We start from the raw sequence: 121896 nt of genomic DNA on the forward strand, positions 1-121896 counted from the left end.
TTACTCCTAGCGAGACTAATTAACTAGCGTGATAGTGCAAACGTCACAAATCAGTTGATAAAAGGGGCGGGTACATGTCTTAAAGAAATACCTCTTTCTCAAAAGACAATGTGACGCACTTCTACAGCTTTAGAATTTGGATTTTGAATGGGTCAGAGATACAAGACTTGTAGATCACAGATTTGGAACAAATGGTTAAGTAAATGAAAATGGCTAGGCTAAATAAACTACTAGGCAGAACTGACTACAAAAGTGTGCACGTCTTACATGCAAATACACAAACCAGGCTAACTTACAATAGACTGCGATTGAGGCTGTAAATATTGAATTGCCTATATGCTGGAACGTTATTGTAATAGTTAGTAAACACTACTTAATACATTTTCTCGCAAATGTCAATAAAAATAAAAGACATTTCAGATTTGTTTTTTCTTTTCACTATTTTCAGTGTATACTGAAGTATTTTACTGGTGTTCACTATTTTCAATATAGAAGATGCGCCGTATTTTACTGGATGATCTCACAGTAGTTTGGAGTCCATTGCAGGATCAGTCACAAGTTCACATGACGTTTAAATGAAATGCTGGTAAACTCGTTATTCACCCAAAGCGGGAGCTTTTAAACACACACCGGATTCTGTTCTGTGCAAGACAGACAATTAATACAGGATTGCTGACATTTCATGAAAACACAGAATGCTTTCCCGAATGTAGTTACATGCAAGTTGATTTTCCTAAACCTTATCATTATTAATAAAATACTGTGTAAATGTGTGAAATAAACATGTCCTATCTCATTGATCACATATTGTGATTATTTTATAATAATGGATTTAAACAGATACTTTTTTAGATTACAAAGCTATACTGTGTATTGAATACACATTCTATCAACGTTTGAGGATCATCAGCATCAGACTTTCCTCTGCACAAATGCTTTGCTGGTGTTGCTGGGGTACCCTGCGTTCTGCTTTTGGTGCCTCCCAGTGTAGGGATGTCTTTGAAATCAGACATGTGATATAACATGTACAATGATTAGACAAACACACACAGAGTGGTAACAAAAGTATTTGTATTTGTTATTACATTGTATTTACACCCCAATGGAAAGTGCCATCTTCTTTTGATGTTACCAGCTCTTTTACATAGTTTATATATCATTTAAAAATGCATACCAAAAGTTTATTTTGCCACTTGTGCATTAACTTAACAGCCTTTGTAAAAGCAAATGAAGAACAATAAAGCAACAAAATATATAATTTTTTCTCATAAAAAGAAAAAACAGTATTAAGTCTCCTTCAGAGGGAGAGGTTAAAATTTAAAATTCAAAATTACAAGGGGTGCATCTATTAACAAATAAGATCTTAAAACAGCAGGCTTTTATAAAATACCAACACTTGGGATCTCATTTAAAAACAGAACAAAAAACATATTTAATCCACCCTCCCTCGGTTCCAGTGTAAAATTAAATATGGCAACTGTTCATATACAGAACACTGTAGAAATATGAAAAACTAATACCACCACCATAGAGAGAAAGGGGGATGCTGGAGAACTATGTAATTTGTAATTGTTAACAAAGGCAAGCAACAATTCCAGATCTAGACCTTCAAGATAACATTGTGCTTCCGTGTAAAAATTCCACCCCAGAAATCTGCATCTCTGCAGATTTAATTTTAGTAGGCCACTTTATAAAGCAATAAATGACTTAAAAATAATAATAATAAAATCTTGACCCCATGTGTAAGTACTGTGTAGGTCATCAGTGGAAGTGTCGCTCAAGAGTTGTCAAGGCAATACAATGATCAGAAACTTAGAAGTACATCAGTCCCCTTGTTTGTGGGCAGGCCTATTTCATAATTCACCTTGGGGTCTGCAGGACTTGGCTGATTAGGCTCAATTTTTTTAAATTCAGAAACACATTGAAACCTTTAACAACTCTAAAACTGATGGTTTTGTCGATTTAAAAAAAAAAAAAACACACACAAGCTACCGGCAGCAATTGGATTAAAATAATGGTAGTACCAGGTATGCCACAAATTAGACAAGAAATTATCTTCAGTAAAACAAAGGCTTAATTCCTAGACACAACAAGTGTGCTGCAGTGCATTAACTAAGTGTAATGTGACGGTTACATTTCCGAACGCGGTGAACGTGTTTAAATTTACCAGATGAAGTATACAGCAATAATAAATTGAACGGGTTGTGGAACTAAGTGATTTCACTTTGAAAAACATGATAGTTTTCAACACATCCTGCCTGCAGTCCTTGTTTACTGATAAAATCATAATAATAATAATAATAATAATAATAATAATAATAATAATAAAAACATATATAGCCCAGTTTCTAACAGTTATTATTCAGACACTTTTGCTGCATCAAAGTTTACTGCCAGTTTTCTTGGTCTCCGTTTAGCTGAGGAGCCTGGTGTGGTTGGATTGGGATTCTGTCTTGGTGTGGAAGGGCCCTGCTTGTCTTTGGGTTCCTGAGCAGCCAATGAGGCCTGAGCAGAAGCTACAGGGGCAGGAGGAGCAGTGATCGTCTGAGGAGCTACGTCCGCTGCTTCAGACTTCACTGCTTGTTCGTTTTTCTGGGCTCTCACATACTGAGAGTTAATATATTCCCTGGTTTCATAATTCTTCTTGCCAGTGGTCTTTTTCTTTGTGACCTGAAAATCAATATATATTTTTTCAAATCACCAAATAACTTGTTTTGGTGTACACATTTAGAAAGAAAAAAAAACTGTACACAATTACATCAATACAAAATGTAAACACTGTAGAAACAGATTTTAAAAAATGACTGGGAAATCTATATTACAGTACTGCACATTTTTCTTTTTTTAATCTATTAATTTCACTATAAATTGCAAGATATAGACATCAATCTAACCTGTAGTGGCACAAACTGGTTGTGTGTTCCAATAGGCATGGCAGAAGCTGGATGTCTGTTTCCTTGGTATGGGCCCAGATAGAATGGCTGTCCGTGGACCTGAACTGGAGCTCCCCAATGCATTGGGCCGTAACCGTGGGGAGTAGGGTGCATCATTAAATTCCCTGTAAATCAATAACACAAATTCAATGTCAGTTTTACCTGTGGCAGGACGTAATCTTTATTTGGATCAGGTTTGCCATTGCCTTCATCATATCTGGAGAGATATTTTGCTATATTTACAGTATGCTTTCAAATGCAAATCTTAAATGCAGGGATTAAAAGGAGATCACTTTTTTGTATCGAATATTCCAGATGTGTTATACTAATATCACGTACAATAATTCTAATCCTGAAATCCTGATCCTCACAAAATGTGAGTTATATTTTTATTTAAAAAGTGTATTTTCAAGAAACACTGCACAACTTACCAGGCGGCTGGCCAAAGACAGAGGGGATAGGGCCGGTCGGGAGAGCGGTTCTGATCTGTTGAAGATTCGAGAACATGTGTTGAGGCAGAGGGAACCCGGACCCAACAGAGCTCTGTGTAACAAAGGAATAGAATTAATGGATTGACAGTCTAACAAACAAAAACACAAAAGTCGTTCAAGATAAGAGGTCAGTCAGTTTCCTTACCAGCCGCTGTAAAGCAAACAATGCAGCTTTTTCTTTTGCTTCGTTTTCCGATTGGCACTGAGGTCCATGCACTAGTAAACCACTTGACAATTTCACCTGACACACAGTCATACCCTGTCGAAGAAAACAAAAAGATTAAAGCAAGGCCAACTGACCTCAACAAAAAACTGCATCTCTTAGTTACACTTCACATCACATCAGTAGTTAAATATTTACTCAGTGTTCACTGTAGAATAATATGCTATGTAATGGAAAACACTGCTTTCTGAGGAAGCCTGGTAGATTAAGTTTTAAGTACACTATATTAAACACTTTAAAAATGCTCAGCGATGGCTAGCATACAATTTTGTCTTGGTTTACCTGCGGTGTTCTAAGATACCCGAATTCTGGCTGCGACATTCCGAGGCTGGCACAAATGCGGGACAGCTCCGTTACCACTGTGGGCACTGGGGGCTGTGGAGGTCCATGGTGCTGGATGGAGGTCTCTGATCCCTGCCCATGCTGTGGGCCTCCAGCTACATGAGGCTTGTTGATGTGAGCGGCTGCATGTGTAAAAGGAACATCAGTGACAGAATGAAAACAAGATACAAACGTTGCTAGTACGTAGTTCAATTTACTTGTAATAGTGCAAGGAAACAAGATCATTAAAAGGCCAATAACCATAAGATGAAAACAGAGAAGTGGTTTTATGTATTGGTGTCATAGACATAAATTACCAAGTTTTTTGGTGGATCTTCGCCTAGAATGGTGAGTGGTGGTATTGGCTGGGTATGCTGCCTCAGTAGATGACTGCTTGTCTTTATCAGCTGGCACAGAGCTTGAACTATCAATCTTTAACATCTCTTTAAGCATCAGCGTCCCTTTCTGGAAAGACAAAAGTTGATGTACTGTCAAAAGTGTGTCTTATGCAGCTTTTGAAGTGCTATTGCAAGATCCAGAGCCTGTGGAACGTCAAACGTCTGATCGCTGGACACCTTTCTGCACTTACCATTGCAAATGACTGAGGGGACAAAGGTTCTTCTTTCGACAATTCCTCTTTGGTCTGAGCTGGCTGGGGCTCATTTCCTTTGGAAATCTTCAAATTAGCTATTAACTCTTCAAACTCAGTGGGTGCCTAAAACAATTGAAAGATCTCTATAATGCCTGTATGTTTAAACATATTACTTATTTTACATCTTAGCTTGCAAAGGTAAAAATGTGATTTACTTTGACTGCTGTTATTTACATGTTGTTAGGCAATACTGTATAAGTAGTGTTCCACATTTTCAGTTTTTATTTATAAAAACATTTCCCAGGAATTTTTTAGGGTTTATTTTAGAAATATTAAAATAGGGATAACATTGGTAAAAACATGTTTTAATTGAAACAAAAATCGGGAAAATACATCTCATTATACACACTTTACATGTGAAATATGATGCGTAGCAGTTCTGGTTTCTGATAGTTCAATGTCCCTGGCGTGTATGATGAAGCAGAATCTGTGTAAGTCAAGGCCACATTTTCCCTGGTAGTTAGCTGATACTCTGCGAACGTTTGCACAAAATCGCTGTGCTGACAAAAAATAATATCTGCAGAAGGTTTGAAAGTGACATCAGCACAAAACAAGGCAGGCTTATTCACCTCAAAATCATAAAAATAAAAAAATTGACAGAACTGAGTGGTGTAGGACATCGGAAGATGCGTCAAAAATCACACTGGACATTTCCTTCACTTCATTCCATGTGTTTACTGACTAAAGTATCACTATTTATCTAATATTTACGATTAAGATTGTCCGCATTAGGCAGTGTTTTAGATGGAGTACTGTCGTGCAAAATCACCAATACACCTCTGCAAAAAAGAAAAAAAAAAAAAAAAAAAAAAAAGTGGCTGGCCAGCAAAGCACAGCGCTCTAACAAACTCTTTAACAGATTCATTCTGCGCTCTTTTATTAAAGCGTGTGTAAAAGTGGATTGCTTGTCTCTCAGTTCACTTTCTTGTTTTAGTTTAATGTGTCACTTACTTTCAGTATGTTCTTTTATTCTGTCAGCGTGAACACGTACCTCGATGCAGCAGTATTTGCAACACAATGCATTCTCCGCCTCATGTGGCCCACTTCTGCTATTTGGCTATTTGTACACTTCAAAACATTCATTTTCTTTTGAATATTCATAAACTGACATGTTGTTTTCTCCCTATCCCTCATCCACTCAAAATATTATATTTTTGTGTAAGTATTTTAATTTTGTTTTTTATCAGGCTAGTTACTACGCCCAGCACTTGCCATAATAAATCGGACTTTGTCCACTTATTCAGCGCTTGTCCGGGCTCGTCAGGTCCAATCTATTTTCGCACACGGTTTAAAATATTTTTTTCGGAGTAAAACAGGTTCAAAAGGCATGGAATCGCAAAAGGACACTCAGTACTGTATCTACAACCAAGCCCCACCCCTTGTTCGCTGTATTTTTTACATACCTCTTTACAGACATGCATGCTGATAATTCCTCTCCTGATCACTCGTTTTATCACCAAACTCCTCAATAATGCAATCCAAGTCATTATTTTATCACTATAATATCTCAAAAAGCTCTGCAATTGTCCATGATATTCTTTGAGCGCTGGATACAGAAATAGCTATCTCCTTTGTTAGGTCCGTGTTATCTCTGTAAAGCATGGCGCTGTGAGATAGGCCTTTTTTTTCCCCCGGTTTCATTCGGCTCCTATCTGTCTCACTCAGCCATTTCAAGGTTTTCTCTGCCCGCCCCCGCCCCGGAGAAAAAACGACTAGAGACCTTTGCTTTACGGACTGGAAAAGGAAAATTATAATGTCGGACCTGCTCCGACATAGGACCAAAAAGGGTTAAATCAAAATATTGTGTACATCTTAGAAAATAGTACCAGGAAAATACTGAATAGTAGACTAAAAAGCGGGTTAAAATAAATAAATAAATGAAAAATAAAATTTCAGTATAATTCAGAATAAATCAGAAATGCGGCACACTATGTATAAGTAAGTCTTTCTTATAAAACTGTCCCCCCCGCTCCCCAAGCTTCTGGACTCTACAATGAAGGTACTGAATGACTAAAATAAAAACTCTTTTTATGAACTTTTCTGTAAATCCAAGAAAATAAGAGTCGTATCCATAACGCAATATCAGGAAGTATAATGCAGCCCAATGTTTAACTGTTGGGATAGTGCTTTACAGGAACTTCCACTTAAGTTGCATTTAACATCACAGACAGTATAACAACATCTCTGTAGCCCATTGGACAGCAAGCTCTTACCTTCCTTGAAGGAGTGTGCACTGAGCCTGAGGGATGGGTAATTGAGGCTGCATTATATTCTTCATTCCGTTTCAGGACTCTGATATTCTGTCTCTCATTTCCACCAGAACTCTAAAATATTAAACACAGTAAGTATACACCCACCCTAAAATCTGTTCAACAATCAATTTATTTCCAGATAAATCCACTACTGTACTACTACTGACAGACTATTACACAAAAAAAAAAAAACACGTGTATTAGCACATTTTAACTGCTGCAGACATTCATTACAAACTAACAGATGGAAGGACCCTAGTGAGATAGTCAATGCACTTTCATTCTGCAGCTACCTCCCACTCAAATTACAATCCCATTGCAACTGTATTCCATATGGTTCAGTGTTAAGTAGAGCACTCTTTCCTACAGGTTTATTTTGGGCTCTGTTCACCTGCTCTTGGGCTTCATTCTGCCGATTCCTGACATCTTCTTTGACTAGAAAACAAAGTTCAGGGAATCTTATTAGGAATATGTATGTAACAGAATGCAGGTAGAGACTGGGAGCTTTAACTACGCAGTTTACAAATCATACCAGTAAATATGAAATATCTACTAAACCAAAAGACAATAAGGCGTTCTTGGGTTGTCACATATCTGTTACCGACACAGGACAATTGAAGTGGATGGTGCAGTGACAGTTACACATTTTTATATCCCTAAAGCCTTCAAAATGATGATTACATTTTGAATGCATAACGACGATATTACATAATTTTTTTAAGCTACATAGCTCTGTTATTCATATACAGTAAATGTAAAATTTGAGAGGTAGAAAAGTTGCATATAAATTTAAATTAGGTTATTGAGCCTGCAAAAGTCAATTTTACTTACATTTTCTTGAATATCCCTGCTGGTCTAGATATTCTTGTTTCTGTCTCTGCTGTCCCTTATCACTGATATGGTATTGATGTCCTGATCCATATTTATTTGACTGTAATACAGAAGAAAGATAGACAAAGTTATGATATATATTAAAGTTATTATATATGTGAAAATTTGATTCAGTGATTGCTGGTTATTGTAAGCAGCATTTTATTTATACATTACTATACATGATAAATTATCAATAAAGTTCAGCATTACCGGAAGACTGAATTAAATACGTGGTCACAAAAACTTTTTTTTTTTTTTTTTTTTTTTTTAAACCATGCATATATTTTTGCCAACACCTCTCTGGTACTTACATTCTCTTGCCAGTGCTGTGGAGGATTGTGAGGGTTCCCTGAACCCTGCAATGACTGCCACACATTTGAAAACTCATCATCTTTAACATGGCTCTTCAAAATAAAGAGGAGAGTTTGCTTTCAGACTAGCTTACACAAACTATAAAATTACATCAAAAAGTAAAATACTGGAAAAAAAAACACAATGATGAATAACACAGTTGCTACCTTCTGTGCTGTCCTCTGATTGAATGCTTTCTGTGGAGAGTGGCGGTTCGCTTGGTTTTCTGCCCTGACATCATAGTGCTGCTTTCCACCATTCAGCTGCTAAACAAGTGACAAAACACAACAAGGCTTTCTGTTCATTACTTGTTTTTTCATGATCCAGGTGTCAAAGGGTTTTATATTTCAAGAGGACACTTCGATGCTTTTAAGACTTACCTGGGTGGGCACAAAAGGTGAGCGTGGAGAATGGTTGAGGCCTCCGATCTGCACTTTCTGTGCACTGGACTGAGCGGTTGCTGAGTAGGTGCTGTGCTGAGAAGCAGACGCTGGCTGTGGTTTCACTATGGCAGTCAGTTTCTGAAAACCGTTCTCCAGTCGGCTACCATGCGTCAGATTAACTAAGGCACTTGGTGGGAGTCGGTATCCCCGGCCAGGAGAACACCTAAAAGCAAAAATCATGGGTTTAATATTCAAAGTTAAAATCCTTTAAAGCAGTAGGTCCTTTTAAAGCTTGAATCGTTGGGATCCTTTCTAAGAATCGACTCGAGATCAAATCAGTCACTTGGACAAGCACTAATGGTCCAAATAGCAGGGCACAAAATAACAGACAGCACTGGGGGCAACTGACGCATTGCCCAAGCTGCTTGCCACAATGCCTCTCAAATAATAATAATTAAAAAAAAAAACACACACTTACAGCAAAAGTTGTCTGTAAACCCACCAGTCATTGTCGCCTGTGTCCCTCAGTACCAGCACATCTAATCTACAACCCATACACAAACTTGCTCAGCGTCACTGGCCCGTTCTGTCACAATTCAATTTAAATCTCGTCCTGCGAGAAAATTACTCAATGTATTACTGTTGCCATTCTTTTTACTGTGCATCTCCCAGCACTAAGTCACGAGAAAGATGTGTACTGTATCGCTGGTGAATGACGAGCAAACAGAGGGATTGAATTGTGACAGAACGGCTTAAAATTGCAATATTTAAAAATTCACATTCTAACTCCTTTCATATCTTCAGTGTACATAAATTGCTAATTTACATACACAGTTCAATGACTGTTGCTGTTTTGTAATCCGGTGTTATTCCCCACAAAACTCCAGCACTAAAAATGAACTCATAACAGGAAGATAATTTAGTTTTACTCAAATTCTTACAAAACTTGCTTTTTAACTAGTAAAACGTGTGCTTTCACAAAAGTGGTTAGAACGTGTATGCTTAAAACAGCACACCGTTTTGTTTCCTAAATCGAGTGTCCAGCAATGCACCATAACAAAATTGTAAATCCTCTGCAACTGTAAATTTCAAGAACTGTAAAACTATATAACGTCTCTCAAATGTAAACATCTAACATTATGTATATCCAGCTGTTAATCATTGTGATGCAGAGCATTCTCCATTGCCTGACAAAGTCTTTATTTCAATTAATTTTTTTCAAAGCCGCATTGTTTATACAGGTTTTGTAACAAACTACAACTGCGTAAACAATGCAGACCTCGCAACTCATTTCACCACTATTGTTATCAAACTCCAGCCATGGGTAAATCTTCAGCCAGTCTGCCTGTTTTAACTTTCCCTTTACTGACAGCTTATTTGTGCGGTTGTATACCTAAGCTTGTAACTAAGCCTCTAGTCTAATCTATGTATTAGTTGGTGGTGTGTGGCTAAGTTTAGTAAACATACCACGAATATTTATTTTTTGCCAAATCACCTTTTGTATTTTTTCATTATGAAAGTTTTTTTTTTTTTTTTTTTTTTTTTTTTAATGCCATTGTATTTTTATAATGGAAAAAGTGACCTATATTTTATTTTTGTAGCAATTAGTGTGTGAATAAAATTTCATCCGCATAATAGGCTCTTTGTATTTCTTTATTGTTGTTGCATGAATGAGTATGAAAATCGCCTTGGTGCCCTTGAGTTGGACTTATGTTTGGTCTTTTTGCCCCCTAGAACTGCCTTGGTGCCCCTGAATATTCACGCCCAACGAAGGCAACATCGCCTTGCTCTTCATGAACATTAACTTCGTGCCCTGGAATAGGGACTCTTTTTTTTTTTTGTTACCATGGAAGGTTACTGTGGACCAATACCTCCTCCTGCCATCACCTATTAGCAACAGAATGCCCTGGAGCCATTTGTGGAAACTGTTTTGGTATTTCTAGGTTGCTATGTTCTGAAGAAAACATCTTTAAGTATTGGATAAACTTCCTTCAACAAATAATTATAATAATAAATAATAATAATAATAATAATAATAATAATAATAATAAAAACACTTCAGTTTATATAGCGCCTTTCATAAATATTGCAAAGTGCATAACAAAAGTGAATACAGAAAAAAAATCAACAAAAAACATAAAATATTTTAAAAACAGTTAGAATTAAAAATGCAATGACACTAAAAGTCATAAGAATGCAAATTTAAACAAATGAGTTTTGAGGTGGGATTTAAAAATAGACAAAGACTCAGAATCACGGCTCTCAGAAGGAAGTGTGTTCCACAGCTTAGGAGCATAGGAGTAAAAAGCCCTGTCACCCACTGTACGCAGTTTAGTCAGGGGAACAACCAAAAGGCCGGCATCGGAGAACCGCAAAGCACGACTAGAAGTGTAGGGGCTAACTAACTCAGAAATGTAAGAGGGAGAGTTACCTCTATTGGCTTTAAAAGTCAGCAACAGTACTTTGTAGTCAATGCGGTATTTGACCGGTAACCAGTGTAATGATTTCAGTATGGGGGGTTATGTGACCACCAGAGTGAGACCTCGTCAGCACCCTAGCTGCAGAATTCTGAACATACTGGAGCTTTCGAAGGGTATTCTTTGACACCCCAGTAAGTAAGGCATTACAGTAGTCAAGCCTGGAGGATACTAATGCATGTACAAGCTTTTCTGCAGCAGACTGCGCACAGTCGAGCAATGTTCTTTAGATGAAAAAAGGACAACTTGGCAATATTCCTAAGTCAAAGGTTAAGCGAGGGTCAAAAATGACACCCCAGTTTCTCATTTTAGAACAAAACGCCGTTAGCACCCCGTCAATGGTCATGGTTTGACAACTGGATTTCTGCAGTTGATGCGGGGTTCCTAATAGCATCATTTCAGTCTTGTCGCTGTTGAGCTGCAGAAAATTCTGTTTCATCCAGAGCTTAATGTCAGCAAAACAGTTGGTGTGCACAGAAACAACCAAGTCAATATCAGGTTTAACCTTTAAGAAGTTTCAGTACCATTACATAAAAGCACTGGTTATCACTTACCTTATTGTAAGTCCACCTGGAAATTCTTTATCAAACAACACTTCGTACAGAACTTCAGATTCTCTTTCAGCTGTGAACAGATTATTGCAGCAAATGAATAAATAGTAAAAGATAGAACATTCTTGTAAAAAAAAAATTCTAAAATCGAACATTTCTAAAATAAACTATGAACTACTTTACAAATTGCTCGTTTAAAATGTTTGTTAAAATGTGTTGCTTGAATATGGATGGTATGGATCCCTCAGGTTTACCTTTTCAGTGCCATTTTGTAATTTCTATACACCAAATAAAGGTAGTTGGGTGCATATAGTGGAATGGTTAGAAGGGAATGGAATGCAGCTGTGGTGATACTACACCAGCAGTGTTCTATAGTGCCTATGGACAATGCATTAGCACAGAGATAACCATTCTGTCCTAGTATGATGCAGATAAGCTATACTGCTCTCTTACCTCCTTTGATTCCTATGACAGTGCCTCTGAGCCCCAGAGGAACAGAGAAGCTCTCTCGGACATTCACAACCCGGTCGAACAAATGATATTCTGCGTCCTTGTCAGGAATTACTCCATGGTGCTGCGCCAAGGGCTGCAAAGGGAAGAGTTTTCAGAGCAAGTTCAACATATGACAATTGAGAGAACTACACAAGGAGCTTTGACAGTTTATATAAATCACCTCTAGATGGCTGTTAAACATTTTTTTTTTCCCCTCAATACAGGACATACCATTTATACACCCTTTCAATTGCATTGGTGCTTGTTAAGCAAATTCAGCATGTAAAATATGCAGCACAAAATTATATATAAAAATACATTTAAAAAAAAAAGTACTCACTCTGAACAACAAGTGTGGCTTCACAGTGACTCTCACTTTCTTATTGCTTCTTGTTTGCTGTAAATTACAGAGAAAAGGTTAAACAGCTATATCCAAGCATTACTTCTTGTACACTGATTTGCTGGTTAAGTGGCACTTACCTTGCACTTCTCCAGTTCTTCTTCAATCTTCTCCACGATCAGCGTGTCCAGTATCTGCTGATCACAGGAGGCTCTGGATGATGAGCTAACTGCATGCGCCTTCAGCCAGGCTGTAATTTCATGAACCCTTTCTGCTCTGTTTTTGAAAGAAAATAAGAAAGCATGCTTTTTCTCCTTTACTTTTGTTTTCCTAGCCACGGCTATAAAATATTTTATAGTTGCAGGTATCAGAACAGACAATTTGAATTCAAAGTAATGCAAACTGTACACTAAACTCTGTATTGATTTCCTATCCTGCTTTTAGTATCTGTCCGAGATGTACTGATCAAAGTGCAATAGCATGTAGACACTGGCACACTGATCTGCCTCAAGACTGACAATGCAGGACACCCAGAAGCTCTACAATGAAGAAGCACATCGAATAAACATCCTCCAATCCTTGTTGCTCGAACAGTGTACTACCGCCTTGGGAAGTTTTATTATTTCTCTGTAGTTTACCTACCCATTCTCCTCCTCTCCAGGCCAGATATCATCCTCATAGAACACGTCATCGTGACTGTTTTTGGAAACATAGCTGAAAACTTCAGGGAACCTAAAAGAATGTAATTTCACCTTCATTAGGATGCAATTTACACACATATATATATGCTAGTGTGTGTTTAAAACAGAACTAAAAGATTAATTAAATACAATCATTCTTTTACATACCTTTCCACATACTCTGCCAATAGCTCTTCAACAGCAACTGAATACAGCCATTCGTTCCCAGACTTTTTTGTATACCCAGGTACCTCTTCATTTTTCTTGTTAAACTTCAGGTTTAATCCAACATTAACTTTCTGTTCTCCATGTTGGCTGATTTAAAAGTAAAAATAAATTCATTACAAAGATCCAAGTGAAAATATGTGGTCCCATTAACAACGCTTTTGCTTGGTTCAAAAAGAGAGGCAGAAACTTACTTTCTTTTGGAACCTCTCCCAATAAAGATACTTCCTGAAAATCTGGAGACAAGGTATCCAGTGATCCCAAGACGACTTGCCAAAACATACCCGGGGTTATACCTTATAGAATATTTCTGTAAAGGGGAAATAAATTGTATTAAGCAGTTTTCTACTGTTTCACAGCTATGTAGGCATGGTGTTCATCTAAAAGATTATTCTAAAATGTCAAACTAGGTTCACCAGGACAAAGTTTGGGGTCCTCCTCGTGATTGTTCATGTGGGACTGTCACCAACCATACCAAGATCCTGTTTCAACAGTGTCAACTGAGGGACAGTAACTGAAACTGAAGACAGTATGTAGGGTACTTACATGTTGGTTCTGTATCAAGGCATCAAGCTGAGGTTCACAGGGAATGGTGAAAACAACACGAATTCTTCCTTCTCTGACAACATCAGTGGACACTTGTGTCTGTAAAAACATTTACCTTATAATGCAGAGTATACCAAAAAAATCATTACATTGGCATGCGATTTCCATTTCTCTCACTCTCTCTATATACAGTGCTCCCTCGCTATAACGTGGGCCTCGGGGATACACAACTTGGGAGGGGGTGGGGGGCGCAGCTAGACACAGCACACAGACGAATACAAAATAACTCCCTCTCTATAATGCATATACAGTGAAGCAAAAATGTAACTTTCCCTGAATTAACCATGCATAAAGTATTTTTTTCCAAAAAAAAAAAAAGTTAACATTCCCACTCATTGATCACTGTAATTAGCAGTTTTTAAACTATAAATAGCCTGGCTAAATGGTGTTCTGGAGTACAGTTCAAAGCGACAGACAAGCAAACCAAGTGCGAGAAGGATAGAGGGTCGGGAGAGGGGAAGAGGGAATGGACTCGCCCCAGGTAGTGGGGCTGAAGAGTCTCGTCACCCAGAAAAAGCCGCAGCTCCTCTCACAGCAAAAAAGTAAATACATTAGGAAAGACAACCATGCAACAGGACTAATATCTATTTAGTTATAAAACAAACACTGAGTAAGATGTTTGTGTTATCAAGTGCCAGCGCAACTTTTCTTCAGTTCAGATAATGCATTAAAGAGAAGACAGAAACAGAACTTAGACTGAGAAGTTGTTTACAGTTTGAACAACACTGGTATTGTATTTACTGTAGAAATACTGCATGAATCACTAGTATAGGGAATTGGGGGACATGCTGATGGAGCGTTATATCCAAGGCCATTATAACAGAGAGCCTTACAGCGAGGGAGCACTGTATATATAAAACACACTTCATCATGAATACCAGGCAGTCATTTTTAAATCATTCTACAAGTGAGGCTACACAACTTTGGACAACATTTTAATTACATATGTCAATGCAAAAGTTTTTTTCAGTTTTCAAAAACGTTACAGAATCTATTATAACCTGCCTAAGACCTTCACGATTACAAAAATTAAAATGCATACAAAAATAAGTTTATAAAAAGGTACAATTTATAAGATACTACAATGTTTCTTATACTGATTATTGCTTAAATAATGGATATTGAACAAACCTCGCCCATGCATCCATAGTATGGATTTCCAAGCATGAAGACTGTGGTTTCAGGAGAGAACAACTCATCAATTGTTTTGAAATGGGAGAAACTAGAATCAAATGATACAATATCCTGTTTAAAAAGGATAAAAGAAGAAATTATGTTTCAGGGCTTTGTAGATCACACTTTGTATATTACAGAGCACAAAAAAAATGTATAAAAAGTTCCCTGTGCTCCTTTCATTATGCTTGCTTCGTTACAACAGGTGCACTTTTAAACAATAAACCCTCATCTGAGCTTCCTCTAAACACATTATTAAATATATTCTTAAAAGGACACTGCAGCAGTGCCCTATACTGTTCTACATCTAGCTCAGGGATTTTAATACTTGCATTATGTGATACTAAAAGACCAAGCACAGATGGCGTGCTGATCTCCAGTAAACAATTCAAATACAAACATTAGTAGTGATTTAAAATAATTTTCTTCAGATGGAACTTTTTTTTTTTCAAGCTATTACCTGAACAACAGCTTGGTAAACAAAAGGAATAATCTGCTTCGACCACTGCTTCTCCAGGTGAACTTCCCCTTTTTCATTCAACACATACTTCCGACCTGTCAGCAGCTGGGCAAAGAGGAGCACAGCCGTTTCATTTATAACTATTCCTTTTCTTCTGTTATAACTACGACGGGGAAGAAAAGAGAGAAAGAGAGCACAACAGTAATATATTTAAAAACCGTTTCCTGCAGAGCATGCAGATGTCATTAATAGTATCTTATTAGCTGGAGCTTGACTGTGTAAATTACCGAAGCAATGGAAAAACAACAGGTGCTTCAAACAAATTGTAAAGTTGACAGGAGTCTGGTTTCTCACGTAGTACAATGCATATACATTTTAATCAAAATTTTTTTTTTTTTAAATGAACGTAGTTTAAAAATTCACCTAGAAACATTTCAGTACGAAACCGGCAGGACTGTGGGAATTTTAACATGTGCAGCGCAGAGGTTTTAATTCACAAAATTTTGGACAACTGCTTGTACAGTGCACACCAGTTACACACAAGAAGCGATAAACTATTCGAAGTGACAAGCCTGAAATAAGAGGGACTTCACTTACAATTCTGAAATGCCTTGTACTTCTTTTAACCAAGTGCTCTGTTCTTTGTCGCTCAGGTAAACCACTTTTGTGGGTGGAACCATTTTCCCTGTATAAAGCTTCTGCTCCCCAAGTGGCTCCTCCAAAAAAAATCTAAGAAAAAGAAAAAAAGCCTCAGTTTAATAGAGCAGGCTGGACACAATGGCCTTTGGTATTTTAGAATGTCTGTACAGTTTTGTGACAAAACAGAGTCAAGCAGCTGATGTCAGAATGCAAAATTAGACTTACTTTGTTTCTCCATCAGAGACAGCAACAACCCGAGCTTCCTCCAGATGGGGCCAGTTCACAAACACAGATTTACCAAGGACCAAAGACGCAACATCCTCACACGTCTACAGATAAATACATAAATAAAACATGTCAGATTGATTCTGACAGATATCAATTTTACCATTTAAATATATGCCCTGGTTGAATGTTATGAAAGGTCAATTTTGCCAACAGCGGATGGTTGATTTAATGTATTTAATTCCAGCTGAGGAGGAACTTCCTCCATTTGAGATACACATGATGTTTAAAAGGTAGGCCTTTTCAGGGAAAAGGAGAGGTGTATAATGCCCTGTGGGTGAGAACATGTCTGAATCTTGTAAATACATTCATTTGAATTATATTTACTATGTTTGATCTACATGTACAGCATTAGCCAAAAGTTTTGCATCACCCTATAGAATTAACTTATTTTGTTTCCTAAAGTCAAATGAAACCTGCTGAATGTTACTTTAACATACTGAATTACATACTGCTTTGTAGTTTTCCACATACTTAAACAGACACATTGAAAAAGGCGACATTTCGAAATCTAACATGAAATACTGTACTACTATTATGGCTTTTGGTAGTCTTTTGTGATATCATTTTGGTATTTTCTTTGATTACATGATGTTAAATAAAAGATCTAAATGATCTGTATAGTGTTTTTTTTTTTTTTTAATAAAATCACTCAATACTAACTTTCTAGGTGATGCTAAACTTTTGGCCATAGCTGTAAGAGATGACCAAGATGATTAATATTAGAATCATTTCAAAACTGAAAAACAACCCCTTGGTATATTAGATCCAGAAAAACAACAAGATTGCTTACTGGCATCTCTTCATCACCAGGCAAGATTTCCAGCACCATGCTCTCTCCACGGCTGCTCTGCTGGAACACCTGCACACTGTTCTTCTTCTTGTAAAACTGAGAGAAATTATGAAAACAGAAAATAATGCATCAGTTTGAGATGGCAAAAACAATTTTAAAAAGTTTTTGCATTTGAAGAAAATCCAAATTCACACAATCTACCTTGTGTTTTATATGCTTCAGTGTAGGGAAGCCACAGAAATACACATCACTGTTATGAACTTTATTTCCAACATAGGTAAGATCTACATGCCAAGCATCCATGGGTATCGTCTTGCACCTAAAAGAAAAAATATATATAAAATGTATAATAAATTACCGAAGCAGCACAGAATGTATACTTTAAACCAGATATTTTAATTTAACTGGAAATGCCATGTCTGCAACAAAAAAAAGCATTACCTTGCATGACATTTCACAAGAGGAGGGAATTTGTCTGGCAGTGGTGAGGGATATAGGAATTCTATGTCCTTATCGTAGAAGTACACAGCACACTCACTGTGCCGATTTCTCTTCTTTTCATCCATGGTCAAAAACTTGCTATTGGGTTCCATAGCGGCCAGTAGGCGTTTCTGTAATGACAAAAATGTTACAGTAACTTTACATGCTAAACAAAACTAATTACATTTAGTTTATAAATCTGATTGTGGCAACTACTGGCTGAACACAGTCCACAAGAACATGAAACAGCTTTAAACAAGACAACCCATGAGAGCACTGCAATCAATTACTCTTACCTCATCAATAAATGGAATCAAAACCACAGCCTCCCATTCCTGCTGCTTGCCATTCAGATCCGTTTTGAAATCAAGTGGGTAATATTCTATGATAGGAGAGTCTTCTGATGTCATCAAGTCCTAAATAAAAAACAAAACAAAAAAACCCACACATGTACATTTGTATTTTCTTAGATTAGCAAACAATAGTGTATCTGTTGTTTTAAGTAAAGAGTGTGTTTTATTTCTGCATACCTGATAGCCCTTGGGAAGCAAGTCTTTACTGGCTGCCGGGAGGACTCCAAGCAACTGCTCAAAGGGCAGGAATGGTTTTCCCATATCAAACAGGAGCTTCATCTTGCTAAAATTCCTGATATCTGACAGGTAAGGTGCATAATGATAAGGATAATACCTAGAATGAAAGAAAAATTTAAATAAATGCAGAGGATGTATACAGCGTGGCCTGAAGAAATACAATGGGTGTTTCTCTACTGTTACAGTAATAAAACTCATTGTCATATTCTAACCATGAATTTGGACCCAGAGCACATATTTAACCCTTTGCATTCCTATGTTGGACCAGGTCCGACATTACAATTTTCCCTTTCCGACATCAAAAAGACGTAAAGCACAGGTCTCTAGTCGTTTTTTCTCTGGAAAAAGCAGAGAAAAAAAAAAAAAGGCCGATAGGAGCCGAATGAAACCAGAAAAAAAAAAAAAAGGGTGTATCTCATAGACCCATGCATTACGGAGATAACATGGACATAACAAAGGAGGTAGCTGCTTCTACATCCAGCACTCAAAGAATATCAAGGACATTTGCTGAACTTTATGAGATGTTATAGTAATAAAATAATGATTTGGATTGCATTACTGAGGAGTTTGGTGTTAAAACAACTAATCAGGAGAGGATTTATCAGTATGCACGTCTATAAAGAGGTATGTGAAAAATACAGTGAACAAGGGGTGGGATGGGCTATAGATACAGTACTGATTTTTTTTTTTTTTTGTGATTCAATGCCTTTTGAAGCGGTTTTACTCTGAAAAAAAATATTTTAAACAGCGCGTGTGAAAATAAATTGGACCCGACGCGTCTGATGAGCGCTGAAGGGTTAAACTATTTTGCATGAATAGGAGACTGTGTGGTCCAGTGGTTAAAGAAACGGGCTTGTAACCAGGAGGTCCCCCCGGTTCAAGTCCCAGCTCAGCCACTGACTCATTGTGTGACCCTGAGCAAGTCACTTAACATCGTTGTAAATAACTCTGCAACCGATGCATAGTTCACACACCCTAATCTCACATGTTGTAAAGTGCTTTGTGATGGTGGTCCACTATGAAAGGTGCCATATAAAAACCAAAATATTATTATTATTATTAGGGAATTCTTACCAGCTCCAGGACTGGACTCCATGGTAATAGTAGTGCAAAATCCACTGTATGGCAAGGACATAACACTCTGCCTGACCAGCCAGGAAGTCACTTGAGAAAACAATTAAAAACAAATAATTAGGCAAATCTAAATTTGTTCTTGTGTCAGAGTACCAGTGCACATAAAACCATTGGAAACCAATTTTAGCTCCAACAGTAAAGTTGCTAAGAATGTACTGCTTACTTTACATTTTTGTACACTAGCCAGAATACTATTATAACTTACTCGGATACTACTTCAACACCCATTTTGGTCATGTAATAGTTCCTTTTATATTGTCTGAATTCTGTCTCAAACAGGTCTTCGTCCTCATGGTCATCATCAGGGCAATCTTGTGGATTCAAAAACAAAAGCAGTAATGAAATGGTTTTCAGCAGAGATCAGGAAGAACACAGACAAAACGTTCAGGTCACAGACACCCTCCTACCTTTGGTAGGAGTGCCATCAACTTCTTTATTTCCATCCAAAGCAGCGAAACAGAGAGCATCTTCCTGTTTCTCACAGATTAGGAAAAAAAAAGCATAAATATGCAAACTATATTTGAGACTACTAATGTAAAATCTGCTTAAAACAACTGTTAGTTTGGAATGTCTTTACACTGTTCTGGGTTCTGAAGCAGTTGCTGGTTTGATGACATGAATTTTACAACGGCTTTAGCAGAACGAGTAGACTGAAGTGTGACTGGGCTTGTTTCTTTGGTTTAGAAACAAAGTTTTTAAAATAGGCTTATCTGCATTAAAATGAAGAGTGTCCCTACCTTCTTCTTATTCCGATTCCTTTCTTCTTCTGCTGCATTACCTGCTGCCTCATTAAGGTATTTATTGCCCACCTTACTCTCGAACCATTTCAGATCTACAAAGACTTCATTGAAGTGTTCACGGTCATACTGTAGGAAAATATATCAATAGTCAATAACCTTAATTTTAAATTTTAAAAAAAATTCTAGAATAGGCAATAAAAATGGAAAGACTTTATGCTACCTGGATTACCCATGTAGCTACAGCTTGTTTGCCCTACTGCTGTAGCTCCATCATCTGATTTCACAGACAAACACAAATCAATAAACAAGGCCATTAAGTTACCTCTGACAGTTTCTCAAGATATTTCTCAAAGTTCACCAGGTTTAGGTTTCCATTGTCATTAATGTAGCCTGATAAAAGTAAAAATAAAATCAGTCAATGCAATATAATAATGCAACAATAAAAATTAAACAAATCATAATATAATACGGTGCATTTACCAATGAACATCAAAAGTATATGATCGTTACTGGTAAAGCAGTTAATCATGGTATTTTTGAACTTAGCAATAACTACTTACCCTCCAGTTTTGGCAAGACACTAATGTAGGTTCTGTAGAGAAGTGGCAGTGCATCGTGGTTGATATGCAAATGAGGTAGATGAGGTATAAAATCATTGCCAACAAGAAACCCCATTAATACCCAGTCGTCAATTATCCGTTCCAAGTCATACTCAAAAGAAATTTTACCCTGCAAGAAAAGACAGGTAAAAACACGGCTTGGTTAGAAGCAAATACAAACATTAGAACTTAATGGCAAGGATTCATTTTCTATTTCCAATTATGGTTTTTAATATTTATTTTTCTTTTTACAGATCAATCTCCTTCAAAATAGATTCTGGTATAAAATTTAAAAAATATATAAAAATTTGTTAATTATATAATTATATAAAACTGTAAATCTTAATGACAAAGACCATAAGAGGTCTGGTTATCAGAGCCTACAGACCAATGACCAACAGTAAGTAAACACACAGTCCGGTCTTATGTATTCTAGTGTATAAAAGTATTATGGTTAGTCCAATTAAAACGGTAGAAGTGTTTGGTGAAGACATTCCATTGCTGTCAACCAGTCATAATTAACAATTCCTTTTTTTTTGTTTTTAAATGGCATGTCTTACACAGGCTAATTATATAATATATGGGTGTATTCTTTTGCCCCTCACAGTGGAGCTCTCCTGCTTTTAGCAGAAGCTGAATGCTCAGAAGCGAGTCATTACGGGACTATGTTGGGCAAAAAGAAACAAGGATAAACTCCTATTGCACAGCAGTTTCAAGCTTAATTAGCCACAGTGAATAGGTAACATGCGCATGTGTATCTTATTAAACCCATAGTAAAACCAGGAATGAAGCAAACCGCTATGCAATGGGTGCCTTTTTTCCCCAAAACATGATAAACTTAGAATCCAGCACGATGGCAACGCACATCACACTGAATTGAAGACCTCTTCTGCTTTATCAAGCTACCACTCTTCCAGAATAGGCAAAAGAACACTCTCTACATATTTACTCTTGCTCACACGTTATTTTGCACTTACTCGCAAAGCTGAAAATTCATAGTCAATATATTCTCTCATTAGTGACAAGTGTAATAAGTGAAATGTCGTTTCTTCTGGTGCAGTAATTCTTTAATGAAACAAAAGGAAAGAAAGTTGATGTTAAAAAGCATTAATAATAAATGCATGTGAATTTAAGTAGTAACTCAAGAATGCACCACAGCTAAATCAGTAATCTGTTTATAACTGTCTACTTAATAGATTCATACAAACATATTATATCCCTGGTATTTACATACTAGTATTATTCTATTTTGCATTCAATCATTTATAGTTTTGCATCTGAATAATCTGAGCCAGAATGAACCAAAAAATATGGGTTTGTGTGGTGAAAAGCACAAACGCTTGTTCTTCAATCCATTCAATATTAAATTAGACCTAAGCTTTAGTTACCCTGTTGTCAGCATCCAACTTCGCAAACCACTAATTTATAAAATTTTACAATCAGTTAAGTTACTACCAAGACTGAAAAGTACCTTTTCTGTGATTTTTTGCCACCAAAACGAACTTCCTCTCTTAGAAGACAAAAGTGTGGCTCATGGCTTGTTAATCCAAGCATAATCTGTACAAAAAAAAAAAACATCAATGTTAGAATATTTCAGTATACAATGTTTGAATACCATTTTATGGTGTTAAACTACTGTAATATTTAATTTTAATCTGCACAGAAAAAAAAAAACTGTATTTCTTTCCGATAATATGGATAATGTCATTACCGCCTAACCGCATTATACAGGTTTTACATATTATGAAAAAATAGAGCAGTAACACATACCAGATCAGCATCCAACCCATAAAGACAGTGTCTGGTATTGGGGTCATGATCAGGCTTTGCTTTTTCTGATCTAATGAACTCCATGATTTTGTGTTCTCCTTCACCTGGAGTCTAAAACAAAACAAAACAAAACAAAACAAAACAAAAAAAAAAAAAAATATATAATATATATATATATATATATATATATATATATATATATATATATATATATATATATATATATATATATATATATATATATATACACACACACACACACACACACACATTAAAATCAATACCAGCACAAGTAGTTTACCTGAGAATATGCTGCTCCTGTTTAACATGAGGCAAAACACACATTATTAACATCTTTATTAGTTTTGAAAAGTACATACCTCATGGCCCGACAGGTACACATGCACCCCCTGCCATGACTTGTCTGTAGAAATCTTGCAGTTTACAAAATACTTTAATTGCTCTTGTAGTCTGGCCATGAACCCAGTCCCTGAATTGAAAAAAAAGAAGGTAAAGCAGATTATTGTGTGTCTGGATGACCTCAACACTGGACTTAAAAATAAAAGGCAATATGACAGCAGACAACAAGCATATAAACTGTGTACTCTACACTGACTTTCTCACAGTCAGACACATGCAAAAGTTTATTTACAGTAAATACCCATTATTAAGTTGGTTAATAGGGATAATTCCCCTCAATAAGTATTAAATGCCTCCATTTCCAGAAACATATTCCTACCTGGGGTAATGCAGTTAGAGTCAAATCTTGCCTCTGTAGGAAGAGTCTCCCCCTTTTCTAAGGCCTTCTTGATTTTGTCTTCTGCTTCTTTTGCTGACCTTTACATGAATACAATAAAAATAAAAAATACAGCATCTATTGATAAAACAACAAGGACAATAAAGTAAACCTAAAGCATGCTACTCCTGTAGTGGTGTATTATTTGATAAACTGACAATGTATGGCATTTAATTTCTACATTTAATTTCAGTATTGATATGCTCTTGAACGTTAAGTTGATATGGGTCATTAATCAATGGGGGAATTTATCAAAACACATACATGCAGTGTATGGAGGATAACTTACATACAAACAAAGCATTGTTTGCAGATTAACTCTCACATACAAACAGACTACTGCTGGTCTTCTGTTTGCCATCTACAGTACACATGCTCAGCACGGCAGAATAGATAAAAATGATCTAAATGTAGATTATATGTGTATTACCTGAAGCGCCTACCACGCTGCTGGTTCATTTTTGCTCTTGGGGCTACACCATCAACAGCCATAAAGAAAACCTTCATGGGCTTAATGATGCGGAAGAGCACTTCCAAATAGTGGAAAATATCTGCAAATATTTTCTCTTCCGAGATTCGAAAATGCACATCTTCGTCATTTGGGTGAGAGCACTGATGGATGATACCATTCATATCCAAATAAAGGTTATCAAACTCTGGAATCTGAGGAATTAAAAAAAAAAAGAAAAAAGAAACAAGTTACAATGTAAGAGGCGACTCATCCACTGGGCACTACAGTAATAGGGAGAATACTGCATTAGTCCGGCCCCCCTTAAAATTAATGAGGGTCAAGTCATACGACAACAACAACACGCTTCACCTGAATAAGAATTTCATTTTGATCAAAAGAATGAATGGAATTGTTAGTTTTTGAGCCACTGAGGATAGTGTATCATATGTGCAACACCAATGGTTATTACAGGGTTAACTGTTCTCAAGATAAGAATTTACCTCAGCAGGTTTGATGCACATCTGGTGAAAAGTTAACCTTTACCTCTTGAGAAGCAAAGTAAGTGTTTTTTTTTTTTAAATAGGATGCATGTTCACCACTGTGCCATGGTTTATTTAAACATTGTGAAACCGAGGTGGAGTAATGAAACGGCAGTAAACTGTACTTGGATCAGGGAGGGTGTGTGAGTGCAGTTTGTACTAGTTCACTTGAAAGCACAAACGAGTCACATAAGAGAAACAAAACAGAAACTTGTTTTTAGAATGGAGACCTAACTGTTTCCTTTTATTTATATATCGTGTTTATGTAACTCAACGACAGCCCTGAATACAGTTATTGAATTTAATATTATACCGTGTAAACTGCTTTAAGAAAAATAATTAAAGTTTAAATTGTACTTTTTTAAATAGTAAATAGTCAGTACTAAATTACACGACGAATGTATAAAGCTGGTTTAGTTGTCTCGAGTCAAATTGAAAATCTCAGTTGAAACTAGTAGTAGAAACACTACTACCACACTCGGACTGCCTGCTCCGTTTTAAAAATAACATATGCTAGCGAGTAATAGTACAAAGCTAACTTGTTTTTAAATAACAATGAATTATAAATAGCGCTGGGTATACATTAACGGCGGCAACTCGCCTTTTTTTTTTACGACACACAACACAAGAAAAACAATTACTACTGACAAAACTATTCACGATACGGCAAAGAAAAGTTAACACAGTTTTGGAGACATTACTATTGTATTATTATTAATTATAGACTAAAGGCCTGTAATGCTGCTCATACCTGATGTTCCTTCACAACTTCACTTAAGCAAGGATAGCGTTCCGAAATCCACCGGTAAAATTTCGGTACCCCCATCTTTAGCAGCAATTCTTCTTACGTGCCAATAAAAATAAAAACCTATTTTTGGAAAAAGAAACTATCACGTTTCAATAAAAGACGCTAATACTGCCAAGTTCTTTTCTTATTAATCAGCAGGAAGAAGTCCGGACGGTAAATTCGAGTTCACTGTGACGTAACACAGACACGCCGTTCCTATAATTACACCCCCAAAATAAATGCAGAATAATTTAATCGACCAGTTTAAACAAATCTCCACAAATCTAATCATCTATACGAATTTAAAACAACTTTGGATTTTAAATGTCTATTTGTTTTGTGATGTTCGCGTGTAACAGATATTATGTCTCTCAATGCTTTCGAGTTATCGAAACAAGGTTCCTATGCTGGTAGTAGTAGAGGCTCACACCAGTGTTTTATTAATATGTTCTTGTTTTATTACAATTAGATATACAATCAAATACACAGTGGAGATTATTTCACTGGTATGCAGTGGTTTTCTTTACGTTTTTATTGATCTTGCTGTATACAGCACATCTGTAGACTATTGGTACATAGGTTATTTTTTATGTTCTAGAACATAACCTCTGTTTAAATGTAGAGTGTCCCGTTGACAAGGGTTTGAGGTGGTTTTTTTCTTTTTTTACACAAATGCTGCAAACATTGACCACTTTCAAAGACTGGTGTAGTGTTATAGTGGTACATCTATAGGAGACTGAACAGTCCAGTGGTTAAACTCAAAGAAACAGGCTCGTAACCAACAAGTCCTGGGTTCAAATCCCCACTCAGCCACTGACTCACTGTGTGACCCTAAGCAATGTCACTTAACCCCCTTGTGCTCTGCCTTTCAGGTGTGATGTTGTTGTAAGTGACTCTGCAGCTGATGCATAGTTCACACACCCTACTCTCATATCCTGCAAAGAGCTTTGTGATGGTGGTTGTCCACTATTATTATCTTAACAATGTGGTACGTATACCAAAACTTGACCTGAGTAATGTTTGAAAGTGGTACACTGTGAGATTTTGGTGCAGGTGCAATCAATCGCGATGTGAAACGTTTGTTATTGTCAAACTCGGGTACATTTACCATTAATTATACTTTTTTTTTTGCAAACCATTAAATGATAACTTTTTTTGCAGACAAACTGGAAACAGACAATCAATTTCTCAAAAAAAAAAAACAATTCTGCTGCAAAGTTACAGAATTAAAAAAAAAAATGTACAAGACCCAATGTATTGCATATGATAAATATTTGCATACTATTTTCTTAAATGGTGGAAAAATATGATAAATTCAATTTAAAAAGTTGTAAAAGACTGAAGACAGCATAACATATCAGATTTGAATAGGCACTTCTGTGCTTTCTTAGTGGAAGTTGTTCAGGCATGTGTGAGCAAGCATGCTGCATGTCACTTTTTACTGCATTCCTGAAAATAACACTATACCGGTAGGTGTGTTTTGAACAATTGTTCAAACAAAAAAAATATGCATGGGCTGAAAAGAAATCACTCGATAAGAACTTTACCTTTGTCCAGAACTAAAATTGCTTGCTTTTAGTTTTAGATTTATGAAGCAGGTAATACAAATATTAATATCTACACCAAAATGTAATGCAAAAGGCAAATATTACAGCTTTTGAACTTAATGTAAAATTAATGATTAAAAAGTATGCCTACAATATTTAAACATTTCTAATATATGCAATGCTCATGTTAGTTGCCACTATATCATCTCTCAAATGATAAAGTTTGTTTGCAAATACTCTAACACAAAGAAATTAATGGATTTAAAAAATATATATTATGCATTTGTCAGGCACACTAAAGGGTAAACAGGAAAAAAAAAAACATTGGAGGCAACTAAATTAAGTTGTTCTAAATATTTAACAATAAAAGTAAAGGAATAATAATAATACACAACAGCATTAAGGGTACCATCTACAAATTATAGATTTCACCATTGTGTGAAAGTGCTTTATTATTTACATTGTTGTAGAACTGTACAAATGTACATATTTTGTGCATTAAAAAAATAAATCTGACAAAAAATGCAGAAAAATATTAATTGATAACCAAGTGCTTAACCTCAAAATAACATTTTGTTAAAAAGGCACATTCAACTGATCTAAACAGCAGTGGCATATATCCATTTTGTTATCAAATAAAGAACAAAAACTCACAATTCAGTAAAACTGAATGAACAAGACATCTGCACAGTCCATGTTACAAAATGTATCCATAAATGTATTTTGCAATGTTGCCTTCTATCAGTATTTTATACTGTCGATGGCAGTATACACGGATACACTCTAGCTTTCTGAAAGGAAAACTGTGTTCAGGTTTTTTAAAGTGTCAATGATAAGTTGAGAAACCAATAATGGTACAGTACATGATGTAAACAAACATATTACACCACATCGCAATGTATTTGTGTTCAACACTTTTTTAAATACAAGGCGGCAAGGGTCGCAGTCATGTGTGAAAAAAGTTAGTCAAAGGTATTAGGATCTATTAAATCACGAACTGCTTGCTTCAATGTTTTATTCAATGCTGATCTCAGGCCTGTAACTGCATAGCGAGTTACAGGTATGGAGCCCAACCCACGTACATCTGGCACAGCAAATTCTCATCTGTTGCTTCCTGGATGAGGTAATGAACATGCCCTTCTATAGAAAGGGGCAAACCCTTTATCTTGTTCCGGTTCTTAATCACACCTTGCAGCCTCTGTTCAATATCGAGGACATGGGTCTTTGCCTGAAAATAATTGAGAAGATAGATCAAGTACTTGCACCAGCTGTTTTTTCCAGACACTGTAAAATCATGTCAAAAATATTGACTGAATACAGAATTTAAGGTTTCTTGTCCTCTCCGAGCTTTATTTCTTGGTCTAAAGCACATTAGTCTAAATATATTTCAAAATATAAATACATTATCCTCCAAAATGTTTTTAATATAAATAAAAAGAGAATGGCTGGGGTTGGGTCATGTATTGTCCAACAGACCACCTGGCTCACTTACAATCTTGAATACGTAACTGTCCCAGGTCCTAACATGCAAATGGTTTTGAAGAGCGATCCCACCCATAACTGCAGTGGTATCCCACATATTATTAATTAACCCCCTGTAATATTTACAAAATCGGAAAAAAGAAACATATTTCTGTATATATAAAAAAATAAAAAGTACCTTTTCGTTGACCACTTCTCCAGATTCATTAACTTGTGATTTTGAGTTTCCTCTGAGAGGTTTACTCCATTCCACCAGAGGGTCATGCAGAAATGTCTTCAAGACACTAGAAGGCAAATCGACATCATTAAAATCAACTCAATATTGGTGTTATAAAAAACATCTCTAGCAATCCATGTCTTTTTAGTTTGTAAAAGTATGCACAATACTTTGGAGCTGGGAGAGCTCTTTTTAATAATGTCAGTGGAAACAGAAATTATGTCCCATTTATCTGCAGTTACATACACAAAATATAATCCGGTTTACTAGGATGACTGCAAAGAAAGCAAGTACCAGGCAATTAGCTGTTCGGCATTGTGTTTCCATAGTAATTTTGCAGAAAAGTTAACATTACTAAATTGTTTTCTTACACAAGACACCTTTGGATTGTAACATGGCTAATATCCCTTTCTAGTGAAGCACCCACATCTATTTCTTTCCCAAAACAAACAATATGCAGACTCTAAACATTCCATCCTCTGCTGTGCAGGACATCAGATAGCCTGCATACAAAACACTGAAGAACCAGGCCAGTACACAGGTGCACAAATGGCTAGTCCCTTGCATCAACTGTCACCATTTTATCATCTTCAAATGAAAGAGTAAATAATTAAAATAATCAGTTTGGCATTACCTCATTAAAGGCTCTCTCTGGTCCTGCATTAACCTCATGGTTACTTCACAAGCTTGGCGGAACAGCCCCTCTGTTCCCACTGGACCCATGGCATGAACCATGTTTTGGGTCAGACGGAATGGGACCACTTCAGGAACTTCAAAAGTTTCACCCTAATAGCAAACAAAATAAAATTTGCATTTGAGAATATATTAGACTACGTTTCCTTTTGGTCTGCAATATTTAAAAATTACATTATCTTAAACTCAATCATTCTGCTGTACAATTACACAGAATTATGCATCAGTGTTATAATGATGAGCCAAAGCCTTTAACATTGTTTTGTCAGGTGTAGTTTATGTGATTTCAAATCAACATCAGGTTTCCCAGGTAGAACATCAACTACTCACTTTATTGAACAGACAACTGAAGTCCACGTGGACACACTCTCCTGTGAGAGAGTCAAACAAGATGTTTTCTCCATGGCGATCACCAAGTCCCAGGATGTAACCAACCATGGAGATCACCGCGGTTGAGCGACAATAAGCTGACCTACTGCTATACCTGCAGTAAAGGTAAAATCAAAGAGTGTTTAAAATGTATTCTCTAACCCTTTAACAGCATAATGGAACTTTTTGAAACAGTAGCCATTATCTTTTCCTCAGTGTTTTGCAGCTCCCACATATTTTTGGAATTGATTTTCTTGTTTTGAAATAAAACATACATATGTGAACTACAGTATTTACTGGTATGTGTCAAACTTCCAGAGAATATTTCAGTTGCTAAATGACAAGGGTGACTAACCAGGAGGTAGGATCTGGAAATGTTCTTAGGAACCACTCATGGAAGACTGGAGGGTGTCGTGGGAGAAGAATTTCTTTGTATATTTTTAATTTCTCCTGAAATGGGGTAGACTTCCCCAGAATGAACTGTCGCAACTCCTTTGTGGACATGCATATACCTGCAATGCAAAATAAAAAGCTGCTAATTTACATACTAAAGTCAAAACAATTTTGTGTTGAAGGAGTTAAAAAAAAAAAAAAAAGGATCTCTGCAGGGCACAGATCAGTTTCAAGCAAAAAAAACAAAACAAAAAAAAACACACCTCTAAAAGGAATGAATTACTAAAGATTAAGTAGAAGCAGATCCCTCCATACCTTTCTCCTTATATAATTTGTTTAGGATGTGCCTCAAACCAGCTGTGTTGTTCACCCATTCAATGATCCCACAGTCCTCATTCAGGGGTATAACTGCGTAGGTTCGGATGTGCAGGTCTCTCCTGCGAGACTCGGCATCCTTACGCAGGCACTGTGGGCAAGGAGCCATTGTATAACACAGGTAAATGGAAATCCTTTGGTTCTACAGCAGCCTGTTACATACTGTGGATTACATGATTCGAGGACAATGGACCTGAAGCACAGGATGTGTTCAGCAACCAAGAACAGCGGTCACTTTTCATTTGAAATATTATCTGCATATACTGTACAGGAGTTAAGAGTCTCACGTGGAGCATTTCTGTACAAACAAGGACATACCACTGCGTTAATATAAACCAAATCGACAATAAAGCCAACCGGTTCATTTTTCATGTGAGCTTGATTAAATGGTACCTTGTTAATGAGGGAGTTGAACTCCATGAGTCGGCAGTCCTTCCTCAGGTCATCTTTAGGTTTGCACATCATTGTGTAGAACTTCCCATCGGATCCTCTTATGGAGACCTTCTTTGGTTTCTGAAGAGAAGCCAGGACCTCGATCTTAAAAAATAAATAAATAAATAAATAAAAATAAAAAATTGAAATGTGCCTTATCTTCGTGTCACAGATTATGTGTGATTTGTACAAGTTAATGTGGTGTAATGCATCGTATTGTACCAGCCACCCTCAGAAGCTAGTACTGTGATAAATCACTTACTGTATCATCAAAGCCTGCAATGTAAGCCCAGTGCCCTGGGAATGGCTCGTGGTTGGCGTGGGCCCCAGCTGTTGATGGAAGCGTTGGCGTCATTACGGACTGTAATGGGATCAGAATTTGACTGAATGTAGGCTCCTCGACTAGTTTCTTCAGCAGTTTGAAATGAATGCTCATGCTGAAGGTTGGACTATCCACCTAAAATGCAAGAACAGAAGCATTTGATTATTCCGGGAGTTTTATCCACATGTCAAAAAAGCAAGTAAATAGGTGTGAAGCACAGAATAAACACCACATTATTACTGATCTGTTGCAGAGCTCCAGTAGTTTGTCTGTGAGTCGATTGGCATCTCCAATAAACTTCCCTAAGGAGTCCTTCAAGTTAATCGCCTTTCTCAGGATTTCTTTGCATCTGTTGACACGTGTTGGGTAAGAGGACTGCAGCAGAAAAATAATTATTACATTTCTCACAATATAGCTAACAGTCGACGTGACAAAAATCTTTTAAAACACTGTTTTTTTTTTTAAATAAATCTTATGAGATTTATGAAGGTACAGTATAGCTATTATTTTTCATTTATTCAGTAATTTTAAATTTAGTTGTCGCCAATTTTTTTTATTATTTTCTCCCAATTTGATATGTCCAATTATTGTTTTAGGCTCAGCTCAACACTACCACGCTGACTTGGGAGCGACGAAGACGAGCACATGCTGTCCTCGAAAGTGCCGTCAACCGACCGCTTTTTTTCACACTGGACTCACCATGCAGCCACCCAGGAGCTACAGAGTTGGAGGACAACGCATCGCTGGGTAGCTTACAGGCAATCCCGCAGGCACCAGGCCAGACTACAGGGGTTCGCTGGTGTGCGGTAAACCGAGGACACCTTGGCCATCCTAAACCCTTTTGCCCCCTGGACGATGCTTGGCCAATTGTGCGCCGCCCCCTGGGAGCTCCCGTCCAAGGTCGGCTGTGGAATAGCCTGGACTCGAACCGGTGACATCCAGGCTATAGGGCGCATCCTAAAGCCCCTTTATTATTATTTATTTATTTATAAGCAATTCACCTTGCATACTGCGGTCATCATCCACATAGCTTGCTGCGGGTAGGCGAGAAACACTTTGGCAATGATCTCTGTTAGCACTGTGAAGACCTCATTGTGGGAGTGACAGACGCGAGAAATCAGCTGGGAGAAAGAAGTCAGAAACTGGTACGGTGACAGGTGGTTGGTATGCTCAGTAATCGCTCTGTTTATCTTCGCAAGATCTGATCGCATTTGTAGGCGATCTGCGCGACCAGCTGATAAGAAAAAAAAAAGAAACAAAAAAGGTTATGCAACTAGTAGCATGCATATATTTCCACTCAGGATTTACTTAACACATTACAGGTGCCAGAAACATAAACTTAACCCGACATAACAGGACATACAGAATGAGATTTTCTAACACCCACAGAGACAACACAGCACAAGGGTTAAAATACATTGGACGATTGTGATTCAGTGCCAAGAAAATAGAAGAATAAAGCCTCATCACAGTTAAATTCTCCACCCATTAAAGAAAAATAGTGATCTTACCCTTTTCCCACTCGTACACTTTTGCACCAAAGTCGAGCCATAGGGAAAGCATTCTTGGCATGGACTGGTAGATGTATTGATTTCCAAACTGTAAAGACCTATCATCATGTATTATGAGTAGAAAAACAGTACTGTGTTACAAATAAATACATGCTACACACAAAATAACTTACTATTTAAAAAAATAACCCATTCTAGTAGGTTCTGAATGGTTATTCATTTACACTACCGTGAAGAATTCTGCTATTAACCTTCCTTTAAGGCAATCAACACACCTCCTTCAGTGTAAAGATACTATATTCTAGGGGTGTTCATAAAACAGAAAAATGTAAATTCACGATAAACGAAATGAACAGTTTGATGCTCTTGTGCTCAAAGGTAATGAAACATAAAACTATATCAAAACACTATTTCATTATTGCCATTAATTGTTAGATAACAAATTACTTACTTGCCAAAAAAAAGGACTATGTAACGGATTAGATCTCCTTGTTTCTCCATTTTGTTTTCTGTTACCATGGGCATCAACTTATCATAGTATTTGGCCAAATAAAAGTTACCATCCTCCCATTCTGGAAGTAGGTTTGTAACATCCTGAAACAGAAAAACAACTGCACTGTAATCTGAATGTGACCACAGTTTTATTTCATAATAGAGCATCTTGAACAAACAGAACTTTAGTTATTTTAGAATTGGGAATCATTCATTGGGAAAAGATTTAACATACTTGTTAACTACGACACAAAGCCTAAAGATTTTTTTTTTTTAACTTAAAATGCACCAGTTATTGTAAAGTTTTTGTTTTTCTGATCCTCTTCCACAATTTCATAGCTAATCAAAAACATAGTTACATTTACCTTATATGCTTTCATGATTGCATTGCTTTCAAAGTTAGCAGTTTCTTCCATAAAACGCCCTACAAGAAGCATTGCTCTGCCTTTGATCTGTATGCTTTTCGGATCAGTGGGCACTTCATTTTCAGGGAAACACTGCTGTACTCCTTTCTGTAGCACGATCAGTGCTTGGTGCACATCACCCTAATAGAAAAAAAAAAAAAGATCTGAATCAAAGAATGAATATGTTCTCCCACTACAGTATACCTGTTCAAAAGTCCACATCATATGTCTACAGCAATCAGGGGTTTTCAGTTAATGGAATATAGCAAATGGATAAGAGGGTTTAGTGCACTAGACACATAGTGATTTTGGGGACAGAAAAGGCAGGTCAGGTTTTGTAAAGTTGAACAATTTATTACCAGTATAATCAGTATATGCAGTAGGCAGAAAATCTATAGATAACAACTTGCTGAAGTATTGAATTTAAAATTTGTATGGGTACTGACCTTGGACCAAAGCCACTTTGCCTTTTCTACACAGAGTTCAGACAAGCTGGAGTTTCCAGCGTTGAGCAGAGCGTTGTACGCTGTCTGGTGATGACCTGCTTTTCTGGCAACTCTGGCACTTTGCAGCCAGCATTCTCCAACCAGTTCACCATAATCTGGCCTGCAAAAGAAAAACAGAAAATGAGGTAGTTTTACATACAATCAGGCAACTATCTGTGCATTACCTACATTATCTAAAATAGTTGATGGAAATCTCTGTAGCTCTACCGCCCAAACAGTTTCACAACTTTGATTAATAACTTGAATTTACTATAGGCCATGTGAATATTTTGTTGAATCACTATTACCAAAATTGGTAAGAAATAAGTTAGGAGACAGACTCGGGTATGTAATCTTGAACTGGACCGAGAAAACTTCCAAGCACATATCCCCTCCTTGACAATAAAGACTTGCTAGGTAACACACTAGGCATCTTCATTTAAACCAAATGATGAAGTACAAGACCTTTTACTGAGACTCAGTAGTCCCCTGCGTAGTGCAAGGATGGGCTCTTTGGCACGGAAGGAATTTTGTGTCATTTCCAGTCGAGCCTGCCAGTTACGAGTCTGCTCCTCCTCCTTTGTGCCATCTTTCCTCCACTGACTTTGCAGATCCTTGAACGTATGCTCCAGCTCACATAGCACATGTAATCTAAACAAAACACACTAGCTTAATTCCACACACTCCATTAAAGCAGGGATAAAACTCTAGAATCAATGTCAAAGCATTAACCAACTTGAATTAATTTTATAGTTAGACCTCAAAAAGAAGGATTCATTCAAGAGTTTGCAGTTATCTATTAAACTGATAAAAATACCATGAACAGTGCCAGCACCTGACAATGTATTCATATCCTCTCTGATAGGAACCCCATTCAAAGCTAGCGGCAGACAACGGCACAACCTGTTCGGCCCGAACTACTTTGAGCTTTTCATAAAATGTTTCAGCATCCTTCTGTTTGGCTGCAAGTAGCAGCTGACCAAGTCTCACACTCCAATTACTGGACTTTTGATCTGTAGTGGGGGGGGGGGGGGGGGGGGAAGGAGGATTTGAGAACACAACAGTGGTCTGTTATTCTTTTATGTATATTTATTTTTTCACCAATTTTGATTATTTTTTTGCTTTGGACTAATATAAAACGATGGGATGGCTGGTGATTTTAGAGTAATGAAAACATTGCTGTTTGAGATTGGTTGTTTCAGAATAAGAGATTTATTTTATTTCTTTTATTTTTATTTGAGTAAAATTTACTTATGATATATCTGTGTATATATATAATATATATATTATATATATATGGTTATATATGTGTGTATACATATGGTGTATATATATATAACAACATTACATATATATATATGTATGGATATATATATATATATATGTATATATATATACATATATATATCTATTATATATAGTATATATATTATATTTCATATCATCTAATATCTATCCATAGTATTATCTCTTATATATCTATATAAATATCTTACATCCTGTACATCTAGGAACATTGTAAAATGTATAATGTATTACCCCACGTGTATGTGTTCAATGATGTGATAATTTCCACGCTGCTTCAACTCTGTATGTGTTCAGTTCAGATTTCCACTGTGGCCTAAAATTAAATATTAAGATTCTTTTGTTAACACTGAAGTGTCACATTGCTAACTTTGTTTTTAGGCAACACCACATATGCTAAAGTGAACAATGAAAAACCATGGATCAGAAAGGTTAAAATTTAACAACACAATTAAAAAAACATAAATCACAACATGTGTCATGGATTGGCTCGCTGGTGATGTCAGACCAAGCAGGAGAAGAGACACAGACAGCACTGGGGTACAAATGTGCTAGTACGCAGATTTAATAATAAATAAACAAAAGGTTTTAACAAGCCAGCATGGGTAGCAATTGTTATTCTCTTTCTATTTCTCTCCTTCTCACGAATCCCGTTCCACCTCTGAACACTAAGCCAAAGCTGCTTGTTTTTACATGTGGCCGAGGGATTAACTGGCCATTAATTGCATAGTTTATCCCCCGACCACACTCAGCACGGGTTCTCAGATATGCATGATCAACAGCCAGTTTGTCAATAATCACTCGATGTTGACCACAGTCTCACGATTATTAAATTATGTAAAACAATTTTTCTAAATAAACACAAAACAGTACACTTAAAGAATACTAAAAATACAAAATAACACAAAAACATAGGCGGGGTGTACCCCTTCATACATGGCACCTGATAAAATGTTACATACCTATTAGCGAGCACGCCATTGACCTGAGTAATTACTGTCGAAAGCTGACCAAGCCCAAGCATTGACTTCATCACACCATGATAATGAAGTATCTAGAAAAAGAAAAGCCAAATAAAAAACACAATTCTGATAAACTCAAGAAGTGTGCTATGTCCGTACCATGTTTCAGGACAATTGATATCTATCCCAGTAACCTGCACACGAGTGTTTACCTGGTCTGACTCCAGCTGAATGGCTCTGTCGTAACACGCAGTGGCGTCTCTCAGCAAGCCGATGCTCTCGTGCTCCAGTATCTGCTCTCTCAGGGAGGGCTCTTCTTTTCGAAGGGCGTTCACTCCGGTTACACCATCAGGCTCGTGCATAGCAGCGTAGAGCGACTGTATAAACACAGATAAACAATGTCGGTTTCTAAAAACATTTTCTATAGGTGGCTAACATTATTCTTGATTCTCAGGCAAACAAAAAAAAGTTTCAGTCTTATAAATCTGTTGCATAAAAAAAAAAAAAGGAAACTGCAGTTTATGAATTGGTTGGCCTCTTTATGCACATGCAAAAATGTTACACTCAGATGACGTCTACACAATTTGTGTTACAGTACCTGCAGAAAGCTAAGGTGGTCCTGAACGTTTTGCTTTTTTTCAATGAACGACTCAAAGTGCATAACTGCCCGAGTGTAGGCTTTGGAGCGGAAAGAGGCCCTGGCCAGGGTGTCCTGGGGAATGAGGTCTAGGAAGCGATTCACGCTCTGATACTCTCTCACCTTCGTACTTGCCGCTGAAGAAGGGAAAACAACAGGATGTTCCAATGAAAAAGGTAGGGACCTTTTTTTTATTATTTCATGCAAAATGTTAATGCAGTAATAAATATAAAATTTAATACTAAAATAGAATTTATTGGTGTCTGTTCAATCCATTAAATCTATAGCCTTACCTTCCGTCCTCTCAATGTTTGGATTTCCTCTGTCTCTGCTTGACTGTCCTACACTTTTCTCCATATTCAGAGCCTGGAACGTGTGCCTTGCCCACTGTGTAAGATGATCAAGCATGGAGAACACGGTCTGTGTGCTGAGCTGGCTGAGATCTGAAGCAATGTCCTGCAGTCTCGTAATCCGAGGATCCTCTTCGTTCAATACGGCCATTATTTCAGAGTAAACCTAAAAGAAAATCTATATTACTGACTATCTTACTTATTTTAATACGATGTACTGAATTTAGAGCTATAACTCAATTCAACAACAACATTAGAAATACACTGAAGTTATTTTTAAAAATTTTAGCAAGCTACTGCAAAATAATTTGGTATTCAGAAATGATATGTTTTATACAGTCAACACAAACCAGATGAACTGCTGGTGTTAACCCACATTTTATATCCAGGACATATTGTTACCTTTTAATTGGATTTTACTAACCACTGTAAGCCATACAATTCTCTTCAAAAGAACCATTAAATAATTACTCACATTCCACCTGGCGCAGTGCAGTAACACAATAGTGGGGAGCCTCTGCCAGCTTGCTGTGTAACTGTTCTTACCTCTTGCTGATATTCCTGGGTACATCCCAGCAGAACGTAGACCAAGATGTGCGGCAGAAGGTATATGGTAACTTTGTAGTCATGTTTCATTATGAAACTGCAGCAGTTGAAAACCTTGCCTGCTAGCTCATCCCTGACCTAGGGCATAAAAATAATATTAAAAAGAAAAAATGAATCTCAATTATTGCAGGGTGAATGCTCAATCCTTCAAAAGCACTTTTGCAATGAGCAAAAGAAACCAATACTTTTGGCTGCACTGTTAAAAATCTTACTCACATTTGTGACTAGATAGCCTGCCCATGTTGCCGACCATTCTGCAAAATTGCTTCCCAGGGAACTTAGGTAGATTGGTTTCTTTATTTTAGACCAGTTTAATGCCTTTGGAGTACTTTTATACCTGTAATTCAGATTAATTTTGTTTTCAATTAATCTTCAATATTGCCAATCCCAATAGCCTTCTAAACTAAAAACACTGCAATGTATTACACACCGGCTGTTCAGATGGGGCTCCAGGATTTCTTGCACATGCTCAGGGAAACGTCTCCACAGCCTCCGCCCCGGGCAGTCGCTTCTTCCTTCTCGGCACTCAAAAATTGCAAGGAGCTCCTGGAACAATGTTTGTGAAGTGGTTGCATAGTAACACAATTCCAACATCAATAAAAAAGTTTTTTTAGATTAATGCTTTACAGCAGTAATCAAACTAAGCTGAAGTTAAGAATGTCGTGTTGGTTACTGATGGCTTGGTAACTAAATGGTCACTTTGATATGGATACCTGCATAGCATAGGCGGCAGAGTCCTGTGCGCGGACGTCATCTGCATAGGCAAGGAAGGCTCTTGTCAGCTCTGTAAGCAGTTCATAGGCAAAACTGCTGTCTTCCACTCCACTCTAACAATAAACATGAATTATTTTCACAAAATGTCTACTTTAAACAAATTGTTTTGGCCACATTACAGTTTTTGGTTTTTTTTATTCAGAATTTTAAAAGAAGTGGTCTCAACCGGATTTGTTTTTTGTTTTTTTTCTAAATCAGGTTTTTAATTGGTCCTGGGATTACTTTTCCAATGAACAATATGCAAATACCTGTTACTGTCTTTTTAGACCAACTACACTATGTTAAGTTTTTATGATGTCAAAAAAAAAAGAGTCATTACAGGATACCGATAAAACATAATATAAAACCGTTTGGTTCCCACAGTCACCTCCTATATTTAATAAGGCTGAAGTTTTACCACAAATGTGGAGCCCTTCCCCTGCATGTCGGTTATTGACAGGTCCAGTCGGCCAGGGTCAATGGCCCCCAACTCCCCCAGACACTCTCCACACAGCAGCCGAGCCTCAGGGTTTGAATCCTGGCTGCTTTTCAGGAGCACAGTCACCAGCTGCGAGATGATCGGCTCCACTGTCTCACTATCTAACACGTACTTAATAAGCTTTTCCTAGAAAAACAATACCCAACAAAATCAAACAGCCAGAAAAGGTAAATATTCATATTTATATTAAAAAAAAAAAAAAAAAAAAAAAACACAACATTTACATCATCTCCCAGGGATAATGTTTCTGTCCTTCATATACTTGCATAGTTTAATTATCATCAAATGACAAAGACCTCTGCCATTACATTCATGTCAACAGTTATAAATTATAAGTTACTTTGGCTTCTTTAATGTACAGATAATCTAGTATTCATCCTGATTTGGAGTTGTGAATTTAAAAAAAAAAAAAAATCTACTGATCACAAGCCCAAAAGCCATCAGTACCTGATTCTTGTATATCATTTTCTTTAAACTTGTGAGGGCGTGTATGCGCACATCCACATTCTCGTGCTGAATGGCTCTCATTGCCTGCTGCAGAGCGGTCTGGAGGTCAGTGCTCTTAGAGGTTTGCTGCAGAGAATTATTGAAGATTGATATATTCCCAGGCAACATAAATCAATGGTCCCAATATTGCTAAAATAAAAAAAGGTTCCCAGACATAACAGTACATTAACCTTTTACTAGCAGGTCCGTTTAAATTCAACATACAAGTTCTTGTTGTTTGCTGCAACATGCCATACGTGTTGTTTCACAACTCTTCCCAAGGAAGAGTCAGAAACCAACTTACGGTGCAATGCTTTTAGAAGGACAACACTTACCTTCCTGTAATCCTGCAGGACTTTTTGAATCTCCTTAAGGTCGTGGTGGTCGGGCAAAAAGTAAATCTCGTGAAGGAAATCCTGCACTTCTGCTCTAAAGGCGTATATATTTCAAGGATTTACAAGCATTAGGGCTGAGACAAGTTATTTGATAAAAGCAACAAAAAGAACTATTAGCACACAAGTTAAGCCTACCTATTCTCTACAATGAGATAGTGGAATATTACAGCAGTCTCCTTGGGCTGAGTGGGGATCAGAGGCAGCAAAGCCACAATCACATGGCTCAGAAGCAGTCCCAAGTGTGATTGGTCTAAGCATCGCACAAAACAATCCCAGGCTCTTTTATATATATATATATAAAAAAGAAACAAATATTACTATTAGTAAGATAAATATAGTCTACATAACATTATTACTCCTGATACTAAATGATGTCACATGCAGTAATACATTCTCAGATTTGGCCTCATAAGAGCAAACACAAAGGCTGGGTATTCAAATGCATGGAATACATCAAGACAAAACAAAGATATAGACTACATACAGTGTATATTAATGACAGAGAGGAACATAAGTCTTACTTGCAGCAGAGCAAGGGAAAATCATCCTTGTATCTCAGGCCTGTTCTCAGGGTGGTCATCATCTTCACCCGGACTGAACTAATGTGCTTGGGCCCCATCAGCGTCATTAAGGACACCAAACTGTTTAAAGCCTACCAGTTAGAAAACAATCATTCCTTCTGAAAGGGTAACTGCTCAAAAGTGGCACTGGCATGCCATGTGTATGATGTGTTCCAAGCAACAGTCAGCAAGGTCCTTAGAGGTGGCGGAAAGTTGTTTTTAACCTTTTTTTTGGCAGATTACAGTGCAAAACGGAAAAAAATACAAAAGAAAGCACATAATACTTCAAGTTCAACTAAAACTGAATGTAAACATAGCATAGGTAAAAGTAACATCTCAAAACCAAACCAGCGAATTTCCAAATATTCATATTTTAACATACATACATACCATTTTTTCCTTCTCTTTCTCCCCAACACTGGAGCTCAGCAGTTGCATGTTGAAAAAGGCCAGAATACCCAAAAGTTTGGGCTGAAGATAATCAGCCTGTGAAGAAGTAGTGTAAAGAATAAACAAACTACTGGATTTTACATATTAAAATACTATTTGCATTGTTTTCTAAACAAAGACAAAACACTGTTTTAACCACAATGACGCAATATACGGCAGATATAGTAAGAATCAAGCTAATTTAACTATAAGGAATTGATGCATGGAAAGTCAAAGGTTGTGCAATACCTGCGAGACCGTATAATAGATGTGTATTGTTGGTTAGCGGTCCTGTATTTGGAAAGTCATCCACTATAATCATTACCAATAACTCTGGTGTAGTAATATCCCGTGGTCCTTGGTATGGATCATCACTGGATGCAAAGGAAGCCAGAATAGCCAGGCCATTGAAGACCTGCTGGTAGTGCTCTCCTAGACGCAGCAGCAGCTCATTATGCAGTCCCTGGAAATCTTGCCTTAACAGACTTCCCAGTTCAATTTCAGTTTCACTCTATGAAAAAAAAAAAAAAATCAATGTTAGCTTGTTTGGCATATTTAGGTATTAGAAGCCAATGGTTAGGACAGAAGCATCATAAAGTGAATGCGTTGTATGCCTCCTCGAGGAAACGGTGTATTAGGATTGTTAAGCGTCACATTTTTTGGTTTATAACACAGCAGACTACATAATAATGTACACAGTAAAATGTCTTGTAGAGTAAAGGCAAAACGAAAACCCAGTTTGATCAGAAACTGCAAAAAGGCCAATAAAATAGCAAGTGTGTGTGGGTACCTTGAGATAGTGGAACGCGCGAGCCAGTTCATCCTTCGAACAAGAGCAGACGAGGTGAGAAAAAATGTACTTGAAGTTGCTGATCAGAATCTCCCTGCGGTTCATATTCAGCTGCTTGGCGATGGTCCGAATCAGAGCGGACCCTGTTGCACTAGCCTTGGCGGCAAGATAAGGAAGTAGCACCTGCAGGGTACGCTGCAAACCCGGAAAACACATTACTGGAGCTAATACAGATCCCAGAGATCTACTGCACTATAAAAAAAGTTACATGCTGGACGTGTCTCTAAGGTATGCTAACACCATGAGCATGGCAACCCCCACTGTTGCCTGACCACAAGGGTTTCTTTTTGGCCTTGCATTGCAAAAAAGAAAAGAATGGCAACTAGAACAGGACGACACCTTTTTAAACTTACATTAAGGAAGCGATTCAGATCTGGGAAGTTAAACACATGAGCGACTTGAGATAGGATGTCCAAAGCCACATCCCTCTGGTGGGCGGCCTCTTCCTGCAGTGTCTTGTTGCTTTGCCCCGGGATGCTAGTGAGAGCAGTCATGTGCCTGGAGTGCAGCGACTCCACCAGAAACTAGGTACAAAGGCATGAAGTGAAAGTGTCACACAACACAATGGGGTCTACTACTGGCGGGATTGCCTTTAGAGTTGTGGAGGTATTAAAACTCATATACCTCGAAACCCTTATACTTAAAAGTCAAACCATCTCACCTGGCAGATGGGTTTTTTGTACTGGTTGAAGAACAAAGGCAGTTTCAATGACCTGGCAGAAGCTAGCGCTCTGATCTCAGTGTATGCAGATACAGAAACAAGAGCAGCTTTTGACAAAAGGCAGTGCAAGAGATGAAGCAGTGCAAATGGAACCAGGTCTCCTTTGGCAGCCCTATAACAAGGCAGCAAAAGTAGTCATCACTTTAAGCAACAGAAGCTTTTCAGATTTGCATCAATACAAAATCAACAGAATTATAAATAAATAAATATTTCCACATAAATACCTTCCAATCTCTCCAGTGGTGAGTATTAGTGTGTTTTTCAGCTCATTATTTCTTGCAGTTGTAGCATTTGTATAAGCCTCCTTCAATCGGGATAAAATTAGCTGAAATAAACAAACATTGACACACAGTTCAATAGTGATTAAAGTAACTCACTGCTGGCTCTCACTACTTCTTGTATTACCAATGACTGATGAATACATTTTTTATTATAAAGCCTTATAAATAACAGTGTTTTTAAGCAGCTGAGTTTTAATTACATCAATGTACCTTTTTTAAAGCACCCTGTTCTGTTTCCCAGGACTCTAACATGTATTTGATGTTTTTACTAAACAGCGTTCTGACATCTTTATCAGGATCTTCCATAAGGTTTACGAGAGCCGTTAGAACAGCCTTCGTATCGGGATCACAATTCCCCAGGTTCACATGCTTGCACAGATGAGGAATGTTTTCTATAAAAGCTGCAAGTTAAGAAAAGATAACAGCAATTGTTAAAAAGTGAATGCCGTAACCTAATTAGACATTTGCCAACCCAATTCTAACCTTTTTTTTTTTAAATATCCCCTAATATTTTATCACCTGGTACATCAAATGTAGAAATATATACACTATATGGTTCTATATAAAATACAGTTTTAATGACTGATTACTTACCAGATTTCACTGAACTGCTTATCTCTGCTCTGAGAAGCATTAAGAATGGAGTGAAAATGGAAGCTCCAATTCTGGTTATTGTTTCGGCATGTGCTGAGTTTACAATCAGGTGGCTGCAGAGAAGGTCATGACCTGTTGGTTCATTAACTTGAATCCTGAGCTCAAATGTCTCAGAAAGACAACAAGCCAATTCTCCAACGATCCCGGCCAGTTCCTTTTTCACCAATATGGAATTGTCCTGGAGCTTACTTCTGCAAAACCAGAATGGTTATAAACAAAATGTTTAGATCCAGAACACGCTGAATTTCCTTTTAGTGTAAACTTGAAACAATACGTACAACAGAACCTCATGTATGAGGCTATATGACTTTATTCCCAGATGACAAAGCAGTTTAGGGAATGCTTTCACTGCACTGGCCCGGACAGCTTCGCTTTGACTTTGCAATGCCCAACGGTAGACTGCTGATCTCCAATCTGGACACGTGTTCTTTGGCAGTAGTGATAACAAATACACACAGTGTGCCTGTGTCTGTAATGCTAGAGAATACAACAGAATTACATACTGCCTAAAACCACTGTCTATTCTTTTATATATATATATATATATATATATATATATATATATATATATATATATATATATATATATATATATATATATATATATATATATATATATATTATACACACACACACACACACACACACATATACATACAGTAGGTAAAGCAAAATATGAAAAATGTTTTTTTTTTAATAAAATATGTATAACATATTATTTACTTACAGAAACTGTTTGACATCTTGTGACTTAAAGCAACAAGGCTTGAACTGAAACCAGCCAATTGGAAGAAAGAATGTGAATTGTGCTCCAAAACCCACGGCAGTGACAGAAGAGCACAGAGGCTTTTGTGAATCCCCCCCTCAATCTGGCAGTTCACTAAAAACACAAAAGCAAAAAATGTGTAATTTTACTATGACATCTTGTAGAGAAAAATATGACAACAGAAAGCCTTCAAATACTGATTCCAATTCTTGTGTGGACTGTCCCACATTTGGTCAGTAAATACACAACAATGATTAAGTAGAAAAAAACGAAATGTAATCTTTACCGTGCATGTAAAGGATGGCATCAATTATCCTCACAATTCGCTCAGTTGCCAGATCCAGATTGTTTTCACTGTTAGCACCGACTAGCATCTTCCTACAGGCTTCCAGGACCTGGGATATTAACTCAGGAGTTATCCAAACCAGCTGCACTTTAGTGGCTGCACTTTGAGGCTCTGGTGTCTTACCACCGTCAACATTCAACTTTGTGGCCATGCTGCTGTTGCTGCTACACAGGAGAGAGCGCGGTTGGCAAATCCATACACATGTATGCAAATCGCAGACATTGCAATATGGTAAAATACTAAATCATATCTTTGCCTTTTAATATGTCCTTACAATTTAAACAAGTACATAACATTTTAAACAATACTTTCCCTTTAGAAGTTAGTTACAACATTTGCCCACCTGGTGGCACTGACAACAAGAATAGCCATTTCACCTGACAGGAGGAGGACAGCAGTGGCATGAGCAGAGAGCAGCCAGGTGCAGGATCACTGCTACCCCCTCCAAGGCACCAAGAGCCTGGGTTAAAGGCTGTTCTTTGACCAGAGAAAGCAACGTCACCAGCCGTTTATCCAGCGAGCCCCAGAGCTTACTCTTTGTCTTCATGTCCACTGAGCAAATTCTGAACAAAAAATTCAGAAAACAAACTGGCGTTCAGTCCACTAAGCTTATTTTCATGTTTACTCTCCGACCACCTACATGTATTACTTATCAATAATCAAAGTAAAAGAAAAAGCCATAAAAGCAAAAAAAATAAATAAATAATTAGATGTGTTTCTTACACTTGGGTCTTGGGTTTTTTAGAGAGTGGTCCATAAGAAGGAATCTCATTGGTGCTGCTCCCAGTCCCTTCATCAGACTGAATCTCCTGAAGAATATCCATCCCAGCGATCTTCAGAGCCTCATACAAATACCCTACCAAACACTAAACAAGTCCACAACACATTAAAACATTATTAGTGTATTTACATTGTTGCCAACTGTAGATACACTCTAAATAATCATTATTGTACTGGTAGCCTGATCAGAAAAAGAACAATTTAGTAGATCAGAAAAAACACTGTTCTGCAGATCACAGATCTTACCACACACAGCTTAAATCTACAATAAAAGAGAAAATGCTCTTCCAGACAAAAATGCATGGCTATACCCACCTCCTGTTTTGTCTGAGTTCCAATGATCTGAACTATAGATGTACAAACACCCTTCACGCGATCATTTCTTATCTCAACAGCAGACTCATAACCAGGGGGGACAAACTTCAGGATGTACTGAAATATTTCACAGAGCGTAATTTTCAGCTCCTCTGACTCCAGTTTTTGAAGCAGTCCAGTTCTGAGGAGTTCACAAAGCTCGTCCATCACCATGTTTAGGTACACCTGTTCTATATTTCTGTACGTATTCACCTTGTGTGGAAACAACGACCTTGTAACACGTCCAAACGGTTTTGCATACAACTCCAGTTTAGACTTCTCAATTCCCTTAAAGGAGCGTAACATGTCCAGAAATGCTGAAAATAAATGCGCTTTTTTTTCTGGAGGTCTACCTAGCTCTAAGAATTGTGCAATCATGTCCAGGGCCATACTCTTTATTTTAGGACATCCATATTGCAAAAACGAGCAGATGATTTCCCAGAGCATGATTTCCATTCTTCTACAAAAAATCCCAGGAAGGAGGTCTGTTAGAATTGTTAGCAGTGTCACTTCAAACATTTCAACAGTTGCCATGGAGGAAAATTGCAAGGTTGCAGCTGTTAAATACCCTTGATCAACTTTCTGTGTAACTGAAAATCTACGAACGGAAACTGGCCACATATTTGTCTCTCCTGCAGGACTAACCTGTCGGCTTCTTCTATGCACACAAATTAGGTCAAGACAGAGATCAAGTAACTCTTTGGTCAGTACCCTGAATGTACTAAGGCTCTTAACTTTAAATAGTTGAAGTAAAAAACTGATGACGCTGGTGATCTTCCTGTGCAAAGACTGGCACTTAGGGGCCGCAGCGATCCGAAGAAGTCTAGTTATAATCCAGTTACTGAATTCTTAGGGGAAAAAAAAAACAAAACAATAATAAAATGGATACATATGGGAATCCCTTAAACACAGTACACATTACTACTCTATCCAGTCAAGATATACTGCAAGAATATGCAAATAATTATTTTTTACTATTATATTGCTTTTCACATGCCTGGCTGTTTGAGCAAGTTCAGGAGTAAAACTAGACCAAGCCAACAAAACTCACCTGTACAGCTACTTTCTACATCACTAAACTGGTCAAGTTCACAAGCAGGGTTCACAAACATCAGAGGAGAGGACGTTATGATATGCTGGACAAAATCAAGCAGCATCACACAGGCTGGCTGTGGGTCGCTCTTTTTGGACAGCTCCAGGGCCACTGAAATAAAGCAGAAAGGTAGTTAATGTTTCTTGCATATTGCCTTTGCAGTCACAGGGTTTTGTACAAAGCACACATACTACCAAAGATTATGAACTGGAAGCAGAAACGCAAACAATATCACACAGAAGCAAGATGTGACTGTGCGGGTGCACATAATCTCAGAGTAGGTGACATGTTTTATTACAGCACTGATCCATATAAGGATGACAAAGCTTACACAGCTTTACAAATATAAAGACATACATGACTGATTCTATCTGGGCATGATCTATTATGGTATGTTACTGTTATATTACTGTCACTTACCAACATCTACATCAGTCAATATTCTGTCAATAAACTGACAGAGAATTTGTCGTGGCTTTTGTACAACGTTATTATAGTCTGCTGGGCTGGCACTAAGGGAAAAAAAAGGTAATAGGTTAATTAAATAAGCGCAAGTCATTTTGTGACGTGCTAGTATACAGTTATTGTGGTGCCATTAGTCCCTCACCATTTAAGCACTAAAATTTAGAGTAAGGGACTATACTAAATTTGTTATTAACAAGAAATATGCACCGTCTCTTGTATTAACCACAGAAATCGAATGCAACACTAACATTTATGTGCAGCAATTAAGTTTGACGACATCACAAGCCACACAAGCTTTTTTTTTTTTTTTTTTGCTGTTAAAACTGGTATTCGGTGCAAGCCACCTGTCGTTTGCTACAATTAATCATTAATGTAGGGTCAAACTGTTGTCTTTCGTGCTGTTCGACTTGTGTTACCGTGTGGTGAAAAGTTAACACAACATTTCAAAAAGCAAATATCGTTGCATATTTCCTTTGCAGTTTCAAAGCAGTTCAAATAAAGTTGCAATCAAATTGTATTAATTTTGCTTTGTTTAAACCGAGTATCATCGCTAAAGCATAGGGGGGGATATACAAACACAGTTCAGTTATTGTTTCTTGCACTGTGTGTGTGTGTGTGTGTGTGTGTCACGATGCACCTGAACACTCACCCTTCAAGCTCACGAAGAGCTGGAATCATAGATGCCATTTCTAATCCTTGATCCATCACTTTTTCTTAATATCATTAATTGTAATTTTTAAATCTAGACGCTTCCCTCTAACCCAGTATAGCGTCCTGTGAGGATCAAACTTCCTTTGTCATGCGCGAACACATACTGCATGACAACTACGGTACTGCATCCAAACGCAAAGCAGTAACTTATACAGAGAGTATACTGCTATCAGGTAACTATTACCTCAGCATAGTAAGCATACTGTTTTTTTTTTTTTTTTTTTGTTTTTTTGCCAATTGGAAGCTATAATTGGCATGTATTATAATATGCGCTTCTATTGGATGTACTGCATGCCATCAATCGCAGGAGTTACCTGGCATTGTTTCATGGGCGGGTCCTATACAGGTTGTATCCAGGTACCTGTTGCAAAATTCGCTCATCGTTGGACTCAAGTGCTGGCCGTAATTAGCCGCTGTGATCAGTGTAGGTAAGAGAGCAAATTATACTTAAATGTAATCTGATATTATGGTCTTAATATATTGTGTACCTTACTTTATCCAACACAGGTATAATATAATGGTAGTTAAAAGTAGATGTGTGTATATACATTATATTAATATAAGAGCAGCTTGGCAGTCAAGGAACACTGTGTCTTGTTTTTTTTTTTTTTTTTTTTTTTTTTTTTAATACTGTAAGATCTGACTGAAATCTTACAGGTGACAATTGATATACAAAATGCAATGCATTAGCTAGACAGCTTACAGTATAGATACACTGTAAATGATCTGAGATAATTGCTGCAATTATTAGCCATATATGTATGCTCTTTTGAGCATATATATATTAATATAGATATATATCTATCTATATATCTATATTATATATATATGGCTTTATATATAGCATGGTCATATGTGTGTGGATGGTCTGCTTTTAAGTATATTATATATATATATATATATCTACAATATATATACATATTGCTGCTGGTGTGTGTGTATATGTAAGAGCATTACATTAATGTGCTTGATTCAAACCTCCTACCCTGTTCTTTTCTATTTTTTTATAATATTAATTAATGACAACACCGTGTTTTAGGATTAGACTTAAAATGAGGTAGCCAATGCAATAGAGGGAGAGAAACTGGCTATCGGGGGCTTTTTAGGTTGGAAAGGACAGAGTGCAGAGTTTGAGATGTTACCTGCTTTAAACATAAAATCTCCGGATTGCAATAAACTTTTCGCAAAATTACATCATTATCTCACAGGTGTAAAGACTCTTAAGTCTTCAAACACTTGTGAAAAGTAATGCGCACATCAGTTAGAAGGGTCTGTTCAGAGGTAGAAGTAATGAGCACATCACAGGTCAGAAAGACCAGGTCATCATCCATGTGTAAGTGATCCCTGACACACCCACATAATTCACTATGAGTGAATGCACTTTGATCTCCATATATGGGCAGAAATGAAACAGCTGCTTGTTTACCTTTGATCCTCCATGACTCTTCTCTCTTAATGCGTCTCAGCATTGACAGGTTCTTCTTTGAATGACTGGAAGTGATAAAGCAACATTATTTGGTGATTTGTGCGCAATAAGAATATATATATATATATATATATAAATATATATAAGCTGTGATCACTCTCTTGATTTGGTTATAGTCCTTGGCTGTAACCTGACTTCGGATGTCATTGGTCCTTTGCTTCCAAAGTGTGTGCAAGTTATTTTTTAATATTGATCACATTTTTTTTTCTGATGTAATCAAACAAAATAGAATAATACAATATCATATCCAAAATTCGGCAGGGAGGTGAATTAGATTTACTTTTTTTTCCCCCTCTGTATAACTAAAGCAGTGCAGTTAATGAAAAGCCTTGGCACTGGTCTGCTCTTTGGCTGAGCCTTGCATGTCCTGGCATTGCATCACGTGACACCACCCCAAACGGCTCAGGTTTTCAACCAGTCGGAATTAGAGATTAACTGTTGGCCTTCTACAGGTCAGCTCCGACAAAACCACTTTATTAGTCAATAAAATTGTTGTTGTTGGAGGCAGGGACAGTGGGTATTTTAACACACAATCAATGACAACATTGTATCACACAGCTGACTAGCGAGCAGCTTTGTATAAAATGCAAACACAAACCTGCAACCTTTGTGTTTGCATGAATTTAAATTATCAATCAGCTGTGCAGTAACTGTCCTACAGCCTCCCAATAATGTAGTATTATTAAAATGCCTCCAGAGTGAATATAGCAGGTAGCCACATTATATATTTCATTTTTCCCAGTTAGTTGTAATTTTGAAGGTTAATTTTTATTATCAGTTTGGGCTACAGTATCATAACTCTGGGTGTAGCCTACCGAATATGTAATTATGCCTGTCGCCTACCTCAAAAGCATTGTGTGCATGATAAGAGTGAAATTAAACCAAACCTGCCCAATGCAAAATATAATGGGTGTGCCATCCTGTCCATTAGTTTGATGACAGAGGTGATGGAGTGAGCACACTTGCATGCAAAGACTCTATTGTCAACATTTCAGGTGGGGCTATGACATATAACTTTTTAATCCATACAATTGCGTGTATTCGTATTTATAAATGCCGGATTAAAAACTATTAATTCATTATTAATTATTAGGTATGGCTATGTTTAAATAATAAAAATAAAACACTCAATCATTCAACCTTATGCAAATAGCAGCCTATTGGGAGTTGCAGTACTCATCCTTCGTTTGTGTTGCTCTGAAGTACTGCCTCAGTAACAAAAAGAATCCTCTTTGACTACAGATCAAGTGATACGGTACAATGTATGGCAATGAAAGAACAGACATCTACGGGCTCCCAAGTGGTGCATCCAGTAAAGTGAGTGCAGGATGTGCTCTATAACCTGGACGTCGCCGGTTCGAGTCTGGGTAGTCTGGCCGGGCGCCTGTGGGTTTGCCTGTTACCTGTGTGTAAAGAAGCGGTCGGCTGACGGCACACACTTCGGAGGACAGCATGTGTTCGTCTTCGCCGCTCTTGAGTCAGCACAGGGGTGGTAGCGGTGAGCCAAGCATAAATAAAAAATAATTGGCCATTTCAAATAGGGAGAAAATAAAAAAAATAACTGGCAACAGCTAAATTAAAAAAAAAGAAAAGAAAGAACAGATTTCTGTCAGTAGCACAGAGCAAATTAAGGGAAAAAAAATTATACATCTTGCATTAGTGCCTGAGCAGCAAGAAAAATACTTAAGGAGGTAAATACAGCTAGGACCTGAAATATTTCATAATGCTTTTGACATAACTGAAATAAAGAGATTGTGTAGGTTGTCATGTTCTTGTGTAAAATGTGTTTGTGTGTGTGTGTGTATATATAGCACAGTAGCTGTGTGTTTGACTGCCAATTTATTACACATTCACCACTTGACAAGTTGTTTATTATAGTGAAGGGCAAAGTGTGTGTCTATGAATACTAAAGCTGTTTATGAGAGCATTACATGAATGTGCTTGGTTCAAACCTACTATGCTGTGTCATCTCTATTTTCTTTTTAATGTTAATTAATTAATTTTTTAGTTAGTTAATTAATTTACCATTCTGTGGACATTGGCCATAGAGCAGTTCATTTTTATTTGGCAATACTAACAATAAAAGGACTATGAAAGAATCTTGTAACACAGCCATGAACCAAATTTGATGACAATGTTATTTAAGTACTGCATTATATAAATCATCCAGTTGTAAGGTAGGGACATTGTGAAAGAACGGACAAGGGCTGCTGAGGATGGACAAAGCTTTTTCAAGTTGTGTTAAGTTGTAGATGGGTTTGGTCCAAGGGTTTTGTAGGTAAACCAATCAAGGTTAAATCATTATACTGCCTGTCTCCTTACTCGTCATAAGCCTTATAAACACAGCTGCACTGAAGGCTGATGCCCATTGATCAGTAAGTCTCCTTGGCTTCATACAGCTAGTGAAAGGATTAACAGGTCATCCATGTGGTGTAGCACACAGCTTGTGGGACACATTGTGTCTCTATGCTGTCTGGTTTACCTTGGCAAGCTGACAAACACCCACGTGGGTCAAAAGGAGGATCACTGGGCTCATTTCGCCTTCTGTCTTGTCTGTGCCTGCCTGATGCTCTTGTTTGGGGACCATTCTTGCCAGTATTATTTCTCCTCTTGCTTGGTTTCCTTCCGTCTGCTCTGGATGTAGTTGGTTGACTGGGGACTCAAAGCAAAGCAACCAAGTGGGGCTGTTTCTAAGAAGAACTTCTAGCACCTTTTGAATCATCAGATGATATTTAAATCTATGGTAGGAAATGTGAACTTCACTGTGATCAAGGTTATGCAGTTATTTTAAAATTCTTTATTCCACATTATTGGTTAGAGGTGCTTATATATGCATTGACTTTCTATATACTAAAAAGGCCAATCAATTGGATAGAAATGAACAGTACACAACAGATTAACAAACCATGATAGTTTTTGTGCTGGTTCTCAGTGGCCTTAATTGTATGCCTAAGTGATTGATGCTCGAACGTAGTCATTACAATTTGTAATTTTATATACATATATATATATATATATATAATTTGCATTTGAAAGACTCATTGCAGTTTCAGCGAAGAAACCAAAATAATTAAAGAGTAAATATTTTGATGTCTGTCTGTATCGCTTACTAAAAGGAAACGTGGGGTAACTGATCTGCTACTCAGCTGGTTAATAATATATGACATCTATAAAGTTGGCCATTGGCAGCAAGTGATCCTTTTGAATTTCTTTTCAAAATGTGATCTCACTCAGTGTGAGATAACGGCAGAGTATGGGTGGCTATTACTGTATGGGGCAAAGTGCTTGTTTGATATGTTTTAAATATTTAAAAGGGAGTTCTAAAGAGAACTCAATAGCTCCTGTTTGAAGTAAAGTGAAGTGGGCTGCCTTAAACCCTAATTTGCAATACTTTTGAATGGGGGTCAGTTCTGTTTGTTATTTAAATGGAAGGGGGGGGGGGGGTTCTGTTTATTATTTTATTTTATTTGCCTTGCGGGTATCTGTATGTAGTTTGTCTTTGTTGATGTTCGTTGTGTAAGTGCTCTGGCAAAACATAATTTTAATTTTGTCATGCCAGTAAAGCCTTTTTTGAATTTTGAATTTGCATTCTAGCAACAGCACAGGTACATTCTAAAAACAACACAGATACAATCTAAGAACAACACAGATACATTCTAGGAACAACACAGATACAATCTAAGAACAACACAGATACAATCTAAGAACAACACAGATACATTCTAGGAACAACACAGATACAATCTAAGAACAACACAGATACATTCTAGGAACAACACAGATACAATCTAAGAACAACACAGATACATTCTAAGAACAACACATTATAACCAGATTGAATTGTAACCATCATTGAGAATGCAGATAGTCCAAAAACAAATGCCACTGAAGAAGAATAAATCCCAGAATATAAAATAAGCAAATGCTCTTTACAGATGCATATTTAACAAACCTGGTAGATAATGGTTTATAAGTTAACTATTATTACTCTAGCAGATAGGATCAGTGTCTAAACGCCACACCCACATGGAAGATTGGTAGGACAAAGTCCTTCCAAGTTCCTTCTTCTGCAGCAGCTGACTGATCAAATACTCCCTGTAGACAGAGCTAATTGGCACCATATTTATATTATAATCTGGGAATGTTTAACTTTATCTGAACACAAAAATGAGCCCTAATCCTGATAATAAGTATTGCAACTATTGTAGTACACACAGCATCTAGATTTTATCCTTATACAATTTTTGTGAATTGGGAAACTACTGATTTTTAAATAAAAGAGGAAAAGTAATTTTTTATTGTAATTATAATACTATTTTATAATACTACAGACTTGTGATTTAGCATTTTACACTCCTTGAACCCTATTTACAAAACTGTTATAGCCAATTTTTTAGCTATTTTAAAGCATTAGAATTGTATGATTTGGAGTGTTAGTTTTGATATTTTTTCATTTGTGAAACTCGTTAGGAGTTTTTAAAACTCATTGATAGTCTAGACTAGACTGGGTCCATTGAACCCATCAGTGTTTACCTGAACATTGCAGCTGATCAAAGCCACCCCACACAATCCACTTGGCTGGTATTGTTTGAGATGGGCTGATAGAGCCTTCACCCCATCAACTTCATTGTTTCATATGGAGCCGGTCCTGCTTCACGGTTCTACTGCATGTATTGGATAGGATTCAGGAAAAGCTTTTGAACAAAATTCTAAGCATTGTGTTCAAGTAAACAGTAGGTGAGTCATTACATGACATAATTCAAGCAGATGAGTTGTGCTGAAGAGATAATATCTAATATTGAATGCTGCACACGCTTTGTGCCCCTAACATATTGTTCTGCTCTTGTACAAAAGCATGTCTTTTTTTTAATATTTAAATTTTTCTGAATCATTTTGCACTGTGAAACCATTTTTGGTGTGTAAGAAAGTTGGCTTGTGTTTTGTAAAGGGTAGAGGCTGTGCTGAAGAGGGTGGCCACGCAACTGCAAGCAAGCATCTTAACCACTGCTAAAAAGAGCCAGGCATGTTTGCTCAAAGTTTAGACCTCTTAGCCTCATTTCACCTGCAGGAGTTAAATTCACACATAAATGCCTGTTTTACAAGCTAGTGCCTATTAATGAACACAAGTTCAAGTGATTGATCTTTTGTCTCCATTTATTAGGTTTCATAAGAATAAAGTAAGAAGTGACACTAGAACAAGATGGAAAACAACACAACTCAGATCTCCCGTGAAGAACTGGAAGAACTGAAGGAGGCTTTTAACAAAATAGGTAGGTTGGAATCTAGTCATTGAACGGCAGTTTTCCAAATTTCATATTGCGTTACGCAGCTCATCAGCAAAAGCACGGCACTCAAACTGCAATACGTTTCTTCATACAAAATGATCTCATGAAATCAGTATCTTGAAAAACAAATACACAACAGTATCTTTGTTCATATTTGCTGCTCTGTTTTTTTTTAAAAATAAGAATAACTTTGCTGTTTGAAATTATATTTTTCTTATCAACAGACAACACACACTTCAAAGGCTTGTACTGTGCAATAAATGTTAAAACCAATTGCCACTGCCATGGTGGCTCTCATGATTGGATTCTAAATATTTCTAATTTTGTATACCTGTAAAAATATTTGTAAAAAGATGTATAGGAGATACTTAAAAATCACAAATAGTTAAACAATTTTTTTTTTTTTTTTTTTAAACAAGAACTTATATTTCAGTCTTGCAATTTATTCAGGACTACAATGAATCATGCCTTTTTTATGAAACACACTTTCTGTTGATTTATTGGTACATATTAAGTACTGCATCCATGGATCCTTGTGAAGAATGTTAAACATTTTACACATTGAAACAAGTAAAGCACATATTGTCTTTCTACAGTTCCATAACTGCAATTATTTTAAATGCATACAAAGATTAACCAAAGGTCTACATACCTCAATTAGTACTATACCTGGACTAGCTCATGTTAATCTAGGTAAGGGGGTCCAAGATTAACAATAGTTGGGGTCTACCACCGAACAATGCTCATTAGATGACTATAATCATGGTATAATAACACTTCCATGGCTTGTATAATTTTATACCATTGGATTTTTATATTACTCTCTAAAATATTGCTGCAAAGGACCCTGTGTCTGGTATTTACATCCCTGTGATGATTTACATTCCCTAAACTGATGCCATATGGAAATGTATTAATACTGTCAAGGTAACACTCCTCATAAACACAAACAAACAAATATTTTTTTTAAAAGCCTTGGTGTAAATTTCATTCAGTATATACAGTATATTGGGTCCATTATCTTTCAAAGGGTTTGTCATATTGTGTATTCACATGGGTTTCACACCAGTTTTTATCGTTCAAGATAAAAGTTGCAGAGCTTTGGCGGAAATGAACTGTTTAGCCACCCACCAGCATTCCTCTTTATCGAGTCCCTCCCATATATGAACAGAAAAGCCAAATGCACTGTACCTACACAACAAACACTGTGTCATTAACTGCGTGTTTGGAAGTGCATCTGTCCATTTGTCATTGTGTCATTGTGCACACAGTGTATAGAGGTCATGGTGAACTAATCTCTAATGTTACTGACACCGGTAGTTCGAATGTTGTATTTACTGCTGTGGCAGTGGGTGACTGTCCTGCTTGTATTACTTTGTTGTTTGGTTCTAGATTTTGTAACATGAACAGATGTTTTTTTTTTCCCTTTTCAAAAAATAGGAGTTAGTTAAAATGGAGAAGAAATGCACCCTTGTATTCTTTAAAGACTGAAACTGCAGAAGCAATATAAAAGTGTACTTTTGTACAATGAGATGGGTGCTGTAGCTATTGAATTGCCCTCTGAGAAGAAGTTTAGAGGGTGGTGCAAGGTTTCATATAATAAGCAATAAGCTATTGACGTTTTTTCTGCACGTATATCAGTACTACAGTGAGATATTATTGCGATGTTATCTTACTGTTTCTAAAGAGCCACTAGTATAGATGTGGAATGTCAGTTGGCTTATATTGTTGTTTTATATTCACGTTTTCTCATTGTTTTTGTTTCAGTCATTACGTTTTGTTGACTTTTTAAAACTCTAGATGTTTTAAGTGCATCAGGTACCCTAGAGTGTAACCAATAACCTGTCCCCCTGCAACACGCAACTGGATGCAAGAATGACATCAGTAAGATATACAACACACTGTAGCACAAATGTGATATTTCTTGCACCTACTTGAGTGTTTTATTGGGGCAAGTTAAAGAGTAAATAGCTGGGTTCCGAAAAATGTGACGTTATACGTCCTCAAGTGTTGCTACAACTGTTTAAATAACATGCCTGTAATTTTTCAAAGCTCTTTTCAAAATGGCCGCTCTAGTGCACTGGGGTTAGAGATCAGCCCTCTAAATAAAGACAAAACAAAAAGCGCTCTGGCTTTTCTGTTCCGTACCACATCATGGATCATTATTGCTGTGTTACCTGTTTGACAATGTGGGAAATAATCCTGACGCTATCAGTGCACTAGAGCGGATATTTTGAAAGGAGCTTTGAAACAGACTTTATGATTATAAGTGTAAAAAGTTGTCAGGATGTTAACAATGAAAAGAAAAATTACAGGTGCATTATTTATACATAGCAACACGTGGGGAAGTGTAACATTTTTTTAGGAACCCCGCTACTTACTCTTTTTAATAGTTACAGACATGATTCTCAGAGCTCTAGTATGCTACTTTGTAACTTTGTAAATGGATGTGATTAATTCTGCAGTGTTTCATCCACAGACACTGACAACAGTGGCTATGTGTGTGACTATGAGCTTCAAGATCTCTTTAAAGAGGCACGCCTGCCACTGCCTGGGTACAAGGTCCGAGAAATTGTGGAAAAAATTATAGTAGCTACTGATCACAATAAAGATGGAAGGATTGATTTTGAAGAATTTTTATCGGTAATGATTACCCCTTTATTCATATCCACTTATTACTGGTTTCTGTCGCCTGTTTTATTCTCAAACTTATCATTCTAGTATTTGGCATCTGAGAAGCTAGACACCTTTGCCTGGTCCTTGTAGTTTTACATTGTATGTTTCCAACAGGGTGGATTCAATAGCATTCAGAATCAACAGGATATTTAGACCTGAGAGATACCAGCATTGTAATAGTAGCCACTGTGATCTAGCTATGTGAATTGGCAAAGATATATTCTGCTACCAAAGTGCACATGTAACTGAACCATTCTCTGCTTTGAAGATTCATGTTTGTATTGCTCATACAGATGTTCCATTAATAACAATGAAAACATTACATAACAATGCATGCCCTGGGGTTAAACAAAATAACAACGGAAATTCAAGTCAATAAAGCCAGACTAGAGGTCAAGGGCATTATTTGACCAAGGAACACAGCACAACAAGGACTATTATATATAGGCATTGTAGTCCAGCGCAGACCTTGAGCATCTCTGTAAAGTGTTTCATCATCAATGGTTTTAGAACAGATGTCATTAATCAGTGTCATCTTTTCCAATATTAAGTTATGACAAAATAGCTCACTATGTGTTCTTGTTTAATGCTAACCTTGTATAGCATGCCAAAAACCAACAAATGTTTTTATCCCAGTTGCTTAACCGTAAGTACTCGTAAGCCCCAAATCCAACATGAATTCATCATTATAAGGAACAGTGTTTTCAATAACTGGTGTTCTGTTCATAGTCATGAAATGTGAAAATAGAGGGGATATGTCATGATCACTCCCTATATATAAATTCATACAGCGTTTCTTTTTTTTTTTTTCACTAGATCTGCCAGGAGCTAAAAAGCAAAGAGATCAGTAAGTCATTTCGAAAAGCCATAAACAAAAAGGACGGAATCACAGCAATTGGAGGAACCTCTGAGATTTCCAGTGAAGGAACACAGCACTCTTACTCAGGTACTGTGTGCTAGTGTGTGGGTGTGGAAGAGAGTGTGTATAGGCTGCTGTGTGAGTGTGAGTGCCCAAAGGCGACTTTTATCAAGTGCGAGTAAGTAAGAGTAAAGAAGGTAGATTTCGTGGTTGTTTAACAATCAGATGAATTATTTTCAGTGTTTAGAACACACTCAATTCACGGTCAGAATTCTTGCATAAGTCAACCATGTCTCTTCATATTTTTGCTGATATTATCCAACTACTGCAAGAGTATTAATACAACTTTAGAAGGACAGAACTTATAACATATTTTTGTACTGATTTTGTACTGACAAGCTGTCTAAACACTAGGCAATCTATTGATTACTAATTCTGTTGAAAATATTATTGCAGGTGCAAAAAAACACTTAAAAATATAATACTTTTTTTTTTTTTTAATAATTAAATGAGGACATAGTTTATTCCTGAAATTAACAGCCTGCCAGAGTAATATAATTGCTCATTGGTTATAAGAAAGAAATGGCTTTCCTATTCAAAGCCAGCTTATGTTTTTGTTTCAGAGGAAGAACAAGTTGCTTTTGTGAACTGGATTAACAAAGCCCTAAAAGATGATCCTGATTGCAAACATTTACTCCCCATGGATCCAAACGACGATAGCGTTTTCAAATCGGTCGGGGATGGCATTCTTCTTTGGTAACGAAAATCAGCATTTCATGGACAGCAGGGTCCATTTTAGCGATTTAGTTTTACACAATAGTCTTTTTTAATATACATACAGTATATTATACATACAGTGTATGTATGTATATATATATATATACATAAATAAAGAAAAGGTTTCTAAAAATGTACAAAAAAATTTAAAAGATTAAAAAAAATCTTATTTTCAGGATATTTAGGGCAAAATCGCTTCTTCACTGTTTAAAACGCTTTTTAAACAGCTGAAGAAGGGCTTTTGCCCAAAACATCCTGAAAATGCCAGTTATTAGCAATCCTGATAAAGACAGCTTTCGGTTATTAACAACATTTTTCCCAGGAACCAATCCTGTCATAGACTTCAATGTTAATGGAATTCTGATATTAGCAACTGCACGCCGCTTATTGACAGCTTTATTACTAGTTGCCAGTGCTGCAGAGCGCACTTGCATGATTTATGCACACACTTCATGCAGTTTTTATAACACACTGACTACACAACTGCGTATTACTGTGGACTTGTGGCTTTGAAACAGGGGCTTTTTGCTGATTGGCAGCTTTCAGTTAACGACAACTTTTTGCTGGGAACTGAGACGTTGTTAATAAGCGGCATCTACTGTATATATTTTTTTCTCTTTTAGCAAACTGATAAACTTATCCCAGGCAGAAACCATCGACGAGAGAGTTATTAATAAGAAGAAACTAACTCCATTCACCATTTCTGTAAGTATTCAGTAAAACAATAATGCTTATTAAGTCTTTGTATGAATTAAATGACAATTCTCAGTGATAGAACATTCTCAAGACCCTGTACACAAAGTTTTAACCTGTTTTATTTAAAGATTATTTTTATTCATTAAACACAGTTCATAGGCTTCTTTAACAACAGTCTGCAATTGTTTAAACTGGTTGTACACTACAGTATGTGTTGATAAGGCGCTCTGGAACCTTTTTAGTGACCTATTGCAAAATCTTACAGGAAAACCTGGTGCTTGCATTAAATTCAGCCTCTGCAATTGGCTGCACTGTTGTCAACATTGGGGCTCAGGATCTCAGGGCAGGGAGGCCTCATTTAGTCCTCGGCCTGCTGTGGCAGATCATTAAAGTTGGGCTGTTCTCTCATATTGAGATCTCCAGAAATGAAGGTAGGAACCATCTACAGAGCAGATTTAATGACCATTACCAAGTGCTAACCAAAAATGGTGTGTACACACTGCAGAGAATTGGGACTTCAGCACTTTCACAAAGATAATTTTGGTCTTCCTCCTTTGCCCCAGCTCTCATTACCCTGTTGGAGGAAGGAGAGGATCTGGAGGATCTAATGAAGCTCTCCCCAGAAGAGCTGCTGCTGCGCTGGGTCAACTACCACCTGACTAACGCAGGCTGGCAGAAGATTGGAAACTTCAGTAATGATATTGAGGTGCTGGGTTAGAGTGCTGTCTGAAATACAAAGCGAAGTGAAAAAGCTGTGAGCTGTGTTGATCTATTACCTTTGTAATTTTACAGTGTTAAGGGCTTGAAATTGACTATTTCCTTAATCCAGCATAACCAGTTCTTAAACAAGCGCAAACCAGTACTAGCCATTGGGTAGAAAGTTGCTGTAAATTAGTAGCCATGGTTAGCAGCAGTTTTTTTTTTAAATAAAAATAAAGAATTCAACCTGAGAACACACAGTTTTGTTCACCAAGAAGTGAACAAAAATAATCTGTACTATGAAGCAAGGGCAAGTTTTACAGAAGAAAAAAAATGAAAGGAAGGGATAATATGAGCAAGAAACAACTTAGTCACAGGTTGTTCATTGTTCTGAGTATTGCTAGTTAGTTAAAATGATTGTATTCCAGATTTGTCTTAGTGAATCCTGTCCATATTGTTAGATGGAGTTTTTGACTGTCATGTGAATACGTGAGTCAGGTATTTATCAAATTGATCTACCTATTGTAAAGTATTTAGACTTTTTCAGCACGAGTCTGTGTTGTGTTTCAGACACGTGTTTCCCTTTAAATACACACTATACACAGGAAATGCTCTTTAAACTCTGTAAGCATATTTTTATTAGCAAATCTAGCCCTTTGGGCACTAACTAAACAGATTAGCAGTAGGGCAGGGTAAGCCTGTTCCCCTGTTTAAACCAATTCCACAAATAACCAAATCCAAATCACCATTCAGCACCTTTGTTTGTGTATCAGAAAAATCTTTCTTTATCCAACACACTTTTCCACTGTTCAGATTTATCCACTTCAACCCCCATCACTGAACACACAAACTGTGGCCTTTTTATTGATCATTCGCAGCTGATCAGCATTTATGCATGAATTCTTCAATTAACCGATTGTTACCTTTGCTATGATGAAGTGTATGTAACACCAGGGTCCTAAAGCCTCCATTTAATGTTTGGCACATATACATCATCACACTACCTATTTGTCTTGTTACTCATTTTTCTAAACTCACACATTGTGTTCTCAGGATTCAAAAGCCTATTTCCACCTGCTGAATCAGATTGCCCCAAAAGGAATCCAAGAAGATGAACTGAAGATAGACATTGACATGTCTGGCTTTAATGTAAGTTAATCGCTTTAATATGATCGGGGAACCCCAAACAGATAAACTTTGTGTGATGAGCTGTTACTAAATTATTCATTTAATCAGTATATCATGTTGAATTGTGCAATAAGGATATATTGTAGTGCAAGGATTTAGTTCAAATTAATATTTTTTATTATCTGTTGTATATTTTATATTTCATATATGGTATTATAAGTCCATAAAGCCTATTACTTTTTCTTACTCTAGGAGAGAAATGACCTACAGAGGGCTGAATTTATGCTTCAGCAAGCAGCTAAGATGGACTGTAGGCAGTTTGTCACGCCGGAAGATGTGGTTGCTGGCAACCCAAAGCTGAATATTGCTTTTGTGGCCAACCTGTTCAATACCTACCCAGCCCTGAACAAGCTAAATCACAAATATGATCTTGCTATGCTAGAAGGTAATGAACCGATGTTGTCTCTTGTAAATATTAACTGTAGTAACACATATGACCACCAGAGGACACACAGCACATATTATGCACATAAAATAATATATTTTGTACAGCACTTCTCCCTTGTTTGGTGCCACTGGTTTTGAACATAGTAATAAAAAAAACTTTCCAGGAATTGTAGTGTATAGTAATAGAAATCATTGTTTTGAAAAAAAAGGCGGCTTTAGCCGGGACAGTCACTGTTTTTAATTAAAGGTCCCGGTGTCCCAGCATTTTGCTCAAAATCTTTAAAAAGTCTCGGTTTCCAGACACTTCATGTAGCGCAAACACACTGCCTTTTGTCAAAATAACGTGAAAACTCGCTTTTACTTTATGGGACCTGCAGTGAAAACTGAATTAAATTTAAAAAAAAAAAAACACTAAACAAAAAAAACAACAACAAGGTACTAGGGTAATCAAGAACATTACTTTTATAAAGTGATTAACAATGGCATGCGTGCTTATTCCTCAGTGCGCCGCGCGTTTTCATATATTCAATATGAATCTGCAATTGTGGGTAATATAATCATTTTGTAGCTGTTCAGTTGTGGTGGGACAGAGCAGCAAGCGGTTGCAAGCATCTGAATCCACCAGGTGAAACCACATCAACAACGTCAATAAACAGAGCCTGGCTCAGTAAAAAAAAAAAAAAAAGAAAAATGCCAAAACGTAAATGTATTTTTTAATGATTTAATGTATTAAAATAGCCTATATTTAAGTGGTTTAATTAGTCATATTAATTATTTATCCCGGTTTTGAGCTTTGAAAATCCGGTCACCCAAAAGGCAATGTACAATAAAAAGATTCTGTTTTATCACTAAGAAAAATAATTTGTTTTTGACAAATTGTTCAAAGTGCTGATAAAGAAGTTTGCTTTGATAGCAAGCAAAATGATGGTCTGTTATCCTATCCTAATGTATTTGTAGTAGATCTCAGGGACTCTTCTCACATTTGTTTTACTAACTGCAGAATTGACTCCTGCCATTGTAGGTACTGTATTTAGTAGAGTTTTTTTTTTTTTGTTGTTGTTTGGTTTTTTTTTTGCAGTTCTCTCTTCCGCTCTCTCTTTACAGTGTGATACCCCATCGGTAGCACAGAGGTGTTTGTGTTGTGTGGTTATTTGCCCATTGCTTACTGATGGGGCTTTTCCGCATTTATCTTGTGTTTTTTTTTTCACTCTTAACAAGCCTACTGTGTGCTCAGTTTTGGTGAACACCTACTTTGGTTTGGATTGGTGCCTCCTGTTGGCCAGAATAATGTTGACATACTTGCTTGCTTCAGCTAGGAAACACTTAAGGGGTGGGTTTCTGTTTCACTCAAAACAAGGAGAATATAGCTGCTCAGTGAATATCGCTACCATACTGGCTTGAACTTTGAGTTATTTTATGCATTACAGCCTGTTATTCATGCCAGTATCATTACAAGAGGGAAATCATTAACCCAACACCTAGCAAAGGCTTTGTGTGGCTTCGGTATCAGTTTCTGAAGCCATGTTATGAGCGTTATACTCCTTGTGGTTGAATATTATATTTATTGCATACCCCATATGAATTAGTGATGTAATAGACAATATTTCAGATCTCCTGTTTTTGCAGTTTTGTTAATATCATAGCCTTATTAATTAGTCATTTAACATTTGTTGATCTTTGACCTGCTAAGAATTTTGACCTAAAATTATTTTATTAATTACCAATTCTGAGTTTAGCCTAAAATATTGTTGGTTTATAAAATGATCTTTTATAAAAATAATTAAAAAAAACTACCTTTATGATAGATGATACAAGGATCCCCTGTAATATTTCTTATCCCATAAATACAGTACATTTTGAAATAGTGGGTATGTAATAATGCAAAATGCACTTTCTTTGGACTTGATCGTGTTTCTTTTGGGTTTCTTTCAGGATGCAGTTGTGTTGTGTGTTGAATGATTTATTTCTGTTTGTGAAATCATAAACTTTTTTTTTAGCTGCTTTTTTGTGACACAATGAAAAACACTTGTTCTACCGGCTGTCGCTTGTGCCCTAATTCTCTCAGTGGTGAAATTGTCTCATTATGTATGTATATAACAGAGAACAGAGATTTCAATTTATGGCAGGGTGGGTGAGTTATAGTGTCTTGCAGTAAGTTTGTGTACAGTTTATAAACAAGACCTAAGGATAGGAAGGACAGTTATGCACATGTTTGGATCCCTCTCTAAGTGTTTTTTTTTTTTTTCCCCTGTTAGTTCAGCACTTGTCCTCTTGTCTGTTCTATTCACATAACAGCAGCAAATTAATTGTGTTTAACTGCTACATTGCAACAGAGTCCAAATCTGTTGCAGCAATTTCATATAGAGGTTTCTACTTGATAGACAGCCTATTACTTAGCCCCATACTGCCTGTGACTTTGTGTACATCACTGCAGGGGAAAGCAGAGAAGAAAGAACCTTCCGGAACTGGATGAATTCTTTAGGCGTGAGCCCATATGTCCACCATTTATACAGGTACTTTTTATATTTACTTTTGAGACATTGTATACCTCTTTTAAATACAAACATTCCTAAAGTCATTGCGTGTTGTATCAGATTGCTTTCTTAGACACCATGATGTATGTTATCATTACATATTGCTTTGGGTCAGTTGTTATGGATGGATGCTGATCTTTATTCAATGCTGTAGTGATCTTACAGATGCCTCAGTGATTTTTCAGCTGTATGAGCGAATCCGGGTGCCTGTTAATTGGAGTCGCGTTAACAAACGACCTTACCCTGTACTTGGTGGCAACATGAAAAAGGTAGGTGGTGGAGAAAGCTGAGACTTTCAGATCTATTAATGTTGAGACCATAACAGATGAGGACAAGCTTTTGAAGAAATGCTGCTAAACACTAAGGCAAAGTTCAAAGTACTCAATAACAGTTGTTATATTGATTCAGAGGAGAGGTACAGGTATGGTACATAGGCTAATGTCATCCCCTATTCATTACCAATTGTATATCTTATTACAGAAAGGATTGTCTCATGATCTGTTGTTTTTCCAGCTTGAAAACTGTAACTATGCGATTGATCTTGGTAAAAACGAGGCTAAATTCTCCTTGGTCGGGATTGGGGGACAGAATCTCAATGAAGGTCACTCGACACTCACACTAGCCTTAGTGTGGCAAATTATGAGAAGGTAAACATAATTAAAGGAGAAAATACTAGTTCATAATCCGCTGTTATAAATCCATCTGTTTAGGCTGAAGTGCAATACAACACTCATAACAGACCAACATAAATCTGTATTGAAACACAGGTGCATTATCAGAAACACTGTCATTATTTAAAGCATTATGCAGTGTAAGAATACCATGCAAACTGAACCCAAATTGTATTCCAATGTAACCCTGGGGTTAGTTTCTGTTACGTTTTACCTTGGCCCAATGTTGTGCAAGTAATGAAACAAGTCAGGTTCTGTAGCCATACAAAGTGAAGAATTCTGTTGAGAATCCCATTTTGCTTGTATTTCCCATTGGTGATAGTAAGAAGAAATATTTTGACAACCAGGTTGAGGATTCTCTTTTTCAGTACTTCTTTAGATTTTTTTAAAAACATTTTTTTGCTATTTTAGGTACACTTTGACGGTTCTGTCTGATCTTGGCGGAGGTGAAAAAACAAATGATGAAATTATTATTAACTGGGTGAATGCAACCTTAGACGCAGCAGAAAAGAAGACTTCCATTGCAAGTTTTAAGGTACGTTTTAAGTACTGATTTTTAAATTGTATCAATTGTTTCTGGCACTTTGTCAACCTCCGATACTATTATGTTCTGTTTTTTGTTTTGTAGGACAAATCCATCTGCACTAGTTTGCCAGTGCTGGATTTGATAAGCGCTATTGCACCAAATGCTATCCGTGAAGAAATGGTGAGGCGAGATGATGATCTTTCCGATGATGACAAGCTTAACAATGCAAAGTAAGAGCCTTCTTAGGTGGTTGCATATAGTGTTCTCTCATGTAATTATCCAGCTTCGTCATCTTCATATATTGGATACAAACTTTTTAAAAACACACACACAAAACATTTACAAGTTTGATGGCATATGACTACGATTATATAGGTAATAAAAAGAAATTAATAAAATTAGATGACAAACCTTTTGACATGAAGACAATGTTTCCAATTATCATAATAAAAAATATGGAACTCATTGACATGAATATCACTGAAACTGGTATTTACATCAATAATTTCCAAGCTCAACATAATATCCTAGCTCTAATGATCTTGTAGTTGAAGGAATTTTGGTGACATTTTCGGTATGCTACAAAAGACTTCTAACAGACTGGACCACATGCATTTTCTATATACAGCATGTTTCTTTAAAAATCTCTTCCAGATATGCAATCTCAGTGTCTCGTAAGATCGGGGCTCGAGTGTATGCGCTCCCTGAAGACTTGGTGGAGGTGAAACCCAAGATGGTCATGACAGTGTTTGCCTGTTTAATGGGAAAAGGAATGAATAAAGTATATGGATGAACTGACAAGCAGGAGTCTGCAGCATCATGAATCACACTCAACGATACAGAGTTTTCACCGTTCTTGATTTTCTAGTGGTTCGTTTTACGATAAATTGGCCTTAACTCGGTCTTTTAAAAATGATTGCCAAGCACCACGCAAACACTGCCACCTCTACTAAAAGTTGACTTGATTAGTTTGAAATCTGGCATATTTTCTTATGGATTCATAATGTTCAGCTTCTTTTTTTTTAATAAGGTTCAAAATGTTAATAAAGGTATGGAATACTTTTTTCTTTATATTTTTCCTAAGATTTGCTTTATTTTTCAGATTTCAAAGTACGGTTTAATAATGTCTGTTAAAACTGTACAACATGTTCCAAGAAAAATGAAACATTTGAGAAGTGTTTAACTGCATCAGAAGCCTTTACAGAAATATATTGCAGGAATACCTGAAGGAAAATCCTGCAGGAGTCCTACAGGATCGACCTATAATTCCCACAGGATTCCTGCAGGTTTGATCATTAATTTCTGTAGGATTCCAGTAGGATTGGTATAGGATTTCTGCAGGATCGATCATTAATTTCTGTAGGATTCCGTAGGATTTCTGCAGGATTAATTAACTTCAAAGTGATTCTATACAGGATTAATGAATTATTTTAAAGCATTCCAACAAAATCGAGAGAGAGAGAGAGAGAGAGAGAGAGACAGACCTGCAATATTGCCTATTATAAGGTAAAATAGTTATTTAGTAATAAATGACCTCTTAATTTATATAAATTAATAAAATGTTGATTTATGCAATGGATAGCATGTTATTTTATTTAAGCACTCACTCATTGTGTGTTTCTTAGTGTTGTACACTACTGTTGAATTTTCATTTGAAAATGAAGCCCTAACTATTTATACAACTTGGTTAACAAAAAACAAAATTCTACCTGGTGGATTCAATTAAGCTCCTGTTCCATGGCAACATTCAATCAAATCTGCAGCATTTGTGTTTCAAAATAAAATCTGATCGAAAAACTTCTGCCATGCTTGTCTTTTGCAATGTCCAACTGGGATTGGATGTGTAATTAAACAGCCCCAGAGATGATGGAACTGACATTATTTTAAAACAACATGTGCAAGTTTAAACTTCATTTAAAGTGACGGGGTTGCAGGTGCGTGGCTAAGTATGTGAACTTGCCTCACACACTGAATGGTAGAGTAAAGGAATATCCACTAAAATGTGTCCTGAGAGCATCAGATGATTCAAAGGCATTTCCCAAACACTCCCACCTTTCACTTCCAGAGATCATCACCTCTCCGACATCAACCCACCCTGACCCTAACCCAACCCCAATCCTAACCTTAGCAACCCCAGCCCTAAAACCTAACCCTAACCCTAACCATGAAGAATCACCTGATGCCCTCAGGACACTTTCTAGTGGATATTCCTTTGTGCTGCACTAAATGCATGCCTGCCACAGGGCTCCCCTGGGTCCTAAACCCTGACTTTAAGATTTGCTGACATAAGGGGGTTTTAACAGTAGAGTTTTGAGCAAAATAGGGGAGAAGAGTCCAAATTACGGGAGACCCCGAATGACTATGGGAGAGTTATCAAGCAGTCATAAACCAGTCTGTACACTCAATACTGCCACCTGTTGGGAGATACCTGACACAACATCTATACAGTATTTATTTAAAATTTAAAGGGGAACTGTAATGCAAATTAATATATAACTATTTCAATAGAAAACATGTTAACTAAAGCTTTTGAAACATGTTCAGCATCTCCTTGACCAGTATGTCCTATAAAAACCATTAAAACAAATTAACATTGAATGTATTTAAGCACTTTTTGGGCGGATGTCCCGTTCCTATATTATGTAGCCATTGTTTTGTTACGGCCGCGCTTTGTTGGTTTAAATGTTTAGGCACACAAAATACTTTTTGTTACTGTTTTTCCTTTTGTTATTTTTGCACCCGAACGCTTTGCATTCAGACATAATTCACCCTGCCGGCGTTCACTGGTGTGGGTGGCTGTCAATGACATGACGTAACAGCGGCGCCAGAACGGATCCACTATGGCAGGGGCCTGCATTTGCAACTGACCCAGAAAGCTAACAAAACATTAAAACACTGGCCAGTGCCAAACTCTCTGAGTTTTTAACAAAATTGCCAAACGCTTGAGTTTTTAACAAAATTGGCGCAGCGAGACGCATTTATAAAGTACACGGATCATTTAGTGAGCCTTGTTATTTTGAGTGCATTTCCCCTTTAAGATCTGCCATTATCGCCACTAACTTACAACACAAGGTAGAGACGACTTTTATTTTTACCCAAATATCCTGTCTCTTCTTTTCAAAATGACTGTGTAACGCACGGAATATTAAACTAAAATTACTTTACAAATAAATGTAATTTAGGAGTAGACGAAACATGTGAATCAGATGTATATACTAATAATATTGTCTTTACTTGATCTTAATTTTATAAATTAAGTCATGCATTGCACTTACAGAATACACTACGGACCCTTGCAAAAGTGCTATAAATAACGACAGTTCTATATAATGTTAGTTATCAACACAATGCAACACATGCTTATTTGCTATCACAGACGATCAAGCAGGTGAACAGTACACATGCGAAAAACACTGCAGTCACATCAGGACCAACATGCTCGCTACACACAGCCGAAGTAATTTGTTTAGATTTTAGATTTTGAATGGCGTAATGATTATGGTGCAGCGTGTCAAAAGTGAGCAATAACAGCCATAGCAATTGAAGGGCAATCTGTTGATCAACAACGAGAAAGAAAAGAAACTTAAAAAAAAAAAAAAAAAAAAAAAAAAAAAAAAAAAAAACACGAATCCATCAATTGACCGTGCAGTAAGTCGATGAATTAATGGTATTTATTGCAAACTGCAGGCCATGTAGAATAAAGATCTAGCATAAATTAGGTCTACATATGTAAGCAACCTTGATGCATACCAAAAAGTGTTGGAAAACATTAAAGGTTCTTATTTAAATTGACGCGGTGTAGCTGCTGGTGCTTGGTGAGTGATGCGCATCAATGTGTTGCTGTTTTCCTTCATGGTAATGGCTGCTCTTTATCAGAGCACCGATTCTTCATCTCCAGACAAGTACCTGGCACTAAAGGATTTTCAGGGAAGTGAAGGAGGAGACGAACCTGGACGAGAAACTCTTGCTGGCGTGTGAAAAGGGTAGATTAAGGAAAACTACGTGCGCAATTTATTGAAAATGAACATGAGAAAATCAAGAGTTCTTTTAATAACATTTTTGCTTGTAATTTTATTGGGTTTTTTTTTTTTTGTCAGAAACCGATAACCATAAAGTAAGAAAAACTAGAAACAGACAATTTTAGGTTTTTTATTTATTGAATTATAAGTATTATTGAGCTATGGCAGACATTCCTTAAAATGTTTTAATAAGTATTAATAACAGCATCTTGAATAGAAAAAACACGACTTGCCTTCATAGGCCTTTTAATATAATAATATAATAATAACATAAACAGACAATGTACTTTAAATATACACAAAGCATGTGTGTCCCACAATTAATACTGTAAGCGAACCCGTCCTGCTGCCTTAATCATGTTCTTGTAATCCTTTTTTTAGACGAAAGATGCGCTTTTGGTAGCAATCGACTCAGAAGTGGTGGGAGCTGTTGATATACTACTCAATCATCGACCAAGGCGCGCACCGAAGCCTTCAATAGCCGTTTGTGCTTTCTGAAACTTTGATGCAAAAACATAAAACTAAGATCTGAATTCTTTAGATCTTAAGGTTGCAGTGCCTTATGCTGGTATTTCCTGTGTTAATGTGATCAGATTTAAAAAAAAAAAAAAACAGCATGTAGAAAAAAAGGACATCCTCTTTTTTCATTTCCTTTCATTTTTGTGATGTTTCTATAAGCTTGTATATAATATTGAAACAAGGAATGAAGTCACCAAGACACATTTAGCTGTTAAACAATATTGTGGCACACTGCAGTGCAAAGACAAACAATAATGGTCCATCCTCATGAAGCTGTACTCATGGCTATTCATTGTACTATTTCATATAAGTTTCAAATCGGTGTCAAATCAGAACACCACATAATATAAAAGGATCGATTACGCAACCAGTACACAACTACAGTAACTCAAAAGAATAGCAAAGGGAGGTTGGAACAGTTGTGTACTGGGTGTGCAATGTCTGAGTGATAAATATGGTTTAGTGGCATATGTGTATAAAAAGGACATTTTTTTTTTATATTTCAGTCTTGCACTTAACTGCAAGTGCTTCTGACTGCAACAGGAATATTGCGCTTTGCATTTTTTGAATAGTTGGAGCTTGCTTCTCTTCTTCCCTAGAAACTGATGCAGCGTATTCAGAACCCAGAGCACTCCACAACCATGGATGTGGCTCCCGTCATTCTAGCGGCTCATCGCAATAACTATGAAATCCTCACCATGCTACTGAAGTAGGACATCTCGTTGCCTTGGCCCCACGCTGTGGGGTGTGATTGCACCCTGTGCAATGCCAAAAATAAAAAGGACAGTCTTCGCCACTCCCGGTATGGGCTCTTTCATTACTACTCAAGGGCTGTTTGGGATTAATTTTGTGAGCTTCTAAACTTAAGGCAGGTTTTACTGTCAGACCTATGGAAACTCAAGACTAGGACAATCTCAGGTATGATTCTTTTTAAACCACTTACATGTGACGAGTCCTTGACATTCCGCTCTCTTGATCAAGTGAATGGCATGTGATATAAGCTGAAGATGTATGCACGGCCTGCTTTTATCTTCTTGGGTCAGTATTCTGCAAGCAAACCTAATCCATGGACTACAATAGACCCTTCCCATAAATAACATGAAATCCCCTCAATCGACCCCTATTTAACAGTTCAGGGCTTTGTTCCATTTATTTAAACCCTGTGAACCGCTAAGTAATATGAAACACATAAGAGTAAAGGCCTTTAGTGCATTAAGTGGTTAAGGGATTTAATACAGCTTTTCTTTTATGGCAATGGTTCTTCTGTGGCTTTTTCCTAAAAAATAAGTGTTGTAGACAGAACAATGGATTGTGGCGTTTTAAAACATGAGTGGTAAAATGCTTTCTGCTGGAATACCATTCCCACTGCGGGAGTTATTTTTCATCTTTCATGACATGAATGGGTTTTTAGTATGGTTCAGAGAGAGAAATGTGTTTACCGTGTTAAAGCCTTGTTTTAAAAAAATGAGTCTTTGAATTTACATTGTAACCCTAAAAGAAACTAAAGTTGGTGTTTTGTTTTTTTTAAAGAATTTCTCAATTACTTTTTTTAATTTTAAGTTTTTATTCCTGTTGAAATTGTTTTTTATTTTATTTTTTTTACTGCTCCTTCCATTTTGTTCTGTATAGCTATTGCCAAAGGTTTTGCATCACCTTTAGGATTGAGACAATTAAAAAAAAAAATTATTATATATAGAGTCACCTTTTGGCTCACCACACAGGCGCTCACAGGTTCTTCTCCCTTCTGAATCACGACCCAACACACAGGATTGTACTGAAACAGCGCTCACGCGCACTTTTAATAAACACAAAACAAACACCTAGCTCCTATTTGGAGCACTCACTAAACAGGAACCTAACTATCAGGCAGGACGGCTAAACCGTTTACCTGCCACAAACATTCAAAAACACACCCTCACACAATACGATCACTCACTCACACAGTCAGGCTCTTCCCTCAGCAGCAGCCTGGAACAGACTGGCTGCCTCTCAAATACCCTGCACCTGGCTCTAATTTACAATTACCACCAGGTGCAGGGGATAACTAAACAATAAAATAATTACACAATTAAACCCCGTAACACCCAAATGTGCATTCACACAAGGTTTTTAGCAGGGAAGGATTTTAACCCCCTCCCTGCTATCTCACTATATATATATATATATATATATATATATAGATATATATATATATATATATATATATATAGATAGCAGGGAGGGGTTTATATATATATATATATATAATATATATATATATATATATATATATATATATATATATATATATATAATATATAATATGATATTATAAAACATAATTTTGATATTTTATTTAATTGTGGTGTTTCAAACTGGAAGCTCATAATAGTATAGGTACAGTATTCTTCGATTTATAGATTTTGAAAGTCGCATTAAATCTAGACATGATATACTATGTACTGCTACTCATAAGGGATTTCTAAATGCAATACTCCTCTTGAGGACTGTTATTTCTAAACCATAAGGCCAGCGCAATCATGCATCTAGTATAACCAGATGGGGCAGTTTTCCACTCCATACAGTCTTATTCCTGATATGTTTGCGGCAGCATTGCTTTTGGTTTAGTCTGTTTTGAATTTCAGATTCAGTGTTGAAGATTTTAGAGCGGCAAGACTACATGAATAGAGCCCAAACTACACGAGAAAGGAAATAATGACCTGTGCTTTAGTCCAAGGCTCTTTATGATTAAAAGTGCCTTTATTCCTTTTCTTCCAGATTTTTGGCATTGTTATTTAGACAACAAATCATACTGTGTTTAAAACCCCATGCTGAACCACTCAGGGTTGGCATTCATAAAGCAATGATGGACTGTTATCACAAAACTCCCCATTCTGTTTCCTGTATAATACATCTACTTTGTCCAAAATGAAGTCTGCACCAGAACTTTTCATGTGCCCAACAGCTGGTGCATTTCTTTCAAAAGCTAAAATCCAGTGTTGTTTATGACTTTCATCATTATCCAACATCCAGTTGTCCAGTCAAGTTGTTTGGGAATACGTGATTATATTCATTGTTTTAAAATGTATTTTACCTGTATGATTTAGAGAGTCAGATAATAAATAGTAAAGCTGTCTTGTCTGGTATTTGGCTGTAGAAGTAATGACCTACATTTTGAATTCATCTGGTTTTGTTTGACTGTATTGCATACCAAATGTAACATACTGCAAAGGGATCAATCTCTAGAATCTGCCAGATCCACATATTCAAGCAAAGTTAAGCCTTGAAATATTTCCGTTTCAAAAGCAATAAAGCATCTAAGCTACATACTCCCGAAGTGCAGAATTTGTAAATCAGATCAATGTAGAAACATGTGCATTATTTGTAGGCTTGTATAAGTCAAGTTACATCAAACCACAACTCAAAAAAAGGTCAACTAGCTATAAAGAATAAATAAATGAAGCATAATCTCTGCAAATATATATATATATATATATATATATATATATATATATATATATATATATTATATAGCAGAAGCTGAGCTGGAAGGGATTGTTGGAATGGAAGACTGGTTTGGAGAATGGTGTGCACTTTCCTTTCACAGCGGTATATTGTAATGTATCCTTTTTCCCCCAGGAATGGTGTGGTCGGATGTTAAAAGGCTGTGGTATGAGGGGCTGGAAGACTTTTTGGAAGAATCGCGTAATCAGCTCAGCTTTGTCATGAACTCCCTCTATTTGGCAACTTTTGCCCTCAAAGTTGTGGCTCACAACAAGGTGAGTACATTGTTTCTGGAGTAGAGGGGCCAGTCTGGAGCAGGAACCAGAGGATGTTTAAACAGTTTACTCATCTGTGACTGAGACATTCTCAGAAGTCATTACACATACTTAAAGAAAAGCATCCAAGATGTTGTTTGTTTTTAAAGCAGGCTGTAAAATACTAAAGAAATCACATTTTAGCAAAAGCAACCAATTTCTAATTTCACAGTCCAATTGTGTGATATACTTGTTATTGCTTCGTATACTGTATGTAGCTTACACTTCTGTGGACTTTACCAGAATGTAGACCTGGTTGGCTTTCCAGTTTGTTTGCATTCTCTAAATCTAATTTCTGCTGCAGACTCCAAGCTCCTTGTATCGTCTTGCCACAAATATCACTATTAATTGTGAATTAAACTGGCCTGCTCCTGCTACTGTCCACTACATGCAGCAGCAAATATGTAAGAATAGGGGAAAAAATGATTACATTGAGCTGATATATTTAACACATACCTTCTTAATGTAAAACCCTATGAGGCATGCCAGATTTCATTTTGCTCCCTCATACTTTTCAATACAACATGCATGCCATTTGGCCCATTCAGTCCTTGCATTATGCTTGTCAAATATATTTTGCGGGATATAAAAAAAAATAAAAAAATTGGCAGCTTTTGTTGTTTTGTCCTCTTCATTAGTTTCCAGACAATGCAGACAGGAAGGACTGGGATGCATTTCATCCAACTTTGATTGCTGAGGGACTGTTTGCCTTTGCCAGTGTGCTCAGCTACCTTCGCCTCTTCTTCATGTACACAACCAGCTCTATCCTGGGACCCTTGCAGGTACACTAATCTACTGTGATTCTTTTAAATATATTTCTGGGCATTGAACTTCTTTTATTTTAAGTCCCTGGCAATTGTCATCACTATTCGACAGGCTCATTTCAAATACTATACCATGTCATTTGAATATCTGTCTCCTATGCATTGCACTTTATCAGTGGGGCACTGGCAATCCACTTTGTTTAAATTGCTTAATCTATTGTAGCAGGCAAAACAGAACAAAGGGGTCCAGCACACAAGTCATTTAACTGGCTTGCAATCTTAAACCTCCTTAAATCACCTGGCATCAACATGCACTGGAGTTAGGGTTTTTATGCTGAGGTAGGCGATGGAAACACAAACCACTGCTTCCAATTTGAGTGAACAGATACCACAGTAAGAGCACAACAACATTTGGTAAAGCTTGGTAACAACACACTGAAAGAATAGTAAATTATTGATACGTTTGGTAGGTAACTATGGCAAAAGGTGGCAAGTGCATCGTACAAGCATGGGAAATGTACAAATGACAGTTACTGTGAAACATTTTTTAAACCTGTGTAAAAAAATCATCCAAAAATACCAACACTTTCTATAGCATTACTTGCTGTGTTTTACTAATGTGGTTTTGGGTGGTGTCTGTGCTGCAGGTAAGTACTGTAAAATACGGAGTTGAGAGGATAAAATGTACATTGATGATTCCTGACGGGCTGTGGTTGTGGTGAGTTCACATGCTCTTGCTCTGACTAGGTACCATAAGGACTGCTGGAGGGGGTTGATACTTTAACATGTGAAACTGCAGTTCTGTTCTACCATTCAAGCCACTGACTTGCCACTTAGATAATTCCAAAAATAAATAAAAACAAAACAGCGCACAAAAAATTCAGCAGAGAAAATGTTAGCAGAGTACAGACAAGAGCAGCAGTAATAATGTGATGCTGTTGGTTCAGCCAGTAGCCCTGAATCTGTCAATCAGTACCTGACCTGAGGTGAGGCTGCCCTCCCCATCACTAGAACGCCTTCCCTTGAGGAGTCTGTATGTTTACTGTGCTCTCCTTGAACAGCTACTTGTTTGTAAGGGATCCAGGGAGTATTAGAAACCTCCTTCATTATTCAAGGTCTCCCACGGTTTTGGTAAAGGAGAGAGCTGAATCATTCCATTCTGCAACACTGTGCTTCACTGCCTGGATCACAAACCAGTGACCACCCACATCCCTTTAATATTTGTACAGTGATAAAATTATGCAGGGGGGGGGGGGGGGGGGGGGGAGACAAACAAGGAATGTTTACAGTTTACCTGTGTTGAAACTCCTGAGTGAAAAACATTTGAAATGGACAGGGTAGCAAATACAGCTCACTGCCTTTTGGTTTGATTTTATATAGATTTTTATAAGTAAAAGATAGAAAAAAATAATTTAATCAAAGTTTGACATCATTTTTTTTTCCTTTTATGCACGTGGCACTTGTTGGCATTTTAATGTGAGTTTGCTGAAGCATTTTGTTTAACCTTTAGGACCATAAACTGCTTATTTGTAGCCATTTTGATGGAGATTCTGTGTAGGCAAAAAAATCGGTGAATCGCACCATTCACAGCAGCACACTGAGATCCTTGTGTTAGCTGAAAACTGCGTGTACCCTGGTCAAGTATTTATGGTCTTTTCCACAAACAACAAAGTTGTGATATTTACATAAATATTTTGTAGAACATTAAAATAATTATATAACTAAAATGAAAACAGTAGGTAGTAGTTGAACTATGATATGTATTATAAGTGTAGTTAAAGATTTTTCTTACTTTTAAATAAGAAATATAAGATAAATCACGAGTTTGAGGGAACATCCTGCTAAGTTAAAAAACAGGATCCCTTTAAGTTTTGAAAAAAAACTACGTAAATCACAGAAATAAAGACATAAAAATATATAGTTTTCTCTCTGGCTTTGAATGGAAATCTAATTCCCCTTTGGGGTTTTCTGATCCTTAAATTGATAGGAGAGTAGGACTGGGTGGAGACCAGCTGGACTTTTCTCTTGATCTGAATTCAAAGTCTGGCTCAGAGAACAATGCATGTGGTTTGGGACCAGTTTAATGGACTGTGGAAATGTTTAGTTTGATGTATATCTAGTATAGAACTAATATAGTTTTGTGGATGTTTTTTTCTGTTTGGACCCATTCCCGTGACAAAACTGGGTCTATTGATTGTTATATACATTGGTGAATGTGAATACAATTGCCCTCGATTTTCATAACTTTGGTTCTCAAATGTATAGGATCTCAGTGGCAGTATTAAGACAACAAATAATACACTGCAGACAGAACTGCATCTGCCATTATATTCAGGTGTGACTGATAGAGTGATAGATTATGATGTCATTTGTGCTCTATTCTATTCAAAACTGAACTCACAGTATTAGGTTTTGAAGATTCCTGAGGTATCTTCAACAATCTTGGTTATAAACCATCTTGTAGATCAGATGCCCTGACATCAGGAGCTGGACCGGCGTCCCTCTAGGGGTTCATCATTTGTTACATGGCTAGTGCATTGCAAGATGTCTTAACAGTCCTCATCTTATTCACCATTGGTCTGACCCAGCTTTATGACAAAGGTCATGCCACACCTGTGGAGAAGGACTTTGTGGGTATCTTCTGTCAGCGGCAAAACAACGACACTTTCCATTCATGAGTTGCAATTTGAGGGCTGTAAGATTTGTATAGTTTGGAATGAATATGGTACATATATTTGAGGTGCATTGTTGATAAAATAGTGCATTTATTGAAAAAGCAAGTAACAGTTGCAACAAGAATATTGTCTTTGATGATGATTCAGTTTCACTGCAGTATCAGTTTACAATATGTTTGATTATATTCTTCCCCACAGGTTCATTGGCACCTGCTATGCTCTCTTTTGGTATGTTTTTTCACTGGCCCACGTAGCTCTGTAACGAGGTTCAGTTACACAGGAACTGGTCTTTTGTCGGGCCTTGATTATCGGCACATACAACGTGGTGGTTGTCATTGTCCTTACTAAGCTTCTTGTGGCCATGCTGCACAAAGTTTTCGGCAAATAGCGGTAATTAAATTCACTAGCTTCATTTTTAAAGGCATCATTGCTCGCAATTCCCCTTGAAAGTGGGTTGGAACACATATCCCTAATAGAATGTGAGGTATGATTTTCTCTAAGAGTTCTCTTCACATAATCATTGGTGGAGTCTCCTGTTTAACTGTAGTGCTGCATGAGTTTCCTCTCCTGCATTAATAAACTCTGGCCTACCGTAACGATTTCCTTTTTGTACCAATTGGCCAGCTTGTCCCAGAGAACTAATGCCATACTTGAATATAATGTTATTGATAATGATGCATCGCAGGAGAATCACTAAGGCAACTTGATCACACATATCAACCACCAGCCTGTTGTGAGAGTTCTTCTCATTCTGGTAATTTAGCAGAACAGTAAAAAAACTACAGTTTAAGATAAACAGCCCTGATTAGATGGTAAAAAGCTAACGACGGAAAAGGTGAATGTAGGAAAAATATTACAAGTTAATGTATTTGCACACGACAAGTGTCACTTTCCCTTAGCTAACCAGTCATTTTGAGATTTTACACACTGCATGTGCAGACTAGCAACCATTGTATTTTACCATACATTATATCTAGGTTGTTGTGCATCTAGGCTGCAGAGTCACTTACAACAACATCTCCCCTGAAAGACTGAGCACAAGGAAGTTAAGTAACTTGTTCAGGGACCCACAATGAGTCAGTAAGTGAGTCAGGATTTGAACCGCAGACCACTTGGCTACATGCCCTTTTCTTTAACCACTGGACCACACAGCCTCCTGAAGATATATTAGCTTCCTTCAGAAATCTGTGCTTGTATAACTTGGGTCAGAAAGGATAAACAAGATGCCAAAGTTCAATTTGGAACAATTTGGAAGTTCTATTAAAATACAAATACAATCTAATTAGAAAATATCTGACCTTCTTTCTCACTCTCTGATGCTTCAGAACCATGAGGACAAGGAGTGGAAGTTTGCCGGAGCTAAGCTCTGGCTTAGCTACTTTGATGACAAGTGCACCCTGCCTCCCCCCCCCCCCCGAAGACCATCTGCTACATTGTCACTAGCCTCAGTAAATGGATCTGCTCTCACACCACAACAGGCAAGGTCAAAAGACAGAACAGCCTCAATGTAAGTAAGCGTGTGGAAAGTTAGAATTTCCTGTCTGGCTGACAGTGGGCTCCTTTAAGTTTTAAAATGTAAACAACCTACCAGAAGCACGTCAATAGCATCTTCATATTAATCTTCATGAGACTTGTATTGCGGAAAAGCTCATAGACATGAGCAGTGTAAGAAGGACTGACTCATTTCAGGTGTTCTTAAGAAAAAGGACAAGCACTGTCATTCTGTATTAATGCATACAGCAGCCTTGCATCACATTATTTATCGCTCTCTTGGCTGATAATATAAGCAAAGAGGTTTTTGTTCAGATTTAAATTAAGTTTGAGCCTTGGTCCTCAGGTATCAGTATAACAACAGTTTGTTAAGTCTGTGATAATCGTTTTGGTATAGAGTGAGCCTAAAACGTTTACTATGATAAATGTGCAGTTTATTATGCTTTTACTGTGTATTTACCATCCTTAACCATGATAAACCATGTTTTTTTATGCTTTATCTTATTTTTGTAAATGCTTGCCTGTCTTTCACTACATTTTTACCGTATTTTAGTATGCTTTTACCATGATGTACCCCACTAACATTTTGTAATGGTCTTTCTGTTTTGAGCATGTATGTCCACCGCTAAATGTGTGCTCTACGGATTTGATTGATGATACTTTAAATTATTACTTCACTGTTTATCTGGCATAACCATCTAAACTACAAGTATTGGTACACCATTTGTCCTTAATCATGTCCTAATACTTGGGAGGGTCATTTATATGACTAATTGTTTGGGTCTCAAGTGAGATAGCTGGCTGTGCTCACCCTACCATACTGATTCACACAATGATGACCTCCAGGGCAGGCTGTGGGCCATTATCAGGAAGGCAAACCAATGCCTTCCATTTGTATTATTTATGTTGCTTTGCAAATGGTGTTTTAAGTTAGAATTAAGCTTTCCCAGGGTAACTCTTGTAATTCTTGTCTAGGAGTGGAGAAACGGGATGAAAACTACCAGAAGGTCATGTGCTATCTAGTTCACCGCTACCTGACTTCTACAAGGCAGAAGATGCAGAGCACTGACCAGCCTACTGTGGAGAACCTCAGTGAGCCTCGACAGGACCTCTCCAAGTTCCGCAACGAGATGAGAGACCTCCTGGGATTCCGTGCCTCCAAGTACGCCATGTTTTACCCCAGAAATTAAACAAATCTTCTTCCCGCCTGCAGAGACATCAAGCGAGAATTCCTGAACACAAAAACTCCACATTCTGGAACGAAGTGGAAAATCACCTTTTTCAAATAAAATTTGAAGGAAAAAAAAAAAAAACCTCCCGGAATGTTCTGGAATGTCTTTCATATTAAACAAAAACAACATCTAAAACACTTGTGTAATACATTAACATGGTATTTTACATTTTTTAAAATTACAATTTTTTTCAGCGAAAAGACTGAATAAAGATTGCAATAAAAAACATTGACCTTGAATTTTTCTGACAGAAAATTAGGCCTGACTATTCTCTGCCTGATGGTGAAACCAGTTACAATACCAAATTCTTATTTTTTCATCTATCAACTTCATGTTTTGACAGTATACAATAAAGCCTCAAAAGCGACACATCAGGCATTATGAAGGTTTATAGGTTTCTCTCATGGTGTTCACTATCAAATAGATTTTATTGAGCAAGAGATAAAATACGCTTTACAAAACTTAAACCATAAAAACAGGTAATAAAATACCCTACTTATTAGAGAAAGTGTTTCAAATGAAATCTCTTATACACTTTCTTACACATCACCACACGATACACATACATTTCGCCAGTTCCATAGTCATCAACTATGAAATAAAGCAACAGATTCAGAGCAGTTGAGTCAACTTGGTTTGGTGTGATTATGCTTCAACAGTCAGCAGCTTTGCTCCCAGGTGGGATGGTTGTGTGTGCATGCTGAAATCCAGCTTGGAGGTGAAGGGTTGCTTGCTAGTGAAGATGGATTGGCTGAGCTGTGTGTCGGGGGTAGTTCACAGAATTAGCACCGCTTGTTCTTCAAGGTGTTAAGGTTCTTCTGATTTTTGCTTTTGAATGCCATGACGAAGTTGTTGGGTGCGATTTTACCACGTCCTTCTTCGTCGGTGTGACCCATAAAGAGGTAGTTTAAGCCTAAATGGGGATGGAAAAAACATAGAAGCTTAACCCTAATTTACCAAATTAATCTGTCACCTTTACACAGTAAGGTCAACATTGTACACTGATCACATGTAGACTTGAGCAGAAATGAATTGAAAATTCACAGGGAGGGTTGTTTTGATTGCAACCATAATATCTTCACAATGCAGATTTTATCCATCACTCGTGGTTCCATTCAAGCTCACATAATGACGTGTGAGCCCAGATTCAATCTGATGTTAACTGCACTGGAAAGCAGACTGTCTGAATGTCATATTTTAGATGAGTGATGGTTTTGTTTGATAGTAAAAGTGCTATCTTTAAATAGGTACTGAAATTGAACAGATGTTCATAACATGCTGCCTGTGGAAGGAAACCTTTAGAAACAAAACCACATGTTTTTGTTTTTTCTTTCTACAATTTTGTTTAATCCTTAGTGTCATACAAATAGCCCTTCTAGATAAAAGTTTACTATGGTACAGTTTCTCATTCCTGATACTTGCCACACTTTCACTGTGGTTTACGTGGTGCTGTGGCTGAGACCAGACACATGAGGTAATTGAGGCTTTCAGAACAATCCTGCAGTGCCGCCCACACTGTCTCCTTCGTTTCCAGCATCAGCAAACATACTGATAATATATTTTTCAAACTTTGTGCTATAGCATACTATACAAGAGCAATGCCTTTGAAAAACTAAATCACCTCTATGAGTCAGCTCAGAAATCTAATGGATCTCTCTGGACTCACCTCGTCTGATAAAAGGGCACTTCTTACACAGTACCACAATCTTCGCGCTCATGTTCTTTCCAGCCTGTTGGATGGCCAGACTCCCCTCCTTGTAGACATTAATGATGGAGATGGTGACGTACATGCTGCCTCCACGTGATACAGCAGTTATGACTGTGCCAGTTATCACTGAAAAACAAGACTGTGTTTTAAAGTCTTACATCAAATAATTAGGGTAAAGGCAATTTTATTTTATTAAATAATACAGTATTATACAGTAAATAGTATAGATACACATCTGATATTCAGCACTGTCTTTAAATATACGAGAAAGTTAATTTTTCAAACACATTTCCAAGAAACACAGTTTGCCCCTGCATACACAGTGAGTGTGAAGCAGTTAGTGTACTGTAGCCTCTATTAAGGTGTTATAAACATTGTGTCCATATTCTCAAAACCTGATGTTTCTAATTTTCTCTGAAAATTTTGTATTCTAGTGTCTGTAACGCTATTAACAGTGTAACATAATTATAATTGAATATCCATGAAGACAATGCCCTGGATATCCGGGGGAAGGAACCCCAAAAAATAAATAAAAGGGCATTTTGTTTAACCTGTCCTTGTAAATAGTTCACTTGTAAAACCATATGCAAACACCAGCAAGCACTCCAAGTAACTGTAATTAGGTGTCTAGTGCATTTCATAAACCCATCCTGGAGACCAACACATAAAAGTTGTTCCAAGATGAAAAACAGCCAGCGTAGCGACTGAATCAACACTTTCATTTACCAACAGTTTACCTACAGTTCAGCCGTCCTCGTTTACAGAGGGACTGTTTCTGATACATACATCCACTGTTGCTCTCAGACTAAACACATGTTGTCTATCTGGATGGAAAAATTGATTTTCCTTACCAAAGTTACTCGAACAGTAATTGCTCTCCAGGGTCCCACTCCTTTTGCATTTTTGCTGGCACAGGGCTGCTGAGTATTTTAAAGCTGAAGAGTGAAAAAATTGAAGAAAGTAGTATATATATATATATATATATATATATATATATATATATATATATATATATATATATATATATATATATATCCAATATGCTAACAAAAAGTTGTTACGAAATTGAAGCACAAAGACTAACCCTGTGGACAGCTGGCATGGGGGGCTTGGAATCAAACTGGGAGAGAGGCTTACAGCTCAAGGTAAACCTAGTCTGGCTCTGGAACCATAAATTAGCTGAACAGGGTGAAATTTAGTAGGCTTTGTAGCGTTAATGGTGAGGAATCCTATTGAATTACCAAGCTAACTTTCCATTATGTAAATCTTTTTTTTTTTTCAGGGCTTTAGTTTTTTATGTACTGTATGAAATTAGTGTTTTCGGTTACTTTCCAAAATGCTTGAGTGTTTTTTTTTTTCTGTCAAAATATGTAAAGTAGTAACTCGACAGTACTTGCACACTTAAGTTGTACCTTCTTTTCTTTGCTTTTTGTACATTTCACCACAATTCTGTTTTAAAACCTCCAGATCTTAACTGTAGTACAGCTTTAAATCTCACTAACAAGCCTCCATCCTGATTGGAATCTCGTTTTAAATCTCGCAAGCGGAGTCTCCAATAGAAATGTAGGAATGTGCTATCACTCAGTAGTGGGGCGGGTTTAAAGTATTCCGAACGAATCAATGATAGATGCAAGTCAGGAAGGTGGGACATTGCCCAGCAGTACTGGGAAATGTATTTATTATTATTTTTGTAAGTTAAATTTTTTAATGGTAAAAGGGTAACGTCAACGTGAATTGATTAACCATTTCCACAGTTTTTCCAGTGTTTATTGGCTATCCACCAATTTAATTTTGTTTTGTATTGAGGGTGTTTTATCTGATTTTATCAGTTAAAACCAAAAATCAGAAGCCCAAAGTATAATACAGTTAAAATAAATAAATAAATAAATAAAAAGCTTTTAACATAACCCGAAAGCAGATCAGATCAGAACATTTTGTTCAGACAATAAGAATGTTAAATTCCATGGAATTGAGTAGATATTGAAATTTGGATAGATAACAAAGATAACAAATCCCAATTCTTACACAATAACATCAATTTTGAGACTGTCGGACTAAGGGTTTTGTTTTGGTAGGTTCTGGTTTCCTCACAGGAAAACCCAGACGTGCCCATTACCCCTCAAGCATAATTCACCTCAGTTTCTACTCCCATCCTGGAAGGCAAAAAAAACCCCAGAAAAAACAGGATGCAGAGAGACACCTCATACATTACCAGATAAAGCAAGTCTCTTTGGTCAACAGTGGAAAAATCTAATTTGGTGGCTAACGTCCCACTGGCAACCATTATTAGCTTGCTACTAATGGAATGCTGACAACATATTCTTCAAGAAAAAAACAGATGTGAAATGTTCCCTCTGTGATAGCACTGTACCAATGGCTTATACCATTGTAGCTGCCTTTCTGCCATCACAGCCCCTTAGTACAAAACCACTGTCGTGGCACTACTGAAAGACAGTTGAAAGGATGAAAACCATAGTACCTACTTGTTGCTCCCGTTGTTGCTTGTGTGGTCGTTGTGATGGGAGATGCTGTAGTTATGAGGTACTTTTTTGGCCTAAATTTGTAGTAACCGATGAAGCCATCAGCAGTCAAACTCAAATCTGACAGAAACTGGATAACAAGCTCATTTCCATCAGAAAAAATGGGTCTGTTTTAAAAGAAAAAAAGGGGCACAATGACACATCAAAACACTTAATTTCGTTTCACATTTTAGCTTTTTAAAGCATGTATCGTTTGAGCAAATAACACGGCACCGATGACAGCAGTGTTTTGTCTAGTTGAGGTTCTTGTAGCTTTACCTGCAAACCTATGCTGGAGTTCTTTAAGGTATTGATGGATGTGTACATTTCATTATACCTGTAAAACCTGCAATGGAGCAGCCCTAAGGGAATGGGGTTGCCCACCCCTGGTATAGAGTTTGGAATGCCAGTGTGTATGTGCTTTTTTTTAACAGGGATGATGATGGTGATTTACAGCCTTGTCAGAATTCTTATGCATTCTGCATCAGACTGCATTGCATCAGTGAAAAAATTATATATATATTTTTTAAATCTTTTATTGCAGCATGCCGTATTGCCAACACAATAAAAAAAAATATCCAAATAAACCAGATTCTGACTGGATTTAATTTCTATGTTAACACAAAAGCCAGCAGTGTATTATAAAAGGATCAAGGACATCTGGGGCTGTGCTATTTAAGATGCCACTGTGTAGTATCCATATATACAGCTGTCTTCCCTTTGGCTTGTGTAACTCTGATGTCTCCATCAAAGAACACATGTTAACAGGTGAATAAACAGTTTGCGTTTTTAATGAATGTTAATGATATGGAATCTAGCTGTAGACGTCTCTGCTAATGCCTACAATATTTGACGACCCATCACACAGAATGATCACTGATGTGTTCATTTCAATGGCATACTGACTTTCTGTTTATTTATTTATTTCCTAGGGCATTTATAAAAATAATATGCTAGTATTGATATACTTAGCGTAATGTAAAAGGGACATTTTAAGTCGTTTTGAGAGGCATCTATATGCACAGTTATACTTAGTCAGTTTAGATGAACTGCTTGTGAATTCTGACAGCTGAATTTGTTATAACTTTCACGCATCATCTCAGCCAATCAGGTTCTGCAGTCATTACTCAGTGCTAGATGCCCATAAGACTTTGAGCGTTGAAATTCTTCCTGTATCGCTGGCTCAGTTTTAAGAATCCTAACGCAATAAGTAGGAATAAAAAATAATACCCGACACTGCAGACGTTACCCACTGAAATATTACCAATGTTCAACTGTCTAAGAGGTAATACTCATTGTTATTTGCTAACTGGTATTAAATGTGCCTTAATTTTGCGTTAATAAACGTTGTAATTTAAATTACAAACAAAAACAAAAATAATAATAAAACACTTACGCTGGGGGACTGTCTCCGCAGTATTTTCCTATTCTTCTGGCATCGTTGATTTCAGCCCCGTTGAAAACAGCAACATAGTCATAGCGGCAATAGTTATCTCTCTCCACATCAAACTTCTCAAACTTCACTTCAATAATCTGGGCACACAGGAATGATTTTGTTTTTTAAAGAAAATATGTAGATGCTAAGAAGCAATGCAAAGCAATCAACAAGGGATGAGACGTGCCTCATACATATATAAAAAAACAGACCAATAAACATTTACTGGACTTGAAGTGGCTGACAATGGTAAGGGTATGTGGCTAGGTCTGTTAAAACACAAAAACTAGATTAACTTTATTTATAGAACGGAAAATGTTGTGGTTTAAGAACACAGCAATTTAGAATGACCAATCAACCTAAACAGCATGTCTTTGGATGTGGGAGGAAACCAGACTACCCATGTGAACATGGGGAGAACATGCGAACTCCACACAGACAAACCCCTAGGCTGGAATTGAACCTAGGACCCTAGTGCTGTGAGGCACAGCACTAACCACCATGCCACTATGCTGCCCTTGTTATACTGTATATTATATTATACAGTACAAGCAATGCCACTGCAATAGATAATTACTAAGGTATTAAAAGATATACTTAAGGTTTTGCTCCACAAATGTCTTACTTGATTTTTTGGTGCCACTATGTGCCATGAACAGGTGACTCCTGCAGGGTAATCTGTATCTGGCCAGTTTGGAGTTTTAAAAGAGCCAGCTGGTTTATCTAAACGACCTCCACAGTACTGATCCCCTGTTTAAAAAAATACTGAAATCAATGGGGTGAAACTCAACGTTAGAACATATAGCAACTTGTGGTGATGGCATCTCGAAGTATTAAGTAAACTTTGCATCCACTTTGGATTGACTGTGTTTTTTTTGTTTTTTTTTGTTCTAGATTTGCCAAATTAACTTTAACAGTGTCAGTTTTGCTTAACAGCAAAAAAATACATTAAAAATAGATCCAAAATGTTTGTTTAAATTCCAGCTAGCTTTCTATTGTTCTTTATGAGGAAAAATCTACCTATTAACATTCCTATCTGATCAAACCCCATAAAAAGATTGTTTTACTACCTTCCAAATGCTGAACAAACTTTAAAAAGCATGTGTTAATAAAATAAACATTTTGATTACTTTAAAAGAAAGACTGTCCTTGAGTTATATAAATATTTTACTACAAGAGGGCTATGCAGCACACTGCCTGTTGTAAAAAAAAAAAAATCAAACGTGAACAACCTGAACTCAGGGTCTTGCATATGCTAGCAGATAGCCCATTCGCTCCTAGCAACACAGGAAGTGCTTGACCTGATTCATTTGAATGCATGTGGAAAACCAAAGTCCCTGCAGAATTCCATGTTGAACTTGGATGTGTCAATGTTTTCAAGAGAACACATCACTCTTCTGGCAACTGTTATTGAGAACCAAAGTTTTCCACTGAATACATTTTAAGTATTTGAGCAAAAGGGGGCCCGACACAAAGCACATTTTCTTTCTCAATAATAATATAAGCACATCCATGCCTTCTGTGGCAAGCCTTCAATGGTTCCCTTGAAGTTCAGTGGTTTGAATTAGATTTTAGCTTGAAGAAAGCTGAACCAGCTCTGTTCATTAAGTTGGTAGCCTTATCATTTTTACGTGAATGAATACTGTTTATTTTGTAAAACCTGCATTTTGTAATCATACCTTTCATTGTTCGACACAGACAGACAGAAAATTCAACACCATTATTGGCAGCTGTCTGCTTTTCCTGACACATAAACTTTACTGCAGGCCAAATATTTTCAACAATACTCTACAACTAACCATGGACCAAAATGCGCAGTGGCCTTAACAAACTGTTTGTTTTTGTATTGAGCAGAATTCCCAAGAAGACAACAGCTGGGGTCACATTGGTTAGGCATCCAACAATTCAAGATATAAAAAAACAGAGCCAGACTCTAGACTTGTACAGTAATCAGAAAGGCACCAATCTGTCAGTATGTTGTTAAAAGTCATATTAAAAATACCAAGCAGACATGCGGCATGAAAAAAAACAACAACTTTCCAAATGTTGGTAGGTTAATAGTCCACCAAATACAGAAAACATCATTGCAGTTCCTGGCAAATAATAGTCTCTGTAGTTCCCGTTCATATTGTGATCCATTTTCCATGCTCACCGCACAACTCTAAATCAACAATGAATGAAGGTCTAAGAGTATCATTTACAGCTACAGTGATTCATGATCGCGTTCAATTTGATACTAAATCAGAGTTTGCATCACATTCTCCTTCTAGTGCCCTCAGAAAGCTGACCTTGTTTATTTTTTGCAGTTACTCAAGGACAGTTTTAGTTGCGGGGACACAATCTTTTTTCACACCTCCACACACACAAACACCCCTATATAGACATACAGCAGTGGGTGGTTATAAAGGGCATCTTTCAAAGTTTGTTAGCAAAATAGACATCTTTTAAAGGATTTTTTCCAGAAATGCTAGGTTTAGTTTTTATGATTACATTTAACAACAAACACATAGAGCTTATACAAATGTACCATTGTAAAGGCACAGTAAAGTGTAGTAAAGTATAGTAAAACACAAAAACCAGTGGTAAAATACTGTAACCTATGGTATAAACATAGGGGAAAACTGCATGCAGTTAATATGCAAATTCACTACTTCCTCAAACCCAGGTAAGTACAACTTTGCAGTAAGTTGGAACAATATACTACCTTAGTAATTCACTGCAATACAATACAGTGCCATTGTCTCATTGATTTATTTCATAAATTGAATGGGCCAACTTTAATAAAATCATCCTGTGACTAAGTATGAGTTGGAACCCTTTCCACAAAAAGTGTTAAGTAATGAAGATAGAGCTTAAACTCTCATTAACAATCTAATACGTCCCGAGTAAACTATTTTGGAGTAAACATACGTCTTGCTTATATTTTCAGCGTGGTTGATGTTTCTGCAAACTATAGATTCTGCAAGAAATCACAAGACACAGTTAAACGTGCTTGAATAAATTGCGGCTTTACCTCTTTCATTGGGCTGAGCGGCAGAATACATGGCAAAGAATCCGTTACCCGCCGTGTTGGCGTCAGAGACCATCTGAACCAACATCTTGTTGCTATTGGAAACAAGCGCCCCTGGTCTGAAAGTCCCACAGAACCTGCCAAGCCGCTGTCCGTTGGCTTGTCCATTGTAAACATCGACATAGTCATATCGACATAGGCTATCACTTTCCAGGTCAATGAACCGGAAGGACAGGACAACAACTTTCCCTTCGGGAACCTGCAAAAGATGCACAAAAAGGTCCATAAAACAGTATTCATAGTATATCTATCTGAGATAACTGCAATTAAATCTCAAAATGCCATTCAGCTGTCTGCTTCACCATGAGGCTCTTTTTGTTTGGATTCCCAGTTTGGAATTTGATCTTAGTGACCCATATTACTCAAACCGAATACTCATTGTCATTAAGATGCATTTCCAATCTTTCAAGAGTAGTCCTAATAATGAGATGGTGTTAATTGTGGGGGATCCTCAGCTTCACTTCCAATTAAGCCGGACTCACAGAGAGAGGTGGGCTGTATATCTTCTGTATAAAAAAAAAAAATCACTATCATATTGTAAAAATATGGTTAATAATGGCTCGAAGGCAAACCAGTTTATATAACCTGCAAACTGTATCAGGAGTGCTTGGATTATAGAGATCATTACAGTTGAATAAGTTAATGCTACTTCTTTGAAAATATGCTATCCATTGCATTACACACCCAATCCATCTAAAAACCGTATGTGCATATGTGTTTGTTTCTTTTTAAGATACCTTCACAAATGTTCTTGAAAATGCCCATGATAAGATGCTGCCGGTTTGCTGCTCACCGTGATTTTCCAAACACATTTTGTATTTGGAGGATACACTCCGGGGAATCCTTCGCTGCCAATAAATCCAGATTCTCCCGTTAGATTTCCTCCGCATGTAAAAACAGGTCTGAAAAAGAGTAAAGACTAAATTATTTTACCAAATATATACCCCCTGGCTACTTAACCGCTGATTTACTGCACAGTGCACTAGCACACAACTGAAAGATTACCATGTCTTAAGTAATACCAGCTATCATAATGACAATACAATGCAATAAGCGAGTAGTACGGTATATAATAACTAAGTCTGTTTGACAGAGTTAATGGAATGTGCCATTCGTTATATTTCAGTAAAAGCATAATAATGTAGCGGTTTTAATGAATATCATACTTTTTTTAAATCAATTAATCAAAACAGACTCCGGATAATACTTGGGTGTCATCTCAACAGTGACCGGTGCTCGCATACTGAAAAGTGGCAAACATCACTTTTATCTGTGCCGGCTTGGTTCTCACCCCTTGTTTGTTTGTTTGTTTTTAGTAAGTACTGCATTCCATAATTAAATAAGCACAGCAAACTATACAAAACCATTAGAAAGCATATTTTTTTAGCTAGAGACTTCATAACGCCAATACCTTCGCTGTTGGTGCTGTGCTGAGATCCGCGTAGAAAGCAGCAGTGCGAAAAAGCAGCCAATGATATTCCTCGTCATTGTCAGCGAGTACATCAGACAGCCAGGTACAATTTCAACTTGAAGGCTCTGTAGTTGAAAAGAGACTAATCTGGTCCACAGCTTTTAAAAAAAACTACCTTGGCCTAACAGTTCCCTGAGGGAGTTTCTCTGGCTGCAGGCTGTAGCAGATGAATATCGCATTTGTTAATTTTAAGCAGAGTAGGAGGGAACAGGCTTCTCTGAAACAGCTGCCGCCCCTTTTCAAAAACTCTCATCAAAGGCTGAGTTAACAGTCAATTGATGGCGCTGCCACTTCCACTGGAAATGTACAATTGTTTCTGAGAAATGGTACAGTGGTTATTACCTACATTCCAAAACATGTCCATTAATGGCAATATATGTATTCTAGTTATAATAATACATTATTATTGTTTTGTTCTTGTAAAGATTAATAATTCATACTATTATCAACGATGATAGTCTCGAAATCAGTCAGAGTTAACATCTGTTTGTTGTTCGACGGATTACATGTACTATGTCACATGTGGGCACTAATACTACATGCACAGTCCCCAGTGTTAGCGGTGTGGACATGTGGGGTCCAGCCTCATCCATTTGGAAACAGACTAATTTTGGAACATTTTAACTTTTTTTAAAGAGTGGAAATGCGTTTAACCTATTCCTTGCTCGCTTAGATGTTCTTGTTTGAGTGGGTCTATTGTTGTCAAGGGTACTAATATTTAAAAGTCCAAAAAAAAAGGCTTGAAAACAAAAAAGAGATTTTGTGTGTAATCTGAGAATGTTTTCAAACATCCTGCCACTTTTACAAGCGTCCTAAAATAACAGTAGAAGAATCCTTTTCCTGTTTTCATTGTGTTGCTAATCGGGAGGCCTAAAAACGTCTTTTAATGAGGTAATGGTATTTGAAACATTTCTTTGAATTGCGACAAATATAAAACAAAATAGTAATAAAAAATAACAACCAGCTGCTTAATAAAAACAGTACTACTACTGTATTTTAAAATAACCTCTGAATAACCAAGAAAGGTCCTATTTAAATCTGTAAATGGTATGACTGTTTAGATACCTCTAGAATATTATTGGTAATGCATGGCAGAACCTGATCCCTCCCACTGTACAAATGCACTGGGGCCACAAAAACGTTCATGCGCCTTGCTTGTTCATTTGATCAGAACCAATATAATTGTGGTCTCTATCCTATCCAAGACTTAATTATATATAAAAAAAGTAAAACCAGGAATGGGTGAAACTGCTATGCAATGGCTGTTCTATCTTCATCTCTATTCTCTCTCTATTCATCTCTCTCCTTTTCTGATATTTGCTTTTGTTTTTAATGGTCCCTACACCCATGATGTCACAGTTACATAAAAGCTACACCTTGAGAACCACTCATATATCTCTTTGCCTGGGCTTGATTCCATTTTGCATGGATGTTACTAATTTCTGATTGTGTGAGGTTTTAGTTCATGAAGTGTTTGTTGTATCTCTGACGGGGATGTAGCTTACCGTGCTAACCACTGCAGGGCGTACTTTACTACCAGCCTATTTCCTTCAGTATTTTCCCTGATATTCATTGTAATAACATAGTATTACAAAAGTACCATAGTATTACAAGAGTACTTCATTTGCTACTGCTTTATTACAATTCTAAACTGCTGGTCTAGCTATGCCTATTCCTCCCTGAGTAAGGCTTCCTTAGACTAGTTGCCTTCTATTAGGTGTGGATGTGTTCAGACATAATGTAACAAGTAGAAAACCTACAGGCAAATTACATTCCTAAGATCTGGAACACAAAAAGTATTATTATTATAATAATAATAATAATAATAATAATAATAATAATAATAATAATAATAATAATAATAATAATAATAATAATAAAGAAAACATGCTTTAAGAAACTAGAATATATTTCGTGTTGAATATTTTCTGGTAGACTGAAAAGCTTACTGAATATTTATTCTGAACTTTATAACATCTGTGATTGTGCAACACTAACACCAGAGTAGAACTGTCATCCTGTCCCTAGAACAAATGTGGTATTTCCTGCATCCACTGTTGCATTTAGAAGAAAAATAAAGTTGGCTCTATAAGTTTAACTGCTTTTTATTTTTTATTTTTTAAATGTATTCACTGACAGATGTGGGTAGACTTAAGCTGAACTTTATCTGGCACCAAATATACCTCAAGGGAACAGTCTTTTAAATCATCATCATACTTATCAGACAACTTCAAACAATCAATCATAAATTCTAGATAAAATTATATTTAAATAAAAAAAAAAAATTGAAGCACAAAAATGCTAATGCCTAAAGAAGACATAAGCCAAAAGGATTAAAAAAAAACAAGCCAAGATCCAAAAGATCCTCAACACAATAAATAAAGACTGTTCGTGCTTCTAATGCTAAATAAGTAAGGAATGCTTTAATTTAATCAAATAATACAATGATGTAATAATATAATAAATTCATACTTGACACCATGAAACCATTTCTTATACACAGTAAGTAGTATGTTTTACATATCAATTAGCCCTCCTGTGGAAAAAGCTAGAACTGCAATTAATTGTACAGCATTGTACTATTAATAATAATGCATAACAGCGATGGAAAACTATTGCTCTATTCATGGCTGCCTGTATTGCTCTCGACCTATAAAGCCAAGCCGCGTCTTTATTTGGTTGGAACAGGAAATGAGGGAGGGATATGACCGGTACGTTTGGAAAATTGATAGTTCTCATATTGTCTTCTATTAACACCTGTCGATCAGTGATTTTGTTTTTCGAGGATTAGTGGTTGACATCAAAACAGCACATTTCTTTGGAACTCCCTCCAATTCATAAAATCTGCTTTTGGCGTGGTACTCATCCACTTTTCGGCAGTAGATTAAGCGAAGCCTCTACACGTTTTCCCAGTTGTCATCTAGCATTCGGTAGTCGACTAGGGCGGAGAAAGAATCAAGATGGCTGACAAAACTCTTGGTGCGCAGAAAGTCAGCGCTAAGGTAAATTAATCAAAATGGGAATATTTCATTAATATACTCTCAAGCGAGGAATATGTGCAGATTATATTGCGATTCTTGTAACGATTTTGACGTTATTGTACATTGTTTTATGGTTCGGTGACCTGGTTTATGTGAGTCCTCCTGTGTGATCATTGTGCGGTCGTGCAGAAATGGCCGAGCGTTTATGGCCCTTATTTTTATGTTTCTTTGTTCTACTTGGATAAATACATACATTTTCCCACCACATTTTGTTGTTAAGTTCATGTGTGCGTGTGTGGAAAATAACCACCAGTCAACTATTGACAACGATAAAGCTTAGCTTGCTTTGACCTGGTCAGGAAACTGCAAGTTCGTATGTTACATGAAGGACCTCTACTTCATTGCTGCCACTTCAGTGCTTGCATTGCCCCTTTTTAATGTTGTACATAATGCAAGCATTTTCTAAATGTTATCTGGACCCATTCTGGTGTCCAAATGTCCATGCGTTCAGAGGCTGCGCATTAAAACATGCTTTGGAACTGGTTGGGAGCTGCTGTCTGATATTTGTGGTTAAGTACTGTTCTAGTGGTAGCAGTGTAACTGATTTTAAGTTGAGACATGCCGGTGAGGTTTTCTGTTATAAATATATCCTTAAGTTTACGAAAATTGATTACAAAGCTGTCTGTAGTTCTTAAAGGATCATGCTGTACAGAAAGCCTCTTGCAGTGTGGCAGGCATAAAGTATACTTGTCATTACAAACACAGAGGAGCAAGTAGCAGCTCATGTAATGAAAATAACTGGAGTTTTCATAAATGATACAGCCTTTACAACCTGCCTATGTGGTGATGGTTGGCAAAATAATTGAGTGGAAATATTAAAAACAATTGTTAGAGTTTGAATGTGGGTATGACTGCTGGGCCACGTTTGTCCTTAAATCATAGTACCTGAGTTGAAGACAGAATTAGCAAAATTACACTGACAATTTCTACTGGATGTTTTTTTTTTTTAAAAGTAACAAAATAAGTTATAATTTGCATTGTTAGAAGTGTGGAGTATTGCCTTTTTATCAATCTGTACCATCTTTCTGCACAATGAATGCATGTAGCTTAAACTATCTACCTTGTTCTTCTTGAAGTGGTTGTAAACTTATACTGTAGCTGTAGTAGAGTGTATAGGCTACTTGTCTTCATCAGTCATTACAGTGATTTGTAACTGTTATATATCCTACAGGAAAATCCAGAAAACAGAAAAGGTGTTCTTTGCTTCATTGTTTTTGATTTGGCATTTTATGTTTTGTTTCTGCTGCAGGCTGTTTTGGAGAGCAAGTTAAAGTCCTTCAGCATTGGTAAGATGGCTGTGGCAAAGAGGACCCTCAGTAAAAAAGAACAAGATGACATTAAAAAGAAGGTAAGGGTTTAATTAAAGTGTCGATTTGATCTTCTGCAGATTCTGAATTACGTTCTGTACACATCTGAATCCAGAAGTATTAAAACCTGATTTTGAAGATATAAAATTAGTTATAAAAACAAGGAATGAAACATAGCTCCATTGTGGTGAGCATATTGAGCTATTGCTGTATTTAGGCAGTTTCTTTCTTAAAGGAGGATGAGAGAGCAGCCGCAGAGATTTATGAGGAATTCCTTGCTGTATTTGAAGGCGGAGATGCAAACAAAGTAAAGGCTTTCGTAAGAGGAGGGATTGCCAATGCATCCAAAGGTAATAATGCCACATTTTTGGTATACAAAGAATTTTTTGCAAAAAACTGTGCTCCATGAAACAACTAATCGATTGAAACTAAATCAAGAGTTGGTTAAAGAAAATACACTGTATTTGGGTATTTTCAAAATGCTTTATTTGGATGTGGTATACTGTTTTGGGCAGTAATGATCTTGGAGATGATATTGTGCTGTCGTCACACTATCATCCCATGTAATTTAATGTTTACTTTCAACCTAAAGAGCAGGTACGTGTAAAACCATTTTTTTCCCCCCACATTTGCTTTGGACTGTTTGTTGCCAGATAAACTTGGATAGTTATTGCTGGGGAGGAAAAAAACTTGTATTCTAGTGTGTGTTTTTTTTTTTTTGAAGAGGGTTGTAAGATAGTATGTCAGGCCTAGATTTGATGCAAAATACAGTTTTAGAAGTCCAGTTTGTAATGCAAGCCCTACATGGGATGTTTGCAGGATGTGAAGCAGCTTTTAAATCCACGTAAATGGCTTTTTGTTTCTTATTTTGCAGAAGAAGCTGAAGCAGATAAGAAGAAAGGAAAGCTGTACAGACCACAGACTCGATTTTCAGAAGCAAAAAGCTTAGCACCATCAGAAAAACCTCAACAACATTTCTTTTCAGTAGATACAAAGGCTGTAAGTGATTTGGAAGGAGCCCTTTGCTACCAGGAGTTTTGTTCAGCTATTTACAAAAGTTCTGCATTGCATTTGTAAAAGCTTGTAAACCTCAATAATACAAACCTTGGATAGAAATAACCTCAAGATAAAACCGTGATTAGGGTTAAGATAAGGGTCAAGGTTAGTCTGATTTAATTATCAATGCAATTAACCCTACATGCTGATTTATTTTCATAGGCTAAGAAAGCAGAAAAGGAGAAGAAGAAGAGTAATTTGGAGCTCTTTAAAGAAGAATTAAAACAGTACGTTTTCTGCAAATATTTTTTAAAAGATTATTTATGTATTTAAAAAACAAAACAAAAAAACAAATTGTTTACATTTCTTTTTATTAATTAAAACTAGAATTCAAGAAGAGCGAGACGAGCGACATAAGATGAAGGGACGGATCAGTAGATTTGAGCCTTTCTCATCGGACATGGACTCTCGGCGACCTTGTAAGAAATAATTTGTTTTCTTAAAAAAAAAAAAAACATATATGAGATTTATTTATTCTCCACCAGTTGACTTTGCCTATAGTGCTGCGGTGTAAATACTGTTCGAAGGGTAAATACAATTTACATTGCCTTTTTTTTACTTCTTTTAGCAGATGGTTCTTCAAGAAGAAACCGCCCATCCAGTGGTAATTTATTTGAATTTCTTTGAGCCATTCTTACATTTACATTTTGTATACCTAAAATTATTAGCTCTAAAAATAATTTGTTTTATTTAAAACATTTTCTCTAGTGCTTGATGAGTCTGCACCTGGTTCTCATGATGTAGGAGATCCCTCTACAACTAATTTATATCTTGGAAATATAAATCCTCAGGTAATTGGATAATGCGTAGGCTTCATGGGACATCTAAGAATAGCCTTTGAATATTTAGCTTCCTAAGCACATGTTTTCCTTTACTTAAGAGCACTAACATTTCTAGCGTCAACATTTTGAAGACCGTTTCACACGTCTTAAATTAAGAACATTTAAAGTTAGCATATATATTCAGGGTTTGCATTCTGGTGGTTACATTTTTACAAGCCGATGAATAATTAGAAAAGCCTAATTTAAACTTTTAGTATAGTTGCCAAATTGTTTTTATTTTTTTACGTTGTGTAGATGAACGAAGAAATGCTTTGTCAGGAGTTTGGTCGTTTTGGTCCTTTAGCCAGTGTAAAAATAATGTGGCCACGAACTGATGAAGAGCGAGCCAGAGAAAGGAACTGTGGTTTTGTCGCATTCATGAACAGAAAAGATGCAGAAAGAGCATTAAAACATTTAAATGGTAAGGCTTGCCAGTATTTATTTTTTATTTCTAATATAAGATTTAGCTCTTAATTACTTAACTAAACCCTTAATTGAACTGATTTGCTAAATTAGACCTTTTTTAGTTGTTCTCAGCTCCTAAAAAGTTCCAGATTTCAAGTTACTTGAACAATTGTATAGTTAACTTGAAATCTCCAACTCTTAAGAGCTGAAACAATTCAAAACAAGCCCTGGTTTGGCTGAACCATAAGAATGTATTTGAAAAGCAATTATCGCTACCTTTTTATACACTATGGATACTTGTATTTACCCTGTTTTATTTGCTTTCCAATGATTTGTTTCAGAGTATGATAGTAATGCCAAGAATAAGTCACGTTTAAATACATAAATACTTTTGGATGAAACAAGCGTTACTATATATTTTATTTCTAGGTATTTTAATTACATTTATTAAAGTACTTCGAAATAAAGTTCCACCGTTCATTACAGGAAAGGTGATCGTGTCTTTTGAAATGAAATTGGGATGGGGTAAAGCTGTACCAATCCCACCCCACCCAATATACATTCCGCCCTCGATGATGGAGCACACTCTCCCACCACCTCCTTCGGGGCTGCCCTTTAACGCACAGCCAAGGGAGAGGTTGAAGAACCCCAATGCTGCTATGTTGGCCCCACCCAAAAGCAAAGAGGAGTTTGATAAGGTAATTCCACATGTTCTGCACAAGAGTTAAAATGTTATACTTTTATACTTCAGGCCTTTATAGTCTTAAGTACATGTTCAATTTCTATTAAAGCAAAAGCAAATTTGTAAAAGGGATTTTTTTGTACACTTTCTTTCAATTAAGAACACTCCCTTTGCATTTCTGTGCATTCTGTCCAGAAATTCTTAGGTTCCAAACTAAACTTTACTGTACAGCTGTACACTGCATTTTCTGTGATTTAATACATAGTCAAAAATATTGAGAAAGGGGGGGGCAGGCAGGCAAAGAAAATGCCAGCTGAGTTAACTTCTCTGGCTTTGTAATGAATTAGAGTTAATATGATCTGAATAGCTTTATCTACGTAGTAGAATGGTAAGTATGAGAGAAAGTTAGACCATTCTAGTTTGTCTGTTTATTGTTTTTAGTAGATAGAAATGGGTTGCTTGGATTTGTAAATTGTTATAGGATATACTTAAATGTATTCATGTATATAAAGTAAGCTGCATCAGTTTAATGTTACAAATGTTTCCATAGAAAATATGAATTAACCGGTGAAATAGATTGATATATAAAGTTCATGCTGAAGTAGTTTTTGATGGGTGTAATAGCATTTTGATCAGTAACCAAGTTTGCTGGGGAAAAAGTCTTATTTTTACAAAGCTGTGCATTATATTCCATTTCAACTTCTTCAGTCATGATCTTATGCAGAATTTTGGTATATATACTTTTAGGTCATTCATAATTTAAATGCAGGTAGTTAAACATAGCTTACCTCTAAGACAAAGTGTTATAACTGACAGCAGTAAGGAAAGTTATTATGCAGTTTTTTTAAATGCGTTTTTATATTTTGCTTGTTGCTTGTTAACAATACTCACATATTCTATGTTTATTATCTGATGTGACTTCATATACAGACTCTGTCGCAAGCCATAGTCAAAGTGGTTATCCCAACAGAAAGGTACATGTTTTTCTTTTTTTAAATTGATGTAAAATGTAGAAAATATCCCATTTTCACTAAAGTTAAAAAACAAAAATTGGAAATTGCATGCTACTGGAGGGTGGTTTGGGTGAGCAATAGTTCTTTTTACATAGTCACCTTTTCAAAATACAGTAGATTCCCCAGTCTTTAAAAATATCTGTACTAATAAAATGAGTAAGTTGCTGCATGCTGATTCTACTTAAACACTTGAATTGGCCTTATCTTGTTTATACTAACATACTGCTTTATCAGTTTACTACATGTTTCCATAATTAGCCTTCAATTCTTTGTTGATAGTCTCATATGTTTTTTAATGACACTTTTTTTTATAAACCTGTAAACTGAACGACATCGTTCATAAACAGTACTTGACATTTACACAATGCCCTCCTCCAATACTAAACAAGGTGACGCGGCAACCGCTTCAGTAAAACTGTTTTCAGTTGTAAAATTCAAATTGTGGCGAAGTACACTACAGTGCATTGAGAAGAGCACTTGAATACAAGGTGAACTAAAAGTCGAAATTAATTTAAAACACTAACACTGTGCACATTAAATCTGCTTTAGATTTACAAAATGTATAATTATGTATTTTGTACTAACATATGTAGGTAGTATATAAATTGTCATTTGAAACATGCAGACTGCTTATCTTTTTCCTGTAGAGGAAAAATGAATCAGACAACTTTATCATAAAGCAAGCAAGGTCATCTACCCAGTTTATTTTTCGCACGTCTCAAAGTATTAATTTGGCATGATGTTCCTGGTAGAGGAGCTTGGTGCATTGCTGATACTTTAGTTCCTTAGTTGAGAACTGCACAAATAAATACACTGGTACTTGAATGCCAAACATGTAAAGATAAATCAAAGTACAGCCGTCGTTGCGTGGATAAGACTAGGCAGAAACCAGAGGTAAAAGATACAGCCTTGTCACTTGTCACCTGTTCAGTGTGACTTAATAGTTTTTTTGTTTTTTTTTCTAAAATATTTAGTAGTAAACTAAACCAATATGTTGTTTAAAAGTAGCATCCTTGGTGACAACGAAGCACAGTGAGATAATAACGCTCTGTAATTTCAAATAAAGTAATAATTGTCCTTGTACTTTTAATAGAGTAAAAATAAAAGGTAATGTTTCTATGTAGTATTAAAGAACTGGCAGGAAAGAAGTACCTACAAATGCTATTGCTCATCCCAACTGAAACCCACCTGGCCTCTGTCTGCCAAGCATGGTAAACACAAACTTGCCATGCAGCAAGATGATTCCAATCCCCTTATTCTGTATGACCTTTGACATTGGCCTTGGTGAGCAGCACAAGTTGAGCTGTCTGCAGCAGCGGGGGACCAGAAAAGCGTCTTGGGATGGATTGGGAAAGTATACAGATTTTTACCTGACATTGGTACGATCGGCTCCAATAAATGTGATTTGTGTTTTTAAATAAAATGCATCATTTGTTGTTTTGTTGGCCACTTTAGGCTAATTTATGCATTCCCCAAATTACTCTTAAATACACGTCACTTTTATGGTCAAGATCAGGGGAACCGTGGTCCTGGAGAGCCCCTATCCAGCGGGTTTTATAGGTGTCTTTACATCATCAGTGGCTAATGATCTGGAACACCTGTTAATCTGGACTAATTAAGCCAAAAGTTGGTTCAGTTAAGTAACTCAGGGATTGGTTGAAATGAAAACCAGAAGCCACAGTAGCTCTCCAGGACCAGGGTTGGAGACCCCTGGTTTAGATGATGTCCTTTCTTTGTCACCATGTGTTAATTGCCATGCATTTATAAACACTGTGGTCAAATTTAGTAAAAACAAAGAAAAAGCTGCTGAGGCTTGTTACTAAATTTAGCCTATTCAGGCCAACAATCCTATACTGCTTTGGTTGTTTAAATGTTTAAATTACAGAATTGCATTGAGTGACACAGCTTTTACAGTATTTAAAATCACAAAGCAGTGTCTGTTTTGAATTTCTTTGGGGGGGGAGAAAAGCACTGAATATGTGTGCCAGTTAATATCTAGTAATGTGTAAAAAAAAAAAAAAAAAAAAAAAAAAACACATTTTCACTAAGATAATTAGAGGTGGCTTTTCACGAACAATTGAGTAATGGTTACTTTTGTTATTATTTTATAGTTCTGTCTGAAGTAGTATGATGAGAACATGTTTAGTCTAATATTAAAGGTTTTTTTTTCAAAGTTGCGATTTTAATCAATATATTATTATTTATTTCTTAGAATAAGTATATAATAATAAAATCTATCATTCTGTCGAATCTGAACTTTCTCATTAAAAGATGAAAAAAGACAACAAACTGGGAGCTTAGCACCCGACCTCCCGTTGTGCAACAGTTTGATTTCTTTACAGACGTGTATTGCAAGTAGAGATGCGCAAATTGATTAGCGAGAGAATTGTTAATTGGGCTAACTTGCCACTCCAGTTGAAGAAATGACTGCATGAATTTGTGCTGATTGCTGCCAGACACAAGCTTAGAAAGAGCAGCAGTTGGCATAGGATCAAGCAGCTGTTTCTCCAGTTTAACCCTGGCTGTTACCTGCTTGCTATGGAAGGCTCTTACCGAATAATTGACTTGTGCATTTCTAATTGCAAGATAGTTTAGTGATGGTCTTTTAAATGTAGTTTTTGCAGTTTCTCACCAGTAAATTTGCACATGTACCGTAAAATGCATTCCTTGATGCACCCCCTTTCTCTCTGTTCTAATTGATTTTCTTTAGTTTTTAGAATTTGTAGTCAAATATTTATCAAGCAGCATCTTGGCCGCCTTTCCTTTTTAAGCAATGCAGTTATTTAGTAATATGTTTTATTCACGGTTGCATATTTCTTTCCAGTATTTATAGAACATGTTTAACCATTGTAACTTAATGTTGTATTTTAAAGCTGTGTCATTCGGGTCTAGCAATTGGCATTGCATGCCAAATTAATGAATGAAAAGCTTAAATTTGGAGGACGGCCAAGGTGATTACATTAGCCTAGTAGAAACATAGATGGGTGTTTCTTAAATGGAGACTGAAGATTCTGAATCGGTTTGCTTTAACTGTGTTTTTTTTATAGGAATTTACTTTCTCTGATACATCGAATGATCGAGTTTGTGGTGCGTGAAGGACCTATGTTTGAAGCTATAATCATGAACAGAGAGATAAACAACTCCATGTTCAGGTATGTGTTTAGCAGTGTATTTTGTAGCTGCTTGATGATTCTATCATTATTTTATTAGACCTAGTGTTTTCAGGCTCCAATGCCTGTAGTGCAAATACCAGAAATATATATTTTAACTTTTCTCAACAGGTTTCTTTTTGAGAATCAGAGTCCAGCCCATGTTTACTACAGATGGAAGCTGTATTCCATTTTACAGGTAGTTATTTATATGTAGACGCAAAGCTTCATGTTTTAATAGCTTAAACATCCTTACAAATAATCACAATTCTTTGATTTTTTAAATCTGATTCTCCCAGGGAGATTCTCCAACTAAATGGAGAACCGAAGACTTTCGAATGTTTAAGAATGGATCAATGTGGCAACCACCTCCATTAAATCCATACCTGCATGGCACAGTGGAGGACGATCAAGAAACAGAAATAGAGGAGGAACCCAGCAAGAAAGGGGCCCTAAAAGAAGAGTATGTCTTTTTGGTTTACAGAAGTGTAACTAATACTGGTGAATCTACACTAGAAATACAAAAGACTGCATGAACAGAAATCTTGTTATGGAGTTATTCATCACATTTCAGTTCAGTTGATTTGTACTGTAAAGCATTATCTTCACAAATTGAGATCAGTAGAACTAATTCACAGACGCAGTAAGGACTTCATTAAAAGCAAATGTGATCGCTCTTCTGTGGGTTAACATAAAGGGTTATTTTTCTGTTTTTGATTTTCAATAATTTAGGCAAAGGGACAAATTAGAGGAGATTTTGCGTGCACTGACACCTCGGAAAAATGATATTGGCGATGCCATGGTATTCTGTCTAAATCACGCGGACGCAGCTGAAGAAATAGTGGAATGTATTGCAGAGTCTTTGTCTATCCTGAAGACTCCACTGCCAAAAAAGGTGAGGGCTTTTTTTTTTTAATGAATTTGAGGAGTTATTTATAGAGATGCTTTTCAGAACAGCATTTCCAGTTGTGATAAAACTTTTGACATTATTTGGGACAAGTTATGATGTGTCAGAATCAAGGTTATGGTTATGCCACCTGCCATTTAGGGCTGTTTTTGGTACAATGAAAAGAGAACTACACACATTATGCATTGCAGCACTTTATTCATCTAAAGGCCACAATTCCTGTTAAGTTTAAAATGGTTTACATGAGTTTCTGTTTCAGATTGCACGGTTGTACTTGGTATCGGATATGTTGTACAACTCCTCAGCTAAAGTCACCAATGCTTCATATTACAGAAAATAGTAAGCAAACTCTATTTTGTAAGTTTTTTGTGTAATCTGCATTTAAAGATTGTCATGCTGAGGTTTTCTCTGTTTGTTTGCTTGCTTGCAGCTTTGAATCCAAACTGTGCCAGATATTTTCAGACCTCAATGCCACATACAGGTCTATACAAGGCCACCTACAATCCGAACATTTCAAGGTAGTATATATGTTTTTTCCTTTTTTTTTCTCATTCTATATTGTTTTAGTTCCTGTGCTTTGTCTATCTGTGTATGTAGCATCTATTTGTCTCAGCAGTACCTTTAATTGGTGTATTATTTTGCCTTTGATAATTGGTTCTATTGTGAGGGGGAAAAAAAAAAAAAAGGATCTGGTGACGGATTAGTAAATCGAGACTACTGCATGGGGTAGTGTCTGATAAATGAGAATTTAATTCCCACCCCGTGCAATATTTAATCTGAGTATTTTTTCCCTGCCATTGCTTGTTGTGGAATTCCTTTGTTTGACAGCTTGCTCTGAGGTCCTGCTCTGGCTGTTAGAGTGTGCTTCCTGCAATAAATACAGCTATTACAGGAAATATCAACTGGATGAGCCCATTGAAAAAAAAATGCTGACCAGTTATTTATAATTTCATGCCTTTCATCTCCTTCTGGTGTTTAAATCCAAGTCAGTTGTTATTGTGATCTGACAGGACAGCTTGGGGAAGCTTGTCTTTTTACTTTCTGTGTATAATGCATTCGTGAAAGGTGCTGTGCTGCACATAAAAAGAAAGCGAGCCAAATCAAATACAAGTTTGCTCAGAATTAATTTCAGATTCAGTCTGTTTCATTAATTCCTCTTGTGTGTTTTTATTATATACATATTTATTTAAACCTTTAGCTTGTGCTGACTTTAATCATTCTATTCCATTTTATTGTTTGCTTTTTCAAATAGCAAAGGGTAATGTCCTGCTTCAGAGCGTGGGAGGATTGGACTGTTTATCCTGAGCCTTTTCTGATCAAACTCCAGAATATATTCCTTGGACTGGTGAATCTTGCTGTAGAAACAGAAGCTTCGCCACCACCTCTGTCTCTTTCTCCTGCTTCAGTTCCAGTTGTCCTTGTACAGGTAATGCACTGTTGAGGGAAAGAGTGGAGGTTATTTTATTTGGACAGAAAAGAATGTTTAATTCAGCTAAGCATCGATGTGTAATCACCCCCCCATTCGATTACCTTTTTCTTTATTAGCCATTACCAGTTGGAGACATCGATGGAGCTCCAATCGAGGAAGAACTTGATGGTGCTCCACTGGATGATGTTGATGGAGTGCCAATTGAAGGAGCACCGATTGATGGAACGCCCATTGATGGAACGCCCATTGATGATTTAGATGGGGTTCCAATAAAGTTGGCTGGAGATTACTTGGATGGTGTTCCTTGTGAGTGAATTCTGTGGTTCTTTTGAGGGGTTTGTTAGAACTTTAGAGGGGGGCAGCCAATAACGTGTCTTAATGGCAGCATCCAAATACAGTAGCTTTGAAAAGGTTACATCCTTTGCAGCAGACAAATTGGTCAGTTCAAGAGGCATATTTTTTGCACGGTTTTATGTATAATGTATTTCTTCTTGCTAGTGGAACGACTTAACCAGTCCAAAAAGCCAGCGTTTAAAATGGCTCCTTCCAAATGGGAAGCGGTGGATGAATCTGAACTTGAAGCACAGGGTAAGAGTACCTTTGATCCCACTTTGCTTAAAAAGAATAAGCCAAATATCAACTATTTGCTACAAATTGTGTTCAGTTTTCAGAGGGATTGTCTAGTTAAAGATTTCTGCGTCAAGTTTGGGTGGGTATCTCTACACTGCGGTTGGCATGAACGTTGTATCTTGATCTTGCTGATTTTTTATTTCTTTGTTCTGCAGCTATTACCACGTCAAAATGGGAAGACTTGGATCAGACAGAAGAATCCAAAAAAGAGAAGTATGTAAATGGATTGCTGTTTCACAAGCATCGCTAGACACGTTAATTGATAGTTCTATAATTCCTCTAGTTTCACTGTGGTTATTGTGAACAATCTGGTGCAGGTAAATTCAGTTTGTAAGGATCAATGTACTCAGATGCACAGGGCAGCTTTGGTCTGTGGCCTGTTTTTCAGTGTATTTCACAGCTGTGTTCCTTATTTGAATGATCCCCAATCATATACAACAGTGCTTTTTGCTTTTTTTGTGCCTAAATATAGTAATCCAAATAGATTTTTGTAACCATACAGAACTGGACAAAAATGCATGGATTTGTTTCTCTTATCTTTTGAAAGCAGGGAAGACGAGGAAAGTGAAGACGAAGAAGACACTCGAAGTTCTCGTTCAGGAGACCAACAGGTATACTCGAACCCTATTAAAGATGAATCCTCTGAATCAAAATCGTCTACAAAGTTCTCCGAAATGAGTGAAGAGAAGCGGGCCAAACTTCGAGAAATAGAGGTAAGCGCAGAGACCAGGTGTTTTCTAATCAGGGTTAGTTCATTTTTAATTAATGTAATGCTTAATTTAATTGAAGGTTTTTTGTTAATTTAATTCAAGATATGTAGTTAATTGTGAAATAATTACTAATGGGACCCCAGTTCATTGAACCCTTTCGCTCCAGTGAACATTTGACCTGTTTGAGGTCCGACTAACCTAACGTGATTTTCGGCTTGTGTATCGGGACAAATATCCAGTGAAAATATACCGTATTATATCTTTCTAAACAGCTGTGAATCTGAAGATTATTTAGAGAATAACTTTTTCACTATGATGAACTGTCTACTACGATTACCTAGTTTGAATGTAAAAAAAAAATATTGTAATTCTATTCTATTTCTCTTTACAGCTAAAAGTTATTAAATTTCAAGATGAATTGGAATCGGGGAAAAGGTCAAAGAAGTCAGGACAGAGTATTCAGGAGCACGCGGAACAGTATCGGGACAAATTATTACAAAGGGTTTGTTAAAATAAATAACAATTGCTAGTATTAAAATTACTGGTTTGAAATACATAATTTGAGACATTACACATGATGGTAGCATTTAACTTTTAACCACAAGGTGGCACTAACTTCTGAAATTTGCTTGCGTTTTTGCTTTCTATCTGACATCACAGAATGTATTTAACTAAAAAACATAGTTTTAAACTTCTTTTGAACATGTATATATTCATAATTATTTTGGCTTTTCTTCACTAATTTCAGGAAAAGGAAAAAGAAAGGGAAAAGGAGCGAGACAAAAAGGATAAGGAGAAATTGGAATCTCGTTCTAAAGAAAAAAAGGAAAAAGATGAATCCACACCAACCAGGAAAGAAAGGTTTGCTGCTTTTAATTCTCAACAACTTGAATTAAGTATAATTTTTCTCACCATAATGGGAATTTACATGTTGCCAAGTTCAGTAGTTTGCACCTCAAATGCACCTACAGTCAGGACTTGCATGTCCAACCCTATAAAATGTTGACTTCAGTGATGGTTAAACACGTGTGACGCTTATCTGATTATTTAATTTTCGCCGTTCCAACCCTTGTCTGTTTTTCATGGAACACAAAGATACAATATCAAAAATACATATCTGAACAGACTGTTTTAAAATAAGTAGGCTTCCATTTAGATGTATTGGTTTTGTTGGTACAGTACTATATTTTCAACAGAAGTACTTTAATTCAGAACGATATTATTCTGAAAATATTACTTGTTAAAAGACGACAGTTGTACTGTAATACAGTACATGCTTTTAAATTTAATACGTAAAAAAACACACACGGTTTCCAGAATTTAAACAGTATCCAAAGTCAGTATTAAAAATTGCACAATATAGTGCTCGATAAGGCCCTAATGTCAGCACCTCGGTCACTCGGTGACCGCGGCCTGTCTGGGTAACAGATATCAGAGTGCTTTTGGCAGTGCCCTTTCAGTGCCAACTAAAAGTTGAGATGTATGTGATTTTAAAACAGAAACCTTAAACACTCACAGCATGCATTATTTTGTGCTTTTATGCAGCTTGGGTCTCAGTACTGATCACCACTTTGGTATATTTTAGCTCGGTAATGAATAGTACAGACTTCAGGATCGTGCTACAGAATGTCTCGGAGGGACCATGCACAGGGCCAATGTTCAGGAACATGTCAGCATGGATTCTCATTCGCTCTTTCTGGCTTTGTCCCTTATCTCATCAGTTGTGGTGTGATAATATTGACTTTTTTGTATAGATTCTGCACCTCGTAAGAACAATACAGAGATCACTTTTCAGAAACACTCAAAACAGGATAGTGATTTTTTTTTTTTAAGTTTTCACTAGGGAATGAAATAAGAGTCTATCTGCAACCATTGAATGCCAGTGGCTTTGTTGGGAGAAAGTGCTGCTTTTCCATCAGGTCCCTGTGGTATCCTCTAGGTTCTGATAAGAACTGGATTACTTTGAAGTAGCTTAACTCGGAATTCATTATATAGCTCTTGTATCTAATTGAGCTTTCATTTTTCAACTGTTTTGGATTAGAGAAATTTAAGACACATAAAAAGGCTATAGGTCTACGTGTTTATAGTTTTTAAAAATAAATTGTTGAATCTGTTTTTATTTTGTGTTCCCTACCGTTTCTTTTTTAAATAACTTTGTTTAGATTTGTTAGTTTCATGAACAGGTTGCAGAACTAGTTAGAAAATGAAGTGCTTTTCCAAAATCTAGACTTTGATGCTTATTGTTGCTTGAATAACTTTTTAGGAGTCTGAATGCTGGTAACTGATTTTTGGTAACAATTCTCAAACAATGCTACATAGAGGGCAGTGTATTGATCTGGCATATATGCAAACATGATCTCAAGTAGATTCATAAATCTGTGCTTCTCCATTATTTTCAGGAAACAATTCTCAAACAATGCTACATAGAGGGCAGTGTATTGATCTGGCATATATGCAAACATGATCTCAAGTAGATTCATAAATCTGTGCTTCTCCATTATTTTCAGGAAACAAAGGCACAGTGCATCTCCCAGCCCAGCACGGAGCAGCAGTAGAAGAGGCAAGTCTCCATCTCCACGGTCTGAACGCTCAGAAAGGTCCCATGTAAAAGACAGTGCTCGTTCCAGATCTTCTCATATAGACTCGCCAAGAGATACCAGTAGAAAATCATCTAAAAGGTATTTCCTGAGTGTGTGTGTGTCACACCAGACTAATTCTGTTTTTATCATGCTTTTCTTTTTTGGAACTGGAGAGATAAAACTGTTCCTTATTATAACACCAGTTGGCTTTTTTTTTGTTTTCAGTAGAATAATAAACATTGTGTTCCTTACACAGCAGATGCTTTATGCAATTCCCTGTCTTGGCTGATTTTCTTTTGGCTGATTTATTATTTATTTATTTGTTACCTAAAATCGATGTTCTTGCTTACAGGTAGCCCTTTAGGCAGTGTACAATTTCTTAACCCTCAGCACTTGTCAGGCGCGCCAGGTCCAGTTTATTTTCACACACGCTGTTTTACACACATTGTTTTTAAAAGATTTTTTTTTTTTCTCCCCCAAGAGTAAAACATGTTTAAAAGGCACCGCATAACAAAGGACACTCGGTACTGCATTTCCAGCCAAGCCCAACCCCTTATTTGCTGTATTTTTCACATACCTCTTCATAGTTGAGCATTCTGATAAATCCTCTCCTAATCACTCGTTTTTATCACTAAACGCCTCAATGCAATCCAAGTCATTATTTTATTACTATAACATCTTAAAAAGCTCTGCAAATGTCTGTGATATTCTTTGAGCACTGGATGCGGAAGCAGCTAACTTCTTTGTTTGTGTCCGTGTTATCTGTGGTGCAGGGGCTAGGTGTATAGCTCGGATACACCCCCGGCTTCTCTGCTTCTGTCGGTCTCACTGGGCCATATACAGGTTTTCACGGGTTTTTCCCAATAAAAAATGTATAGACACCTGTGCTTGACGTCTATTTGACATGGGACCGGAAAGTGTTAATATACAGTTGTAGCAAGGCTCAAAGTTAACATATGTTTGGCAGCATTTTGCTACTCCAAACTCTTAATTTGCTACTAGGTTTTTTTTTTATACCTTACGCTACAGTATATGACCAACCTGGAGTGAACACGTACATAATTACCGGTATTAGTTTTTTTTTTTTTTACACGTATAGTATTAGTATGTTTCATAAAGCGGGAAACCATTGCTAATGCAACTTCCTGATTTGTAGATGAGTGAGGTTTGGACCACCCCATGTAGATATGCGTGAGGCCCACAATGCAAGTTGTGTTGGACAGTAGAGTAAAAATACTGTAGCAAAATAATGTGGATACAATTTAAAGGTATGAAGTTTCTTTTATAGACCAAAAATTTAATTCAATATCTTTTATATGATAACCGGCAATTACCTATCAAGATATTATTCAAGATCTATAAAATGCTAATTTAATCTTCCCTGGAGAATTGCGGCTCTGGTTTTGTTATAATGTTAACCTTGGTTTAACCCACGCTAAAAATGAACACATAACAGGTAGATCATTATTGCTTTATCAAAATTCTGTCTATAACAAATGTATCGGAAGCAAATAGCTAGCTATAAAGTTACCATGTTCTAAGCGACAGCTTTGTTGTTTTATCGGTGCAAATAATACAATCTTCAAGTGCATTAATTTATCTGTTTTCTTATTATAATAGATTATCACTACCTTGCGTACTTCTCCTGTTTAACTAGTGAAACATGTGCTTTATCAAAACATTTTATATATATTGCACCATCAAACTATTAACTTGCACACATGGCTGCTAATGTCACTAATAAATATGCTAGTTTTGTTTGGTTGATATCCTCTGTTCTCAATTAATTTCTTAAATTGTACAGCATTTAAAAAGGCAGTGTGGGAGCATACACATTTATGAACAAACCAGTTAGTATTACACGTTGCATTAGTCTTTTAAATGTAGCTGTACCATGCTGGAATTAGCAAAGATTTGTCCTTGTGATGTTTTCCTAAGAGTGGCTATTTACTTGGCCTCTGACCATTGAGACCATCACCATGCAATGCTTGACCTGTGGTTGAAATGGAAACCCCAGTCTCACTTACAGCAAATTCACTTTGAATGTCTTTGGCAGTCAGTCTTAGATTGTTATTAACCTTCCTCACAATTCTTCTACTTGGTCTTGGTGAAAGATCCTTCTTTCTTTCAGAACGACGGAGCATTGTGACAGTACCATGAGTCTTGTACTTCTTGATAATAGAAACAATAGTTGAAATTGGGATACTCAAATGCTTGGAAATAATTTTCAGATAGGTCTTCAGGTAGCTCTTAACTTTTTCCCATATTGACTTGTTGGTAACTACAGCAATCATGCCTAACCTTTTTATACTAAGAATGTTTACCTACAATCCAGCATTGTTCTGCATTATCCTATTGAAATTTCTAGCACCTTGTAGAGAATATTAAAGGTTATGAATACTTTTGAATTATTTTTTTGCTACAAATTGCTGTAATAAATAATTGTAGACCTCTATTTCTTATAACTTGTTTTCCTCATCCACAAAAGCAAAACTTGGTACAAAAGATTGTATATTGCACGTATGTCTGATGCTTGGAGTTTAAAAATGATGTAGATGCTTTCAAAAATAGGATTTCAAAACAAATTAACTTTATTTCCTTTTGTTTTTCACCTGCGATAATTTAGGTCACCTTCAGCATCTAGGACACCCAAGAGATCTCGAAGATCTCGTTCCAAGACCCCTAAAAGATCTGTCAAAAAATCGAGGTCTCAATCCAGATCTCCACATCGGTCCCATAAGAAATCAAAGAAAAGCAAACACTAACGGGGATGAAAAATTGGTATTGCAATTTTATGTGCCTGAGCAAACCTGTAAAGACACAAAGCATTTCTGATTTAAATATATAAATATATATTTTTGTGAATGTATGTGTATCCTTGCTGTCTTACCTTCCATCTGTAAAGCCATCACTGTTTTATATTGTAAAAAAATGTATACCTTTTTTCATTGTATTTTGATTACCTACATACCTTTGTCAATTACCTTCGTCAGGGATCAAGTACGTGTGTGGTCTGCTGTCAGTAGTTTATTTTAAAGATTGTCAGGTGACTCTTTGTAGTTTTTGACTTAACAAGAATTTCAATACAGTCTTCAAAAAGTTTCTGCAGTAAATTGAAAACTTCTAGTTTGTGTAAAGTACACTTAACCTAGGTGCTGCTTCCCTTGAATTATTAGTGGTCCTCTTAAAGACAGGAAAAGGGCTTTTATACACTGGCAGTTTCAACTGTTTTAGCTTCTGATTTAACTGTTGTATTTTTTTTTTTTTTTTTTTTTTTTTTTTTTTTTTTACTACAAACAAGTACTATTTCAGGCAAGTAGTGTATTGTTGGGATTCTCAGTGACAATGTATAGAGGACACGCACCATTCTATGTCACCAGTTTAACTATTGCAGTATTTGTAATTGTGGACTCTGTTGGAAATGTAAATGTCTGTTATGGATACACATACGTACTTGTGTGTGAAACTCTGTGAATGGGCGAAAAAGAACGTGCGTGTTTAGTGGCATGTTAAATAAGTTAGTTTGCACCAGGTTCTTAAATGTTGAAATGGTTTAATATTACATTTGTCAGTGGAAACCATTGGAGGGGGAAAAACAACCTTTTCAGCTGTTTCTTGTAAGTAAATGAATAAAACAAATATACACTTATATTTTTGTAGGTATGTGTAAACATTTGTTATGCTTTTATAAGCCAGAAAAATGTGGATTGTTGGATTAAAGTTGTAAAAGTGATTGAACTTCTCCCCCTTCTCCCAAATTTTTGTTTTTACAAATAGTTTGGGACTTCAAACGTTCAATTAAATGTTGCAGCATCAACATCTCTGACCTCTTTGCTAAATATCTTGGGATCCCTGAATAAATGGACTCAGTAAAATTATTTATTTGGTTGGAGAAAGCTGTCTCGTAAGATCAGTTCTGCACCAAAATGTTTCTAAGAGTGAAAAGTGACGGAGTGGGATAAGTGCTTTATTAACCCCGCTAGGGCATGTAGCTTACTAAATATCTTGGGATCCTTGAAATGTAATAAGATGGCTCACGATTGCAGGGGCTCTACATACGTTAACAATGCTAACTTTTACCCCCAAAAACGTGTTTCTGGAGTTGTGACTTATGACCGATTTAGCTGTTTTGAATGTTGTGCCAGTCAGCGCTAGCAGGTACTACCAAGACATGGCTGTTTTTTTATGCATCGGGACAAGGACAGCGTGTTTTGGGCTATTCAAGATGCAACTGCTGTTCGTGCATGCTAACTGGCTCCTGCAGAAGTAAAGATATCCCAGTTCTTTAAGTCTCTAAGGATGCATGGTAAGACCAAACCTCCTGGAACTTTCAGTCCATATGTTTGAAAGGATCTAGTCAATTTCAATCAAATGTCTTTCTTGTGGTTGCTGTAATGAGAATCTCTTTAAGAGTTCTAAAACCACGATCTCTGTTAGAGTCATTATAAATTCAATTTGTAACATTTAATATTAACCTCCTAAAACATTTAATATACACATGATGAAATATTCAGAAGTTGAAGTCAATCTAGTTTGTTTGAAGCCAGATCAAAGCTACAATAAAATAGGTTACAAACAGGACTGGAACTGTTGGTTCCAAGAATATATTGATTTCAATATATTTTTTAGTCCTCTATAATGAATGTGTTAGTAGGTTCAGAAATCCTACTGTATTCTAGGTTAAGATTGAAAAGGTTCCCTTAATTTTCTGTCACTCAATTAGTTTTCTCTGCTGGGATTGATATTTTTCTGCAATAAATAACCACTTTCAAAGGCTATGTAAATTGAATAGGCTGTTACCATGGAAACTCACTGCCTGTAAGTATAGTCCAAGATATTGGTGTTTTAATGTGTTGGTATGAATACTGTGTCCCTCTGAATAATACTGCATTCATTTCAATTCCTTACAACAAAAGGAGGAATGTTTAAAACATCTCCAGTTGAAATGTACACTACTGAATTGATTCTTTAGTTGAACATTTTTAGCAAGAAAGCTTTTTAAAATGTTTTTAATCCAGGGTTGAAATACTGAACATGTCTGCAGACTTGAAATCCACACATTTGATGTCCAACTATCCAAGATATAATATACAGGCATGCTGCAGGTTGTTAACCCTAAATGACGAATGACGTAACCTGTATATAAAAATAATTGTGATCGAGTAGACTGTCTTAAGGGCATTTCATTTTCAGAGTATTGCTTTAGCAGTACCGGGTGTAGGTAAATGTTGTAAACCAAGCAACTATATTTGATGCCTGGTTTGTTGCAATACTTTGCTCTAATTTTTCAACATTGCATTTCATGCTGATGAAGGTTACACTGCACTTTTGAAATTAAATTACTTTTAATAGATGTGAAAATTATACATATAGTTTTTATTTATTTATTTGCTTTTAATATACATTGCTGAAACAAATACAGCGATTCTAGCCTGGGGTGGATTTTCCCCAGGCTTCGGATCAAGTGAAACTTTCATATTACACAAAAAGTTAGTTTCAATTTCCCAAAAAATACAAAGTTTGGTTGATAAGAAATAGAGGAGTTGAGAATTTATTTCAAAAATCATATTACAGTATGTGACAATCCCTGTACTGCACCACAACAGTGAAAGGTCTATCTATGCAAAAGGCTGCCCCTGCCAAAGCACTACACCCGAGTGAAAATTTCAAGGATTTAAAGGGATGTTAGTTCAGTATTCTAAACAATGCTTTCATGACACATGGCATGCTATTAAGGTGTGTTCATGCTGAAACGTTTTCATACTAGCTGGGGAAACAGAATAGTGAATCTGCTTGATGTTGGTGATTTGTACAAAGTGTTTTTATCTTGGTTAGCTCTCAACCATGTAATTGAAGTCTGAGTGGCCTATGAGGCTTTGCTTGGGTTTTGTATGGGACATTCCATGATAGACACTATCTCACCCTTCTTACATACGTGATACAGTACCTACAGAATCATTACTTTTAACAAAACGTGTTTCTAGTTTGCATAAGGAGTGTAATCTATTAGTGCAGAGTCTGGAATAATCTGTGATTTTAAGCTGTTTATGCATCTCTAGACGTTTTAATTGAACTGAGACTGTCTGTTTATCCCATCCCTTAACTGAGAATAAAAAAAAACATGTGCTAAAACTGTTCACAACTTTGTATTAGGTGGAGTTAGGGTTAGCTAAAAACTGTGTAGTGATTTGCTGTAGTTTTTCTTTTCCCTAGCTTTCAGATGCATCTTGAATTAATCAACTAGCAGCTCAAGAGGACGTCATGGAAACGTTTTATACCTGGTTAAGGTTGAATGCCAATTCTGTGGATAGCAAGACCAATAGAGAAAGAATAAAGGGAGGATACAACAATGGGAGATTATGGGAGCGTAGCAACTGGGGGTTTTAATTCATGCTTCAAGGAAAATATTGGGGAGTGTAAAATACCATTAGTAGAAACTTGGGTCCAATGCATTAAAAGATAATAAATCAACTGTCATAGGTAAGAATGCCACAAATTTATGTAGCCTTTCATTGACGAAATCTTTGGTTTCGTTTGAGAACAACACATAACATTTCCAAGTGGATGTGAATGGGTATCTCCAGATGGCACTCTGAGGTTTCCAAACTACAAACCTATGAATTGCTGCAGGCCACCATCTGTTACTATCTTTTAAACACAAATATTGTTAGTTTTTGGCAAAATCATTGAGCAATGCTCTGTGTACTGAACAGACTGATCCTTTCAGAGGAAATGTTGAACTCAGTCCTGCAGTAGCAGTAAAGCCTGATGGCACCTCAAATGACACACTGCCCAGCAGAGCAAATCTGGAGAGGATGGATCTGTGGTGGTGGTGTACCTTCTGAAACTACAAATTTAAGAAGCTGCATTTCCCCCAAAAAACAAACCAAAAAATGTCAACTGCAAGTGAAAGGAATACAGTGAACATAGTACTGAATATAATTTTTTTCTTTAAATGACAAGTTTTGCAACCTTTACTATTCAGTATTGCAGTGTTCATAATTTATCAATTCATCCTCATTGTCTGTCTGAAACTACCTAATCACGGTTTGCGTTTTGTTTTATTGTAAATGCATAAGAGTGCAGAATAACACGATATCAAAATACATGAAAGCTGTAGAGCAATGTACCTAATTGGTCCTGGAAGAATGACGACATAACGATATTTCAACTTGAAATGCACTGAATATCTGCTGTCACAGAACAGCATTATTATAGGTGACAACTGTGTTTAATTTTTCAACTGAGTTCTCATTACTGGATTCACTGGCAGACTTTAATCGGCAACTCTTTGCAGACACGTTCACCATACTGCAGTGTACTCCACGTCTGATTATTATTATTATTATTAATTTAAATATTAAATCTAATAAATATTAAGTCTAATATTCATTCAATATAATTTGAAAATGACAAAATTATTGCCACACAAAGTTGCTGGCCACCACCGCGTTGTAAAAAAAACAAACAAAAAAAAACATTGCATATTTACATGTAGTGTCATTTAAAATGAACATTGTCACTTGTAATAAGGAGGCGATTGGGGGGGGGGGTGTTGTCCGCTATGGAGATGGGGAACACCCCTACCTCTACCCCTACCCTACCCCTACCCCTACCCTGAGGGGGAGGGAGGGGGCATGTGTCGCCCACTCCTGTAGAGTTACCAACCGCAGTTTCACCAGCCTTAGGCTTCTTCTAACGTGGGAGCCCGGAAAAATGATAGTCATTTCAGGCGACCAATTGGATAATAAGCTGAAAAGAAGCAGCCCATAATGCGAATCAATCGAAACTAAGCATAGGAGGGACTTTTCAACCCAGACCCAGATTGAATCGCTACATTTCAATTAGTTTAAAAGATTGCACAATGGAATGGAGTACGCAACGGATGCTTTTTTTGTGTGTGTTACTGTTTTAGACTACGCTATACGAGAAGTTACTGATCTTTGTTTTTGTGAAGCATGAGCTGAAAGCCTACGTAGGTACTTATAAGCTGCATTAAGACATTTATGTTGTCTTTGATTTTGATTGTCGCTTTAATAATCCGTTTACTGTAGTTGCGCAGTGTTTGCACAAATGTTGTGAAAGGGGAGACGTTTTTATTTAAAATGCCCGCGCCAACATTAACTTTTTTAAGCAAAGGGTGTTTCAGGGCATTTTGATGCTAAACGAGAAACCTTGCGCAGTGCAGTAAACGAGTTTTTTTTTTTTATTATTTATTTTTTTAGATAAATTATTAGGTACATTATATACCAGATCATTATATGCTTTTATTTCTCATCACCAAGACTGTGTTTATCAAGACGACTCTGAAAATAACAACAACAATAACAACAACTGCAAAACCATGGGCCGTTTGTTTTTTTAAATTACCAACAAAGCAACAGCAAACACATTGGTTGGGAAGAAAAAGGATGCAAGCTTTGCTTGAGAGAACGCACAACCCGCCCTGGAATAATCGCACATGAATCATTTTCACCCGGTTTTCGTGATGAAAGTGTTACGCAGAAAGAGGATGGTTTTATTTATCGCCTACATTTTACTTATCATTTTAACCATGCTGAACCTGGCTAACTATAAATGGACTAAGGAGCCACAGCAATGCAATCACCAGATGAGAAGCACTCCCTACCAGAGCCGGTCAGATATCCGTTATTTATACAGATCCTCCATGGATAAAAAGAGACAGCTGGTGTACGTTCTCACCACCTGGAGATCTGGATCGTCCTTTTTCGGTGAGTTGTTTAACCAAAATCCCGAAGTTTTCTTCTTCTATGAACCGATGTGGCACATCTGGCAGAAGCTGTACCCGGGGGACGCTGTGTCTCTCCAAGGCGCTGCTAGGGACATGCTGAGCTCTTTATACCGGTGTGACCTTTCTGTTTTCCAGCTTTACAACTCGCCAGGAGGCAAAAATGTAACTTCCCTTGGGTTATTTGGAGCTACACTAAACAAAGTGAGCTGTTCCTATCCGCTTTGTTCAGCATATAGGAAAGATGTGGTCGGTATGGTGGATGATAAAGTTTGTAAGAAATGCCCTCCTCAAAGCCTGAGGCTGCTGGAAGAAGAATGTCTTAAGTACAGCACTGTTGTGATTAAAGGGGTACGTATTTTGGACATCAATGTTTTAGCTCCTTTGATGGAGGACCCGTCTTTGGACGTGAAAGTTATACACTTAGTGAGAGACCCCAGGGCGGTGGCAAATTCCCGAATTAAATCGAGGCACGGCTTGATAAGAGAAAACTTGCAGGTTGTGAGAAGCAGGGACCCGAAACTTCGCAGGATACAGTTTGTGGACCCAAACCACAAAATGAACAAAAAAGACGGTTCTGATTACCATTCCATTGGGGCAATGGAGGTGATATGTGACCGGACCACAAAGACTCTTAGAACTGCCCTAAACCCTCCCAGTTGGCTGAAGGGGAAATACATGGTGGTACGTTATGAGGATTTAGTTGAAGATCCTGTAAAAATTGTAAGAGGTGTGTATCGCTTTGTAAACCTCTCTGCTAGTCACGATATCGAGTCATTTGCACTTAACATGACGAGTGGGTCCGGCTCTTCCTCCAAACCTTTTATCGTCTCCTCCAGGAATGCGACGCAAGCAGCTAGTGCTTGGAGGACAGTGCTAAATTTTCAACAGATTAAACAGGTGGAAGATTATTGTCATCATGCCATGACGTTCCTAGGTTACGAACGTGTTAAAACCGCCGGAGAAGTAAAGGATTTAAGCAAGTCTCTACTGACAGTTCCCAAACTGTGAGAATGTTATCACCAAAGACCATAGCAATGTACGTCATTTTAATCGGTGTTTTAAAGACGTTCACAGCACACACTGCGCGAATGTACCTTCTTTTATTATCTTTTAAAGATGATGCAGTGTAACTGAACGTTTTAATAAACGATGATGTTTAAAAGATAGGTCGGCCTATATACATTTACTGTTACATAACTTTTTTTTTTCAACGATAGAAACGTGTCAGTTACATTCGGCTGCTATCGCTACTATTGAGTTTATTTGCATACATCCCAGTCCAAAAGCTTGCTGAGCATAGGCCCAACCCATGCCGTTATATGAACATTGTGACCGTAATGTTTTGAGGTTGAACTCATAAAGATGCTGAGATTGTAAGTACTGGGCCAGTTTTAACAAAGACAATCATTAAAAAAGAAAGAAAGAATAAAGGGTCGTTGTTTGGTTTATGTTCACAAGTTACTTAATTTAACTTTTCTGTGTTAGATACAGAACAAAGATTTAACCGTATGGTGCTTGGCTGTAGATTCACCGACAAAGCAAGCTTCTCTCCTTGAAGCCGCCTTGTCAGTCTACCAGTCTGGGCTTTTTATTCGATATCACTCGATACACAAGGCATTAAATATTGTCAAAATGGGTCCATAAGTTAAATTCAGTCTGAAACGTGTAAGAACTATTTTTTAAAACGCTGTTTTGTCATTGCATTTTAAATGATACCCCTTTTAAATTACTACATATCAGCACCGAAATGCTGTGTAGGGGGGAAACGGTTATATTGCCTTTGTAAACTGTGAACATATAACTGCTTGGGAAATATTCCTATTTGTGAGAGAAACAGACTTGTGCACTTGGGAAAGACTAATTTTAACCTCCCCTTCTAAAAACTGCAACTGTCTATAATTTAGTACAGGGTCCTTAGCTCATTCCATAATACAAAATAGGGTTGTTTTTTTAAATACACCACCCCACAAATAAATTATGACCATCAAACACATGGATTTGTAGAAATAATAATATTAAATATAGACATAGAATATCAAAAGCCTTGCATTACGCACATCTCTTTTTATGATTCACAGAATAGTCAATATTGAAAGCCTACTCACAGCTGTACACTGTAAATCCTGATAAGACACCTTTACTAAAAAAAAAAAAAAGAGTAAACACATTGCCTTAATATAATTAAGTTTAGCTAATCATTTAGTTTTTGTTATAACAGCTTTCTCTGGGGCTGACTAAACTCATAACATGTATATTCATGTAACTTAATCCATTTAGTTACTTTCTAATACTCAAGTTATTTTGAACAATTATATTTCATTTAAACAACAAAAACTTAGCCCAAACAACAGAGTGTGCAATTAACAAGCCATTTTATTATCTGCCAGTGCAGTACTTCTGCTCAGGCTGCTTATGGCAGCAGTTGCAAGTGCTGGACCCAGGCAGATGCAGAGATGTAAAAAGAAGGGAGGGAGGACACATCCACAGACTGACCACCGAGCGGGGGTGGCCACACAGAACGCAAGGAGAACAAGTATAAGGGAGCAGGCGGGGGCAAGCAAACACAACAAACTTGTGCAACCACACATACACAAAACAACAACACAATAAACAACAACATTTCCAAAAATAAACTATACAAGTCCCGCAAGGGCTGATGGGAATCTAGTCCCGATTCTCCTTAAAACATTTACGCTTGAACAACTAAAGTAAATTTGAATGTTCAACTAACTTAAAATGGATGAGTGTTGTGAATAAAATGTAATAAAACATTAATGTAACTTGATTTAATTGATTTAGAATGACTTTGGGGTTTACAATGTATTTCCACAGCTCATCCCTGTATTGCTGAAGTATCCAGCTTGTTCGCTCTATGGAGACCAGGGGATTGAACCAGTCATGTGTTTATGCTTGTATGAGGAAGTTGGAGCATGCATGAAAGAATTTCACTTTTCTTTTTGGGCTGAACAGCAAGATAGCTCTTTCCCAAGCCTGTTATCATTCTGTAAATCAGGTCTCAGTTTGTACAACATTGCCAGTACAGTAATGCTTTAGCTTTGTGCATTGCATTCATGAATAGGAATGTAGATCCTGAAAATTACTTTCTTTGACAGGAATGTGGACCAGTTTGCAGTATATCAGAAATGTGCATTTGAAATTTGACCAAATAAAACCATTTGCAAACATTAAGCAAGTATGGATATGACTTTATAAAAGGGCTAAATATGAGACACAAAGTTAAAAAATGCTATATGTTTAATTCTATATACATGCACAATTTGATAAGACATCTATAACCACAGATGTTGCCTAATTTGTAAAATAGGCAAGCAGAGAGCTAACCAGCAAAGTATTTGCCAATTGTGCTCAATAGGAAAAATGTATATGCCTAGGAATTGCAATCAGTTTCTACTTTTTTTTTCACTGACTTGATCACTAAATTCTATTTAAGCAATAATTTTGCTAACTACGACATTACTCCAATTATAATTATAAATATGGACTGTCTATACAAAAGAAAGAAAGCACAACACTTGGCATAAGAGACACCAATTTCTTTATTGCTTACATTTTTTAGCTAGCTTCAAATACTCCAATTACAAGGAATCTTAAATCTTATATATAACACAATAACAGGGAAATAGTCAAATGGGAGTCAAATAGAAAATGTAAAAATGCATGGATGAAATTAGAAAATGAAATGGAAGATAATATATGTATTTGTCCCATCCAAATTCACTATCAGAGATTTAAAAAAAAAAAAAAAAAAAAAAAAAACATTTTATTTTACCCCAGCATTAGATATAGCAGGATTTTGGCATCATAGCATACAGTTGGTATCGATATACCGCGGAACACTAGATGGAAGGGCTAATTTTGTAATAGAAATAGTTTTACAGTAGGCCTATAAAACTAACAAGAACTACTCTGAATGATCATTTATTTTTAACGTTACAGTTGTTTGATTTGAAAATGTGTCTTTTGACACACCATTTGCAGCTGTGGGTACAGCGATCAGGTAGCATTGTGATGATGTAGTGTATTAATATTTTTTTGTTGCAGAACAGCTGTAACATTGTTGCTAACCTTGACATTGCACATACAGTGAGTGCAGTGGGTAGTTAGATATGCATCAAATAACTGTAGCTGGTATTTCTTCAACAAACGTGTTATATTTTTGACTGTTTTTATAGCATTTGATTGGCTGACGGCAGAACCCATTGTTCTCGTGTGCTTGCAATGTACAGTAATCCTTCTCTTTTGCCTGCGGGACACACTTATTGCATTAGTAACTGTCACAGTGCTGTCACATAAACGGGAAGCCCTGTTAAAAATCTGTGATATAAATGAAATAAACAATTGTTTGGAAAGATTTACAACAGGAGAAGGAACTTTTTCCATGCTTTTAGATTAAATGTCACATTTTTTCAGGAATCACAACCCATTTTAGTTCAACAATTCTCAATTTTAATGTGTCCAATGTTTAAAACAATGCTTCCAAAATGTTATGCTTGTGATCTGTAAGAAATGCTTCTACACAATTTAATACTGTAGCTAGAATAATGTAATTGCCTTGCACATTGCAACAGTTTGTGTGGTTAGTGATTTTATTGTTGCTTGGTTCTGAGCAGAGGACTGCATCCTTGAGAATGGTAAAGAAGGTAAACAAGTATGTGTCTAATTGAAAGCAGAAATTTTGACTGACAAAACTGTGCTATGATCTGTCAAAGGGCTGGATTTCATGCATAACCAGTCATGCAGGACCAAGGCAAAGGGGATTTAAAAAAAAAAAAAAAAAAAAAAAAATCAATTTCTTAACTTTGAAACGGATCCCTCAGTTTGAGAAAAACAGGTTGTCTTTTAATTATAAAAGATCCAGCAAAAATTCAATGGGAAACTATAGTGAATCTAATAAAACATAGGAAAATCCATTTAAATTCCTTAGGGTCTACATTATATTATATTACACTAAACCCTTTGACAAAACAAGTATTGGCAAAACCCACTGAATAAACCTAAATGATCTGTTACACACTCTATGGTCTTTTAAACATTAAAATGTGTTTGCATGAGCAGCAGTGCTTTTACCTTTGATTGCAGGGAATGAAATAAGTACATGT

At 36.7% G+C, this 121896-nt stretch overlaps 8 protein-coding genes across 14 annotated transcripts in view; 4 read left to right on the forward strand and 4 right to left on the reverse strand.

Moving 5' to 3' along the window:
• Positions 1–32, reverse strand: part of gk5 (glycerol kinase 5) — a 14621-nt gene extending 14589 nt beyond the window's left edge. For both annotated transcript variants that reach the window (XM_041270346.1, XM_041270345.1), the window contains exon 1: positions 1–32. This exon is cut by the window's left edge and continues 757 nt beyond it. The gene's annotated coding sequence lies outside the window, so the exon portion shown is untranslated.
• A 1022-nt stretch (positions 33–1054) lies between these two features.
• On the reverse strand, positions 1055–25418 carry LOC121326665 (5'-3' exoribonuclease 1-like). Of its 2 annotated transcripts, none has more exons than XM_041270012.1 (43): positions 25051–25418; positions 23740–23972; positions 23253–23350; positions 22894–23003; positions 22514–22624; positions 22215–22300; positions 21721–21808; positions 20705–20873; positions 20467–20534; positions 20142–20270; positions 19812–19881; positions 19610–19715; positions 19345–19434; positions 18211–18367; positions 17977–18096; positions 17642–17811; positions 17402–17519; positions 17201–17296; positions 16348–16451; positions 16081–16212; positions 15484–15646; positions 14982–15095; positions 13791–13889; positions 13439–13554; positions 13188–13334; positions 12982–13071; positions 12480–12615; positions 12340–12396; positions 11961–12093; positions 11511–11580; positions 8477–8702; positions 8264–8362; positions 8057–8149; positions 7704–7803; positions 7264–7307; positions 6834–6944; positions 4558–4683; positions 4286–4433; positions 3930–4111; positions 3570–3683; positions 3365–3476; positions 2895–3058; positions 1055–2670 (listed from the first exon to the last, which is right to left on the reverse strand). In XM_041270012.1, exons 1-43 carry the CDS (start codon positions 25123–25125, stop codon positions 2359–2361), a joined length of 5286 nt encoding a protein of 1761 aa, XP_041125946.1. In that variant the 5' UTR covers positions 25126–25418; the 3' UTR covers positions 1055–2358. The 2 variants fall into 2 exon arrangements, with proteins under 2 accessions (XP_041125946.1, XP_041125947.1); XM_041270013.1 differs by having other exon boundaries at positions 19812–19875; positions 25051–25417.
• A 1659-nt stretch (positions 25419–27077) lies between these two features.
• LOC121326592 (serine/threonine-protein kinase ATR-like) lies at positions 27078–47805 on the reverse strand. Its single transcript, XM_041269924.1, is given in 48 exon segments — positions 27078–27861; positions 28294–28399; positions 28967–29118; positions 29356–29509; positions 29750–29906; positions 30103–30253; positions 30556–30699; positions 30857–31051; positions 31157–31291; positions 31918–32150; positions 32428–32525; positions 32879–33021; positions 33285–33464; positions 33770–33929; positions 34274–34459; positions 34644–34821; positions 35353–35429; positions 36076–36167; positions 36288–36452; positions 36674–36849; positions 37006–37228; positions 37609–37746; positions 37885–38005; positions 38099–38214; positions 38382–38495; positions 38840–39046; positions 39368–39493; positions 39742–39835; positions 39937–40080; positions 40323–40453; positions 40752–40847; positions 41116–41301; positions 41581–41775; positions 41994–42164; positions 42302–42473; positions 42586–42686; positions 42853–43043; positions 43237–43487; positions 43575–43773; positions 44024–44176; positions 44349–44517; positions 44549–44563; positions 44791–44971; positions 45132–45274; positions 45504–46390; positions 46594–46746; positions 47056–47147; positions 47750–47805. Coding segments are annotated over 48 exon segments (7881 nt in total). The 3' UTR covers positions 27078–27687.
• A 4048-nt stretch (positions 47806–51853) lies between these two features.
• On the forward strand, positions 51854–67392 carry LOC121326666 (plastin-1-like). Its single transcript, XM_041270014.1, has 16 exons — positions 51854–52040; positions 54459–54567; positions 57062–57225; positions 58075–58204; positions 58741–58873; positions 59518–59599; positions 59856–60021; positions 60154–60296; positions 61343–61438; positions 61670–61862; positions 64299–64377; positions 64553–64667; positions 64912–65045; positions 65481–65604; positions 65698–65825; positions 66250–67392. Exons 2-16 carry the CDS (start codon positions 54498–54500, stop codon positions 66386–66388), a joined length of 1896 nt encoding a protein of 631 aa, XP_041125948.1. The 5' UTR covers positions 51854–52040; positions 54459–54497; the 3' UTR covers positions 66389–67392.
• A 2858-nt stretch (positions 67393–70250) lies between these two features.
• Positions 70251–80400, forward strand: LOC121326534 (short transient receptor potential channel 1-like). The gene is made up of 5 exons (XM_041269870.1): positions 70251–70935; positions 73752–73891; positions 74569–74712; positions 78695–78876; positions 79836–80400. The coding sequence occupies exons 1-5, from the start codon at positions 70899–70901 to the stop codon at positions 79852–79854; spliced, it is 522 nt and encodes a 173-aa protein (XP_041125804.1). The 5' UTR covers positions 70251–70898; the 3' UTR covers positions 79855–80400.
• Positions 80401–80501: 101 nt separating this feature from the next.
• Positions 80502–90457, reverse strand: LOC121326533 (procollagen C-endopeptidase enhancer 2-like). The gene is made up of 9 exons (XM_041269869.1): positions 90236–90457; positions 89618–89726; positions 88768–89023; positions 86380–86504; positions 85716–85852; positions 84284–84447; positions 82652–82735; positions 81759–81926; positions 80502–81005 (listed from the first exon to the last, which is right to left on the reverse strand). The coding sequence occupies exons 1-9, from the start codon at positions 90325–90327 to the stop codon at positions 80875–80877; spliced, it is 1266 nt and encodes a 421-aa protein (XP_041125803.1). The 5' UTR covers positions 90328–90457; the 3' UTR covers positions 80502–80874.
• A 2743-nt stretch (positions 90458–93200) lies between these two features.
• On the forward strand, positions 93201–111301 carry LOC121326532 (U2 snRNP-associated SURP motif-containing protein-like). Of its 5 annotated transcripts, none has more exons than XM_041269864.1 (26): positions 93201–93297; positions 94586–94684; positions 94879–94993; positions 95518–95642; positions 95862–95926; positions 96027–96118; positions 96268–96303; positions 96408–96490; positions 96776–96941; positions 97412–97623; positions 98538–98581; positions 101668–101772; positions 101902–101968; positions 102069–102232; positions 102502–102664; positions 102936–103015; positions 103107–103194; positions 103929–104102; positions 104222–104411; positions 104604–104693; positions 104891–104948; positions 105283–105448; positions 105837–105947; positions 106194–106306; positions 107953–108123; positions 110651–111301. In XM_041269864.1, the coding sequence occupies exons 1-26, from the start codon at positions 93256–93258 to the stop codon at positions 110787–110789; spliced, it is 2958 nt and encodes a 985-aa protein (XP_041125798.1). In that variant the 5' UTR covers positions 93201–93255; the 3' UTR covers positions 110790–111301. The 5 variants fall into 5 exon arrangements, with proteins under 5 accessions (XP_041125798.1, XP_041125799.1, XP_041125800.1 ...); XM_041269865.1 differs by having other exon boundaries at positions 105286–105448; XM_041269866.1 differs by having other exon boundaries at positions 96271–96303.
• Positions 111302–115864: 4563 nt separating this feature from the next.
• LOC121326452 (carbohydrate sulfotransferase 2-like) lies at positions 115865–120457 on the forward strand. The gene has a single exon (XM_041269724.1). The coding sequence runs from the start codon at positions 116486–116488 to the stop codon at positions 117782–117784; it is 1299 nt and encodes a 432-aa protein (XP_041125658.1). The 5' UTR covers positions 115865–116485; the 3' UTR covers positions 117785–120457.
• Positions 120458–121896: the final 1439 nt, after the last annotated feature.

Source organism: Polyodon spathula, chromosome 14, assembly GCF_017654505.1.
Source record: "Polyodon spathula isolate WHYD16114869_AA chromosome 14, ASM1765450v1, whole genome shotgun sequence".
In the NCBI taxonomy this organism is placed as follows: domain Eukaryota; kingdom Metazoa; phylum Chordata; class Actinopteri; order Acipenseriformes; family Polyodontidae; genus Polyodon; species Polyodon spathula.

Bases quoted from the DNA above. Each gene is read 5' to 3' on its own strand.
- LOC121326665 (XM_041270012.1), bottom strand. From the start codon at position 25,125: ATGGGGGTACCGAAATTTTACCGGTGGATTTCGGAACGCTATCCTTGC. The intron at 15,096-15,483 runs GTAATAGCTTGA...CTTTTTAAACAG, and splicing joins TTTACCAAGCTGTTGTTCAG to GATATTGTATCATTTGATTC. The intron at 6,945-7,263 runs GTGAACAGAGCC...TTAATATTTTAG, and splicing joins AGAATGAAGCCCAAGAGCAG to AGTTCTGGTGGAAATGAGAG.
- LOC121326666 (XM_041270014.1), top strand. From the start codon at position 54,498: ATGGAAAACAACACAACTCAGATCTCCCGTGAAGAACTGGAAGAACTG. The intron at 54,568-57,061 runs GTAGGTTGGAAT...TTTCATCCACAG, and splicing joins GGAGGCTTTTAACAAAATAG to ACACTGACAACAGTGGCTAT. The intron at 58,205-58,740 runs GTACTGTGTGCT...TTTTTGTTTCAG, and splicing joins AACACAGCACTCTTACTCAG to AGGAAGAACAAGTTGCTTTT.
- LOC121326534 (XM_041269870.1), top strand. From the start codon at position 70,899: ATGCCAAAAATAAAAAGGACAGTCTTCGCCACTCCCG. The intron at 73,892-74,568 runs GTGAGTACATTG...CCTCTTCATTAG, and splicing joins AAGTTGTGGCTCACAACAAG to TTTCCAGACAATGCAGACAG. The intron at 74,713-78,694 runs GTACACTAATCT...CTGATGCTTCAG, and splicing joins CTATCCTGGGACCCTTGCAG to AACCATGAGGACAAGGAGTG.
- LOC121326533 (XM_041269869.1), bottom strand. From the start codon at position 90,327: ATGTACTCGCTGACAATGACGAGGAATATCATTGGCTGCTTTTTCGCA. The intron at 86,505-88,767 runs GTAAAGCCGCAA...TTTTTTAAACAG, and splicing joins CGCTCAGCCCAATGAAAGAG to GGGATCAGTACTGTGGAGGT. The intron at 84,448-85,715 runs GTAAGTGTTTTA...CTTTTAAAACAG, and splicing joins TGCGGAGACAGTCCCCCAGC to ACCCATTTTTTCTGATGGAA.
- LOC121326532 (XM_041269864.1), top strand. From the start codon at position 93,256: ATGGCTGACAAAACTCTTGGTGCGCAGAAAGTCAGCGCTAAG. The intron at 94,685-94,878 runs GTAAGGGTTTAA...TCTTTCTTAAAG, and splicing joins AAGATGACATTAAAAAGAAG to GAGGATGAGAGAGCAGCCGC. The intron at 98,582-101,667 runs GTACATGTTTTT...TTTTTTTTATAG, and splicing joins GTGGTTATCCCAACAGAAAG to GAATTTACTTTCTCTGATAC.
- LOC121326452 (XM_041269724.1), top strand. From the start codon at position 116,486: ATGAATCATTTTCACCCGGTTTTCGTGATGAAAGTGTTACGCAGAAAG.